Source organism: Candoia aspera, chromosome 9, assembly GCF_035149785.1.
Source record: "Candoia aspera isolate rCanAsp1 chromosome 9, rCanAsp1.hap2, whole genome shotgun sequence".
NCBI lineage: Eukaryota > Metazoa > Chordata > Lepidosauria > Squamata > Boidae > Candoia > Candoia aspera.
Genome location: NC_086161.1, coordinates 846,866 through 991,044, shown reverse-complemented (window position 1 = coordinate 991,044; position 144,179 = coordinate 846,866).

Sequence of the window (144,179 nt, the reverse complement as noted above, 5' to 3'; positions counted from 1 at the left end):
CTCCACAGTATGAGTTAACAATAGTCTAATGTAGCATGGATGGGAAGATGTCCAGCTGGAACCTGGGACTTCATAAACATCAGGACTGGGCATCTACTTAAAATCACAGCAACAAGGAGATGATTGAGGTACTTGACCAACTTGGTCCCTCAAGAATACTAGAACTTCTCAACACGTATCCACTGAGGTTGTGCTCCAACATACCTGGCAGGTGAGTTTCTTTTTTCAGCCCCCCTCCTCTGAGTTCTTCCCAACACTACTCCCCACCCCTCCTATTCTCAAGATTAACTTCAAAATACATAAAGGAGCTGGAAGTCCTTGTCTTGCCTTCCTGAAACTCTCTTTCCTTGTCCCAAATGAACTTCCAGGAATTACCTTCTCTTTACTCTTACGCAAACACTGAAATTTCATAGGGCTCCCCAGTGAGTGGACTTTGTAATGCATGCAAACAACTTTCATGTTGTTAAGTGTATTTAATGTACAGGAGCCTTTCCAGTTCAAGGACAGCATATTTTTCAAGTTGGTGGGGCAGACAGAGAAGAATTAGTTTGTGTGGGTGGGTGGGTGCATCTGAAATAAATTTTTGATCTCTAAAAGAAGCAGATTTGTAAGGCAACCTGATTGATAAAACATCACTCTTCTGCCAATTAAAGTGAGAGAGTCAGAAGAAAGAAGCCATTGATTTTGGTGTGGGGTTTCCATTACTTTGCTGAAATAAGGCTGTACTCTGGCTTTAAATATTTATGACTGCAAGGAAGGGGGGCAGAAACCAATGTGGGAAGCCAGATGAGTGGAAGCTGCAAGAAAGGGCACATGTGTGTTTCGCTCCAAGGATAACTGGGTTCTGATGAAAATCTGAAATTAGACTCTAAACCCCACAAACTAAGCTCGTTCCTCATCTTGTGAGCGTTCCTCCCCATCTTCCAAGCTAAACTAATGCCTTATCTTAACGTTAGCTGGGAACTAAGCTATAAAGCATATTCCAAAATGGCAGCGTAATATCTTTTTCTAAAATCATCCTCCTCCACTCCAAGGCCAAGATGAAAATAAGAGCATAATCGCCACAAAACATCAAAACAAGACAAACCCAAGCTCGTCATCAAAGCCTAACCCTAAAAGCTTCCAGAACTCTTCTTCCTTTCATCTGGGATCCTGCCATTTAGTTATTCTGGGATTACAGAGACCATCCCTGGGTGCTGTAAGGGAGGGGGAAAGATTCAATTAATGAGCGCATTGGTGGGTGTATTAGCATTTCTTCTGCTCCACCCTTCCTCTCTGCTATTTTTTCTCCTGAGTTAATCTGAAAGACAGAGTCCACAACACCAGCTGGTTGGCATGCTGGATCATCCGTTTCCCTTCCCAATTCCTTCTTCTTTCCCAAATGGTGCTGAGCTCCATTTGCACGGATACGTTGAGCAATTGTGCGGGATGCTCAAATGGGTCACAAAAGCACCTGACTAGGGGCAAATGCTCGTGAGGAAGCATGGGCTTGGCTTTAGGCCCTCCCTGCTACACAGAGGCAGCTTCACAATTATCCAGGAAGAACATTTAATTCCCTCGGCCCTCAATCAACCTGTGGATTATGCGCTGCGGACAACCGAACCGAAGTGGCAGGGAAGCCATGACATAAAGAGGCCCCTTGGACAGCATCGCACCTCACAGCCCAGGTAAAGAAACGCAGTCCTTGGAAAGGGCCAGTTGTCTCAGACAAGGCTAACAGGAAGTCCTTCTGTTCCTTAAAGGCTGACACATTTGTTATGGTGTTCAGCTCTCATGGGGAGAAATTCACTTTCTCATCTGGTCGGAATAAAGAAGACTCTCCAGGACAGGAGGCCCTTGCCGGAGGTCCCAGAAATGCATACATTTCTGTTCAACAACATATATACACACATGGGGGCGGGGGGAGAGCCACTATTGCACATGCAATTTCTCGCCTTTGCTTATCTGAACCTGGTTGTCTATTTCTGTTAGTGGAAGAGAGGAAACTGAGATTTTTTGTGCCCCCTCCCTTTACCCTCCACTCATGACTTTATAAGACAGTCCAGGGTTTTCTCAAGAACTGCACAGCTATTCGATTTAACTCAGTACTACTCCCTTGGGATGGGATAATTCAGAGTTTACCTGTTCAAGCTTTTTTTCCTCAAAAGGTAAGCCAACCTCTTCTGAGTGTTCCCACTGCTCTTTTTAAAGAAATTATCACATCCTGAAGCTTCCTTTTCCCTTCCCCTTTTACACAGAGGGGCAGTCAGGGCTGAGAACTTTGTCCGGAAAGTATGGGAGCAAAGAGAGAAGGCCACTGAGATCATGGAGTTTTCCAAGGCAAGGCGGTTTTCCCATCCTGACTGCCTAAAAAGACCCAGAGAGTCCAAATTGGAAGGCCACCCTCATGTTCATGTGAGTCCCAAGCCTGCTCATGCCTTGGTTTTCTCCTACCCTTGCTGGTGTCACCCTTTCCCAATCCCTAATTAAAGGTTCATCTGCTCAAACGAATGTTGAAGAATCATCCTATCAATTGTAGATAAGTATAGAAACAAGCAAGGCTAATGCAGTTTTGAAACAATGGGACAATTCCCAAGACCATTGGAAATGCACATAGATCCATCAGGAGCCAAGATGGACCACCTTAATTTATCCTCCACTTTCTCCATTGTTCAACACTTCAAACAGAGATCTATTTGCTGTTTGAACTGGTTGTTTACTGTATGCCACCCAGAGTCACATTTGTGAGATGGGCAGCTATATAAATCTGACCAACAAATAAAAATCTGTAACAACGGAATTGTAGATGGTTCTTTCGTACTAAGACAATTGTCATCCTGCCCAGCACAGAAAGCCAGATCAGTGTACAATTGTCAAACCCTCCAAAGGCTGGCCACAACAATGCAGTTTTTCCTCTGGTTTTGGCTCAGCATGCTATGTGAAACCAGTCATTATGGTTTACAAATAATAATGTGTTAATAATCATTATTAATGTGTTATCCTAAGTCTGATTCTGTAAACCTAGATTAAGCAAACTATGGTAAAGTGTGATGTGCATCTCCCATCAATGAGAGGGGCAAGGCTGGAGCAGTCAATCGGGCAGCCTCCTCCGTTGGCTGGGCCACCCGTTGCTCTTTCCCCTGTGCAACAGTGCAGGGTACGTGAGGCCCGCAATCTGCCCAGGCCACGGCGGAGTCCACCCTCCGTTCGGTAGCTTTCGCTTCACGTCGTCACCTTCGCCCCCTTCTGCACAGGCCTGCTGGCCCCTCCATGAGGGGGGAGCCGAAGCACCCAATCAATGAAGCTTCAGATGAAGAGGGAGCTGAGCCAAGCTGAGCTCCGCATGTGATTTATGATTTCACAGGCTGTCTGGAATGCTGTGATCGAGTTTCTTATTGTAATGGTCTCATGCTGAGCAGTATCCAATTAGATGACCCCAGGGGTCTTTCCTATTGATTTTATTTGGGGTGGGGAGATTTGGGCCATTGTTTTCTTGTTACTCTTTTGATGAGAGGGGGCAACCAGGCTGTCTCCCCTGGGATGAAAAATCCTGAAGGAAGCCGGTGACCCAAAGTGCTGGAGGGTGGGGTGACCTCAAAGAACGGAATGGAATGTCTAGCAGAAGTAGAGCAACCTGGGCATCTGAGTGGGCAAAGCCAAGCCTCCAATGCCATCTCCCTGAAGTTGTGAAGCAAGTGCTAGCCGATGAAGCGGGGGCGGGGGTAGAGAAAAACTGTCAGCTGAACACATTGAGAAGCATCCCACCTGAAGAGTCCTTTGGATTCCCAATGCCACTAGAGAAGATGCCAGTGGAATTAACTACAGAACTGTCCCTTGGCAGGGAGGTACTTCCTTGGTGGCAGCAGAAGGCCTAAAGGCCTGGAGGTCTCTGGGCATCTAATTTGCTCTCCTCAGTCAATCAGCACTCCAACAGCCAAAGAGGTCTTGCACTGTGCCCATTTCAGGCTAATCCTGCTCAAATAAGGGTTCCTCACCCCCCACCCCCCGACAAATACATTGCAGCTACCAAAGAGGGCGAATAGTTTGGGACCAAGAAAGAGAAAGGTACTCTCTGGGTTGGCTCGTTGCAGTAAGCTGGGGGTTTTATAGCTGCTTTGCTTTGCTTGCTCGCTGTCTTCAGTAAAACAGAACAGACTGGAGTCGTATTACAAGCTAAGCCAAAAGAACCACAAAGTTCATAAACCATCAGGGCCAGGCTCACACAATGCACGAAACAAGAGCCACACAAACCACAAGGTGGTTGAGTGTGGCATGTGGATCGACTCAATCAGCTGAAGGAAGAAGAGGGGAACCAGAAGCTGCTTCTCTTCCTTGGGGAGATGGTTGTGTTGGGGGGGGGCGAGAGAGCTTTCGCAGGAAACTAAGGTTCGGGCTAGGGTTCAAAGCCTTTGAGAGCCCCTGCCAGGGATGCACCAACCCAGCCACCAACTCCAGACGGTGGCAGCTGGGCCCTCTCTCTTCCCCCAAACATGGTTAACTGCCATCCTAACCCCTCTGCAGGGGGCAAGAGAGACCCTCCTCTTCTTCAGGAGCCCCGGTGTTGATTCTAGGCTATCCGGGCAAACTTTCCCAACATACGATGGGGGTGGTTGTGTCAGGGGGAGGAATATTAAGTCAGTCTTCTGAAGGCATCACAGGCTGATTAAATAACCATGAGTACCCACCGCTGTTCATTACAGAAGAAACCAAACGTAATAAAGCGGTGATTGCATTGCATTACAGGAAAGATTTCCTATCAGACTCATCTCTGAAAGACAGAAAATAAAAAGGTTTCCCAGGGAGGAGCTCAGAGGCAGTTCCCTTTCTCAAGAACAAGGGTCTCCAGCCAAGCTGGCACGGCCGCTTCTGTGTGGGAGAGGGGGTGAGGCAAGCGCCAGTCAAAGGCTGATCACTTCGTGGCCAATTTGGATCAAACCTGTCACTTTCCAGAAGTTTGCTGGGGTGAATTTCCCTCACCTGAAGGGCTAGGTTCTGAAATAAAGGGTGCTGGGAGGTGGTCCTGACAGGCTGCTGGCCTTGCATTGGCCAAATTGCGTCCTACTCTAAAGCAGGCACGGCCATCAGTCACAGTCTGCCCCACACAGAGGGGTGTGAAGTCCAGGCCCAAGCAGCGGCCTGGGGGCTCCCCCCAGTCACCAAGAATCAGGACCCAATTTGGCAGCAGGGTAAGGAAAGAGGGGAGGAGTTTGGGGCAGTGCTGCCAAAGCAGTTTGCCAAGCACTCCTTGTGACCCTTCACTTCCTCCCCTCTTCCAGCTGATACGCTCTGGAGTGTGCAACCTTTGGCTCTCCAGAGGCTGCTGTGAGGAGAGGGGATTTTCTGGGGGGCTTTCTGGGCCTCACTTTCCAAACAGTCCCAAAGAGGTGCTTCTTCCCCCTCCCTGCTTGGTCCTGGTGCAAAGGGGCCATTTGGAGACAGAATTCCAGCCAGCAAGAAGAGGCGGCCCCTGAATCCTGCCCTCCAGTGGTCACTCTCAGTAGCCTCCATCTTCTCAAAGATTTATTCTGTGCCTAATTACAGCCAATTAACACTTAACCCCAAATAAGCCTGCATCTATCCTTGTTGTTTAATAGATACACCACCACCAAGTTGTTCTAGCCGATGCTAATTGAAAATCATCAGAGCAAATGGCTCCTTCAGTCTCTCAGAAAAACTTGGAAAGAAACTCTTACTGGGTTCCTTGGGCAGGCAGAACAGGTGCCAGGGCTAGGAGAAGCTGCCAGCTGGCAAGGGAATGATAGGCACAAGCATCCTTGCACCCCCCCACCAGTCCTCCTCTTTTGATCCAAAATGTCCCTGAATGCTGCATCTCATGCCTCCCAGAGGGCAGGACTCCTCCAAGCAGACAAAAGTGGTCTGGGTCACTTGGGAGGAGAGCGGACTCCCTGGGCTGCAGCCTGGCCCTCCAATTCCTTTCAGAGCCCCTCAACCCTCACCATTGGCCACTGCCAACCTGTCAGAAATGGACAAGCAAGTATTCAGCCCTTCGAACTGACGGAGTTTTTAAAGGTTAATAAAAGAACTCCAAGCAGCAGACAGCAAGCTTGCAGAGTAGAAGCGTGAACCAAAAAAGGAATTTTCACATTAAGCTTAATTACGTTCAGAAATAAATTCACTCTTCACACTGTAGTTAGATGAAGAAAAATAGAGATAGCTTACTTTTATTCAGTAGATCTGGATACACGTAGATTCATAGTAGAAAGCACTTAATCATCACTGGTTCTTTGTAGACTCTTTCTAAAGGGCGAGAGCTCCTGCTTGCAGGTCTGCCAGAAGGGTAATAGAGATTGTTAATCCCCAAACCCAAGAAGAAGGAGGAAGGTGGCCCATGTGACATCCCACAAGCACAATAGAGATGCGTTTACTAGAGAGACCCCCTTATGCTTTTGAGACAATGCTGAGTTGACCCCTGATAATTCCAACACGAGCAACCCCGATTAAGTTGGCATTGTCTTCCCAAGAGCCCCTTTCAGATTATCACCCCTCCCACCTTGACTAGCCCTCTTTCCTTTGACTAATTCTCATGTGCTGCTGGGTCTCAAACAGCCTGCTGACTGCCAGCCCAAAATCCCCATCATCCCTGGGGGAACCTCAGCACATGTGTTATTATTTGCCATTTTCTTCCTTTTCACACCCAAAGACTGGATTCATACATCACACCAAGCCACAATTTTAGTGTGATGAGCCTAGCCATTGTGGCTTGTGGACGTGGCTTCCTGAGTGCAATACATGAACTCAGCCAGCTGGGGCATTTCCAACAAATGAGCTGAACACATCAGAGTTTCTGGCAGTTTGAGAACCCAGCAACTTCCTTTCTCTCTCTAACATCAGGGTCCAGGTGTGGGCCACTAAATGGGAAAAAGTGGAAACTTTCCAAGCAGGACCAGGTGGCCTCTGGCTGCTTCAGCCCTTCCAGGCACTTGCCTGTTTGCTTTTACTGCGCCTCTGAGCGAGTTAGACCAACAGGCCGCGTGAGCAATGTCTCCTGTTAAGCAGACTGAAGCAGCCAGTGAAGAACTTGGCAAGCCATCCTTGGCTTGAGAAAAGTAACCCTCAGGAAGCAAGGGAAGCAGACTATCCCTTGCATCTACCACTGGGTAATTTAAGCTTCCCACTTTCCCAGAAAGGCAGGGTAGCCAAGCATCTGTTGAGATGCTCTCCAGGCTGTTATTGCTCCTGCCCACCCAAGATTTGCACCTTACATCTTTTCTCAAGGAGAACAGTCGCCATTTGCAATGGGAGCTTCCAGAGGAATCCTCGTTCTACAGTCAAACTCAAGCCTTGAATGAAGAAGGTCTCCTCCTCCTCTCTCCAGTTTGGTGCCAGGGAGAAAAACTCATCTAAGCAAATGCCAACAGCTAGAAGGGCTCCAGCAGTTTGTTTGTTTGTTTGTTTGTTTGTTTGTTTGTTTGTTTTAAATGAGCAGGTTATGGTGAGCCATGGGTCTCTTGCTCCCAAGCAAGTCAAACGCAAGAGCTCTAAGGTTACATAAGTCTTATACGGAATATTGATCAAAGACACATCTACTAGCCAAGACCCCCAAATACAGAGAGGTTGCTTGAGAACTGATAAGGATGTGAGATAACAAGAAGGGAGACACAGGTATCATTCAAAGGGTGAATGAACTACAGACACATTCTCTGAAATGTAACGTATCGGCTTTGATATATGAGAGGTGCCAAGTCTCTAATTGTTATTCTAACAAGCTAACTCTGTATTTTACTGTGGAAGGAGGAAAGAGAGAAAGACCACATATCCATGAATCTGCTGCTTTGCTGAAGGCATAAATTCTACAAACATTTTAATCACTGACAGCACATTGGCACAACTAGTAAAGTTCTGCACTTAAATGAGCATCCACAGAAAAACATAACATGAATAAAAGTATATACAAAGGAAGTAAATCTTGCTGGATTCTTATTTCAGTTCTCCACAGGCCCTAAAGAGATACCCACTGTCCCACAAAACAACTCACCTGAGCTGGATAAGCTGACTCCCGTGGTTCTTCCATTGTGGTCCTCAGCACTCTTTCCTTGAAACGCATCAGACACAGAAGGATGTGCAAGAGAGACTTCATCCCAAACTTCCACTTTGTCAAACAGTGCCCCCATGCTGCCTTCCATTTATTCAAGGAACATCTGCCTTGCTGCTGATGTAGACACTAAGGTTTGTCCACAGCTGGTTCCCACAAACAGCTGGTTCATGCAACTCCTAGCCATCCGTCACACCCTCCATCCTAATTTGGGCCTCTCCTTCCTTAGAGAGGCTAGGGTTTCATGCCCCTAGGATCTGGTAAAAGCCACTTTGCAAGTGCAGGTCAGCAAATGAGAGATGCAGCCAGCGAGGAATGCCAGGGCCACACACAATTTCCTGATTAACTAACATGGGGATGGACTGGGGTGGAGGATCAATTTAAACAACTCCCAGTGTAAAGACATCCCCACTTTTTCTTCCTAGTTACTTCCTCCCCACACCCACTGCTTCTGAATAATTGCCACTGAGTAAAGATTGCCACAGGAAAATTAGTCACGGTCTTCTACATCAACCTTAGGGTGGAGAACACTTTGCTGAGACAAAACAAGGCACCGCTATCCGCCGGTGCCCTTTGGTCTCTGCTTCTTTCCAGTATGGGCCTCCATGCAGGTCCACAGGGTCCTTCCTCTGAACCAGCATAGCACAAGGTTTAATTCACATCCCCTCCAGTTTGGCCACTCTTTGGTTCTTTTGGAGTTCATTTTCTAAGGAAGCAGCCCCTGCACCTTCAGCAGAGAACAGGTTCTTCCTCTTTCGTTAGCAAGCAGAAGAGAAGAAGAAAAGCCAGCAGTGATATGCCATTACTCCCTAAATCCTGCACTTCCTTACTGTCCTTCACTGACTAACTGGCTGGTTGGTTTCCTCTCTGATGAGGGCAGAACATTAACTGCCCTCCCATGGAGGGGCTTGGCTAGGGTGGCAGAGAGCACATCAAAGGGCATGTGGGCAGAAGAGTCCGGGATCACACGGGCAACCCCAACATTTCCAACTGAACATTGGCTTTGGGGCCATTCCTCCCATGGTGTAGCTGAGCCAGAAGTAAATCTTTGGTGAGGAAGAAGGTCGCCCTGTGGCATCCAGTGCCCTGAGCTTTTCTGCCTCCTGGAAGGGATCCTTGAGGAAGCAAAGCTGGAAGCGGAATCTGTCAGGATCACCCCTTGGACTATTTTTTTAAAAAAGAAGTTATTCCTCAATACAATAGCAGTCCCCACCCACTTCTCCCTCCTGCTTTGATGTACAATAACTTAATTACTGTAATAGGTTAATCCCTTCTCTTTCTCCTGCTGGCAGTGAGACAAATCAGCTGGGCAGGGTTGGGAGGGAGGCTGAAAAGCAGACTGGTCTGATTTATTATTTATTTTTAACTGTCCTCAAGAATATTTTTTTCCGCAGCAAATCTTGATTACGTACATTCATGTGTGAGAGAGGGGGAAAGAAAGAGAAAGCAAGTGTGTGCGGACACACTGGCAGATTTATTCATTTTCTGCTCAGAAAATAGTATGCTGAATAAATACGGCAATGGCACAGTAAAAGGCAACTCCACAGAGACAGACGTGGCCCAGGGACATATTCCATGGTGACCACTGCTGCCGCTCTGCTACAGGGAGACAGAAAGTGTTGACCAGCAGCCTGTGCCTAGATGAACCCAGAGTGTCGTTTGTGAAGCATTCATGGAACGTGGTCAGAGAATGGAACTTCCCTAGCTGTAGGTCTTCTTTCCAAAGGCCAGCTCCAAAATTCACTGGCTGACCATTATCAGACGTAAGCCACCCAGAGCCAATTGAGTCAGGTGGCATCTAAGATGAATAAAATAAATAAATCTCTAAGGTGCCAAATTCATACTTGCATATCCTCTTTTCTGCATGTGATGTTAGTGAAGGTGAAGCTAGCCTAACATCAATGGCAGAAATATAGAGGGAGACATGTTGGTCAGGTGTTTGGCAGAAAAATCAATATCAAAACAAGGTTGAATTTGAACATCTGCAAGTCATGATCCTTATCCTGAGCCTGATGGGGAGGGGGATGACATTCTGGTCCTGCAGAAGAACCCACCCCCCTCTGAAAGGCAGGGGTGCTGCATTGTCTCCAGGAGCTGAAGTTTGTTGTGAAGAGGAGATGGCGCATCTCCTCAGGATCTTGGCTTGTTGAACTCCAAGCTGTTTTGCAGGGCTTTGTCAGAGGTTAGTGAGCTCATGACATCTTTGAGCATACTGATGAGAGTGACAGGAGCAAAGGGAATTGCAGGTGTTTCAGGAGGTGATATAGGCACTTCAGAAACCTCTTCCTGCTTTTCTCAGTTCAGAATATCCTGGCAGTTTCATCCCAACTGTCCAGGCTGAGGTCAGACCTCATCCTGTGTGTGGTACCACAGCAAGGGCTGCAGGGAAATGGCATCTGGCAAGAGGGTCCCCACCCCTGGATGGGAGCTAAATGAATGCAGAGAAAACACACAGAGGCAGAGCGAGCTGCATCCCAAGGAAACAGCACTGATACCCCAGGCCTGGGCTTCTGCAGAGCCTCCTACTTCCTTCCACAAGACGATCGCGGAGGCCTAATCTTGGGTTCCTGCACCCCCCAGCTTGGCAGCTTCCAGAAAATTTGGGATGGGAATTTAAAAGCTGCATCTCCAGGAAATCAGGTGGGGAAGGTCAGATCACAGCAGTCCTTTCCAGGTTTCCCTATTTCTATACTGAGGACTGCAACTCAGCAGTAGTCCAGGCTCACACATTCAGTTCCCTAGATAGTTACTTCTTATGGAAGAGCGACTGCTTCAGCATCAAGTCCTGACCACCCAATGATGGTAGGAAGCTGGGCAGGTTTTTCCCACTCGCCTCACCTCTGTCCAGGCACTTAAACCCCCCCTCCCCAAACACTGGCTTGCTAAATAAGAAGAAGGTTGAGAGGGGGGGGGGCTGTTCTTCAGGAAGACTTCCAAGGGCACATCCTTGGGTTCCTTTTCCTCTGAGGATGTTCTTACTTTGTTCCAGTGCTGGATTCAAGGCTGCCTTTGAACAAATGGCGGGGAGGAGGGAGTGCCTTTGTTGCTTTACGTGGCTCTTGCGTGGGAGGCTGCAAATGACTTTATCACTTGTGTTCCTCAGAACTGGATGCCTCCTTGGAACTCAGATAACATGGAATGAAGCCACCTGCAGGAGACTTCAGTCAAGTGGAATTTGCATGGAGAAGCCCTCTTTTGTTTCACTGCACTAACTCTTGCATAACCTGTGTGTGTGTTTGTGTGTGCGTGTGTTTGTGCGTCTTCGTGTATCTGTGTTTGTCTGTCTGTCCTGAGGTTCCATGCTCTTTCTTCCACGTTTTACCAGAACAACCACTAGCAGCAGCAAAGGCTTCATCACTCCTTCAGCTGAGCTACCCACGAAACCTGCAAGGGTGAGTGAATTCTGCATGCTTGGATTCAAGCAGAAGAGACTTGACAACCCGCTCTAAACAAGGAGATATGAAAGGGCAGCTGCAGAGTTGCCTTCTCTATGCATTTCCTCCTGAAGTGAGGAAATCTTATTACCAGCGAAGGATGAATATAATTTGATGTCATCTTTTGAGTCATCAAAGGCAGAGGAAGGGTCGCAAAGGGGCAAGGGAAAAGTAGGGATGGGGAAAGGGGAATGACCAAGAGAAGGCAAGAGAAAGGAGAGGCAGGGATGGTAAGGATATAGGGAACATGCTTTCCCTAAATTCCTGTTGCCCAACTCATCTCCTCCATCAATCAAAGGATTCTGTTGTGTACAGTAATAGGGATGCACTGATGATGTTACCTAATTTGGTAACAAGATGTCTGTAGGAAAACAAACTCAGAGAACACCAAGAGCCCAACTCTGTTGTACGTCCATGGTCACTGCACCGCAAAGAGGATAGTGTAAACTTCAAAACGCTGCAAAAGAGCCAACCAAAAATAATTCTGGAGCTAGAGCACTTCCCCAGCACTTCTTGGGGCCTTTCAATTTAGGGCACAGAGGAGGGGAGACATGGAGACATGGAAGAGCTATAAAAAAACCATCACAGTATGAAAAATGCAGGTGCATGCATTTTTTTCTCTCTCCCACAGCGCTAGAATTTGGAGCAATCCACTGAAATAAAATGTTCAGGAAAGAGAATATAGTTAAACTGCAGAATTTGCTGCCCTTGGAGATGGCAATGGATATCACTTTGCATGGTTTTAAATGTGGACTAGAGAAATTCTAGGGATGCGGTGGCGCTGCGGGTTAAACCACTGAGCTGTCGATCGGAAGGTCGGCGGTTCGAAACCGCGCGGCGGGGTGAGCTCCCGTTGCTAGTCCCAGCTCCTGCACACCAAGCAGTTCGAAAACATGCAAATGTGAGTAGATTAATTGGTACCGCTTCGGCGGGAAGGTAACAGCGTTCCGTGAGTCATGCTGGCCACATGACTCGGAAGTGTCCCTAGGGACAACGCTGGCTCTAAGGCTTAGAAACGGAGATGAGCACCGCCCCTAGAGTCAGACATGACTGGACTTTATGTCAAGGGAAACCTTTACCCCAGAGAAATTCTTGGAGGAGAAGGCTACCATTGCTTATCAGTAGACACTCCACACTCTGGAATACATTTGGCCTTTCCCTCTTGCAGCTGAACTGTTAAAGGGTGCCTTCAGCCAAAATTGAATGAGGACATTTTCTTAGGCATGTATTTATCATTAGCCTTGTTTTGATTACTCCCTTTTATTGTTGTTCGAATATTTTAAATCTCTGCTTTATTGTTCACTGCCCGGAATCAAAATACTGCATCCTCATCATCACTGGCTTCATGAGCCTTACAGGATTGAAATACCCTCTTTTGTTTGCCTTACTCTCTGACATCTTAGAGAGCTTCCCTATTGATTCCAATAGGAATCAGTCCTCTAGCGGTTTGGTCTTTCTCTGCCCCTTTTTCAGCTCTCAATAGCAACCTTCTACTGAGTCATCATATTGCCACTGAAATCCTCAATATTTTGTCCAAGCCCTTGTTTGTTTGTTTGTTTGTTTGTCTATCTATCAAATTTTGCCACCACCCACCTCCCCCCAAGGGGAATTCTTCACGTCCATATAAATGTGCCCCACCGCAAGGAATCCAAGATAACCAGTCATAAGGGCAGCTCCCTGGAAGGTTCAATAAGTCTGACATTGCTGCCATCCTGGAAAGTGAAACTCTGAGCAGGGAACAATGAGTTGTTAGGTTACAATTCATAGCTAACGTGCTGTGTGTGTTTTATTGGACTCCAGTTGTGCAGTCTGCCCTAAAATGCTATTTGTACTTTCATGTGCAATCAGTTCACACATGTTTTGTGAAATAAAAATTCAGAAAGCACCTCCTCTTTTGTAATAGCCAGTTGGCCTGAACTGCAGTGTGTAGCTTACTGGTGTCACATTGCTTTTATTTCCTTTTAGTGCAGTTTAAATTCATATAGAATTGTTCTCCTCCTCCATTCAGGACCAAGGAGAGCTCCTGGTAAATGAGAGGATCTCTTGGGGAGGGTTGGCAAGAGAGAAGAAGGCACTGAAGGTCGTCTTTAATCTACACAGGAAGTGTGGAGGCTAAGTCTGCCCTTCCCACTGCCACAAGGTCATCTGAATCCATCCTTCTTACTGCTGTCCACAGAACCGGGAGTCAATCCAAGCAGTTTCAACTCAGATCACTGATATTGTGCATAAAACTGGGCAGGGACTTTCAGGTTAAAAAAAAAATAATCAGGCCAGCCGTTGCACCTGGACGAAGCAGACCAGAAATGCTTTTCTCAATCAGTCCAGCCTTTCAGTTGTTGGATGCCATGTTTTTGGAAAACTGAACACAAACCGTGGCTGATGGGGGATAGCTGTGTTCCAAAGTGAGAGGGGAGCACAAAGCCACCCAGAGGGCCACTGTGAAGACGGGAAGAGGATGCGCCAGCTCAAAGGGATGCACCCATTTCTCCAGCACCAGTGGTTTTCAGGGCAAATGGCCTTGGCCAGGGACTCCTGAGCAACTGGCAGGGCTGAGTTGAGCTGACTTTCTCAAGCAGGGTGAGATGTTCTCTCCCAGGTCCTCTTGTCCTGGTGACTCCCAGTCCTAAGGCTGAATAGCCTGACAGATGCAACTAGGCCGCTGTTAAGTGGCAGCTTGGTTATGTTGCTGTATGTCATCATTTCATGATTTGTCTATTTTCATTCATGTCAACCACCTTGAGCGAAGGTTCCCGAGAACACCCATGTCCTGAGTAAATATGCCCTTCCCCTTGTTCACTGGGCCAGGGGGAATCCAAAGACACCGGCTCCACCTGAGGTTCAGAAAGAGCTGGGCTGGACAAACAGGGAAGCCACAGTCCCTGGTCTTCACCTGGAAGCCCTGATGAGCTGCGCAGGGGAGCAGTGTGCATCGTGAGGTAACCATTGTTCTCCCTGCCTTTCTCCACAGTCAGTGCGCTGATTTAAATTAGGCCTCGATTCTTGCTTAAATTATAGTTTACTGTTCTGCACCCCGCTCAGAAGCGAATTACCTTAAGCAGCAGTATTAATAACACGGTTATAATTAAGCTTCATTACTGTAGGCAGTTTGCTGAAACAAATTGCTTCTTCATTATTATTATGGCACCTTTGGTAAAAAGACGATTTCCCCAGAATGCGACCTGGATGCTGTATATAGTAAAGCCAGGCTCAGACAGAGGCACGTGGCTGCATTAGCATCCATTGCCTCCTACGTCAGGGCTCATTAAAAGGAAGGTGACTCAAGTCACAACCAGAAACCCCGGAAGAAATTCTCACCTGTGCGAAATGGATAATGAATAGGTTTGAACTTTCCCTGACATTTTTATGTTGTTTATTCGTGTAGTCACTTCTGACTCTTTGTGACTTCATGGACCAGCCCACGCCAGAGCCTCCTTTTAGTCGTCAACACCCCCAGCTCCCCCAGGGATGAGTCCGTCACCTCTAGAATATCATCCATCCACCTTGCCCTTGGTTGGCCCCTCTTCCTTTTGCCCTCCATTCTCCCTACCATCAGCATCTTCTCCAGAGTGTCCTGTCTTCTCATTATGTGACCAAAGTATTTCAGTTTTGCCTTTAATATCATTCCCTCAAGTGAGCAGTCTGGCTTTATTTCCTGGAGGATGGACTGGTTTGATCTTCTTGCAGTCCAAGGCACTCTCAGAATTGTCCTCCAACACCACAGTTCAAAAGCATCGATCTTCCTTCGCTCAGCCTTCCTTATGGTCCAGCTCTCGCAGCCATATGTCACTACGGGGAACACCATTGCTTTAACTAGGCGGACCTTTGTTGTCAGTGTGATGTCTCTGCTCTTGACTATTTTATCGAGATTTGTCATTGCTCTTCTCCCAAGGATTAAACATCTTCTGATTTCCTGACTGCAGTCAGCATCTGCAGTAATCTTCACACCTAGAAATACAAAGTCTTCCACTGCTTCTACATTTTCTCCCTCTATTTGCCAGTTATCAATCAAGCTGGTTGCCATAATCTTGGTTTTTTTGAGGTTTAGCTGCAAGCCAGCTTTTGCACTTTCTTCTTTCACCTTCATCATAAGGCTCCTCAGTTCCTCTTCACTTTCAGCCATCAAAGTGGTATCATCTGCATATCTGAGATTGTTAATGTTTCTTCCAGCGATTTTAACTCCAGCCTTGGATTCCTCAAGCCCAGCATGTCGCATGATGTGTTCTGCGTACAAGTTGAATAGGTAGGGTGAGAGTATACAGCCCTGCTGTACATCTTTCCCAATCTTAAACCAGTCCGTTGTTCCGTGGTCTGTTCTTACTGTTGCTACTTGGTCGTTATGCAGATCCCTCAGGAGGCAGACAAGATGACTTGGTATCCCCATACCACTAAGAACTTGCCACAATTTGTTATGGTCCACACAGTCAAAGGCTTTAGAATAGTCAAGAAAACAGAAATAGATGTTTTTCTGAAACTCCCTGGCTTTTTCCATTATCCAGCGGATATTGGCAATTTGGTCCCTAGTTCCTCTGCCTTTTCTAAACCCAGCTTGTACATCTGGCAATTCTCGCTCCATGAATTGCTGAAGTCTACCTTGCAGGATCTTGAGCATTACCTTACTGGCATGTGAAATGAGTGCCACTGTTCGATAGTTTGAACATTCTTTAGTGTTTCCCTTTTTTGGTATGGGGATATAAGTTGATTTTTTCCAGTCTGATGGCCATTCTTGTGTTTTCCAAATTTGCTGGCATACAGCATGCATTACCTTGACAGCATCATCTTGCAAGATTTTGAACAGTTCAGCTGGGATGCCGTCGTCTCCTGCTGCCTTGTTATTAGCAATGCTTCTTAAGGCCCACTCAACCTCACTCTTCAGGATGTCTGGCTCTAGCTCACCGACCACACCGTCAAAGCTATCCCCGATATTGTTATCCTTCCTATACAGGTCTTCCATATATTCTTGCCACCTTTTCTTGATCTCTTCTTCTTCTGTTAGGTCCTTGCCATCTTTGTTTTTGATCATACCCATTTTTGCCTGGAATTTACCTCCAATGTTTCTAATTTTCTGGAAGAGGTCTCTTGTCCTTCCTATTCTATTGTCTTCTTCCACTTCCATGCATTGCTTGTTTAAAAATAATTCCTTATCTCTTCTGGCTAACCTCTGGAATTTTGCATTTAATTGGGCATATCTCCCCCTATCACTGTTGCCTTTTGCTTTCCTTCTTTCTTGGGCTACTTCTAGTGTCTCAGCAGACAGCCATTTTGCCTTCTTGGTTTTCTCTTTCTTTGGGATGTATTTTGTTGCCACCTCCTGAACAATGTTGCGAACTTCTGTCCATAGTTCTTCCGGGACCCTATCTACTAAGTCCAGTCCCTTAAATCGATTCTTCACCTCCATTGCATATTCCTTAGGAATATTAGTGAGCTCATATCTAGCTGATCTGTGGGTCTTCCCTAATCTCTTTAGTCTGATCCTAAATTGTGCAAGAAGAAGTTCGTGATCTGAACTACAGTCAGCTCCAGGTCTTGTTTTTACTGACTGTATAGATGTCCACCACCTTTGGCTGCAAAGGATGTAGTCAATCTGATTTCGGTGTTGTCCATCTGGTGAAGTCCATGTATAAAGCCATCTCTTAGGTTGTTGGAAGAGAGTGTTCGTTATGCAGAGTGAGTTGTCTTGGCCAAATTCTATCAGCCTATGTCCTGCTTCGTTTTGTTCTCCCAGGCCATGCTTACCTGTGTCATCTGACTGCCCACCTTAGCATTCCAGTCTCCCGTGATAAAAAGAACATCTCTTTTAGGCGTGTTGTCCAGTAGGTGCTGCAGATCCTCATAGAACTGCTCTACTTCAGCTTCTTCAGCATCTGTGGTTGGGGTGTATATTTGGATCACTGTGATGTTAGATGGCTTGCCCTGAATTCGAATTGAGATCATTCTATCGTTTTTTGGATTGTATCCAAGCACTGCTTTAGCCACTTTACTATTAATCATGAAGGCTACTCCATTTCTTCTGTGGTCCTCTTGTCCACAGTAGTAGATCTGGTGGTCATTTGATGTGAAGTGGCCCATTCCAGTCCATTTCAGTTCACTGACGCCCAAAATGCCTATCTTTAATCTTGACATCTCACCAATAACCACATCCAATTTGCCCTGGCTCACAGATCTTACATTCCAGGTTCCAATGGTGTGTTGATCCTTAGAGCATCGGATTCGCCGTTCACCACCAGCACCGTCGGCCGCTGGCCGTCCTTTCAGCTTTCAGCTAGCTGCGTCATCACATCTGGGGCTAGTTGAACTCATCCTCTGTTCCTCCCCAGTAGCATTTTGACCATCTTCCGACCTGGGGGTCTCATCTTCCGATGGTATACCGACATATCTCTGGTTGTACTGATCCATTTAGTTTTCACAGCAAAAATACTGGGGTGGGTTGCCATTACCTTCCCCAGGGATCGCATTTAGTCTGACCTCTCTGTCATGACCTTCCCGTCTTGGGTGGCCCTTCACGGTTTAGCTCATGGCATCATTGAGGTGCTCAAGCTCCAGCACCATGGCAAGGTAACGATCCTTTGCTGAAGACATTTTTATACTGAGGCTTTATTTATATTATATGTACATTAAAAATATAAATATTTTTTCTTAAACAGCAAAAGTAGGGGAGGAGGGAGGAGGCCAGAGAGATATGTCTGGATCCGAATATGTGGTTTGTGTGTCTGTGTGTGTGTGTTTTAAAAAAATTAAGGCTGCAGTTCTAAGTTCACTTGTTTGGATGTAATTGATGCAATGCTATTTACTTCTGTTTGGATACACACAGAATTGTGCTTTAAAAGTTTGGTCGCACCGAAACAGCGGGCCTTGCCATTTCTGAATGAACTGAACATTCAGAGTCTGTGCTACAAAGTGATTTTCAATATACACCCCTTCTGTGTTCTGGCACGGACTTTCAGCTGGGGAGCAAGACTAACAGCCAAAGCCGGAAACTCACGGGAGATTCTCTCTGCCACCCCAGCGGCTTCACGCTTTCCCCTCGGCACATTCCTGTTTCTCTTCACCCTTGAGAAAAGCCTTCTTTGCCCCACACACAGGTCCGGTTGGTGCCCCAGGCGTGATCCCAGCCCCCACCACCAGATGTGCAGCTCTGAGCCCAGAGCCTGGGAGTCTCAGTTCTCCTTGGGCTCACTGTAAGGGCAGTGGCTGCTCTCCAGCCGTGCAAGCGCAGACATGTGCAAGGAACACAGAGCTCCGGCCAAGTGAGCCCCGAGGGAGGGCAGCCGTCATCGAGGCATTTTGATTTTAGCTGCGACCTGCCTCAAAGGATGCGGAAGTCATTTCAGGGACCAAAGACGGACTGCGCTCGACAAGGCCCCACAGAATTCGGCTAAAAAAAAGTCATTATTTTTCAATGAAAGCCACCCCACCCCCATACATTCTGCTTCTGTGCTCTGCCAAGAAGCTGGGCACCAGGCCTACAAGCGACATTTATTTATTTATTTATTTATTTATTTATTTATTTATTTATTTATTTATTATTTTATTTTTATCCCGCCTTTATTATTTTTATAAATAACTCAAGGTGGGGAACATACCTAATACTCTTTCCTCCTCCTATTTTCCCTACAACAGCAGGCCTGTGAGGTGGGCTGGGCTGAGAGAAGGGACTGGATTACACTTGCCACAATCACAGCCACAATCATACTGTAACACTTTGCCTGTCTGTGAAGAGCAGCCATAGAAATTGTCTTCAGGAAGTGTGTGCACTTGATGAAGGAGCTTCATTCAGTTAAGCAAAGGAGGAAGAGGAAGAGGGGAGGGGAGTGTCCTGAGTGCAGTAATTCCCCTTGCATTATTTATAGGGAATTGGCAATTACAGTGTGAAAAAACTGTTTGTCTGCCTAAAGCACACTTAATTACCCGACCGGCTGTTATAAATCCAGGCAAACCCAGTCAGGGGCTGTGCAAATAAATCAGCTCCGGGCTTCAGGAGCAGGGCCTGGGGATGAAGTGGGACAGCTAAACAGGAAGCCAAGGTGGTAAAGAGGGGGCCTCCTCTTCACCACCTCCTCTGCAGCCCTCAGGAGAAGGAGGGCTTGCTGAGGCATCCTGGGGGCTGACAAAATCACTGCCGCATGACAGGGGGCGGGGTCTGCTGAGAGCCGTTCCTTGCCTCCCCCAGCTCCCACCCCCACAGTCTGCCAAGGGGCCTTTTGCCAGCACCAGGCTCCAGGCTCCGGGAGAGCCGCCACCACCCAGCTGCGCAGAAGAAACTCACCGTGCTCTGCCTGTCCAACCGCTGCTCCTCCCCAGCCTCCTCCTGGCCGAAACCAGGCCGTGAGTGCTGACTCACCCACTCCGCTTGACCTCTGCCACGTAGGAATATTGGGCTGGGAAGCTGAGCAGTCGTGAGAAAATCCAGGGAGGAGAGAGTCAGGAAAGGAAAGGAAAGGAAAGGAAAGGAAAGGAAAGGAAAGGAAAGGAAAGGAAAGGAAAGGAAAGGAAAGGAAGACATACATTCTGTAGCAAAACTTATTCTGCAGGGGAAGCGCTCTCCCTTCCCAGGAGACTGTCCCACAAGGTGCCCACGGTCCGGTTCCTGCCCAGCCCCAAGGAGGCCCGGCTCTCCCGGGGGCAGCTCCAGGCAGGCATCCGAGGCTCCCACCCTCGCTGGTGCCAGGGGACATGGGGCTGAAGTTGTGCTCGCATGCGCCAGAGAAGGACGCAGCAGGCCAAGATGTGATTGGTCGACCTGCATGCTGGCGTTCTCCACGCCAGACCCCAATTGGATGGCTCCTGAATCTTTAATGGGAGAAAAATGAGCATGGCATTTTTCCTTTAAAGATTTACCATGTATAAATGTATGAGAATATTAAAGGCAACAATTAACTTTATTGGAAACCTTATATTCTCCAGCCTCATTAGAACTGTCAGCAAGATCTATTATTAGTATTACTATGCAGATAATGTAATAAAAAGGGTATTTAAAGTGGATGGTTTTTTGTAGAAATAAAATAAGTTCTTCCGTTCTTCCTTTTAAAGTTACAGGGCACAGGAGAGCCAGAATGAATCTATGAACTCTCTTGCGGCAAGGGAGGAAAGGATGTGCCAACAGCATCTGCCTCACTGTGGATTTGCCCGCTGAGCCTGAGGATTGCAAGCCACAGGCCCGGCAGTGGGAAGTCCCTGGGCTTCTCCAGCACCCGGGTGGTTCCCATAAAGTGCTTCGCGATGATTCGAAGTCAGGGGAGGGATGAGCTGTTGGCCCAGATGGCACTTTCCACAGGCATGTGGGGAGCCCAGAATCTGGCAGGACGTGCCCCAAAGGCAGGACTGGGGTTAATGGGCTGAAATTAGAATGGCACCAAAAGTCCATTTGGAGGGTTCAGCACTAGAGAGCAGCCCTGATCTGTAGAAAAGCAACAGGGGGCTTTTGGGGAACTGAGAGAAAGGGGAGGCTGGGAGGCCCCCTCCCCTCCCTCCCTCACACCCTGAAAAAAATGTCAGGCTGGATGAAACCAAATGCCCGGCCTCTTCTCTTTCTAAACACTCCCCTCCAGAAAGGGTCGGCCTTGTGGGGTTGAAGTCTTGCAGGGGATTTCAGGGGACATTAACATGGCCTGTCGCTGTCACAATACCCACCGGGGTTCCTGCCTGCTGTAAGTCACTGAAGACACCGGGTGAAATGGACCAGGGGTGGGTCTGACTCACCCAAAGCAGCAGTCCATGCTCCGCTGGCACTGGAGCAGCCCAGTGCCATGCCTCCCCAGTAGCGTTGATGATAGACTTACGAAAAGTGTACCTACTGTATTCTACTTTGTATAATGGCTGCCACAGCCCTTGATCACTTCACGAACGAATCAAGGCCTCCTTAAGAAGAAGGCCTCCTTTCTGTTCGACAGTATCTCCACAGGCCAAGGGAGCAAACTCCATGAAGGAGTCAGGCCATCAATATCCAGTGTGCCGCAAGGGGAGTGTGTGAGAGCCTCTTGGAAACAGCAGCAGGGAGTCTTCTCAGCTGCAGAGGACCCAAGTAAGTGGGCTGAGATAAATTACATTTTAAAGATGAAGACAAAACAAAGCACAGTTCCATGCATGGCTTATTAACAAGTGGGCTTCTGGATGCAGACAGTCAGTCGGTCAGTCTGTCTGTAGCCACTGTGGGCATCAAGTCCAACCCCTTGCTCAGTGCAGGAGTAGAGATTAAAATGTCCATGACTAACCAGCCTCTGCTTGAAGAATGACTATTTGGGGGTAGGTCTAATGCTGCCATTATCTCTGCAAAGCCGCCTGTAGAGCGTTTCAGAGCTCATTACCTGTGCCAATCATATCTGGCTGCCATGACTGGGCATTCAGGTCACCTTGTGCCTTCAAGGCTATGTGGGCTTGTATAGATGTGTGAGCATGTGCCTACATAGAGACACAGAAGCACCAGATACTATATTATCATCCCTAAGTGGGGAACCAATTTGCATAACTTAATTAAAATTTTACAGTAATCTTCAACTCGAGTCAAACAAACAAACAAAACACCCTCCTCTTCCTTAAACCTCAAGGTTAATTAGCTCCTCTTAGGCGCCTGGCACCTTGAGGGAAGCTGAATGCAGAAGAGAGCAGTCAAGTCATCTTGGACGATCTGTCTTGCCAGAAGGGTGGAGGTGGGGAGCTGTCAGGGGGTGGAAATCCTGGGTCTTGCCCGGTGCTCCTTCTCTCCCCCATGACCAGTGGAGCCTCTTCACCTCTCCTCGGAAAACACACACACACAAACACAATCAAAACCTTCCAATTAACTTCCAAAGTGAGTTTAAAAGATACTGTGCTTCTTCATGCAAATTGGTGCCATGTTCAATCATTCATGCTGAGTGCATTGGGATGGGTCTTCAGGGTCCCAGATCTGAGTTCCTGAATCCATAAAATAAATATCAGGTTATGGCAACAAAGACTGAGATATGAGAACCTGCAGCTCAATGCTGTTCCTCCCTGAGTAGCTGGTTATCCCTCCTCCCTTAGTCTTCAGCTAGGATGCAGCAACTTGAAAGCTGAGGGCTCCTTGGGAATGACTCAGCAGGCCCTCGTTCAGTCTTCCAAAGGGACTCGGAAAGGCCTCTCTTCCTGTAGAAGACTGAGCCACTGGTCACTGCCATCAACTTGATCTTTCCCTCCAGGGTGCCTCCTCCGCCACGGGCAGAGGCATCCGCAAGGTATGGTCAGAAAGTTGGGATGGTGGCTACAACCGTATGATCAAGGCTCTGCCTACTTTTTATTTCCATTACAAAATGGGTGGACTTTCAATCTCACTGCCATCACTGCCATCTTGATTTTTTTGACTGGCCATTGAAAGTAAAGAAAGTACAAATGAGTTTCCAACTGTTTCTGGAGCCGGTCTGAGCAGGCCTCTACTTCCGACGGTGCTACTGTGAGGAAAGCTCTGCTCAGCCACAGGCCCCTCCAGTGGACAGTCCTGTCCGGAAGATGTCCCAGCTACACCTGACCAATGGAGGAGAGCCAGCCTCGCTCCCTCTCCACAGGAGCAGGTGCTCTCACTCTCCCACCAGGACGCCGCTGCGTCCTTCCTGAGGAAGCCCACACAGCCCTGCCCAGCAAAAGGCTCAGCAACTCCAAAACTGGAGGCAGCGCATAGCCCTTGCAGTCATCGGGGGAAGGTGGACTCGGCTGACCATCTGTGAGTTCTGCACTAATTACAAATCTCAGCTGAGGCTGGCCTTTCTATAAATGCCTCAGGTAGAAACCTATGTATTAAAAAAGGTACATACTAATTCAATCCAATGTGGGTCACCTCTGATGCCATAATAGGGCACTTTCCTAATGCTACCCACTGAGCAGCTATGGCCCCCCACTTTTCCTAGACAGCATGAACCTCTGCGTGAAGTTCTGAAGCTGTCTTGGTAGGAGTTAATCATTCTGTTGGAAGGAGCCACGGGAGGACTGCTCCCCCCCTGCTGCTGTAAAGGCAGTTGGGCAGGACCATCCTGGAAGGGCAGAGAAAAGAGGAAGCACAGGGACCGCCCATGCCCACCCCACTTTGGCTGAAAGTCAGCCTTTTACTTGGGCACCACGCAGGTGCACCTTGCTGTCCTCGGGAGATCCTCTAGCCTCTCTTCAAGGATGTCTCTTGGACTCTCTAGCATCCTCTTCAAGAAGAGGGGGCACAAAAGAGATTTGAATGGGAGAAAACAAATTCTCCTGAAATGACCAGCCTCCAGCTCAGCTGAAATGATGCTCAAGCCACCTCAAACGAAAGCTGTTGTGCAACAATGCCTGGGGGACTGGCTCTCTCCACATGGCCATGGTTGTTCTTGGAGGTCTTCCTCAGAGGCTTTTTCAGATTTCTCTAATATTTGAGATGCAGAGGATGGTTACCTTTTTATTCCTTGTTTTGGACTATGTTGTCCAAAGAAGCTTGCCTTGTGTCAACTTCAGTGTCTTCCCAAGACCAGGAAAAGACCTCCTCCTTTTTCTAAATCTGCTTAGATTCCACTCAGAAGCTCCGCTTTTATTCTCCTGCACTGGCTGTGAAACAAGGCTTTCCACCTTGCACAGCAAGGCACCAGTATAATGCCTCTGAAGGGCACAGAAAGGCCCAGAATCCCCGCTGATTATGCCGATTACGTGGACACCACAAAGCTACATAAGAAATAATGAAGCACAAAGAAAGGAAGGGGTGTTGGGGGGGACAATCTCTTAGCATGAATGAAAAGATGACTCACCCCTCATTCTTTCCAGTATGCTATTAAGATGCAGATCCCTATTGTGGAATTCGGTATTGTTTGATATGGAATCTTAGAGGATCACTTAAGTACCCAATTAGCATGTAAGAGCCCCGTCTGGTGGAGGGTGTTTGCTTGTGTATGTTTCAAGTATCTAATGCCTTTTCTCGCTGTTCCTTTCCAATTAGTGTTTCATAAAAAATAAATAAGGAAAAGTGTCTTGTCTTTGGGCCGTCTGGATTTAAAGAGTAAAACGCATGTTTTCTGCCTGGAAGGGAGTGGATTCAATTTGTCTATACAGCAAGATGTGTACGTGCCCATACAGTATGCAGCACATGCAGTTGTGAGCTTGCGCGCGCGTGTGTGCATTGAGCTGGCAATGCATGAGCAGCTTTGGTTGCCTGTGGACTGATGAAGAAGGTGCTCTCCCCAGCGACCGGAGGGCGGCTCCTGAGCTAGACGGCTTTCTTCAGGCAGCACAGGATGCAGAGGCCTGTCTGCAGCACACCGTTACGGGCTGGCCTGTTTCAGCTGCCCTGGCTTAGAGGCTTCTACAAGTAGTGGGACTGAAGCCAAGACGCAGGGTGCCCCTCGCTTTCCTTCTCAGGCAAAGATTAGCTCTAATTCCATGTTTCTGCAGGAGGAGCCAAGTCTTTATCCATGGTCATCATCACCAGACACTCTATGCATATTTAAAAGATTGGAAAGACAATTCTGGACAATCCCAGCTTTCCTTAAAAAAATACACAACACTTAACAATGATTTGCACAAAGGTCACTGAGGACGCCTTCCAAGAAAGGGTTGAGTTTGAGACCACTCCATTTCAATCTCCCCAATTTTACATGGGGGTCCACTGGGGTCCAAAAAAAAAAAGCCTTGTGTGGCACAGAGGGGCAGGTAGCAGTACTGCAACCAAAACTCTCCCCGTGACCTGAGTTCGATCCCAGCTGAAGCTGGATTCTCGGGTAGCCGGCTCAGGTCAACTCCGCCTTCCATCCTTCCAAGGTTAGTAAAATTGGTTGGTAAAACCGCCCAGAGTCCCTCTTTTGGGGGAGATGGATGGTAACAAAATTTGAATAATAAATAATAAATAAAGTAAATAAAAATGAGTACCCAGCTTGCTGGGGAAGGTGACAACTGGAGAAGGCAATGGCAAACCACCCCGCTATAGTCTGCCAAGAAAACGTCGTGAAAGCGACATCCCCCAAAGGTCAGATGTGACTCGGTGCTGGCCCAGGGGACCTTCCACCATTCACCACTGGGGTCCATAGCAAGGGGATGGGGCAAGTGTCGAAAAGCGCATTGCCACAACACAAACTGATGTTTAAACTGGGTCAGCTCACATGTTTAACCACAGTTTGCTGAGGACACCTCAGCATAGGATCTGGTAGTCCATGCTCTTCCGCTGCCTCTTCCTGATGGCTAAGAGCCTGGATTTGAGAAGGACGGACAAGCAGCCCATCCTTGGCAGGGGCTCCAAGCACTCGGTGCCTGGCCTTTGGTTGTCACCAATGTGGCTTTGACAAGGGCAGGAATTGCACCTCAGCTCAGAACAACCGTTCCATTTGGGGTCATTTTAACTGCTTGCTTGCTTGCATACTAGGCCCATATGCTGCTCCAACTGTTGCCAGCTCAGAATGGCTTGCCTACCCTACCTTCATAAGTAAAATTAAAACAGTGTATAAGAAGATGAAACAAACCACAACAATCCATCAGTTAAGCTTACTAGCCAAGGAGCAGGAGACCTCTATTAACCACAAAAGCACCCCCACTGCAAGAGGCAACAAACTCATAGCATACTCCTCCCCCCCCCCCCCCCAAGATTTGTGGTCATGTGGATCTCTGGGAAAATGCTATTCTGGAGGAGAAGGGTAGCGATGTGGTAGCACCTCCTGCATTTGGTTTTGACATTTCATGGGAGGTATTGGGCAAAAGCTCTTAAATGAATCAGCCCTTAGCTTTAAATTATTAAATGCTTTTTACTTATCTAAGGATTGATCAGACTTTTTTCCAAACAATTAACAATGTGGTTGTCCCAAGCCCATGAATATGGATGGACCATAAAGGATGGATGTTTAGAAGAAGACGCAATAACCCCAATAATTTAGGAAAGCTGGCTGGCTCTGTTACACAAGATGGGCTTGTTTTTCATGGTCTAACCCAGGGTTTCTCAACCTTAGCAACTTTAAGATGTGTAGACTCCAACTCCCAGAATTCCCCAGCCAGTCATTCTGGCTGGGGAATTCTGGGAGTTGGAGTCCACATATCTTAAAGTTGCTAAGGTTGAGACACCCAGTCTAAACTAGAGTCCCCTTTCGAGGGAGATGGGTGGTGATGAAATTTGAAATATAAAATAAACTAAACAGTCCATAAAAACTGACGCCATCACAAATCTGTTAGTCTTTAAAATGACACTTCCCAAAGGAAGAGCAAAGCCCCGGCATAGCTGAGAGAAGAGGAAGAGGCCCGCTAGCCCTCCCTCCTCCCTGACTGGCAAGCCCAGGGCAGGTGGTGCCGGTGTCAGGTGCTCAAATAGGGAGCCGGTTCTACCTCTTCTGCCCCTGCAGTGTCCTTGGCCCTGCACACCAGCTGCAGAACTGAAGTCTCCTCTCTGCCCTCCCACCTTTGCTGGGCACCCCAGACCTGCACCTGCCCTCCCACCAGGGACCCCGGTGTATCCCCTGTGGGCCTTTCCAGATGACCAGCACTTTCTTCCTCCAGTCCTTCTGATTCCTAAGCCTGGAGTTGATCCCGGCGGTTACCGCCTCTCTCCTCTTCCTTCCCATCTTGCAGCATGTTCAGCAGCCCAGGTGAAGCAAGCAGGAGTGAAATTAATTAGTCTTCATTAGCAACGCATCCGAAGGCTCCTGGGGGTGGGGGCTTCTGAAACAGCCACTGCTTTGAAATGGAAGTTCTCTGTCCACAGACACAGGAGGGCTTTGTCAAGATTCGGTGCAACCCTGAGACTCTCATTGCCCGCCAGAGATCTCATCTTGCCCCCAAACTGGGGCCGCACCATTGACAAGTAACCCTCATAGCACTCCGGCCCAGTCGATCGCACAGGTCCTCCTGCAAGCATCTCTGGCTGCCTCTCCCTGGGCACCTGCACCACTGTGTCCCCCCCGTCTCTCCTTCCAGGACAGCCGAGGCTGAGACCACTGTCCTTTGGGGCAGGTGCTCTGCGTCCCTGTGTCTGAGGAGGCTTCGGAAGAGCTTTGAGCCACTCGGCTCCGCTGAGGACGTGTCCCTCAACCTTCCTGTTGGAGGCTGAACCACACCTGTTGAACCACAGCTGTTTCCCTGACCCAAGAAAAATGCCAGTCACCAGAGGAGGAGGGAGCGAGCCCCAAAGAAGACTGCCGGCCAAGCCCTTCCCTGGACCAATGCTAGTCTCAGCTCCTTCTCGGTGCAAACGGACACCTAGAAATGCAAGAATCGGGCAAGAGAGAAGCAGGGGTGGGGGGGTTAGGTCAGTAGCTGCTCAGCTGTAGGATCTCCTTTCCAAGAGCTGCTATCACAGAAACTACAAAATGGCAAAGTCCACAAGTCAGTGGAGCCTCCCGAGGTCCCACTGAATTCCAGAAGGAGGCCAGGAATGACTGCTGGTTAGAATGACCACCACCCCCCCCGCCCCTGCCTGAAGATTTGTCAGCAGCTAAGCAGTGGCAAGGTCTGCAGGGCAAAGGGACCGGCTGCCTTCTGCCAACCCTACCCAAGACCTCTTTTGCCACCTCCACTGGCCTGGAAAGGAAGGCAGTTCCCCACCCCACCAGCCAGGGCACTTAGCCCTCTTTTTAAACAGTGCTCTTCCAGCCTCTTAGCTGATGGTTTTCCCTGCTGTTATTTTAAAGGTTCTGGCTGCTGCTTTTCTGTTTTGCTGTTTTCAGATGCTGTTTTAATTACACTGCAGCACCAGCACCACCACCACAGCATCCTCCCTCCTGTGCCCGGCCAGCCTTCCCTGAGGGTCCTGCCTGCCAGACTGCCCTGCAAGCCACTGCCTGCCCCACTGAGCAGAGAGGGGGCGTGTCCAGCCCAAGAGAAGTGCCCCCCCCCCTCCAACTTCTGAGAAGATCCAGGAAGCCTCCCTTTCCAGGACTCCTCTGAGCCTGCCCCAGTGTGGAGTTGCATGTCTGAATACCAAGCATATTAATAGGTTAAAGTAAATCTAAAGTTACATTTGAAAGCCAAAAAGATGAAAGTAGATCACAGGCCAAAGATCAAACAATCTAGAACCACTTCTAAGCTTTTTACTGCTGGAGATTATTAGCATTTGAAAGTGAAGAGCATTAGATGGGGGTGTGAGGGAGAGAGAATGAAGTTGGAAGGAATTTCAGCCGTGGAGATAAAATGGAAATCACAGGAGCCCAAAAAAGGTTGATGGCAAAACGGATGGCAGCGACTCCAAAGGCGCCTCGCTTTCTTCTGTATGCATGCGTTGAGGGACGGGGCTTATTTTTAGAAATCAAAGAAATATTTCAGCTGATTGAATTGAAAAGAAAGTAAATGCAGCAAACTGTCAGGTATCGGCCCAGCTTTGTCCCCCTGCCCGGTTAAAAGGAGAGGCGCCTTCTGGGGTCCGGGGCTCGGGACCAGCCCCCGTGGGGATCCTCGTGGGGAGGTTCTGCCCCCCCCGCCCCCAAATAGGAAGGGCTGACCCGGGCGGGGGAGCACCCGGCAGAGGGCCCGGAAACTCTCGGGTGCGCGGCGGCCGGGGAGGGATCCGCCTGGCAGCCTCCGCGGGGGGCGAGGAGGGAGGCGGCGGGGTCGGCTGGAAGCCGGGCGGGACGGGCACCCGAGGGCCAAACCTCCCCGCAAGGGCCCGGGCGCTGCTGCCAGAACCAGCGGCCTCCCCGAGCCCGTCTGCCGGGGCGCCAGTCGGGGAGCGGCGCCAAAGCAGCCCCCAAGCCGAGGCCGACCTCGGAGCTCGCCAGAGGCGGGGAAGAGGCGCGAGCGGCCGGCCACAGCCGCCTCCCGCGCCGCCGCCGCCTCTGGGAGAGCCGCGACACTTCTCCGCCGCGGGCGGCCGGGGAGGGAGGCGGCCGGCAGCCCCGACGCGTCGCACCTTTCCGGCGCGCGCGGCTAGAGCTCCAGGTGGGCCCGGCGCGCTTCGGTGTCCTGCAGCCGCCGGGCCCGACCCGGGGAGGGAGAAGGGAGGTAGATTAAAATCCCCACCGCCGGCAAACCGGTTCCTCGTCGGGGGAAGGCAAAAGCGCCACCGGATCTTTAAAGGGGCGTTTGTTGCCCGCAACGGTTTCCACGACGGGAGGACGGATGGCCTGATTTTCAAAGAGGACCCGGCAGGATTTCCTGGTGGTCTCCCTCCAGACCCTAACCGGGCCCAACTGCGCTTGGCTTTTTCAAGGCACTGTCAACCAGCTGAGCCCCAAAACAGGAAATGCTCAATTATAAAAAAAATAAGTGGTACAGTATTGCCAGTTTGCTGTGGCAACTGTAGACGAAGTGCTTATAGTCCCTCAATGTTATTTTATTTATACTGTTTCCTTTCTCATGCCCACCTAGACATTTTTATCATGTTGGCTCTTCTGCATGTAATTATACCCCACGAGCTGTTACAGCATGGTGTTTTCGATCTTCCTCAATGCTATTCTATTATTTTCCTTCTAAAGAATGATGTGATACCGGGATAATTTGTTTGATGAGCATCTGATCAATGCTAATAATAAATAATCTGCTATTTTAATTTACTTCCATTCACATCTAGACCTCTTTCAGTCACTCAATGAATGGCTGAAAGGTATTGGTGTGTGCATGCGTGTGCCCACATAGTAAATCCACTCAAGGATGACAGTGATTCACAAAGGTGATTCATCCGTAATGAAATTTTTTAAAAACACCAATTGTTCAAGGCACTTGGGATTAATTTCCCGATACCCGCAAGCTCAATGAAAGGGACATGGAGGTTCCCGCTGGTTTTGAACAGGTTCGAATTTTCCATGTCCATCCACCAGACTGTAGGCAGCCAAGGTGGATTTACAGACACCTTACTCACAGGATTCACACGCTGTCCTTGGCCATGCTTTGCTTAGTGAATGCTGCTAACATACTAAACCGTTATGTGGTTGCCTTGGTTTGGTTTGGGTTAGTGTGCTGTGCTGTGCCATGCAACCTTGAGGGGCTGCATCATTTGTGCGGGTTGTTGTACTTGGGGCCCTGGCCTTTGGGTGGCTTGTGGAACTGACTGACACTTGGTTCACACAGTGAGCCTGGTTTTCTGGACCGGAGCAACCCACAGGGCCTGCACAACACCGGGGGCTCAAACGTGCCCAGCCCTTCGGGGCCAGAAGGGCCGAGGGCCCCCTACCACCCCTCCCTCGTCCTCCCGCCTTGCTTGGCCTGGCAAGGCCTGGCAAGGCTCCAGCGGTTCAGCCTCGACCAGAAAACCATGGGGTTCCTCTGCCTGGGCACTCCTGCCTGCCTTCCCTTCTTTGCCACAGTTCAACATTCCATGTGTTCCTCCAAAGAGGGGCTGCCTCTCCCCCACTCCAGGGCCAGCTGGCCCACTTTCCCCCAGAAATACCCAAGATTCCCCACGCAAGCCCCACATTGTGTCTGGTGCTCCCCGGGCAGGCACAGCAACCTTCCATAGCTGGCCCATCTTACTGCCTCTTGGGCATGGAGGGAGACCCTGGGTCGTTGTTCCCAAGGAAAAGAGCCCCGCAATGCACCCCCCCTCACACACACACACACACACGGAATGGCTTTCGGCACCTCAGCTTTCCACCAGGGTGGAGTTGACACATTGCATGCATGATCCAAAGCTGCAGGAGGAACTCTTAGGATGGGTAAGTGGCTCTCCTTGCCCAGCCCTGGCCCCAGCCCCAGCCTGCTACTTGCCCAGCCAACCACAGGCAATGGGTGCAGGGCCGCAACTAGGGTCTGCGTCACCCAGGGCAAGCATGGATTCCGCACCCATTTTGACACACACCCCCAGCACTCATTTTGGCACCCCCCCCACAGTGCTCATTTTGGCGCCCCACCAGCGTGGCGCCTGGGGCACATGCCCAGTTGCCCCCCTAGTTGCGGCCCTGAATGGATGCCCCAAGGCTGGATTTGCCCCAGAGAGGCACAGAACATAGCAACAGCCCTCTCCAACTTGCTCCTCTTGGTAGAAGACGCAGGAAGGGAGTGAAGGGACTGGGGAGCGCCGGTCAAGGGGGCTCATGGAAGCCTGATGTCATGATCACCGTTGCGAAGGTTTAGGCAGTTTTGAGCTGGGAACGCCCACGCACCAGGTGCCAGCTTCAAAGCTTCCTTGGGTTCGCGAACTTCTATAGGTCCTTCACGAGGGAGTTCGCGGAAATTGCCCTGCCCTTAACCGGTTTATTAAAGACCAAAGGCGTCGGGGAGACGCGCAAGGTCAAAAACCCAGGGGCCGTGCTTAATTGGACTCCCGACTGTCAAACCGCTTTTGACAGGCTAAAAGCGCTGTTCACAGCGGAGCCAATCCTGTCCCACCCGGACCCCGAACGGCCTTTTGTGGTGCAGGCGAATGCCTCTGACTTCTCAATTGGGGCCATCCTACTGCAAAAGGATTCCGCTGGAATCCTGAAGCCATGCGCCTATCTCTCTAGGAAATTTTCAGAGACAGAGAGGCGCTGGCACGTGTGGGAAAAGGAAGCCTTTGCAGTTAAAGCAGCACTGGAGGCTTGGCGTCACCTTTTGGAAGGGGCGACTTGCCTGTTTGAGGTCTGGACAGACCACCACAATCTCGAGGTGCTCCGTACACCCCGGCGCCTCAGTCCCAAACAGATACGCTGGGCTCAGTTCTTCAGCCGGTTCAAATTCCAGCTGAAGTTCATCCTGGGAAAAAAGAATTTCCTGGCAGACACACTCTCCCGGCTACCCCAGGATGTGGAGCCTATCTCCGACATCATCGGGACTGTGCTCTCTGACTCCCAGCTGGGTCTGGCAGTTGTCACCCGGGGACGTGCTCGGGGACAGCCTGCCCCCCCCCTTGCAAGTGACTCCAGCGCAACCCGCCCCAAGGCACAGGCAACCACAGATGCCAGGTGGGCTACGGGCAGATTTTATAGCAGCAATAAAATCTGACCCCTGGCTCCTCGCCAACCCTAACAAAGTAACTATGGAACAGGACCTCGCATGGGCGGAGGGAAGGTTATATGTCCCTGACTCACAAAGATAGACGATCCTTAGCAGATCGCATGACAGCAAACAGGCTGGTCACTTCGGGTTCCTGAAAACCCTACACCTAACTCGGCGACAGTTTTGGTGGCCCTCGATGAGGAAGGACATCAAAATGTATGTGGAGTCCTGCCCGGTGTGTGCGATGGCCAAGCGACCGGCGGGTAAACCCCAGGGGCTGCTGCAACTCGTGGCTGAACCCTCCCGCCCTTGGGATGAAATCTCAATGGATTTCATTGTGGACTTACTGCCTAGCCAAAAGAAAATGGTCATTTGGGTAGTCAAAGTCTACTTCTCAAAACAAGCCCATTTCATCCCCTGCGCCTCGATCCCGTCGGCACAACAGCTGGCAAAACTTTTCCTGGTACACGTGTACCGCCTCCATGGCTGCCCCTCCCGCTTGGTGACCAATAGGGGCACACAATTTACCTCGAGGTTTTGGCAGGCTTTTTTGAAACTGATAGGCACCCAGCAAGCCCTGTCAACCTCCTGGCATCCCCAGACAGACGGATCTACAGAGATCCTTAATGCCACACTGGAGCAATTCCTCCGCTCCTATATAAACTACCACCAGGACAACTGGGTGGACTTACTCCCGTTTGCAGAGGTTGCATACAACAACGCGATACATCAAAGCACGGGACAAACACCCTTTGGGGTGGTGTCGGGTCGGGAGTTCATCCCCATCCCTGAGCTACCCCAGCCCCCGTCCCCAGCAGTGGCTGCCTGTGATTGGGGTGTGAAACTCGCAGATTCCTGGCCGGTCATCAAGGACGCGCTTAAAGAGGCGCAAACCGCATACAAACTGCAAGCGGACAAACACCGGCACCAACAACCAACATTTCGGGTAGCGGACCTGGTCTACCTATCCACCAGATTCATCAAATCACCACAACCATCTAAGAAACTGGCCCCCAAATTTATTGGGCCATTCCAGGTGACACAAATCATGAACCCAGTCATGGTGCGCTTGGACCTGCCCCATAATTTAAAGCGGCTGCACCCGGTGTTCCACTGCAGCTTACTTAAGCCGGCAAGTGACCCCTCCCAGTGGCACCCGCGCGCGCCCCCCCCCCCACCAGTGATGATAGATGGACAGTAACACTTCGAGGTCAAGGAGATACTAGACTCCCGCAAGCTGCAGGGCTCCCTCCAGTACCTAGTCAAATGGAAACACTTCCCACACCCTGAGTGGGTCGCTGCCTGCGACATCCAGGCTCCCGACCTGATCCGCACCTTCCATACCGCCTATCCCTCCAAACCCTCGGCGATTTCCTAAAGGGGGGCAGTATGTCATGATCACCGTTGCGATGCTTGTGACATTGCAACGGCTCGCATGACAATACAGGGAAATGGGTCCCTGGCGGATTCAGGCAAAGGCAACTATGAAACACAAAGGAAAGCAACAGGTGCAGGAAACTAAGTAGCAACCGAGACCGGCGGCGCGGAAGACAGCGATACAAAGTTGCCAACAAGCAATTGACTAACAACAAGAGAGGCGCGCCTGAGCCGTCAAAGGATTAAGAGCCTGATCGCCCGGCAATGGATCATTACCGTTCAGGAGGGCGATCGAGGCGACGCCCGAGGCGCAGGGGGGCTGAACGACCTCTCACCTGACAGGGACGAAACCGGTGGGACTCGTGGGACGCACCTGGGATAAGGTGGGGTGGAGCGCTGACCGGCGCGGGCTATTTAAATCCCGTTCCGGCGCGCTCCCCTCACTCTCAGCTTTCTAAAGGCATGCACTCTGTTCCTCAGTAAAGCCAGAACCTAAGCCCACACTGGCGTCTGTGTCTTTACTGGATCGCAGGCAGAGCCTGACAGCTGAACTGTCTTGCTCTTGCTTGCTCCGCTGTGTGGAAGGCAGCTGGGGCTGTGGGGGGAAGCCCAGTGATGTTGCGTGGGGAGGGAGAGAGACACTGTGAAAGGTGCACAGGGAAGCCGCCCCCCACGTCTGCGACCTCCAGCTCAGAGAAGGTCTTCCATGCCCCATTTGAGCAGAATGTGGTTTCGGGAGGCAGGAAGCCAGAGCGTGTAAACAGCCCCCAGCGCCACATCTGGGCATCAGAGAGCGACTTGGCAGGCCTTCCACAATGGTGCTCGTCTTCCGAACGCACCCCAGCCTCAACCTTCCCCTTTGCACATGCGAAAGCAGGACTGGGAGCAAACGCATCACGGGGCACTCAGGACCCCAGAAGGCCAAGCAGCTGCTTTTGAACCAGGAGGCCTTCGAGGTACGTGAATGGGGGGCCGGCTACCAGCCTTGGGGGATGGGGGTGGGGGGCTCCTGAGAAATGGCTTTCAGCTCCAGGATAGCCCAGATCGCCAAGAGACAAAGCACCCCAAAGCCAGGAGCCCCCCCTCCCGGGCCCATCCAGAAGACGAGGGAAGACGTGGCACCTTTCTGCAGTTCCTGACCTCAAGTCCCGCAAAGGCAAAGGAGCTTGAGAGGGCTTGGAGAAGGCCACAAGCCCTGGCTGCTATGTACAGCCAAACACTGAAGTTGATGGTTCCCCAGGGGACTTGCTAACGTATTGATTTACTCCAGTGTAACCCCCACGGGCGCTGAGTGAGGCTCCCACTCAACTGCCTATAAAATCAATCGCAGCTTTTCAGCACTGTTGACAGGGCCTTCTAATATTAATCCTTTCACCTTGTCAGTCAACCCTGCCTACAAAGGATCTAATGATCTTTACACTGTATGAAGCCAGGGAGCACTCTGAGGTGGAGGAATATTTCTAATAATGTTTGCTGCATGGAAGAGAGGAAGGAAGGAAGGAAGGAAGGAAGGAAGGAAGGAAGGAAGGAAGGAAGGAAGGAAGGAAGGAAGGAAGGAATTCAGCTCTTATTCCAAAATCAGATTTGTTGAACTCGTCACTCTGTGACCACACGTGAAGGATCCAGGTTCGGTAGCACTGGAGCAGAATGGGGTATCTGAAATGAGATCATCAAGGGCACTCTGGGCTTGGAGCATCAACTTCCCCCTGTGCAGTTGAGTCATCCCACCAAAAGAGCAAGGCTATTCGCAGCACATAAAGGCCCTTGTTTGCCACTGGGCCAAGAGCCCACAAGCTCTGGGCCAAGATGCAGCAGATGCCAGCCAGCAGGGTTGCCACAAATCCTTGAGGCATGGCTGATGTCCAACAGTTGGGCAAAACGGCGTGAAGCGTCGCTATGAAGCCACTGCGGGTCCCTAGAGTTAGGCTAACGGGCAGTCGTGAACCATACAGCAGCTGATCAAAGACAGGATTTACAAAAAAGGCATACCAATGGGAATGAGCATTTCTGATCATTTTGGCTCTCACAGTGGTTTTATACAAACACACACATGCGCATTTTATTCCATGTAAAATACCTTCAGGGGCCTTGCTTTGCAACAGTGCCTGCAGGCTACTTGGGTAACACGTAAAGCAAAAAAAGACAATGGAATCAATACCTCCACATCTCTGATCAGGAGGAAGTCAAGGATGTGTTCGTTTTGCCTTGTGCCATGTAAGAAGCTTCCAAAATCCCATTTTCTTCAGAATCCTCAGTCTGGCTGAGGCAAGCAACCCTCCCTCCTCGACCACAGGGCTTGGTGGAGCAGCTGCCCTGCTGTGCTCATGCAACTGCTCCACACCGCTACGGAGACGATTTGCAATAAGAAATCATTTTAGTCCTGTAAATCAAATCTGAGAGAAAGGGCTCCTCTGCCCTTGCATGTCAGCTGTGCATTGTGCCAGACCACCAAACTCCCTTTCTGAAGGAAGGCTGACTTCCCCAGAATCGTGGGAGACCCTTCGGCTTACGCCGTTGATGAGGATCCCTGGCTGCTGCAGGCAGCCACCGAGATTTGCTGCACTGTTCATAGATAGTCCTGCAACGCTTGTCTTTGGGGTGACCTGCGATTGTTTAAATGCTCCAACTCCATGCCTGATGTTTGCTCAGCTCAGCTGAGCGTATTTGTCCAAAAGAGACAAACTGAGCAAACAGCACACATGGAGCAGTGCTGGGAAGGCCACTGAGAGGCCGCCAAGCCTCGGGCTGAACAGATGGGCTCGGGGGTGGGTTTCGCCGAGGTTAGCGGGGCTCCCAGGAAATGGCAGGCCTGCAACCTGAGCGAAGCCCTCGGCCATGTCAGCCACGTCTACGTTTGTTTAGCAAAGTATGAAATAATGTTTCTTGTTACAATCCACAAATTCTTGTCGTAAGAATCCTTGTCACAAATTCCTGTCCTGTCATTCTTGTCATAATCCACCAGTAATTGTTCCCATGTTTAGTAAAGTATGGAATAATAACCTAGAGCTGTTCAGAAATGGCCCAAAAAACACCACGAGGGCAGGAGAAAAGGCAAAAGAGCACAACTGGAGCACAACTCTAGCAATTGCACAGACACCTCCACGGTGCCTTCTCGGCACACAATGGAATGGGTTTCTCACTGCCTTCGCCTTCTCCGAGATCTTTTTTGACTTCTCAGTCTAGCCCAGTGTTTCTCAACCTTGACAACTTGAAGAGGTGTGGACTTCAACTCCCAGAATTCCCCAGCTGGCTAGGGAATTCTGGGAGTTGAAGTCCACACCTCTTCAAGTTGTCAAGGTTGAGAAACATTGGCTAGCCTGCCACCCTGGGATTCCTTAGTGGTCCCCTATCCACGTGTGCAGGAAGTCCAGTTCCACCGAGCTTATCAAATATCACCCCCCACCCCACTCCACCCCTGTGGTTAAGAGCAAGCATCCTAGATCCCTCCTGAAGCCAAGCTGGGCTGTACCTGGGATCACTCCTCAGGCAGGGCAGGAGCACCCAAGGGGGCAAGGGCAGGCGGAAAATGCTCTCCTTCGTTTATCTCATTGACATCTCCAAATGGGTCCTAACCGCCAAGGAAGGGAGCTTCCCACCAGGTCCTGCTTCCAGGAATCAACAGATCAGGGGGACGGGAGGTTCCAGGAGCCAACTGGCAAGGAACACAGCCAAAGGGCGGTTGCCCACCAGCTTTGCCGGTGCTCACTTGTCCAGGCAACCAGGAGTCAGGACTAACTCGAAGGGATCCCCCAAAAAGGAGTTAATTGGTATGTAAAACACGTCCCGCTTCTCAGTTCCCGCTGCTGCTGCTGCTGCTGCTGCTGCAACTGAAAGGCATTCCCCCACCCCCATAGACACACACATACACAATTCCATTTCCCTTTTTTAACCTCCTGTTGCTAATAGAGATCTTGCTGCAGGGGTACCTCCTGCCCTGTTGACTCAGCAGCTGCTTTTGCTTGACCCGCTCAAGGCCAAGGGAACGAGTGGGAAATCGGGGTGCCACAGCCCTTTCATTCATCCTGGGGGAATAGAGAGTTTATAAAATGCAGAGCAGCACCACAATAATGCCGGTCCAAACAAGCCCGGGCATGTGGGGAGTATGCAGGGGGCGGGGCTTGACTGGGCACGGTCCTCCAAATTCTGAGCTGGCCACAGCCCTGGGAACTCCTGGCTACCACATCTGGACCCCCTTAGTCTCCTCCGCCCACCAGGAAGGAGACAGCTGGGCGGGTGGCACCACCGTTTCTCCCCCTCCCTCTCCTCAGATCTCATCCTTAAGCATTCTGCTCCTGGGGTCAAGCAAGGGTTAAATGCAACAGCGGGACGGTCCCCGCTTTGGTGACCCAGTCAGGAATGGCCGCACTGCTCTGCTCCACCTGGGCTTTATTTATGGGCTCCCTAGCCCCAGGATAAGCAATTTAGGCTCACCCACTAGGACAGAGGCCTTGCCTCCCATTTGCTGGGGGTGGGGGGCAGATCTGACTTTTTCTAAGAAATGGAGAGCTGTGCAGCATTCCAAGAACATAGCGAGGGACTGGATAGAAGAGTTGCCATCTGGGGCATCTGATCAGTGAAGACGCAGACAGTGTTGAAGAAAGAGGGTACCACGAGAATGTCCCCAGGCCTTGTTCACGGGGGACAGGGCTCAAGCCTCCCACCCCTGGCCCCTTCTGCGGCAGACCGGGTGCCCACCTGGCCAAAGAATTTGGCTAGATATCCCTTTGGAATCCAGGGCCACTGAGGCAGGGCAGGGGAGAAACGGGGAGAAGAGATCCCCCGGTCAGGGTTCCGAGAATCCTCCCTACCTTCTTGTGGGTTTTTCCTCCCCGAATAATGTTTCTGTGCTGGGAAGATCCCTGGCGTGGTCCCTCTCCACATTTTCTATTCAATCAGCCGCTTTTCTACGCCACAACTTTTTTCCAAAGTTTTTCCACTTACAGTCGCATTATGGGGCATTATCTTGATTTATTCTACAGTATATTTTACTTATTTATGCTATTTACCTACCGCCTCAGTCCCAATGGACTCTGGAAAATACCTATTGAAGGAAGTTATATTAATCCATCATATATACAAATAACATTTGAAAAGCCAGTCTCAGCTCAGTTGTATCACTGGGACTTAACGCTAAGCAATTTGCATTCCAGCAGGTCCAGAGATAGATTGTCCCAGGGTAATGGGGCCCCTGAACTGTGCTTGTATGAATAAGCCCAAAGGGAACGCAGCCCTGATGAAGATTAGTGTTGTCAGAGTGCGGGAAAAGACCCAACAAAATACACTCACCCGGTTCGTTGGCTCGAAGGAAGGAAGTTTATTTTCAACTTTGCAAAGCTGGGCCCCCAGGTTTGGATCTACTCGCAGGTAGACCAAAGTCCAGAGAGCCCCGATCAAAGCAGCTTCAGCATTTTTATTCCCTAGCTGCCGCCCCTCCCTCAGGAGGCTTGGCTTACAATCTAAACTAAACTATTTGCAAACGAGCTCTTCTGCTCCCCCCACTTGTTGGGTGAGCGGCCTGTCCTTGTTTCTAACCACATCCTTCAAGAGGCATCCACCCCAGTTGCAAAGCTTCCCCAGCTGCAAATCCATTTGTCAGAGCATATGCGGTTTCTTGTGAGCAAGCATAACAGGGCACCAAAAGGACAGTTACCCACATCCGTGTCTTCATGAATTTGAGACACGCTTTCTGCTTTTCACACCTGCCTGCGGTCAGCTGGTGATTTTCCACCACCTCTCACAGTGTGAAGGATATACACACACACACACACACACCAGCAGATGAGCATCTTTCCTTCGGCAGCACAGCTGGAAAGCTAGGGGCAAAGGTGATCCCTTCCTGGTCTGCTTCCATCCTGGCTGGCCAGGAGCAGATTCGGCTAACATCAGGCATGGAGGCCTGATTGCTTCTTCCTTTGACTTTGGAGTTGTGTCTCATGCAGAGACCATGTTGTATTCTTTCTTTATTTTTTTAAAAAAGCCATTCTGGGAGCCTTTTCAATTGAAGAATTAGGTCCAAACGTTTAACATAAAACAAAATAAATAAATCCCACCCAATGGGATTCCAGTCCAAAACAAAACTGATCACCCAGCTCATAACTGTCATCTTGAGAAGTATCTCAATGGCTTAATCGCTCATCAATCTCTATCTCAAAGGAATTAAATAATTCAGGGATTGTGTGTGTGGGGGGGTTATATTCAAATGTATGTGGACACAGAACCCCTGGTTAGGCAGCCTGGGGCTTTGGATCTTCTCCAAATGGTTTTGGTGTGCTCTACAAAGGACTTGCACTGTTGGGGATGGTTCCTGACTCTGCTGTCCATACCCAGCCAGATCTTCCTCTTGGTGAGCAGAGGTCACCAGAAGGTTAAGCTCAACACCAATGCGCAGCTTTGGAGAAAGTTGCCTGGAAGAGTTGATCCCCACATGCTCCGTGGGCCACAACAAGCTTCCTCCTGCCTCTTGTCCTATAATCTACTCCAGGCCAGGCCAGACCCTCCCCTTGAAAGATGCTCCTGGAGACACCTTTTCATGCAGTCTCTCTTAGCTCTCAGAAGCCAGGTGGGTGGTGCTGCAGAATGGAACTTTGGGCTAAAAAGGCAACAACCTGGACCATGCAAAATGAAGCCTTCTTCTGGCCAAATGAACTAGGGACCGCCTTGCCTTAGTGTAAAATCCACCCTCAAGCTCATTAAAAATGTCCAAGGCTCAACATTAGGAGAATGCAAGGAGGGGAGGGGGGGGAATGCACGTGGGGAGGAAGGCCAGTTCAGAATTATAGGCTCACTTTTGCCACTTTGCACCCCGCGTAGCTTCTTTGTGTCTGGCCAGAGGGCTGCACTTCCCAGCCGCCACAAGGACTAACAGCCTCCTTCTCTTGCTCATTTGCAAGGACTGATCTTCAGCAAAAGATCACAGAAAGGAGAGGTCTTGCTTAAATGCAGATGTCCATCAGGTTTTCAAAAATGCAGATTCAGTAGCTCCTCAGGAACTCACCCATGTCACTACCACTAGATTCCTTCAGATGCCTGCCTGCCGAGGGAAAGCTTCCCTCCCTTCCTCCCATTCCCCATTCAAAAGTCTTGTCTTCCTCCCTGGAGATGCAGAACCAGGATCTCCAGTTAGCAGGGAATGCACTGACTGTGCCCTGAGACTCTGACACCTTTCACTGTCCCTTTCCTAAGGGGGAGTGCTGGCAATGCAGACAGACCCTCCCGGAAATTGTCACAAGTCCAAATTAAACCCGCTGAGGAAGCTTCTGGAGAAGGCACCTGGTGACTGATTTTCAGCTCTGGGGCTGCAAACAAGGACCTCCTCGGAGCTGGAGCCAGGCAGGTGGTCAACCCCCTCTTGCAGAGTCCTGAGGCTGGACTTGTGGCAGCAGGCCTACCCTGCCAGGATAATCCAACTGGAGCCATCCCACGAGATCAGCAGCGGGAAACCTTTCTTCAGCTGTGAATTCTTTATTATCAGGGATGCAGGTGGGTGGGTGGGAGAACAAGAAGGCTGCCAGCAAGTCAGCCACATCCACAAACATTTATCTAATGCTCTCGATGCTTCTGGAACCCACCGAGTCTCCATCCAACAGGTTTCACGCAGAGCGAATGGTCAGCCAAACACAAAGCTGGTCTTTCCACTTTGCAGCTGTGGCAGGAGAGCAGGCTGGGCTGGTGGGGAGTGTGCCAGCCAAGGCAGCCACTCTCCACTTTCCAAAGAGCCCCCTCCCCATTCCTCAGGCACCGTGGCCTGCTGGTGGTGCTGAGAATTCAGCCCCACTTGCAAATTAGCTCCTTGTAAGAGACGGAGGTCCCACCCCTTCTGCAACAGGCTCCTTCCGGCCCTTCAAACACTTTGGAGCAGAGTCAGCCCCCCAACATCTCCCAGGCCCACCCACTGCTGCTTCTCCCCGCCTGTTTTCCCCATTAGGATCTGCGGGGGGCGGGGGGAGAGAAACTAAGCCGGAAATGCTGTCCTAGTTGCAATGCCATCTGCCCAATCCTGCCCCATCCTAGGTTCCCTTTTTCCTACTCTTGATATAGAAAGACTGCAATCTGGGGTGGGGGACCTGCCTATAAATGGGTGTTGCCGTGCATTTTAAGTAACTGTTAAGTTGCAGAATCCCTCCCAAGGATGCTGAAATCAAGCCAGGCCTTAATTAGAAGACCAGTGCTCTCCCGATTAATATACTGCACCTGTCCATGTGAGAAAGGGGGGACAGGGGACCAGAGGGGCGCACTTGTTTTGCCATAACAGCGAAATGTCTAAAATGATCTTTGGTCTAATAAGCCCTCTTTTGGGAGGAAACCCACGCAAAATTAGTGCTGATTCATTCCTGGCTTAAATGTGTCCCCTCCACCCGGGGAGTCCAAAAGTGAAAATGCACCAAAGGTCAATCTGCTGTCGGTATTTCTGCAAATCTGGCCAAAGTCAAATGACAAACTTCATTGGCAAGCAAATGGGCCTAATTGATAACAACTCCCTCTCTGGGTGAGTCGCCAAGGGAAAAGGAGGATGCACAAAATGTTTCTGATTGTGACAATTCTCCAAAGGCATTTCCTCTTTGCTCAGCAAAGAAAGGCTATCTCAACCAATTAAAAAGAGTGGAGCAAAATCAGATTAATTAATGCCAAAACCAATTTGTGTATGCAAAGAAAATGACAGAGGAAAGCGAGATGGACGAAGAAGCAAGTTCATTGTCCTGGATGTCTCTATCACTCCAGCTGCACAGACCCAAAGGATGTTGCTTCTTCCTTCTTCCCCCCAAGCCAGTGGAGGAGCATCGCCCCCCCCCCGGGGGAGCAACGGACGAAGTTGCACCACGCAAGGCCTCGCCGCTTCTCAGGCAAGCAGGGGTCTGTCCCCTCCCAACCAGCCGGTGCCACCCGCCACCCGCTCCTCCACTGGAGTGGAGAGAAGGACTGCCTCCCACCTCTGGGTCAGACCCAGTGCGCACCTCAGCCAGCACCTTTGCTTCCCACCAGCGGCCTGCCAGGTGCCTGTAAGAGGTGTGCCCAGCCGCCAGACCCAGGGGTAGCCTGGCCCTGGAGAACAGAAGGGAAGGAGGCCTCAGACACTTAGCAAAGACAGCTCGTGGCCCAAAGAATGGCTTGTTAAAATCCCTCCCCTCTAAAAATAGGGTGTATTCTAACCTAAAAGCAAATGTGGAAATTAGATGCAATCTAAAAGAGCCTGTGTAGACCAGTCAACTTAGAAATGACAGGAGGATGCCATGAAAATGCACGTCTCCTGAGGTCTGCAGGGGTGGCCAGCCTGGTTTCACCCCAGCTGCCCAGAGCAGGGCAAGGACTCTCAAGTCAACTAAATTGCCTCTCTGTCCTCCCCTCCTTCAAAGGAAGAGCCACCAAAGAGCTGGTGCTGGGCACCTGCCCTGCCCACCCAGCAGCTTGAGCTTCGCCCAGAGGACTCAGGTGAATTGGGGGCTTTCCCACACTGTGGAGTCCTGCTTGGGGAGCCCCCTCCCAGTTTAACTTTTTATCAGGAGGAAGGAGAAGAAAAGGAAGAGTCTCTGGAGAGCAGGCCAGACGAAGGCATCTGAGAGGGAGGGGGTCAGATGGAGGGACCCTCCCCAACCAGTCTCCCATCCAGGGGCCATACCCCTGGCTCAGCCCCACCCCCATCTGGCAAGGTGGGTTGCACTCTAGCAACGGTTGCCTGCAAGGGAGCAAAGGTCCCAAAGGAGGTCCCTGTCTGCCCAGCCAGCCTGCTCCTCGGGGTCCCGTTCTGAGGCCCGAGCAGGCCTCCCCTCTGGGGGGGGCCCTTTGGGATGAATGCCTTAGTGAAGCCACAGGGCCCGAGACCCCCGAGGCTTCACTCAGGCCTGGGAACTGCTGCAAAGTCCACTTGTTGGAATAATTGTGTCTCTTTAGAGAGCTGGCAAGTAGGTCAGCCTGGCGTGATGAAGTGCACTTAAGAGACAGGAATTTTTCTGATGGCATTATCTGAGCTGTTAAGATATTTGAACGATTGAATAACCGTTATTCTCAGGATTATGCTGCCATTCTGCTAAAGTTCACATCTCTGATGCATTACCTCACCCTCCCCCATTCACCAGGGGAGGGGATGAAGGACATTTCAAAAGGCAGAGAGAGCATAATGCACAGAGGCTGGCATGACAAAAGGTGACCGGGTTGCCCGCTGCTAAGCTGCAAAAAAGGGAAAAGGTTATTTCTGTGGAGTGGTGATGAGTGACCTTCAATCAGTGGGCAAAGCAGGTCGGCCGGCGTCTTCCAGCAACTATCCAGAATGGCCCCAAGCGTGGCTCCTGGGAGTAGCTAGGTCTGGGGAGGGGGCACGGCAGGGAGTTAGAGAGCCACCATGCCTGAGCAGGGACGGCTGGCAGGGGCCAGCTTGTACCCATAAGCCAGACCCACAGCAGCAGCACCAAGGGAGCATCCGGACGCTGTAAGAAAGAGAATGAAGCATTCTTCATTCTCAGCATTTGAATGACTGAACACATTAAACAAAAATGCAATGCTTAAGGAAAGCATATGCACAGAAGGTGGCGGGGGGGGGGGATAAACAAAAGTACGTTAGAAGGGGAAATGTTTGCAAAACCTGTCCCATTACATAAAAGATGCATTCAAAACCCCACATTTGGAGAAATGCACCAGAAAATAGATGCAATTTTTGTGCAAAATTTTGTGCAAAATAAAATTTTTGTGCAAAATAAAGATGTGAAGTGACAGAGAAGTGGGCAGGGCTCACACACACACAAGAAATAATACTGGGGGGGAAATTAAAATTCAACAAGAATTGAGAATTTGGTCCAAACTGGATTTTTGGCAATATGTAGTTCTAACGATTGCCAACATTTCTTGGAAATGCTTTCAAAAGAATCAAAACATTCCCTAAAATCTCCTTCCAGTTGCTCCATGTTTTGGCCTGGGGGCAGTGTTTCAATGGGTTTGCTGCTTTAGCATCAGTTTCTTTCTCCTTCCTTAACATTTGAACCAGCCAATTATGGGTATGGCACAGCCTAAGGATAATAATATTAGTATGAATATTAATAACCTGAACTTTTGTGGGGGGTTGGTTGGTTGTTGGTTGGGTTTTTTATTTTGGTTTTGGTTTTTGGTTTTTTTGCTACAAATGGCACAAAGCCAATTGGGAGTGAGGGCAGTATTTTCTGATCTCCTTCTGAATGAGGGAATATCGGTATCCAGGTTTGCAATGCAATTTACCTGTGCAATGGAGACCCCAGAGAGAGGAGGGCCAGGGGGAAAGGAAGGGACTTTGAAGTGCCAGGAGCGAACAAATGCCAAGAGACAGGGACAATCCTGGAGAAGGAAATCTCAGCCCTGGAAAGGCCCTTCTGCACGTGCTCTGCCTCCATCGGCCATAAACCCCTTTGTCTTCTTCTTCTTCTTCTTCTTCTTCTTCTTCTTCTTCTTCTTCTTCTTCAGCAGCAGCAGCAGCAGCAGCAGCAGCAGCTTCCCTTTTTCTCTCTACTTGATGACACTCTTTGTGAGACATAGAAGAACCAAAAAGGATCTTCTCCCCTCACCCCAGCTTTGCCTTTCTGATGCCTTCCCTAATTGAACTCATCAGCTAAAATTATTGGGGGAGGGGGAAAGAAGGAGATGAGAAAAGGAGCAGGAAGCATCATCTGCAGAGAAAACTGAGATATGAAAATACTCCACTCTCTGAAATTGCCATATTTATTCACACAAGTGTCCTGCTGTGCTTCAGAAACCCAGTTGATTTTAATGAGCTGCTGCAAAGGTGTTTGTTATGATGGAATGGAAATTCTCTTTTGCTCTCCTCCTCCCCCACCCCTGCTCCCCACCCTCCCGTGCTGTCTTGGACTTGCAAGGGTCCAAGCCTGGAGAACTCTGGACATGGAGAGCTAGGACAGACATACAGCCCTGGTCCCTGCCATCACTCCCGGCTCCCCTCCCTGAACCTCCCTTGGAAACGCTCCAGACGGAAACCCTGCGGAAGCCTGAGGGCGACCTTGTTTAGCCCAGATGCTGAAGGGGAAGGTGCACCAACGTCCTTCCTCCTCTCTGCCCTGGAACAGCAAACTTGGGCTGAGCTGTTTGCAGTCTGACGGAGCTCGTGGTGATGAAAAAGTGCAGAAAGAGACCAGGGAGGGTCTCCCTGCTGGCCCCCACTGGAGCTGAGACCGGGAACACAGGAAGGCCGGTTGCTCTGCTAGCTCCAGTAAGACCATCTGGAAGCTGCAGCTGGTACGGAATGCAGAGGTGCAGCAGTTATGGCTGCCTCTCCTTTGGCGCATGAGACACCTCTGCCCCGTGAGCTGCACTGGTTGCTGGTATGCTTCCGGGCTCAACCAAGGTGCCCTGTAATGCCCTTCATGGTGGGGGGCCGGGTTACTTGAGGGCCCACCTCTCCCCGATTGAGTCTCCCCACCCCAGCAGGCCCAGGAGGAGAGGCACGCTCCCCGCCCCATCTCTTAGGGATCGCCATCTGTCCGGACTCAGGAAGAGAAAGAGAGCCTTTTCATCCCCCCACCCCCGCAAGATTAGAATGGCCCCCTCCAGGCTGGCCTTCAAGACACAGTCGCATCTCCCAGCTGGGGGATCCGGGTGTGTAGCAGAGCCCATGCGTTGGTTGTGTTGATTTGTTGCTGATTGTTTTAGTTTCTTACCTTGACTGTGTAGGTGCCGTTTCTGTTGTGTTGTTTCATGGTGTTTTTAACTGCTGTTAGTCACCCAGAGTCACATATATTGAAATAATAAACATGTAAAAAATAAATAAGAGCTGGCAGGACACACAGGTGGGGGTGGGATGGGGATTTCAACCCCACATCCCTGATGTGCCCTTCCGGCTCCTGCTGCAGCGTGGCTGCAGGCCTTCTGCTGGGGTGCAGTGGAGGCCCCTCAAGGACATCAGGCTACCTCCTTGCATCCCGGGAGCCCAGCCTCCTCCCTGCCCCCACCCTGAGGAGATGTTTGGCTTCTCCTGCTTCCACACACCTGCCCCCACCCAGCCACCCAGCCACACACACACACACACATACCTGGCTCCATTCCTAGATTCTTCATCCCGGCAGTTGCGCAGATTGTTCCAGATGTTCAGGAGGTTTGTAGGAATACAGAAACCCATTTCAGGAAGCTCATGGGGCTTCCTGAAGCTCAAGCTCCCCCCAACCAGCAAACCCCAAAGCCGGCGTGTCGGCCACTGGAAAGGAAACGCACCCATCGCTTTGCAGGCAGAGCAAAGGCAGGACTGGGAAACCAGCTGGTTCCCCCCACCTACCCACTCCCCACAATGGCCCTTGGAACTGGGAGCTGATTGGCAGGGGTGGCTTGGCACGGGAAGCCACAGCTTCCACCTGAGCACCCTCCTGGCTGCCAGCTGGCCAGGGCCTCCCCTCCAGGCTTTGTCTTTGCAGATGGAGAATGCCCCCCACCACCAGTGTTCCTGTCCAGCTCATGTTGGGGCGCTGCTCCAGCCTCGGAGGGCTTCTCCATTCAGGGGCTGCTACTTCAGTGGAGGCTAAGGACCGCCAAGAGGGCAAAGCGTTCCAAGCCTCACTTCTTCTGCAATGGAAAATAAAAAGCCAGTCTGGTCTAGTGGTGAAGGCAACAGGCTAGAAACCAGGAAACCAAGAGTTCTACTCCCAGCGTAGGCAGGAAAGCCGGCTGGGTGACCTTGGGCCAGTCCCTCTCTCAGCCCAACCCACCTCACAGGGTGGTTGTTGTGGGGAAAAGAGGAGGAGGAAGGAGTATTGGATATGTTCACCACCTTATTTATAAAAAATAATTAAGGTGGGATGGATAAATAAATAAATAAATAGATTTCAGGCAGTGAATACCAGAAAGAAGAAAGAAAGAAAGAAAGAAAGAAAGGAAGGAAGGAAGGAAGGAAGGAAGGAAGAAAGAAAGAAAGAAAGAAAGAAAGAAAGAAAGAAAGAAAGAAAGAAAGAAAGAAAAGAAAGGCAAAAAACCAATAATATATTTATTGGTGCTGGACAGGCTGTCAATCAGGCTGGGAAATTGCCAGTTTCTCTCCCCCCTGCCCCAGGAATGCCTCTGCATACCAAACAACTAAAAATCCTTTTTGGCTGGCTCGATAGGAAGGGCTGGAGTGGGGGGATTTGCAATGCATTGCTTCCCAGTAATTGCCCCCCTCTGTGGCTCACCAAGGACGTCCCTTCGCTATCAGAGGGTTTATTAAGCCTTCTGTCCAGCAACTGGAATTCATAATGCATCTTCCAACCTCCCTCCCAAGCCGTCCAGCCAAGCGCCAGGCTGTGACTCTGCCTGAGACCTGCCTGTTAGTGTGGGCAAGACGGGAGAGGAAGACGGGCTTTCAGAAGGTGCCCCCACCAGCAAGAAAGGGGGCTCTGCCTTCGTTAATGAAAGAAGCAGGGCGTTTTTCTCTCTGCTCTCAGCCATCTCTCCACTTGAACTCATCCAGCAATAACATAGGCTGGCAAGATTCCCAAATACTTCTCAAAGACCCCTTCGGTGGAAGAGCCCAGTCTGCGCCAGTCTAGCATCTTCTGCACCCAGGAAGGAGCACCTGTCAGTCCCTGGAGCCCCCACACGAGAGTGCCTCCCTGAGCAATCGAGCAATCGGGGCAATGACGAGAAGAGCCAGGGTTAGAGAGCTCCCCTGGGGTGTGTCATCCCTGCCCCTGAGCCTCTCAGTTTCGCCCTCTGGGGTGCACAGACCAGGTCCCCATGAAGATACCCACCGGTGGGCCATCATGCAAACTTCTGGATCCAGCATGGCTCCCCCAAACCATGCTGGACTCCGTCCCATCGAGGAGATATCCCACTGAGCCCCTCCTGAGCAGCAGCATTATGTCGCCGAAGAACCACTGAACCTCAGAATGAAAATACCTGCATTTTCTTATGGTCCAATTATCTGACATGAATTCTATTTCAGTTGGAGATGGAAGCAGCAGCAGCCCCTGGAGGGATAAGCAGGCCTTTGGGCAGAACCCTACAGGTCCCCTTGGAGTTGCTGGCCCTCCAGCCACGGCTTCCTTTTCGAGTTGAGACTCAGCTTTGGAGATCCAGTTCAGGTGTTCCAAGTTGGGCATTTTAGCAACCACACGGATAAACAGTGCCCTTGCGAAGGGCGCTGTTTTTCTCTAAGACCGCAGAACAATATCCTAACTGGGAAAGATGCTTTCACAATTTCTTTAGGTGCCTGGAATAAAACTGACCAGGCGAGCTGCAGTCTATCGGGTGGTGAAACCATCCATTAAGGGAGGCATGGAGAACTGGCAGCTTTTTGGCCAACCAGAGGGAACAGAGCCAGTTTTCTACCTATGCTTTTTTGCTGAAGCAAAGATGTTGCACAGATCGGAGTTTCTGCCACACATTTAATATGTGAATCTAAAATCTCAAAGAACAGCAGTTGCCATTTTGGTTTCATTTATCCTTTCATCAAATAAAGTGATCGTGAGAAACACTTAAAAAGAGAATATCTAGGTTTTGTTGCCTTAAAAACTATTGTTAAGGAGTCAGATTTAAGAGCCTGCTAAGTCTCTGATGCTGAAGACTCATGTCAACGGAACCACTTTAGAAGCATCCAATTAGAAGGACACAGACCAGAATATTTGCAAACAAAATCAAGGGGGTGTGAGAGAATGCTTCCTAGTATGCATTTCAGCTCTCTTGCTTTCCATGATTTCTGGAACCCGTCCTTGTACTGAAGAGAGAAGGTATTGCAGGCTCTGTTCGATGCTCTGTTCAAGCCTTGCTTTGGGCCCCACAGCCATTAAACATCCATTCAGACAAGGCAAAGCAAAGCAAGACCTCATTAGGATCAGATATCAGAAAGGTCTGTAACTGGGAGCCTCCTTTTTGCTGGAGACCAGGGCCCACCCATCTTTTCTACCCACTCACTCCCAACTGAAGCCAGCCAGACGTTAAAGAGAAACACAGTCCTCTTGCACCTTGAGGTGGGGGACATTTGAGCAGGGGGAGGGGGAATACTGGAAGCTGTGCCCAACACCTGCTGCTTGGAGAGAGGAGGTGTGCTGGGGGAGCCCACCTCCAGAGAGGGGCCTCTGAGCTTTCTAAGGGCTCCTAAAGCTCCCTTCCTTTGAACATCTCCCCCCTCCGTGCACCAGCCTTGCAGCCAGGTAGGAGGGGTGACAGACTCCAAAAGGTGAGAAGGAGCAGAGCAAGCCACAATTGTGCGAGCCACAACATGCTCACACAGCATGTTGAGATCTAAACAGACCACATTAGGACTTGGCATGTTGTATTAGCCCATGCTGAAAAAGGGTTCAGAGTAAGTGACACCACAGGGCCCGTTGAGCTGGGCCCTGGCCTGGGCACAAGTGGATTGCTGAGGTTGCAACCCAGACGTGACTCTGGGATGACCCTGGTAGGGCAGGCAGGCAGGCGCTTCGCCACAGAAGCCCACAGAGCTGGAAGAGGCTCCTGGGGCTGTGAAATTCAGCCGGTTGATCAGTGCAAGGGTCCAAGTGAAAGCACTCTGCTTCAGAACCGCTGTCACTCTGGGCAACCTCTGGACTGTCCAAGAGCATCCAAACCAGATTCGATGCTTGGTACATACCCTGACTGGAAAACCAAACCTCTTTCCCTGATGGAACAGCTCTCCATTGAAAGGACTCATGGGCCATTTTTTGACCTGATCCACCATTTATCTCTCCCGGGTTTTAGTAAGATTCCTGGGGGAAAAAGACATATTTTTAAAAAAGCTAAATGAAAAAGATAGCCAAAGTTTTTGAGAGTGAAAGAAAAGATTTTTGCTGTTCCTATCATTTGAACACCTGTTGAGTTCTTCTTCTTCTCAGAAATAAATGTGCAGTCATACAAAAATGAAAATAATGTAGCTTATCCATCAGAGGCGAACTCTTGGACAAAAGCTCTCCTGCAAGAAAGCTTTGTTCTGGGGCTGATGTGTAGAAATCTCTCCTGGTGTCCAATCCCAACATGAAACATTTTCTCTCTTCAGTCAGTTAGAGAGAAACCTGTTTTCATAACTGCTGGAGAGATTAATGGGTTGCTTTCTTAAGCTCCATTTCTGCTGGGGTAGAAAATTTTGCTTCCACCTTGATGAGCTTCCAAAAACTTCTGGAAGGCCATCTTCTAATGTGAGGGAAATAAATCCATTGAAAGACAGGGATTTTACATAAAATGTACCAGATATAAGAAAAATCAGCAAGTATAATTTGCTGGCCATGGAGACAATTACAGTTCTGTTTCATGTTTTGTCTGCATTCCTATTCTTTGTCCAAGTCTTCCCGCCTCCCCCTCATTCCACCAACCCCTCCCATGCTTCGTTTGCCTCATTTACTGTTGGGAACGAATGCTTCCACTGAAGTTTTGCCCTGTTATTGGGGTCACAGATGCTTGACAGAACCTGACCTTTTGGTTGCGAGAATATCAGAAGAACCCTGAAGCTGGTTCAGTCCAAGACCCAGCTAGTCTAGCATCCAGTGGCCCACAGTGCCGACTGGCTGCCCACAGGAGGTCCACAAGTAAGGGACGAAGGCAAGAATCCCCACGTTCTCTGTTGAATAAAGTGACTGCTGAGGCTGCCTTGGAGCTGGGAAGCAACATCTGAGAACCAGGAGGCAGGATTCTCCTCCAGGTGCCAACATTTTTGGACAACAACAATGCAGGAGGTCTGAGTGTGCAAATGTTGCACTGCCACACAGGGATGACTCCTTGCTTAGACAAATGCATTTGGGCATTTATGGGGTACGATGGCCAGGGTACTCTAGTGTCTGCTTTGGTCTTCTGATGAGCGACTTGTAATGTATTTGCCTTCCTCCCTCTTCCCTCTCTCTTTCTTAATCGCACCCCAATCTTGATCAATTCTGCAGTCACCCAACTTTCAAGGAAGCTGAGGCACTTCCTGTCCTGGATTTGAAAACCTGGAGGGCAGGAGTGTGTCCTTGTCGGTCTAGATGTCCCTGGCTGGGCAGCAGTGTGACATTTCCAGGAAGGCGGGGCGGGCATGTCTGTTCTTTCCTTCCGTTTTTCATGCAAATGTATTTATTTTTTATTTATCACATTTATAGACTGCTGCCATCTGAAAGGACTCTCAGCGGTTCCCAAAGATAAAATACAATACAGTGCACACTAAAAACACACAATCAAAGCATCCTATCAATTAAATAACATAAAATAGGTATTTGTAAACCCAGCCAAGAATATCATGGCCCGAACACCCTCTAGAAGAGCTCCATTGTTCCCAGTGGACATCAGGAAGGTCAGCCTGATGTCCACTGGGAGGCTGTTCCAAAGGACCACCGTTGCCACCAAAAGCAGTGCCTCTGTGCCTCAGGCCCCCTCACCTCCCTGGGGTGGGGAACCCAGGTATGATATTCCCCTCCTTCCCTGGCTTAAACAAGGGTGGGAGAAAGTGGCTCTTCTGACTAACCAAGCAATCTCTTTCCCCCCCCAGCTCCACTCTGCAGAGTAATTAGAGCATACCAGACCGGACTCCTGAGACAACATTCCTGGGATTTATTGTCCTCATGACCCACAGATTTGCTGGTACAGAGAGAGGGGGAGAAAATATCCTGTGAATTGATCCCCTCTGATCATGTCCTGTAAGGCATCCAACAATAATGCCCATGCTGAAAAAGGGCTCAGAGTAAGTGACACCACAGGGCCCGTTGAGCTGAAGTCCCCAGGGCACTTGGGGACCAGGACTCATAAGAAGGGTATGGAAAGCATTGCATCTGTACAAACAGCTGTTGCCAAACCACGGGGCAATAAGCAGTCTTCTGAAAGCTTGAGGAGGAGAGTTGGGTTAACCACCAGGCCAGTTTTGTATCTTTTGAACCAGTTTAACAATGGACCAAACACTTAGCTGTTTGGAGGCAGAGGGTCTATGTCAGCATTGAGGGATCTTTCTTCTCCTTCCTTCCTCCCTCCCTCCCTCCCTCCCTCCCTCCCTCCCTTCCTCTCATTCTCTCTCTCTCTCTCTCTCTCTCTCTCTGTGTATCCTTGAAAATATTCTAGGTCGCAACAGCAGTATGATAGCATGCTTTAAACAAAACTTAAGAAAGAGAATTCTGTACAAGCTCCTAGAAATATAATGCCAATATTCCTTACGTTGGAGGAACAATGGTTTCAAGAAGAAGCTGGAAAGTGTTTCATGCCTTGGGTGCCACAGCCCAACAGCCCTGCAGGGAGTGAGCAGCCTCTGTATTTCTCATGATGCCAGTTGGACTGAAGGGACAACCAGGAGAAGGCAGGGCAGGCTCAGAGGAACCGAAGGGGACTTTGCCCTATTTGGGAGGTTTAGAATGTTAAAGGCCAAACCCAACAGAGAATTGAGCCTGGAAACTGGCTGGCCTTCCCGAGAGTGATGACTTTTGACAGACCCGCTCCCCCTAACTAAGAGTCCGGCAGCATCCTTCCGAACGGGCTGCCTGGTGCATCTCCAACGGCGGTTTCAGGCAGAACGTATTGCGCTGCCTTATCTGGACATGAAAAGAGTCCTTCGATGCATACATTAGACCTGCCCCTGAAGCTAAGGACTTGAATCAGCACCCTTTTCCCATCAATGGAGAATCAGCAAAGCACAGAGGTGAATGAAGGGTGTTTCTGTACCTTCTTATAACTGACAGTGGACTCCCCAGCTGATGCACGCACTTTGGCTCAGGAATTTGGGGCAACCAGAAGCAAAATCAAATCTATGTAGCACATCTGAAAGACCAAGCGCACTTTGCTACAGCCAACCTTGCTTCTGTTGGTGCCAGAGGAAGACATTAGATGGGTGTCTTTCCTTCTGTTGGCTCAGCCTGTTTTCTTGTTGTGTAGAATTTGTGTCTGGGGGATTCCTGCAGGGCCTTACCTTGCCTTGGTAGCTTTTTCTAACTGTCTGTCCAGACAATTCCTTTTCGCTCCTGCCATCTCGCGCAACCTCCGAGGTGAGCGAAGAGACTGAGAGCGAGAGCGAGAACGAGGGTCCTGGAACATTCACCTTGCTCCGGCGTGGAAAGCAGAAGGCAAATCTACCATGATGAAGCAATGACTGACGCAGGGGGGTCAATTTAGGCACAGACCCGATTTCTTACCAGATTAAGATAAATGGAAGAAAGCTACATTTAAATCAAATTAAGGAAGGGTCTAGTCTAGGGCAAAAAGGAGAGTGGTAGACAAATAGCGCCTTTAAGCAGGGAGAGGACAAGGTTTAAGCCTCCCACACACAACCCCTGCTGGCTAACACTTATCTAGTGCCTCCAGGTTGCTAATTATGGCCACTGCATCCCAGCAAAGCTGCCAGAAGGACTTGCTGCTGTCTCCTCAGGACTAAAAGAGAAGCTGCGCTGGAACCGCCCTTTCAACCCAGAACGGGGCTTTAAAACGGGCCTGGCCAGAAGCCCTCGAGAAGCACCTGGGCGGGCGAGAGGCAGCAGCTCCAAGACAGAGACAGTTTCGCTTTTCCCCACCACGTATTTTAAAAAAACAAAAGCATCTCAGCAGCTCTTTCTCTGCTTGTGGGAATTCGGGGTCTTTGGCTATCTTGTCTCCAAACAAAGGAACACAACGAACAGTCGCCCTTCTGCACTGGCCAAATTCAGCCAGCACGGCTGTAGTCAGCATGGAGACGGGCGCGATGTGATGTGATCTGCTGGCTCTGCAGTCAGTACAGATCCAGGAGGACCCATTTAGGAGTCTGGTAGCACCTTTTCAGCATGCACTTTTCAATGCAATCCGTTGCTCTGAAACGGCGCTAGCAGACTCCTCCTGGCTTTTGACTATGACAGCCCAACACGGCCCTCATCCTACAAAGTCCACGGAAGGGGGAAAATGGAGGTGGCCCCCCACATCAGAATCGGAATGAAGGTTTAATTCCCAGGGATTCAACCAAGGTAAGGCATCAAAGTCAGCTACATCTTCTTCCAGATTTGTCAGAAATGGGTTCTCAGCAGAATTGTTAGCAGAGGTGAAGTTCAGACTGTTTCCCATCAACATTGCAAAGCAATATTTAAGGCCAAAAGGGGAGCCCCTGCACTTGCATGCAGATATTCCCGTATGCCAAGCCTCACCAGTGACTCTGAGAACTCCAACCAAAAGCTTTCTTGAGGGTAGAAACCTCACTTGGTCCTCTGGGGCACCTTCACAAGAGCCTCTCGTTCCCTTTCTTCTTTCCTGGCTTAATTTTGCAACATAGTCCGAGAGAGATGTGAAAATTAGATCTAATAATGAATGATTACAACTTTCAAGTAAAGTCTAGTTGGTTGACTAATCAATTTGGTTAAGTGAAAATCCATAGCAAATGAGTCAGCCGTATTACAACATTTCTCCATCCAATTTAAATTAAAATCACCAACCATAATAATTTCACAATTACTCTCCAAGCAGGCACTGGGGACTTGACCCTGGAGAAGAGAAATTTCAAGGACTGTAGAAGAGGGCAGAGAGCATCAGAAATCTCACGGAAGTTGGGCTGGGGCTTGGAAGGCCATGTGATAGGCAGGAAATGAAGGAGAGGTTTGGAGGAATGCAAAATGGCTGAAAAGGGGGCCAGTTTGCTGGCTGGAGTTGTGTCTGCATGGACAGCATCTGCCGCATCCAGTTTCTGCCGAGAAGACTAGCCCCGAGGTCTTCTGGCGTAAACTGCATCTCACACCCACAGAGGCTCACATCAGCATTGCCACTGTAGCCCCATCCTTTGGCCTCCAAAGAGCCACGTGGCTCCGAGTCATTATAGCTGCAACACGCTAGCACAGCTGCTGCTGCTGCTTCTCCTGCTGATTTCAGATTTTTATCCACTTCTTAGCATAGGGTTTATTTATTTATTGCATTTCTTCATTTTCCCAGGATTGGTTGCTGCTCCAGTCGTGACTGACAGAGTGGTTCCAAGAAGTCAGGTGTGTTTGGGGAATCTGTGGCCTCCACGTTACTCACCAAGGTCTTGTGAGAAATAGGACGCCAGCTTGGGGAGCGGCCAGAACGTGTGATCTCCAAGCTCAGGGAACGGTCCTCAAGGCAGCTTACTTTCCTCAGCAATAATGAGAGAGAGAGAGGTGTTGTGTGAAGCCTAAAGGACACGAGATCGTTAATGAAACCCCGTGTCTCATTTAACCTCTAGAATGCCTAGAACTGCCTGGAGGGAATTCACCTGCACTCTGTAGCTTAAGAATGTACAATAAGAAGATCTGGTTTGCTGGATCAGCCAAGGGGCACCTGGGCCAGCTTTCTGGGTCGCTGAGTGGCAGCCCTGTGCATCTGGGGAGCTCATGTGCCTGGCCTGGCCGGCGGTGATGGCCTGTCCCTCTGTTGCTCTCCACATCTAGTATTTCCGGTCTGCTGCCTGTGATCCAGGAGGTGGGATGTGGCCCCCAAGACCAGCCACCCCTGATAGCTTGAGCCTCCATGAATTTGCTTAGACTGTGCAGACCCAACTAAGGGGTGGTGGGCAATACATCTGCTAGCAGCAGATTCCACCATTTAATTATGTGTGGTTGAGGAAGTCCCTCTTTTTCTCATTCCTGAATCTCCCTGCACTTAGTTCTAACATTGTGAAAGTAGGAGGCTTTCTTGTTTACCTTTTCCACACCTGCGCCTGACTGTCTAAATCCCCAGGGATGATTGCCACGCGCCCCCCTCCCTGCCTTCATCTGTTTGTGGATAGGTGACTGCTCCTGGCAGAAGATGGACAGGTGTGTAGCTCTGAGAAAGATCTGGTGCCTGTCTGCTACTGGCACCATCTGCAAAACATGCATAAAGGTGTACACTCAGACATGCTTCTACATCACATCATGCAACAAAATGTGCTGGACTAGGGTGAAGGCTTTGTTTCATGGACCCAAGAGAGCACCAGCCCAGCCAGCCACATCAGGAACACTGTTTAGAAAAGGGCAGCCTCCACCTTCAACTTTTCCCCCACCATGATGTTATCATAAAGCTACACCTGATTAGCTGTACCACACAGTGACTTCGATGTGTCCGCTCTGTGATCCCCAGCTGGCTGGGATGATACAGTCCAGAAGTCTTCAACACAGTTCTGAAGCAGTTCCTGTTGCTGCCACGTGGTGAACTAGAGGGAGCCCCGAAGCTCACCCCATTGCACACCGGCAATGAGTGACTCCAGAAGTCACATGGGGCACTGCCCAGAGAGAGGTGGCCAGTCCCAGCAGGAATCAACTCCTCTCCAAACACATCCAGACCAGAACCTTCAGCATCCATCATTCTAGCTATCCAAGCAAGACTTTTCTGAGTCAGGCTGGACCACGTGGACACCTCTGTATTATTTCCTTGGCAACAGAAAGAAAGAGATTAGCCACTTCCTTATTCTGGGATTTTTTTTCTAGTCTAGTCTACTTTCTGAGGATTTCCTGGTGGACTCCTATTCAAATACTAACCACACCCAGTCCTGCTTACCTTCTCAAGATCGGTCTTGGTTGACAAGGTGTCCTATGATAACAATTAGTCCCATAGCTCCCTCTGTCTTTAGTTAAATCTTCTTGAACTTAGAACTGCAAGCTGTTTTGGACCCATAACTAACCACAGCCATAAAATCCAAGCACCCAATTTGAGTATTTGCAGCAGTGGGGGAAGATCGCACAGCCCCCTAGAAACAAATAGCGCCCATGAACAGAGCCAGAAGCTTTTAGCAGAAGATATCATCCCTCCCAAAATCAATGCATTTTCACTCGCACTGAGCTGTTCTGCTTGGATTTACTTTTATATTTCAAACACACAAGACACATTTAACAAAGCAGGAGCAGGCAACACACTGCACACTGCTCCCTGCCCCCTTTGAAATTACTGGAAGTTGATTTCCAAAGCAGGGCACTTGTCTTGGAATCAATGCATATCAACTCAGACAAATAACTGCTCCGCAGATGGGCGAAGACACCTTAGCAGTAGCTCTCACTCAATTATATATGAACTCAAATCTTGACAGTTCCCAACAAGTCAAGGCACTTAAGCAGCTGCCATGGCTTTTTTTCATTTAAAAATAATATGTTTTCAACATATTACGTTTTGCAGGGAAGGGGTGTGCCCTTCTGCAGAGCCCACTCTATTCCCTGATGCTCTTATGCAGCAGATGGTACGTCCACACACGCTTAGGCTTTTGAAATACTTCCACTGCAGTGCTTGGGAAACATACACACCTTCTGCCCCCCTTAAGGGGTTCCCTCCCTTCATAAAAAGAAAGGAATGTGGAGGTAAAGATACTTCAGAGGTCTGAGCAGGACATCTAATGCAGTGTTTGTCAACCCTGGCAAGTTTAAGATGGGTGGACTTCAACTCCCAGAATTCCCTGGCTGGGGAATTCTGGGAGTTGAAGTCCACCCATCTTAAACTGGCCAAGGTTGACAAACGCTGATCTATTGGGGTGGCCTGGCAGCCAGCCTGCAAGCAACGTCCTACCACATGGGCACCCTCAGGGTTGGACAGGCAGAGAGACCCAGCAGCTCCTAGCAAGGGGCTTCCAGGGGAGGAAGCAGACGCGTGCTTGGAAAGATCCCTCCTGGAGGACTCTGCATCAGGCCTTGCAGCCTGGGGGAAAATAGCCCCTGGACCTGGCCCACCACAACTTGGGCTCTGTGCATGCTAAAATTATTGCCCCACTCCCAGCATTCTAGGAAGAAAGCTTCTTACAGGTTATTAAACCAGTGGATGTCTGCATCTGAATGTTATGTTGATTTATTAATTCTGAGCACAGCCACCTGGGAACTGTTGCTTTCTGTTTTAGGATCATCCCCTCAGAGGCAAAAACACTGCTCATTCCTGCTCAGAAGTGATGCAAATGAACCTGTGCCGCTGCTTCCTAGGACCATCAGTAATTGTACTTTTCCTAAGGCTCCGAGACAAGCAAATCTCCACAGAGAAAACAGCCCTTTGTTATCCAATAAGTTGCAGAGAACCGGAATTTGCATAGAGACCAAGGAACAGAGAGGATCTGCAGAAAGGCTGCCCTGTGAACATCAGAGAGGCGTTTGATGGAGAAGTCAGATGCGGTCTTCCCTTGTACCTGGGTTGGTTTAACCGCAGCAGAGATGAGGATCTGCTCTTTCTACATCTGCCCTGGAAAAGCAGCTTTAAATCACATTTTTCCACTTTGCCCAGAAGGGCCAAGAGGCCATTGCAGACTCTGTGTCATGTGGGGAGAGAGATGGGGGGGCAGCAAATGCTCAGCCTCCTCCATGCACGTTCCTGGTTTAGAACCTTGCCGAGCGGCCCCTGGTCCAAAAGGGGAACGGCGAGGCTTGGCCGTCCATGGCTGAGGCCCCCAGTGGCAATCATACCGAGCATCTGCTACGGCTCCCGGTGAGCTTGGTTCACGGATTCAAGGACGCCACACGGGGTTGTACTAGGCTTTGCACGTGGTGCAAAGTCCATCGCATGTCCTCAGGGTAGGGCTCACGAGGAGCCACGATGGCGTCTTTTTTGCCCAGGCTTTTGAGCTGTAGCCTTGCTGGATCCCTCACCCTCCTGCAGGACCCTGGGGCTCTAGTTCTGGAAGCACCCCACGTCGTCTTGGGAAAAGCAAGGATGCCACTAGCAGAAAAGCAAATGAAAAGGCCTGCATGGGGGGGGAGGGGAGGGGAGCCTTCACATCCCAGTGAAAGAGGCCCACTACTCCCTTTTTGGAAACCAGGCTAAACGGATGAGTTTTGACACAGCCCAAATTATTGCTAAGAGCTCTTTGTCCTCAGAACAGATTTATCTGACTGGCCTTTCATTCTTTTGTAGTCTTCTGCCAATGATTTTGGACTGTGTCAGTTTTATCCATTTCTGAATCACAGTAACAAACTTTCAAGCCATCCACTGCTGGTGCTCCTGAATGTGGCAATGAAGAGGAGCAGATCGGTCTGCCTTCTTCATGGATGCCTTTTGCCCTTACTTTGGCCAGTCCAGCTCCATAAATTCCCATTTATGCTCCAAAGTTTGATTAAAAAAAAAAAAAAAGCTGTTCTGGACAGTTCCTTACTTCGTCAGAATTGATGGATCATGTGTGTGATGTGTAAATTACATTAAGGAAGGTCTTAGCACTCTGGAGACCAAGGAGGAACTGTACGTGGTTAAAAACGGCTGGACTTCCCTAGGGCTTCTTGGCTTCCTGACTGAACAATGGCTAGCGGGAGATTCTTCTCAGGGCGTTCCAACTGAGCACCTACTTTTCAACACTTTCCACCCATCGATGGCCACTGATGACCAGCATACAGCTTGATGTCATCCATGTAGAGGAGGCGGCTGGTGGTAGTTCCACTCTCAAACTTGTATCCATATCTGGTCCTTATGATTATCTGGCTGAGGGGGTTCAAGCCTATGCAGAGCAGCAGGGACAGTGTGTCTCCTTGGTATATGCCACACTTGGTGGCCACTTGTGCGAGCCATTGTATTTATATAATAAAATGCACCCAGCAGGTTCTGAGAGCAGAGATGGAGTCTCCAGCGAAGCAATCAGATGCAGTTTGGGAAGATGGGACGCCAAGATGAATGGGCAGAGAGGAGAAGGGGGGGAATGCACAGAGGAAAGGCAGATCCATGCTGAGCAACCTGAAGGAGGTCAGTCAGGATCCAGGAAATATGGAATCCGAGCAGGTGGTATCACTGCCAGAAGAAGCAGAGGTAAACATTGTCTTGTGAAGGAGCTTCTGGGTGAAATGCGGTCAAGATGGGGAGTGGAGAAACGGCAAAAACGATGAGGACTCAGACCGAGGAAACCATGTTCCTGAAACAAATGCAAGCGTTCCTCATTTGAAATGAAATGCTCTTTTCCTGTCGTAATTGTTGGCAAAAGAAGTCTATTGCTTGGAAGCCACCCTGAGTTTGGTGACTGAACATGAACCCTGGAAAATTGCTTTGTGCCTGGCTTCCCTCAGTGGGCTCCTGAGCACAAACACACCTGCATGGACGCCTCTCTGTTCAAGTACAGCAATGCCAAGAGGTGCATTTTCCTTTCTAGCATTGGCTGAGATTTGCACAGGCCTGAGGAGATCAGCTATGAGAGCAATTACTGTCAAGTGTGAACTTGCTTGAAACATTGGACGGATAGCAAGCTAACCGACAAGCTGAAAAGTGAAAAGGGGATGTACAGAAAATGGAAGCAAGATCTGATAACTCACAAGGAGGAGCACAGAATGTTAGCTTGAATCTATAGGGAGGGCAACATGGAAAGGTTCGAGCTCAGAAGGAGGTGAGGTTGGAATGAGGAATGCAAAATATACTAAGAAGTTGGAGGACTTGGGGGAGGGGGCTATGTCCAATAACAGAACAGTTAGTCTGCTAGGTGGGAAAGTGAGGAAGTGAAAATGGGGAACAAGAGAAGATAAAAGTGCATAACACCTTATGTGTGTCTTCTCCCAGAAGAGCCCTTCCGATCATGAGTGAGAAAACAGAAGGAAGGGAACTTGGGAATGGCACAGCGAGACCGACCTTCCTTGCTATTTCAGATGAATTCAAGCCGCAGGGCCAGACAGATTGCACTAGAGGCTGTTGAAGAAGCCAGTAGAAGTGGTTTCAGAACTGTTCACTGTAACCTCTGAAAACTCCTGGAGAACTGGCAAGCTACTGGAAAATAGGAGAAGTGCAAATGTAGCCTCAATATTCAAAAACAGCAAGAAGGAGGGACAGGGAAACTGCAGACCAGTTAGCTTAATATGTATGCTAGTCAAGGTACTAGCACAAGAATGTTAAGCATCATGTCTGCAAGGAACTTAAAAATGTATAGATTACCAGGAGGCAGCATGGGTTTATCAGAAGCAAGTCATCTCAAACTAATCTTTTTTAAAATGACAGAATAACTAGTTTAGTAGTTATTCTAAACTAGTTTAGCTTCCGGGTCTAATTCAAGGTGTTGGTTATGACCTTTAAAGTCCTACATGGCATGGGACCAGGCTACCTGAGGGACTGTCTCGTCCCGATCACATTGACCCATCTCACCTGGGCATGCAGAGAGGACACACTACAGATCCCATCTGTTAAAGAGTTCCATCTGCTGGGGTCGTGGAAGCGTGCCTTCTCTGCAGTAGCGGCTGCCCTCTGGAACATTCTCCGCCCGGAGTTGAGGCAGGTCCCCTCGCTCCTGGACTTCTGCAAAAAATTAAAAACCTGGCTTTGCCATCAAGCCTGGGGCAGGAAAGAGAATAGTTCCTCTTTGGGATGGCTAGCTCCTTAGAATTGCCCTGTTTTGCTCATGGACAGAGAGAATTTTAGCCATCTGGACTCTATTCCATTTTAATATATTTATTAAATATTTATATATTTATAAATCAACTTATATCCCCATACCAAAAAAGGGAAACACTAAAGAATGTTCAAACTATCGAACAGTGGCACTCATTTCACATGCCAGTAAGGTAATGCTCAAGATCCCGCAAGGTAGACTTCAGCAATTCATGGAGCGAGAATTGCCAGATGTACAAGCTGGGTTTAGAAAAGGCAGAGGAACTAGGGACCAAATTGCCAATATCCGCTGGATAATGGAAAAAGCCAGGGAGTTTCAGAAAAACATCTATTTCTGTTTTCTTGACTATTCTAAAGCCTTTGACTGTGTGGACCATAACAAATTGTGGCAAGTTCTTAGTGGTATGGGGATACCAAGTCATCTTGTCTGCCTCCTGAAGAATCTGTATAATGACCAAGTAGCAACAGTAAGAACAGACCACGGAACAACGGACTGGTTTAAGATTGGGAAAGGAGTATGGCAGGGCTGTATACTCTCACCCCATCTATTCAACTTGTACACAGAACACATCATGCGACATGCTGGGCTTGAGGAATCCAAGGCTGGAGTTAAAATCTCTGGAAGAAACATTAACAATCTCAGATATGCAGATGATACCACTTTGATGGCTGAAAGTGAAGAGGAACTGAGGAGCCTTATGATGAAGGTGAAAGAAGAAAGTGCAAAAGCTGGCTTGCAGCTAAACCTCAAAAAAACCAAGATTATGGCAACCAGCTTGATTGATAACTGGCAAATAGAGGGAGAAAATGTAGAAGCAGTGAAAGACTTCGTATTTCTAGGTGCGAAGATTACTGCAGATGCTGACTGCAGTCAGGAAATCAGAAGACGCTTAATCCTTGGGAAAAGAGCAATGACAAATCTCGATGAAATAGGTAAGAGCAGAGACATCACACTGACAACAAAGGCCCGCATAGTTAAAGCAATGGTGTTCCCCGTAGTAACATATGGCTGCGAGAGCTGGACCATAAGGAAGGCTGAGCGAAGGAAGATCGATGCTTTTGAACTGTGGTGTTGGAGGAAAATTCTGAGAGTGCCTTGGACTGCAAGAAGATCAAACCAGTCCATCCTCCAGGAAATAAAGCCAGACTGCTCACTTGAGGGAATGATATTAAAGGCGAAACTGAAATACTTTGGCCACATAATGAGAAGACAGGACACCCTGGAGAAGATGCTGATGCTGGGGAGAGTGGAGGGCAAAAGGAAGAGGGGCCGACCAAGGGCAAGGTGGATGGATGATATTCTAGAGGTGACGGACTCATCCCGGGGGGAGCTGGGGGTGTTGACGACCAACAGGAAGCTCTGGTGTGGGCTGGTCCATGAAATCACAAAGAGTCGGAAGTGACTAAACAAATAAACAACAAATATATTTATATTTTGTTGCTTATTGATATTATTGTATAGTATTTATATTATATTGTGGTTGAATGTTTTTATTGTGAACCACCCAGAGTCCCTCCTTGTGGGATAAATCTGATAAATGAATGAATAAATAAATAAATAAATAAAATAGTAGATGGACGCAATGAGGTGTATGCAGTGTGCCTTAATTTCAATGCTCAGTGAGAATTTTTAGGCTTTTCTTAACTACAAGACAAAGGTAGACAAAACAGGCTAGATGATACTGAGGTCCTGTGGTTTTGCAACTGGCTGGACTACCACACACAAAGCAAGCTCAGAAAGGGTTACACATCACCTTGGAGGGAACAGTGTGTGGGATCTGAGGGCCAGGTGCAAACCTGCCATCAGTGCTCCCCTTTCAGCAAGGGTTTGTGCTGGACAGCTCCACCTGGCCTTGGGATGCCCTCAGAGAGCCCTGTCAAAAGAGGCAGCCACCCTCGCAACCCCCTTGCCGGAGGGTCAGCAGGTGCATGCAAGGCCTTGAGTCAGCAGCTTCCCAACATTTGCACATCTTTTCTTCAGCTGGTAGACTTGGGTTTATTTCCCAATATGGCGGTACCTGAGGAAATGCAACTATGAACGAGAAGCTCAAAGGCCACGTTTACCCCATTACTTTTCACGGCCTCCTCGAGCAGTGCTTGGTGGGAAGGCTGGATTCTGCCTTCCAGTGAAGGTCAATGAAGATTCCAGTGAAGGGTTTTGTTGTTGTTGTTTTACTCCTGGCAACTGCCTGGACTGGTCCCTGCAGTTTTCTTGGCAAGATTTTTCAGAAGTGGCTTGCCATTGCCTCCTTCCCGGAGCTGAGAGTGAGGGGCTGGCCCAAGGTCACCCAGCTGGCTTCATGTCAAAGGTGGGACTAGAACTCATAGCCTCCCAGTTTCCAGCCAGGTGCCTTCACCACGACACCACCCTGTCTCTCAGCCTGGTCACAGGAACTGAAATTTCAGCTCAAGAACTCTGAAGCCCTCAGTCTGAATTTTTCTCTGAACCAGACAATGCAAAGAAAGGTCTGTGCTGTCTGTCTCCACTTCATCTCTCTCTCTCTCACACACACACACACACACACCTTTTACCAGTTCCAGGATCTCATTATAAAATTAGCTGCTGAGCTTTGAGCTGAAAGTGTTCCCTGCAACCATTCTTTAGCTGTCAAATCAAACAGGGGGATTATTTTTATAATTAATTTAATTATTATGGCACCACCACTGTTTTGTGCTGCTTAAATGAATGTCTTGCCCCACTGCTCCTCTCCACCCTCCTCACCCATCTTCCCCAAAATGCCTCCTAAATTTATTTCCAGTTGGGTGCAAAACAAAACAGCAAGGAAATAATATCGGTGCTGACTAATTAAAATTTCAATTGTAGATGGTACATATTTTAATTATTCTGTGAGTCTGTGTCTTCTTCATGCTACCAGCCTCATCCCCCTCTCTCAAAACAGAAGGCGCTGGATGACAGTAGCCCCCTCCCAAGTAAGTATTTTAGAGTTACCATGGGAACAGTAAGAGGTGCCCTGGTTCAAGGGTTTGCTGCCGTCACCTCGTGCCTGGTGAAGTTTGCAAGGCTCTGGACCCCGCAGAAACATCCTCGGAGGGAGCCCTAAGTCACAGCCCCAGAGCCCATCTCTCTGGCCAACATTCTCAACATGCATACCCTGAAGCTGTGCCTTGTCATTGTTGAAGGGGGCTGAACAGAAGTGCTAATATGCTTAAAGACCAGCATTTCCTTGGTGCATGGAGGGCTTTGCCACCTGTAGGAAATTCCCTTCCTCAGCAAACCTGTTGCTGCATCTTTCTGCAGCAGCATCTCCCAGGATCCAATTCCTGCGTTTCCAGTGATACAGTCATAAAAGGGGGGAAAGGCCCTGAGAACATGCGGCCTGTGAGACAAAAGGCAGAGATGTTTAAAATGTTTATGTTCACAGAAGGGGGAGGGGGAAGGCCCTTCCCAAAGCTCAGCAGCCAAGAGGATCTTCCTTCCTCCGTGCTTTGCCCCCACCCCAGTCTTCACTAAGTGTCGGTTCGGTTGGCTAAAAGAATGCCAAAGAGAGGTAGGTGTGAGTGTTTAAGGCAGTTTCAAGGCACAGCTAAAAAGAACATCATCATCACCATTCAGCATCATCAGGATTGTTTTTGGCCCCCTGGGGATGCTCTTTGGAACATGGGTTGGTCACTCTGTATCATTAACCATCCACTGTTTTTTCTTGGGGGTGGCTTTATGGAGGTCACCTTTGCGCACTGATGGAATGAAGGCAGGGAGGAAAGAAGCTGGAAGGATGACAGGCAAATCAGAGAAAAGGCAGGCCAGGTTTCCTGCCCAAATAGGGGACTCTGCTCCTCCAGCCATCCTCCTGGCTCTCTCATTGCCTCCCTTGAAGGACATGTCCATCAGCTCCGGCCAGAGGGAGGCAGAGCAAAACCAGGATGAGAGGAACAAGCTGCAGAACCAAAAGGAAAACCTGCAAAGGATTGTTCTGCTCCTATGCCTGGCCCTGAGTGGGGAAGGCAGGCCCTTTGCCCTCCCCCACCCTCCCACTTGGTGCCTCACCTCTCTGGGCTCTCCCCACCACCACCGCGGTTGGTTGGCTGCCCTCTGGGGGCAGAAACAGGAGAAGTCCCGTCAAGGTCCCAGTCCAGGAAGGCCCCAGACCAGGCGTGGGTGGAGGAGGGCAGGAGGCCAGGGGGTCCATCTGCAGGGGCCCCCTGTGAGCTGCAGCCTCTGTGTGTGCATTTCCTGAGCTCTGCTTTCCTTTGCAGCACAGGTTTGACTCCCAGACTGGAACCTTGGATAGCTCCATGCTGAAGAGAAAGGAAGAGCTCAGGTTTAGGGCTCACTTGCTGAACGGCTTTGAAGATGACTGAAATATCTCCAAGTGCACGCTGGGCCTGGAGGGCACAGGGGAGGAAGGGGGGCAGCCCACACCAGCCCCAGAGGGTGCAAAGCATTCGGTGGGACCTCTTGGCCGCTGGCCTTTGCGGTCACGGTCTGGCCTGTCTCCTGTGAGCCAGCTGCAATGGAGTACCTTCCCTGAGGCTTGCCAAGGCTGGCCCAGTGCCAGGCAGCAGCAAGGGGGCAGCTGCTTCTGTGAACCAGTCGCAAAGAACTGACCAAGGGAGGAGGGAGGCCAGGACTCACCAGCGCGAGCATACGAATAAGAAGAAGCTGGCCCAGAGTTTTCTTCAAATGGGGTTGTGCCATCTTGGCCATTGTCTGCTCCATCCTCATGTAGAGTTTCTGGGCATGAAGCTGACTCTCAGTGCCTGAGTTGCAAGTCAGGTGGCATACAAGTTTGATGAATCATCATCATCATCATCATCATCTTATTTCAACTCCAGCTCAGCAACAAAGATGTTCCAGGGCACTGGGGGAGCGGGGCTCGATAAGGAGGCCTTTCCCAGTTTTACATTTCTGGACCTTGTCTGTAATGGGAGGGAGGGGAGACGGAGAGACTTTGGGCCTCTGGCCATGGCAGTACCTCGATGCTCTGTTAACTAATGCGGGCCACCCAAGTAATTTGTTACGTTTAAACTGGTGCCATCAAATCTCTCAGGAACATCAGGAAACAAACTGAAGAGTGGCCAGAGATACTCTGATCTCCTGTGATTGCTGCCTTGCTGTGAGAAAGGACAGAGTGTTGTACCTTATGCAAACGGGAAATTGGGAACTAAGAAGGGGAAGACCTACACTGTCCCCCCTTCTGGGAGGATCTGGAGAGCTGTGGAGGAGAGGGGGAAGGGAGGGAAGGTGAGGGGGATGATGCAGGGGGCTTTATATGCATCCACAGAATAAGATCCTGCTGCCTTAGGCTTGATTTTGCAAGAGGCCCCTATTTAAATCCCTATTTAAATCAGTTCTTGGTGGGGAAAAGCTGTGGCTAACTGACAGCTGGATCCCCAATCCCCAGCATGCTGCCGCCAGTCAGCATTGACCATCCTGAATGCAGTGGGCTGTTGCTGACTCTCTGGAGAGTTTACACATATGCTAATCCCAAGCCAAGCGTATTATGGGAATAACAGCAAGAAGCAAGTCAGTAGCAACCACAGTGAGGAAATGGGTAGACAAGGGAGAATGCTCTTAATCCATCTCATCTCTGTAAACTTGGCAGGGGCCTGGTGTTCTCTGGAGCAGCAAGTGACTGAACTGAGTGGACCTTGGTGGGTCAGATCTAGTCATTGGAAAGGAGACCACTGGGAAGTCTCAGGCTATAGACTAGTAGAAAAACAATCTTTGAAAGAGGCAAAGGCAAATCATTCCATGTTGTTCCCAAGAAAAGCACATAGATGAGTCCATGAAGGGCACAAAGGGCTGAGCTCAAGTCGAGGGAGTCTTTCCTTTCCAACATAGATGACTGAAACTCCACACACCGTCTTCATCACCGGATTTGCTCTTGTGCCCCATGATGCCACAGGAGGCCCATTAAGACCCTTTCCAACTACAAGCAGAAAGCACTGGGCACCCCCGCTGTTGAAGAGCAGTCGCCCATCACACAGCCTGGCTAAATGGGATCCTGCCTCCAGCTCAGTGCTGATGTGCTGATGCCCGGGCCCAGTGCCGCCCCAGGCGAAGCTGCACTTGCCTCGAGAGCGTGAGGACAGAAGACGTGCTGGATCAGACCCCTGCCTCCTCTAGTGCAGCAGCAGTTCTTCCAGGGGCCAACCGACCACACCAGGAAGCCCACTAGTTTCTCGGCATGTGGCCTTCAAAGGCAGTCCCACTGCCACCGAGGCTAAGAGTTCCGGACCACCCGGGGCTTCCATGAATTGGCCCAACCCTTTTTTGAAGCCGACCAAGCTGGTAGGCAGCACCACACCTCGTGGTAGCGAATTCCAAAGTTTAAAGTTTCTGAGCGCCGAGTGGCCCCTTTGTGTGGAAGAGTATTTGCAAGGGAAGTTCTATTTGTTTCCCTCGGCTGGAGCACAGTCCAGCAGGAATTGTCCACACAAACAGATGAGAAATAACTTGGCGGCATGACTTGCCTCCAAGCTTGCAGGAATATGAAGTACAGCTGGATTTAAAGGGGCAGGGTGGTTTGCCCTCCATAATAGCCCTGCTGACTCAGAGGCCAAGGCAAGGGGGAAACACCAGACACAAGATAGCCTTCGGCTTCCAAAGGGTGTCCTCTCTGCATTCTCCGGGGCCTTTATATGGCAGGAGACTCCTATTAACTCTGCTGACGCTGATCAGCCTGGGAAAAATACGCGCCTACCACCGTCAGAGCACCAAGACTCGGCGCTGCCTCTTCCCTTCCGAGAATAACTTTGTGAGACTTACCAGCCATTGACCAGACGGGTTGGGCGGAGGGTGGGGACAAGGCAGCAATCTTTCCCACACAGCAGAAAATGCCCAGCCGCCCCTCTTCCCATCTCAGACCTCACACAACGGCTGTGTCACATGCAGGGGACCAGGGTCCCACTGACTTTGAGGCTGCTTGTGCCTTCGTGGTGGCGACAGCTGTTAACCATGCAATGTGAGAGGGTCTTGGGGCGAATAACTCTGCTTATCTGACGATGCTGGAGAGCAACAGCCAAGGTTAGGCAGGCCTGTCCCGCCTTTCGGATGGGCTTCCCAACCACACCTGTCTGGCACCTGTCACAGGAACAAGCACCCCTATTTGGCCCACTGGATGGACCTGGCCCTGAGTTCTGGCCTAGGCATCCTCTGTGGGAGACGGTCCCCTAATCCATCAGGAAGCAACGTAGGTGACTTCTGAGGTTCTCTGAGAACCTCAGAAGTCCCTTTAGAGAAGCATGAAAGTATCCAAGCATCTTTCCAAACCCTTTGCCAAGATGAAATCTGCAATTGCCATTGATTGGCAATTAAGCTGATGGGAAAACTGTAGGTTGTGTTTTATCTTGTGTATGCGTGTTTTAAAGGATTTTTACATAGATGCTTTTCAGGGTTTAGCTGCCTGGTTGGTCAGCATCTTTTTTGCTTGAAATGACCAAAACACCAGACATGTTTGCTAGGATTAATCCTGAATGCCTGGCTCCTTGCCAGCCTATAGCAGGAATAGGGAGAGCCTTGCTTGGTAGGGACTGGCAGCTGCTCCATCGTCCCCATCCTGCCATATCACTGGTAGCTCTATCTCTTCAGCAGCCACACCCCCCCCCCCCGCCCCGGACATCACAGATCCTTCTGCACCATAAGAAGCCACTGGATCTGTTCAGAAGCAACATTTGGGATCTACATCTCAGGATCCAAAGGGGTGTTGACATCTCTGCTTTCAATAGGTAAAGAAGACACACAGGAGCTGCACAAAGAATCAAGATGACAACAAAAGTTTGGAGGTGAAATTTCCTCTAAGCAAGGTTTAGAAGTGCATGAAAGGTTCAGCTCTGCAGCTTCAAATGAGATTATTTTGCAAAGTCCCAGTACAGTGGAGGGAGATTTGTGGTTTGTCATCAAAACTCTGAAAGAAGTATTTAGCACATCTTCAGGCATTTAAACTCTGAATCCATACAATTTCCTTTGATTTCAGTGACAGCTTGGCAGAACGGCCTGTGTGTGGAACCGCAATTCCTAAACGGTGCATATTTCAGGGCATTTATTGTGTTCCGCCAGTTAATGGCGATGCTGCAGAATCCTTGGGCCCTCCCATTTGATCTCTTAGTTCCAGATTAACAAAACCTATCATACAAAGGCAAACATTTGGCAACTGTTGTCGGTCTGCACACTTTCATGGGGTCCCCGTTTGGGAGAACCAATCAAGGCCGGACTGTTTGTCTTGCAGCTCCACACCAGGAGAAGTGTTTTGGTCAACCGTTTTCACAGCTTTCTCCATTCCAGCAACTGAATTTATAGCATCCTCCATCTTGTCCTTTGTGGATTCCTGAAAGCACTTTTGCAACACACCATCCCACAGACCAATATAAAAACCACAGAATTTCAATCAAATCTCTGAAAAAGCAGCAAACAGTTGTCCAAGCAGCTGTTACTCCCTCGTGTTCTTCTTTGCCGGCCTCAGTACAGAGTTTGTGGAGTTTATTTACCACATCTAAGACTGATTTCCTTCCTTTCAGCTGCTTTGAAGATAATTGAAGGTACCTGCATTGTCTGCCTGCGCATGTTGCCGTAAAAAAAAAGGAACGCTGGAATCGATCTCTCTCCGTTAATGCTGTTCCTCTGTCGGTGTTGAATGCCACATAACAAAGGGCTGGAATGACTGGATCAGCAAATTGTCACACACTGACTGTTTTGTTAATCATGAACCCCATCCCTTTGATAATGCAAGTCATATGGAATGGTTAAGGCCAAATTAAATATTTAATAGGAAATTTTGCAAAACTGGCATTTTCCCCCTCCTCCTTCCAATTAAATAAGTAAGGCGAGAGAAGGAGAAGCAGAATTGCCTCTCCCCAGCAGACCAGCTTCTCCGCTGCAAAAAGGCCCAGCTGCTGACCGAGGGGGAAGCAGCTCCTAATGTGCACCCACCCTCCCACTCTCAGAAATAGTGGGGGGTGGGGGGGAGCCAAGACGGCTCATGGCCACTTGTCCTCAGGCCAGCTTTGCACCCAGGAACAGAGGGCCTAAGCCCTGCCCATGTCTTCCCTGGGCCAGCATCACCATCTCCCAGCCTTGGGACACAGGAGAGTTGCTGACACCCTCCTTTTTTCAAAGCCCCTCAGATGGGCCACTTGGACAATCCAGGAGGGTGGGGGGCAGCTCCTTGTCCCCATTTGGCCCTGCTGGAACTGGAAGGGGGAGGGGGGATGGCACCCAGAGCCCAGGGCCTCTTGCCCAGTGGTAGCCAAGAGATTTAGGGCTGTGGGGGCTGGCTGGGCAAAAGAGGGGGGCTGAACTCCAGAGGGAGCCTCCACACACACACTCCCAAGGCCTCAGGCAGGCACACAGAAACCTTCCAGAATGCAGCTGCCAGGGAGGGGTAGAATGCCCGCCTGGAAGTGAGTGGGAGGGTTGTTGGCAGAATGCTGGGAAAGCCTTTAGCCCAGGAGAGATCAGAAAAGTCACACACCAGGCATTTCTATAAAAATAATTTATTTACAAAAAGCAAAACAAAAGCAAAACATATTTAAAGGACTTAGCTCTCATTGAGAGCAAGCCTGGCTTGCTACATATCGGCAGAGAGAAAAAAGAGAAGGAAGTAAGAAACAAGTCTGGGCAGGATCCTCCCCCCAGGCGATTTGCATGAAGCACGTGAAAGGAGACAATCAAATACAACCTCTTCACCCGGCCAAAATGATTAGGTACAATAGCAGTCTTAATCGTTAGTAGGAAAACCTCAACAAGGGTGACCCGGTGAATCCAGTAAGGACTCTGCTGGGGTGCCACGGTGGGACTGCGGGGTTTGGTACTAATTGCAGAGGCGGTCTGCCTTCCTGGCTAGGCTGGGCTGGCTTTTCTGCCTTCCTCTGCCTGCAGCCGCCCTTCCTTCAAAGAGCGGCAGTGTGGCAGTGCCAGCAGGCCAGGGCGTCTCCCACAGCCTCAAGCAGGAGGCCAGCCCTGGGTTGGCAGCCAGGCAGAGGGCAAGAGAGGCTGCAGTGGGAGGCGTAGCTGGGCTCCAACCCTTGGCAAGAAAACACAGGCATATTCATTGCTTCTGCCCAGGGAAGGCCACTTATTCACCTGCCTCCCTGGCCCCAGCAGCTAGCCCTGCAGCCCTTCTCTTTCCAATGATTGAGCACTGCCCCGTGCAACTTCATCTTTTCATCACTTCCATAAATGTTCCTGGAAAAGCACCTGAACCTTGTTATTTCACCCAAGCAGGGCTGGGATTTAATGGCTGACCCTGGCCCTCTTACAAGCAAGCACCCTGTTTAAGGAAGCTGCCAGTTGGCTGTGGGGAACAGTGGTCCTCAGGCCCCCATCCCGTCTTTCCTTAATACTGCACTGGAAGTTCTTGTAACTTTAGATTGCAAATAAATATAGTACTGAATAAAGTACTGCAGAAAAATAAAATACTGAAGTTCTTTACTAGCCCGTGCCAAATACCACCTCCGTAGAACCAAAAATCACTGTGGACAACACCCAGCTGACACACGTAAACTGCTTCAAATGCTTGGGAAGCCTCACCTCAAGCGATGGGTCTTTGGACAAAGAAACTGACTCCTGGATCAGCACGGCCAGCCAGGCTCTGGGGCGGCTGTGTACCAGAGTGCTCAGTCAGCACAGCGTCCACATCTCCACAAAGCTGGAAGTCTGCAGGGCTGTGGTTACCCCTTCTCTCCTATAGGGATGTGAGTCCTGGACTCTGTACTGAAGGGACATCAAACAGCTGGAGACGTTTCACATGGGCACCCTCCGCTCCATCCTCGGCATTCGTTGGCAAGACCGTGTCTCCAACCTGGAGACCTTGGATCACATGGGGTCCACCAGAGGACTACCTTTGGTCCTCAGGCCTCCATCCCGTCTTTCCTTAATACTGCACTGGAAGTTCTTGTAACTTTAGATTGCAAATCCATGACAAGTGAGACTGATTCTCTCAGTTTGCCAAACCCCATGTCCTTAGAATAAAAAATATAGACAAATTTTGAAGCGTTTTGTGAGTGTTAATAAAGTAGAATAACACAAGTTAAAATTCAGTGTGTAACCCTTGATGTTGCAAACCAACATTTGAGCATGTGCAGATTGCCTGGAGGTCTGGAGAACATGCAACTGAGTGCCAGGGACGAAGAGAGAAACCTATCCCAGGTTTTTGCTGGTTGTCTTCTTGCTGTTCTCCAAGGCTGCCTCTCGCTCACTCACTTCAGCTTGACTGCTTTCATTCTCTGACCCACATGTCCACCACGAAAACATTAATTGCTCTTCTGAGTTTCTTTGGCACCAGTGGGTTTCACTGCATAATTGTTAAAAAGTATTGAATTTCTCTCTGATTCTTGGGGCTTTTAGGAATATAATTAGCCTCCATACCATTTTTGTGTTTGCTGAATCTTTTAATCAAGCAAAACAAGGACAACTGTGTACCTGTCAGGACTGGCTACGTACCTATTTGGAAGAAGTTAGGTCAGGAATTAAACTTCCATACATCCAGGCACAAAGGACCTCCCATGCATAACAAGTCCAGAAGAACCCTCCCCACTTTCCTCCACATCACATTCCTTCCTGCAGGCCCTGATTCCAGTCCTCTGCACCTTTGCAGGATCTTCTCCCCAAGAGAACCAGCTAAGCCTGTCAGTACAAAATGCCATAGAAATGTGATAAATTACCAGACGACCCGGTCCACTCCTCTCACAGCCAAAGCTTTCCAGGAGAATTTTAATCTTGTTAAAATTTTGCGTGTCACCCTAAAGACTATCCAGTTTATTGCCCTGTAAGCTTTGGCAAAGCAGAACTTATTTCATCAAAAGAATCTCTGGGGGAAAGTCCCATCAAAGGATTTGCTTGGTTAGTAAAGATGCCACAGGATTCTTTGTTGTTTTAAATAAAACTTCAGCTATATCACAGCTGGAGAATCATGAAGGAAGCCTTAGAACCAGTCCTAAGAGTTTCCACACCCATATCTGCTGGATCCCAGTGGGAGGTTGACTGAATTTGAGCCAAGGGTTGAAACTGAGTGGACTGAGAAGGAGCCGTTGGCTGTACAGCATAGGAACCTTATCAGAAGGCAATGTTTCAGGAGTCCCTCATTCCTCTGGCTGCCCTAGAGTAGCGGAGTCTTTCCTGAGTATCAGAACCTTGCACCAGAATCTATTTTCTGCTGCTGCTTCCTGTACAAAAAAGGCAAGGTTTAGCCACACTGATAGTCTTCAAAGCCCACCTCACACTTCAGATGTTGGTCCTTGCCTTGGCTCTGAAGGGGGACATCTTGAATTTGCTTGCAGTATTTAAAAAGGCTGTTTCTGTTGGGACCTCCTTTGGACTCTGCTGTCCTTTCTACCAGCAGTGAATAAACATTTCCGACAAGGTTGGGCAACAGTTTCTCCAAAGATCTAGATTCAAGCCTCACCTTTTCCACAGTGCCTGTTAGCTCCTGCATCCGAGTGCCTGGACTTTGCCTTGTACAGCCGAGAAAACTCCATCCATTCCAGTTGACTTTAGTCAAACATTATGGATTGGAATTTATCTGCAGAGATGACTCCTGGGGAAGAACACTCATTTCTGCTATTTATAAACCAAAGACAGGGTATGTAAATACTTTCCCATTCAATATTTATGAAGCACTAGCTGAGGCCTGTTGTAAAATGTGACGGGATGTGCTGGAAGATCAATGGAGCTCCAGTGCAGAATACAGAGGCTGTCTCATGTTTGCCAGATTTCTGAAGAATTCTGGACAGACCTGAGACTCCTCTTGCCAGCAGTTCTGCTTTTATGACAGCACCCCTTGGGTTTTGGATTCAGAGTTTTACCAACAGAGGGGAGATACTTCCATTGCTTCTAGTCCTGGATGGCCTCATCTCTCAGATTAGGGTGGTTTGGGAAACAAACAAACATACATCTACCTGTCCCATTGGGCTGATTTCCATCCTTTCCTGGAGCAAGGTGAAAATAAAGCACACATTACCCAAGCCTTGTAAGAGAAGAACAAGGATTACAAGGATCCCCTTTTGCGGCTGAGCGCTTGCCTCACGTCTGGAATGTCTCCCCAATTCCTGGTGTCTCCAGTTAAAAAGTCCGAATAGCAGGTGATGGGAAAGCCCTTGGAGAATCATTGCTGCCAGTCAGAGCAGACAAAATAAGGCTACCTGAGCAAATAAGCTCTCTTGGCATAAGTCCATGCACTGTGGGGATGTTTTTATACTTGGATGGATCATGTATGCTCAGTGCATGGGAAGCAAGGGTGGTTCCCACCCATTCGCCACTATCCCACCCTCCCAAAATCCATGCATTTATTTAAAGTCTAGCTGAGATCTTCCTAAAGCTCTGGCAGAACAGCAAGTGTAGCCAAAGTGGTGACTTCTCAGATTGGATCATTGCTCTGATTCTGTAGAATCAAGATGGGGGCTCTTGGTTCAGATGGCCTGGCTCACTGCAGGTCTCAAAGAAATGGCCAGCGGCAAAAGCTGTGGCGTTGCCATTTCCCCCTCATGCACTTAGGCCAGAAACCCTTGATTATATCTCTCCAGAATCTTCTTCACCCCTGAAATTGCTGCAGAAGAGAAAACAATAGCAACTTGGAAGGAATTACTTGCTGGGGGGGGGCGGTTGCCAGGTACCACATGACATGGGGGAAAGCCCACATTTCTGTAAAGCCCATTCGTTTTAACATTTCCAGAAATAACACCCCAATTTCAGGCCATCTCAATCAAGACTATCAATGGTGCTTTTCCCGCCCACTGTTCTGCTGTGCTAAAAAACAAGATTGATTGTAAGATTATGTTGCAAATGTACATCATTATTTCAGCACATTAATGCAGTGCCTTTTGGTACAAATTGATGTTGCTTTTATGATGTTGTTTTGGGGCCTGAATAATTAAATTGATTCTTAATTTCAAAGACCATGTAGGAAACAGGAGAGGAGTTGGTGCAGAAATTGTGTCCTGCAGTTTTCTGTGGATTTGCAAACATTTCTGCAGATGCACCCTTGCACAAAGCCATAGGCCCACCCGACTTCCAGAGAGCAATGGAATCTGAAGAGGAAGGATATTCCCTGCCCTGTAACACAGGTGTGGGTTGACCCAGAAGTGCCCTAGCTGCCCACAAAAGTGAGCCTTAGTTCAAAGGTCCAGCTAAGCCACAAGGCCCTGAGAAGCCAACCGGTGGAGGTCTCTCCTGCTGCTACTCACCAGCAGTCAGTGTTCAGCAGCCTCCTCCCATGGACCCAGAGCCTTCTTAGGGTCAGTGTAACTCCTGGTTTTTCTCCCATCTCCACCTCCATGAATCTGACTTCTTAGGTGGCCCTGCTAAGCCTTCTAAGCCAATAGCCATCGTTACAAAGGCAGCTTATTTGCTCAAGGCAACCTGTGGGCACAAAATTATCAGAAAGGTGGGTGATCCTATCTTGGGTGGAGCAGATGGAATGAGGTGCTTTTATTTTATCAGATTTAGCAGAAGGCAAAGCCAGCAGAAGGCTGAGAAGATCATGTGTTCTCTTCTTGTGTCAAGAGCAAGAGCCCAGGTTCAGATGAGACCATCTTCTCAGGTGCAACAATGGGAATTTCAGTGGAATAGCATTAAATTTATTTCAAATATTAGAGAAAATTGGTACAAGATATTTTATCCTTGGACTATTACTTCAGTTTTTATTGCTAAAATGGACAATTCCTCTAAAAATTACTGGAAATGTAATAAGCAGGTTGGAAGTTTTTTCATATTTGGTGGCAATATTGTAAAGCTCAACAGTTTTGGAAAATGATTTGTATTAGAATGAAATAAATTTTAAAAGTTGAATTCCCAATTCAACCTGCAGTATTTTTATTACATTTTACTAAACCATATATTCCAGAGAATGCTAAATTAGTTTTGTATATCCTAACTGCCACAAGGATATTGCAAGCTTCTTACTGGGAAATGCTGTTTATTCCTCCTTGGAATGGTTACCAAAGTTGTGGAAGGATGCTTCAATGTCTAGAATAACTTCCTATCTTAAAAGTAAGTTTGAAGTAGAGTTCCTCTCTATTTGGAAATCATCCTTGAACTATAATTTAATACATGGATTTGTGCCTCTTCCAAAATTTGGGTGTTTCTATATATAGAGTCTATACAGTATTTTAACTTCATGGGATATTCCAAGTTGAACAGATTCTTAGTATTGATTTAATTTATTATAGCGTATAATTCAGTCAGTGATTTACACTGTGTTGACCGTGATTCCTAATGTGTACACTTAAAGCTTAATAGTGATTCCTAGCTTTTTAAAGTGATATAACTTCTTTTATAATGCATAGGTAATTAATGATACATTGGAAAACTGTAGATTTAGAAAACTCTTGTTTACTTATTTGTATTTTGTTATTTGTTTCTTTTTTATTGTGTTTAAAAATGTCTTTTATCTGTCTTTGTTTTACTCCTCTATTAAAATGTAGAAAAGGGAGGGGGAGGGAGGGAGGGAGGGAAGAGAAAGAAAATCTCTGGAGCACCTCTTTCCCAGCCTCATGTACCCTCAGGTGGCAGAGGGAGGCCCATGGTCCTGAATTAGCTCATTCATAGTAAAGTGGTAAACATATTTCCAAATTCTCAGGCAAGAATTAAGCAATCTTGATTTAGATATCCCCCTCGGATATCGTATGGTAGTGAACGAGGCAATTCTTGGGTCCCTGGGGAGAATCCTAAACAAGACAAAACGGTGCTCTCTTCCCTGTTGATTTTCAGGGCAAACAATTCTCTGAAATGTTTGCAGGGGGCACAGACAATAAACACCCACAGTAGCAGAATGTGCAAAAGCGGTCTGTGCTCCTGAGATGCAGCCCTATTGCAGGGCCCACATGACACTGGAGGATTCTCCCAGTGCTCCTGGCTAAAGACGGAAGGGCCACGAGAATGGAATGTTTGTCACCATTGTTTGCAGAGAGAGGCACGGTGGGGTGGTCTCCTTTGTCCCTGCAGTAGGATGCTATTATCCAAGAGCCGGCATAAGCATTGGCGCTGCCTGTCACAACACTGTGCAGACCTCAGGCAGCTGTTAGGACAGCAGATGCAGTTGCCAGAGCAAGCTTGTTGCCCAAGGCCAAAACACAGACAGATGTTCTGGTGTTGCAGCAGTGGCAGTGGGCAGAAGTTACTAGAGTAGGCAAGCATGGTACTGGACCACAATCACCACCCCTCGGTCCATGGGCACAGGGAGGGCACAGCCTCAGGAAGCAGGCTGTAATCATTCAGCAATCCATTTTGCCACATAACATTTGGCAAATTGGCTTGCAGATGAAACCCCAAAGCGGGGTGCTGTTAATTCAGCTCTCCACCCCACCAGGAATGGCTGGATTGGTTGTGCTGCTGGGGGATGCCCTAGTAAGCCCTTTGCCCCAATGTCCCTGCCTCGCCCTGCCCCCAGTGAAGGGAGTTCAGGAGTGGCACCCAGTTCAAGAATGTTCATCCACAGCTGGAATAAATATTCGCAAATGTAATGAATCCTGATTTTCAGATTTGGAATGTGAATTAAACCTTAACTCCTATTTGAACTTGCAAGCATCTTTTGATAATTTGGGGGAGGCATTAAATATGAAACCTCACAGAGTCTTCTTTTTTAATTGGTCTAAGCCCCCTTGGTTTTGTATGGACATAAAAGTGTCTTTTTTTTTAATCCATCCAATTGTGTCCGATTCCCAGAGACTGCCTGGACACGTCCCTGCAGTTTTCTTGGCAAGGATTTTCAGAAGCGGTTTGCCATTGCTTCCTTCCTAGGGCTGAGAAAGAGCAACTGGCCCAAGGTCACCCAGCTGGCTTTGTGCCTCAGGCAGGACTAGAACTCATGGTCTCCTGGTTTCTAGCCTGTTGCCTTCACCACTGCACCAAACTGGCTCTCAAAAGTGTAATATAAAGTCGATAAATACATACATATCCTGGACAAATTTGTCCTCCATTTATGCAACATGTTTGTAGCTGTGAGTCCTGCTGGATTCTTCACTGAGATGCTGAAGTTGCATCCATGTCTAAAATCCATTCCCCAGCTTAGGATGATCCTGGATAGTAGCCCCTTCTGGACCAAGGCTGCTTTGCTACAATGTTTTCATAATGTCCAATGTAGACAGCTCCAATGGGTTACAGGTGGGGCAGCCCTTCAAGATCCAGACTCTCAGCTGGATTCTTCTGTTATGAACAAAACCAAGTTCTTTGTCTCTCTAGCCCAATATTTTTTGCCAGTGGCTCTCCTGGGCTTCAGGCAGTCTTAGCTGGGACTCAACTTGGCTCTTCTGCAGGCAGAGGGTTGCTGCCACAACTGAGCTATACCTCTTCTCCTGAAAAGGCCTGTGATGGCACTCCCAAGATCAGCCCAAGGACTGCCTTTAGCCTTTCAAGTCCTAAACCAGTGTTCCTCAACCTCAGCAAGTTTAAGATGTGTGGACTTCGATTCCCAGAATTCCCCAGCCAGCCATGCTGGCTGGGGAATTCTGGGAGCTGAAATCCACACATCTTAAAGTTGCCATGGTTGAGGAACACTGTCCTAAACAGTCAAGTCCTCCTTTCCCACTATGGTTCCTGTCATCTGTTTCAGGGGGCTTCTCCTCACACACACACACACACACACACACCAATATGGCAACCATCCATCCAGTGGTAGCCTCCTGTTTGTACACAGTGAGTTGCAAAGGCCAAAGGAATCACCAACATTTTCAGCACTCCAAGAATAGGTTAATAAGATCTGGTTTCCTTTTTCAGCAGTTTTTAATCCTTTTAAAGTTTTTAGTGATTTTTTTTCTACGCATATTTATTATATACAACTTCATTGATTTCAGAAGCTTTCTGAAGTTATGATCGTACCTATTTTGTATTTGCCTGCTACTTTGTTATATATTGTGATCTAGTGGCCATCTTTTAGTTGTTCTTTCTCAGCCCTACTGCAACTTGTTTTAAAAAAGATAATACTGTAGCAAACAGCACTGATGTCATCTATCAAATATTGTCAGATACTAACTGCTGTTTCTTGTTCAGAGTCCCATGTCACAAGATACTAAATGCTATTGCATGCAACGCAGCAGGGCGCAGCCATGCATGTCAGCTTTTCTCTCGCATTTTTCATTTCTATTGGAAACTGAATGGGGCAAAGGATGCCAACGTTTGTTACAGTATGCGTGTATTTCAAGGCCATCTGGAGAATTTTTATCACGACAATTTGTAGAGGAGAATTGGAAGATGCTGATTTATATCCGTTTCCTCTGATCCTCTTCCAGAAACAGTCCAAGCTGGAGGATGCTGATTGCAGCAAACGGTGGTGTTTGAGATCCTTTGCTCCACAAACCACGCTGCTCTTTCCTTTCTTCCTGCAGCCTCCCAGTTATACAGCCAAGCAATCTTGCAAATACACTGGATATGAAAAATTAATTCCCACTCGGTCTTACTGCAGATTTTCTCCCTGGGGGCGGGTTCCCCATCATTACTTCCTCTGCCTCTGCTCCTCCAAAAGATGAGAGACAATGAGCAAAGGACTCCAGCCCCCTTATCTGAATAACTTTGTTAGCCAGCCACTTAAATCATTCTAATTATTCCAGAAACACCCCATTAACTTTTCCAATGAAATCTGCCATTGGGGAAGATTCCTTGCTCTCTGGCACCTCCTGCGCCTGGCACAACTCAAGGGAACCACACGCAGGGCTGGTGCAGCACGGATGGAAAAGGTGGGGAGCCAGGTGGAGCAGTGGGCCGATATTAGGAATTCAAATTTCATTACAAAGGCATTGATTGCTCTGGACTGATTTAGTAAAGGTCTGATTGTCAGATGGAGAGCCGAGGCAGGGAAAGACACCAAGAATCAAAATTATGGAGAAAATAATGAGAAATGGAAATGCCGCGAGGATGGATTGTAAGCACTTTTCATCATCAAGGTAGTTGTGAAGATTACCTTCCCATCTGGTGGAGTGGAGTGTCATAAGTTTGTGCCCCCAGGCCAAACAGAGCTCTGCCAAAAATGTAAAATTATGATTATGATTATTAACAAAATGCCTATCATCATGATCGGTGGGCTGTGTTTGGATTGAGGACTCATAAATTGCAGGCACCCCCATGAGTCTTGTGCAGCTTGCGCACTTTGAGAAGAGAGACGCAGCCATGCTGTTTGTCCGAGAGAACACGGAAGGAGGAAGGAGGGTGGGGCAGGAAGGTATTATCTCACCCCGCAACAGGGCCTCCCTTTCCCTCTTCATAGGACTGCTTGACAGCTACTTTCTCCTTGGTAGAGTTTAAAACTGAGGACCCCCTCGAGATCCCGGGCCATTCATTCTCCCATTGGCAAATGCTTTGCCCCTCGCAAGTGCTGGGTTGGCTCTCCAGCCTGCCAGAAGTTGTGTTCTGGGTTTAACAGAAAATATTGTTGTTTCTTCCTCTGCATCCTCTGGGTAACAGCTTAACTATATTTATCAGTACTTTAGGACTGCCTGGCCAGTGTTTCTCAACCTTGGCAGCTTGAAGAGGCGTAGACTTCAACTCCCAGAATTCCCCAGCCAGCTATGCTGGCTGGGGAATTCTGGGAGTTGAAGTCCACGCCTCTTCAAGTTGCCAAGGCTGAGAAACACTGGCTTAGGCAGAAATAACAACATCCTGGAAAGACATCACAACCCATGGAGGTGGTCCGTGACTGCTCTACTGGTCAACCTTTAGCTAAGAAAAACAAGCATCCCGTTCTTCGAGCAGGCTGTGCATTCCTTATGTATCAAGGCCTGCTTTTTCTAAGGGGCGGGGGATCATCACATCTGAAATTAGGCACAGCTTGCCAGAGTCACAAAGTGCTATTTTTCGGCACAGAGTTGTACATGACACCCCCCCACCCCGCCCCATCTTTCATTGCAGAAATCCATCACCTATGCGGTGGTCCCTTTTAAAAGAAGCCAAGGGCATCTTTCAAGCAAACCGGCAGCCGAATCTATGCCGGGGCTCGGCTAAAACCCAGGAATCTCTGGAGATGTTTTCTGCTGGATCCAAGGCTCTCTCTCCCGCCTCGAGTAGCTCTCCACAGTCTCAGATGCCACACACACACACACACGTGTTCTGATGCTGCTCTTTAAGGCTGAATGTCGTCATTTCTTCTGAAACAGACACTGCAAATGAAAGCTGTTTTGCACCACAGTATGTCCTATCAAAACCGATCATTTCTAATTAAACTATATAGTTATTAAGAAAATGAGTTCAGCTATTAGCTGATTTTCTGATTTTCTTGCATCAGAAAGTAGAGGAAATTGAACTTCTAGACAAATCCACAGTGAGTTTTACTATTTGAGAGTCACCCCCAAATGTTAGATTTTGCCTCCCTTCCAGGGCAAAAAAGCTTCCCATCAAAGCATCCTTCTTCTCGGAAGCAAACATTGCATTGCTTGCAAATAACTTATGGTTGATTTCCTTTCTCCTCTCGCTCTGCTATTTTCCAAACAAATACATTTTATCTGATCATCTCACTTATGATTTCAGACAGTCCTGTACAGTTGCTGAAATACAGTTTGCATTCTTAGGATTTTCCCTAGGTTTTCTATGTGTCTGGGGGTTTAGGCAGGGAAGGTGGACAAGAAAATCCTTAGCCCCTTTTTACTTTTTCCTTTAAAAGAGCTGAAGTGCTCAGAACACTACAGGGACCTTAAGTTACCAATGGTTTGCCCAACTCAATTTTCACTACTACACCAACCCTTCAAGGTTCATACAAGGTTCATACAACCTTCTAGGTTAACGTGGCTGTGTGGATTTGCCAGATTTGCCCTGGTGAGTGTCTTGGGGGCTTGGAGAAAAGAGACCCAATTGCAGGGAAAGTCACCCTTCACCCAATTGTCATTCAGAGGCTAAAGGCTGAGGCAAGACCCAGAAGATCCCTGTAGGCCAGGCCAGCCACGAAGGCCAAAGCAACAAACCTCCCAGAAAGACCATGTAGTCCAGTTCTGCTGGACTGGGAAGTCTTTGTCCTCCTTCTGGCCCAGGCGATTCCCAGGAGCTGGGCTGAGGGAAGGAACAAGGCCAGGCTCTGCAGTACGCATCCTGGACAGCTCAGCTCTGGAGAGGCCAACGATGGCTGGACCGTGCAACCACCGCCCCCCTTGCCACTGTCCCTGCTGTTGGGGCTGCTGGGACTGGGGGTCCCACAGAACTTCTGGAGCACCACAGCCAGATGAAATTGGCCAAAAGGGCGGGTGAAGATCAAGGGGACTTGGGACAGCTCCCGCTTCTTTTTCAGCCTGCTTTCTCTTTCTCATCAAACCTTCTGCAAAGTCATAGTTTCTCAGGGTTGCATCCCCACTGGAGAAACACAGCAGGAGAGCAATTATATATCATTAGTAATAAATGTGTCACTCCTCCAATTAATTAGTTCCCTTTAATCATGTCTTTGTCTAAAAAAAGTGAGTAGATTTTCCAGAATGATGCAAAATGGAATAAAAATAACCTACATTTGAGAAGAGGTTGAACTCTGTGGCATTTAAATGCTGAAAGTGGCCTCCAGATTTCACCCAAGTGTGAATGTAATCTTTTTCCTTATCAAGTGTGAGCACCACCTAATGATGTCTGAGCACACTTTGAAACCCTGGCGGCCTGCCCTGCTCCACTCACTGCCACTAAGTAGCTGCTACTAGTGGTAGATCGCACAGATTTAGGACAGGAATTAGTCTCTTTGTGCCACCCAGCCCTAGGAGAGGCAACCACAGTGATGCACAAGGGTGTAAGGTGTGGGTCTCTCTAGTTGAAGATGCGGCAGTCCATGCCCTGCTGCTGGCTTACCCTCTGTTTTAGCTTTGAACTCATGACAAGAAAGAGTCACCATGATACTGACTTTGCCATTGGATATATATATAAGGCTACCATAAATCATTTATTTCATTTTCTTGCCAAGGTCTTCATTTGTTGTGATTTAAAAGAAGAGAAGGTGATTGCCATCTGTAAGCAACAGTGATTGCAGAGAGCAAATATTTGCAGAGCTGAAATAGCATCTGTGGCACACATACCTTGTATATCTACCATGCTGTGGCCTCATTGGAAATTACCTTTGCATTAAAAGTCATGGATTCCCGTAACTCCCACCTCTTTCCAGAATAAGCTGCTGCATTTCTAGAAACCTCCCAGTCAACTTGAGCGGTGAAATATGTTGGTAAAACTAGGCCCGTACAGAATAGTAAGGAAACTGTTGTTGCTAAAATTCTCACCCGAACCTGGAGAAAATGCTGATTCCCCAGATTAAATGTTCCTGCAAAAGGTTTTTCACCTGAACATTCCTTGCACATCAGGGAAAGAGAAGCCCCTGAATCAACGACAATAATAAAGGGTGTCTTCAGAGACTGCAGTAGGACTAAATCCTCAGAAAGCAATTGGCCCCTTCCATGGCTGTGCAAATCTTTCTGCAGCACCCTGAATGAAGATTGCTTGGCACACTCTTCTGCCCATCAGAAGGCTTCCCTCTCCATGTGCTAGACACCAGAGCCTTGTTTAGGACTGCATTTGGTAAGATCCCAAGACAGGAGGCCCAGCATTGTGTTCTGCTCCAAGGGGTCCACAGGAGGAGGGAGAGGATTAAAAAAGTCAAGTTGGTGGTCATGACCACTTGATGGAAACCCTGCCCTTTTTTGTGCACATTAAAAAGGGTTGGACTTCAGTTGTGTTGTTGCAGGTGCCATCTTCACTTTTTTACAACACCACCACCCACAGATGCCCCTGCTGTACCTAGACATTGGCTCCTGAGTTTGGATGCGCATCTGAAGGGGCCAGCAGAGAGAGTGAAGGACTTCTAGCCAGATATAATGAGTACTAAGCTGATGAACCACTCTTATTTACATTCTTAATCATCTTGTCATCACTGCAATACACCCATAAAGGGAAAGAACAATATCATTCAACTGAAACACTTTAAAATAAACCTGCCCTCTTTTCTCTTGCCTGGCTCATTGTACAAGGGTGATTTAGTATCTGTCACCCAGTCGCCACATCTCAAGTTTGGCTTCCAGAGATTAAAAGGCTCCAAATATAATTGGGTGAGGAAGCATCAGGAAACAGCAAAGCCAGAAGAGATGGGGCTGAGACACCTGCCATGCTCTGAACAGCAAGTTCTTCCAGGAAGAGGTCTCATTCCCCTTGCTCTGTGAAGGCAGCTTGTGTTACAACACTTGGACAATTGTCATCTGGTAACCTTTGGAGTGCTTGCTTGATACCAATGATGCATCCACAGAGTAGCAAGGACATAAAAACTGGGACTGGTGTGCACTAAAGTTGCTCACCACAAGGCAAATCACCAGGCCAATATTCTGGCCCAGGTGTAGCATCCAAGGAGAAGGGGCACCCGAAGTCCCATGCCTCCAGAAGAGATTGCTCCCTCTAACCACCAACTTGATCCATATAAGCCATTTTTAAGCAGAAAACATGTTATCATCTCTGTGTCTCTAATGGTTCCTCATCGGCTCTGAGCCTCCAGAATGTTCTTCATTTGCTCATCCTCACCAAAGCTCCAGGCCTTGGCTTCTCAACACCTCCATTCCGGTACTTTCGTGTGATTTAGCACCTGCTCTTCACCCCTTTCCCTTATTACAGAATTTTTACATTTACCATCATAAATCCAGCTCACCATGACAGTCCTGATCTTAGGGGTCTCCTTTAATTTGCACAAAGTGGGTGACCCATACTCTGGTGAGAACCATTGTGCAATGTTGGAGCTGTTCCTTGTTCCCTTTGGCACTGTAAATCCAGCCTCCCTGCCTGACAAGGTCACAGCCTTGATGCTCTAATTGCACATTATACTCTGTGAAAATTGACAATCCTGTCCTGCTGCTCATTCATGAGACTATCACTGTCCCTGTCCCTGAGCCAAAAGGCAGGTCAGGGAAGGAAGGAAGGAAGGAAGGAAGGAAGGAAGGAAGGAAGGAAGGAAGGAAGGAAGGAAGGAAGGAAGGAAGGAAGGAAGGAAGGAAGGAAGGAGAGGGGCAACTGGGTTGGGAAACAGAGATGCATTTCTCAAATTCACCTTTGTTTATTTATCTATCTGGTGAGATTCAAGTGCTGAACAGAAGCATAATGCATGCTCACTCATAAGTAAGGCCCACTTATTTGCCAGGTAATCATGCACAGAACTAAAGTCTCAGAGGTCTGCACAGGCTTTAAAAGTTATTCAGAAGTTCTTCTGACTTCACATGAGCACAGCACTCCTCTGTTATTCACTGAAGCCACCATGTCTTCCCACCCCCAGCTTCCACATGAGCCTGAAAAAAGTGAGTTGCATTAATGAATCTGGAGAGTTTCTTTTTGGGAGTGCTTGAAGTCTGTGCATCGGTGCAGTGGCTTCTCTTGGGCTGCCTACTGGCTTGGAAGCTCATTCAGACAGACCTGGTCCAGCTCAGCGCCAACTTCCACTTCATGGATTGATCAGGTGAGGTGGCTCCACTAAGGTGTCTCTGAAATATATATATTTTCCTAAAGCTACTTCAAAGAGGGAGGGACAGGCAGCCTACACATGTGGGTGGGTAAATAAAGGATAGGATAGGATAGGATAGGATTGGATCCAGTGGCTGTGTTTTGTTTTAATCATTCTGAAGCAGCTTTCTATCTATGTCACATTCTTTTAATGCTGTACAAGCTTTTACTTTCAGAATGGAAAATTACAGAATATTACAAAATTCGTTGTGTGCTACCAATTCCAAGATCATATCTCCATAGGAAGAGGAGGTATTTTGTCAGCCCTATTGGTTAAGATGAGTTCCTGAATCAGGTATGTATTTATTTATTGTTCGATTTATATTTCGCCTTTCTTCCAAGAGTTCAAGGTGGTACCCATGGGGCACTCATGGGCTCATTGGTTGGGCTGAAAAGAGAAGGACCAGCCCAAGTCCACTTGGTCAGTTTCTTGGTAGAGGATGCGCTTGACCCCGAGTTGATCCGAGTCCAACCTGTTCATCACCACCACACACTGGAGTATCACACATCAGCAGGTGGAACCCGTAGTCAGCGTCCTTCTGCAGCTGGTCCCCCGTTTTTCCATGCTAATGATTTGAAAGAGGGTAAGCCAGAAACAGGAAGAATTCATGAAATACCCTATTCTGGGAGTAAAAATCCAAATGCGCTTGCCACACAGGATGACCTCAGACAGAGGCAAAAAATTCCTTTGGATTTGCTCCAGAAAGACTGCAGAGTCTACGTCTAGCATCACCAAAGATCACCCAGGTGGCTATTCCTCCCTCTGAATGGGGCCCCAGCAGGCCAGCATCTACCCATGCAGCACCATCTGCCACATCACAAATCAGGGCCTGCTCCCTTGGGTGGCAAAGGGGCTCTTGATGTGGCTGGATGATATTTCAGAATCACAACCCCTGCAGCCCTCCCACAGATTTTACTCACCCCCAACTGCCTGATGCCAATCTGTACTGATGTGTGGGGTGCCCTATTTTTAATTGTCCTCAACAAGCCCTTTGACCCTCATGGACAAGGCCACCTTGAGGGTCACAAGACCCCATCCCTGCCCTGTGCTCTGCTCTGCTCTTTGCCAAAAGTCTCCCCCTTGTTTTCTTCTCTCTGCCCCCACCCCCCGTGAGTCTTGCTTACCTGTCTGCATTACAGGATCTGATTAGCTCCTTGCCCTCCAGAGAAATAAACAGCAGTCTTTGGCTAAATGAAGAACGGAAGATCTCAGATGGAAAGAGACACTTATTTATCCTTTTCTTAGATGCCTAATGAATAATTTCATGTTTGCAGGAGCTCATTTTTGAAAGGCAAGGACAAGAGATGCTTTGCCAAGAAGCCCAGAGGAGGCTCCAACATTAATTTTGCCCTCAAAAGATTTACTTTAAAATATAGATGTTACCATGTTAATACCTCCCTTCTTTTCTTGACATGACCTGTGAAAAGCATTTCATGTGACTTTGCACCCAAAGGGGCCAACTCTGTGCAGATCTGTTAGCTGAGGGATCCTGTTTTAAAGAGCACTCATCTCCAGCCTCTCAGCCCTGCCCTCACCCCTGCCCAGGTGAGTTCTCCAGCATCCTCAGCCCAAAGTAAAATTGAGTGCCAGAGTGCACGGATGCACCGTCCCCTCCCTGCCCAGGGGGCGCTTCCAAAGGGTGACCCTGGACACTCTGAGGGAATCAAGGCTCCTCCTGCGTTAACCCACTTATCAGGGCCACTGCAGCTTGTGGGCCTTGGGCAACAGGACCTGGCTGACGGGATGTGGCCATGATTGCAAGCAAATCAAGACACACAGCAAATAAACCTCAAAGGCAAGACAACCAGGAAAGTTAGCTGGAATCCGAATCACATTGATAAGCACACAAAGAAACCCCCTCTGCAGAAAGAAAGGGGTAAGGCCACTGGATGAGAGGCAAAGCAGAATTTCCAATCCAAGAGCGGAGCCCCAGAAAGGGATCTTCACTAAACTTCCACAACTTCCAGAGACTTGAATGCATCGGCATCTACGAATTTGTCAGAAGGAGCTCCTTCCTTTCAGTGTCCCAGTCTGGGGCTCATGACAGGACTTTGGAAATCCCCCTCTCACTCAACTCTTTGCCCTCATTGCACTGGGAGGGGGAGCAGATCCCTCCCTCTCTGAAAGCCCACAGGAGAAGTAGTTGTGGGCTACCCAGGCGCTATTCCAGAAGGAAAGGCCTTCTCTGACCTTGGGCTCTTCTATAGTCCCACCAGAAACCAGCTCCCATCCAGAAATGAGTTTTTGGCCATTTCTATTTCATTCATTTAAAGTTAGGCTCAAATTCTGCCATCAAGTGGGATGGAGCCTTTCTCTAGAATATCTGGGGGAGGGGGTCCCCTTAATTTGGGATTTTGGAATAATAGTAAAGTCTCCGTTCCTTGCAGGGAGATGAGGATGTCATACATGTTAATGTTTGAATTTTGATTGTTGAACATGGCATATCAAAATATGCCTTCAGCCTTTGATCTCAAGAACGTTCCTAAGCACACCCATTACGGGTGAATAAATGGATTGAAAACTTCTCCTGCAAGCTAGGTGGCACACACCATTTAATAAGTTGTGAGGTAAAATTAATCAAAGGCAATTGCTCTTTCATGCTTGCTCAGAGGTCACTTAATAAATTCCACACTGACTTCTGGGGTGGCCTAATTTGCTTGACCCTAATTAAATGGAAAGTCCCACCCATGTTGTGGAAATCTCTTTCCCAGCAGCCTATTAGTCCACAGAAGGAGCCAGGATCGATCCCAGCTGTTCAGCTGGATTCCTACGTCACTGGTCATCAGCCATCACCGATGCAGCAGCACCTTCCATGCAGTTCTACAGCTCCCAGCATTCCCAGAACTCTTCTCAAGTTGTGGTGGGGGGAGCCTAAACTATGCCACCAGACAGTAACACTTTGGGATGAACCAAACTGGATGGTCTTCTTCAGGAATGGTCCATCCTTTTCATGCATAGGATGATCTTGAAAACTGAATGCTTGCCAGACATTACTTTGATGCCCAAGGACGTGTGTATGTCAGGGCTGAGAACTCACTATCTCACACTGGTTCCTGGTGAGTTACTGAGACTTGGATTCCTAGTGCCCTTGAGTCTGGAGCTGCAAGCTGAGGGCAGCTGCCCACCACAGCTTGACAGTGTAACAGCCTGCAGGGCTGGGCCTTTGGTGGAAGGACAGAGCCATCAAACCCCACTCGGTGGAGCAGCCTGGGTCTGGTATGGAGAATCAGTAACCATGTTAGAGAACTTCCTACTCATCTGTCCATACCCTCAGCAAGGTGCCTTCTGGCCACCCACATCTCCAGCGACTCAGCCTATTGAAGTAGCTTCTTTTCTTCCGCAGAATGGGGCACCAACCACCAACTTTCCTTTGCAAAAAAGAGCGTGTGTGATCTTCAGGACTCCCAACCCCCAGCAGTTTCCCTCAGATGAAAGAGCAGAGAAAAGCATGTGGCATTTATTCATTTTCTTTCTTTTTTCCCTTTGGTCCCTTAAAAAAAAGGATTACCTAGAAATATACTGGAAGGATAAACCGTGGGTATTTAGGTTTGCAAAAGATCTGGGGTGGAGGCAGGCAGGGGAGAGAAGAGAGAAGTTAAATCCCTTTGATGTAACTTTGAATCAGTTATTTCAGAATTATATCTAAGGGACATAGAAAGACTGAATCATCTTAAGTAACAGAGAAAGAGGACACATCAGAGAATTCTTTTTTAAAAATACCCACCCACTGCTAGGCACAAGTGCGCTCCCGCCATCCCCCGAAGTCTTATGGATAAATTATTTCAGGTTCCAGTTCTTCTTGTAGCAAATTTGCAAGAGACGCTATCACAGAGAGAGGCAACTTCGCCCGGAAATGAGGTGCGCAGAGCTCTGTTGTGGAACATGGAATCAATCAACCGATCCATCGGTCAATTTTATTTATGGCCAAAAGACCAAAAAAGGAATGTGGAATCACTTGGTCCTTTGCAAAGTAATAGGCAGCCTTGCCTTTCCTTTCCTTTCCTTTCCTTTCCTTTCCTTTCCTTTCCTTTCCCCTACCCTACCCTACCCTACCGTCTCAGATGCTCATCAATCTTATGTGGACCTTCCTGCCTCCAGCACAGGCTATCAAATCCAGCATCCAAGCCTGCCAGCTTCCAAACCACGTTTGGGGGTGGGGGTGGGGGTGGGGGTGGGGGTGATAACCTTTGCCTCCCACCATTTCTGGTCTGGTTGCATAACTGAAGCCTTCTCCAGGCAGAATCCAGCCGGCGAGAGGCCACAGGTCGAAGCATCTAACCAACCAGGCATTTTGGTGCTGCTTTGGCAAATGGTTATTTCTTCAGGGAAAATTCTCTGATTTTGCATTTTGAACCAAACTACAGTACACAAAGTTTATATTCCTCTGATTCAGTAATGCCACTTACTGATAAAAAATGTAATATTGATTAGAGAAAGGCTTTAACAAGCACGTATGCTGCAATGAAACTTACAGAAATCAAGGCATTATAGCTGCTTACATCAGGCAAAAGAGCAAAGAAAATTATGTATATTTGAAGAAATAGTCTCAAAAAAGCATGCAGATTTCGTTCAATGGAAAAATTAGAAACAGAGAAGCTGGAACTGACAGATTTGCTCCTCCTTGGTCTTCTGAGTCCAATAGACCAACATCATAAAAGGGGTGGAGGACAGAATGGCTTGAAAGAGCAGCTGGCTTGTCTGGATTCCCATCTCTTGCCTTTTACAGGTGGGGTGGAAGAGTGTGAATAGCCTTGAAGAAAATATGCAGCAACTGCTACAAAAACATCAGCTTAGCCAGGAAAAGAAGGAAGCACCAAGACTGCCTTGACTCTCTTGGGCATAAGAGGGAGGGAGAGAGAAACTCTTTCAAGGTTCTGCTATTGGGGCCTATAGCAATAAAGTAGAGTTCCAGTATTTCTTGTGGCTTCTGTTTCCTGGCCTGGCCTACCCTGCAGGGCTGACAGTGGACTCTGAAAGAGGGCTGCCAGCCCTCCGTACTTGTGCCACACCCTTTCTGCTCCTAATACCCTCTGACGGGGCCAGCCATCCTTTTATGCCACATAATCAAGTGCAAGGGGTCTCTTTATTTGAGCCCTGGTCAGGGATGGCTTGGGAGGTCTTGCTGGCCCCCCACTTTTTTCCCAAATGTCCATAATAATTTCCCACAGATCTTCCCAAGCCTTTACCGAAGACAACAAAAGATGTGCTTTAATAAGCAAGATGCTCCATGCCTGAGCGGCGTGTCAGCCTCCATTTGTAATGTTGGTGACAGACAGATCTCTGGATAATAGCAGCCTCTTCGTACTCAATGGAGTCGGATTGGAGCAATTGAACGTCTGAGGAAGATTACAGGCAGTTATGCGCATCGCCTGTCATGTTAGCTGTGGCAGGCGCCTTTTTCAATTGACCACTCAGGCGCCGAAGTTTCCGGAATAGACACCGGGCATTGGGGCATCCAAATGAGGCTTTGGGACGACCCCCCCCAAAAGGTCCGCCAGCATCCTCTATTAACACAACTTCTCTTGTTCCCTGCATTGGGGGTAAAACATGCACATCAACCCTAAATGGCTTCCCAGAGATGCAGAGGTGAAAATGGGCCTGCGGGTTGGGGAAAACACACGAGTTGTGCATGAGGCAGCTGCCCCTCCACGTGCACCTGCACGCATCTACCCTGGGGCCACTGAGGGCAGGCCAGTCCTCAGCCCCCCCTTGGAATCCAGACTGCCCCCCCAATTCCAAGGCCAGGGCTCTGTGCCGAAGATCTCTTGGGCTGGGGCTTGGTGGAGCTGCGAAGACCCCCACCGCCTTCTCCCTTGGTGTGGAGTGGCTCTTCCTCGTTCCTTGCCCATCTCCAAGGCTCACTGTGTCTTCCTTCCTTCCCCAGCTGCAACTCTCCTTCAAGGCCCAGGCATGTGAACACAATGACCAAAATGTGGGTTTTTTGCTCATGATGGAAATGGCAGCTTGAGGTGTTTTAGAATCTCCTCTCCAGATGGAACTCAAGGCCGGCCATGGTGGGCAGGGTGGGGGAGTGATTCTTCTGGAAGGATCTCCTCCTCCCTAAAATAGGCCAGCTTGTTCTCCAGTGACACCTATGCGCCTTTCTAAACTGTACCACGGAAACACTAAATTATGGAGCAGCAGGGCTGGGAGGGTGGCATGGAAGGATGCCCTTCCCCTCCCTGGGCTGACTGCTGAAGTAAAACCCCAGGAGTTGCCACGTCAGCTCTGGGTGCAGGATCTATCCCTCCACCCGATGCTGGTTTAAGTTGCTAAATACTCCGTGCCACTAAGAAGTGGAGGAGAAGATGGACAAGAAGGATGACATGGAAGCCAAGCGGTATAGAGAAGGGGAGCAGATGCAGATGGACCTTTGGGGAGCAGGTCTAAAGCATCATCATTGGCTGACCTGTTAAAACTGTGGCGGAGCCCAGATTCAACAGCTCCTGGTCTGAGCCCATTGTGGAAGAAGCAACTGCTGTTTGCTGCCAGAGGAGGTCAGCCTACCAACCAGGGTAGTTTTCGTTGAACAGCAAGGAAAGAGAAAGAGTCAAGCTGATTGCAAGCCATCTGATGAGGAGGTCTGGAGCAGAATTTGCTGACGAGCACAGGAACTCACTCAGCCGAAAGGGGACTCTATGCAAGGCTCCTAGATGGTTCCCTTGCATCAGAAAGACAGGCCTGCTGCCCTACCAGAAGCTCCTATTAGATCTACAACATCCCTGTTTTCAGTTGGAACTGGATAGATGCTAAGCTGAAACAAAACATGGAAACTTTTGAGAATTGTGGCACTCAAGCTGCACCACTCTACGACCTCAACGTGTGAAAAACCTGCCTTGGTTGCTGGCTCTAGATCTGCTTGAATAGACCCTCCTCTGAATTCCCAGCATGGCAAGGCCGGAAGGCTGCAGAAGCTGATTGTCTGGGCTGCTCCTGCCTTCTAGAGCTCGCTGCCCAGAGCACAGGATGCCTCCCTTGTCTGCTCTTTGATCCCTGGTAGATAAATCCCAGGGGGTGAACTTGTTGGATGAACCATTGCCAGAAAAAGAGAACTCCCCGTTGGAACCCCACCAAGCCCCCAGCCACAGGGCCTTGCTAAAGGAGAACTGCCCCTGCTGTCCTTGCTACTTTTTTGCAGTATTTCTGGTGTCCCCCACCCCCTTCCGGCTGTCTTCTTCTTTTCCCTTAGTATGCATGTCACTGGGAGTATATCTATTTATCCCACTAAATGTGCAATTGCCAGAGGGGGCCACAGCCAATAACTGCAGCATGCTTAAGCATGATCGATGAGAGCTCTGTGGTAACGTGGCCAGGCTGTGAATCTGGAGTGCCCCCAGGAACCAGAGAGATGCAATCAGGCCTGACTCTATCAGGATTCCCATTTGTCATCGGCAAACAAGGCAAGGGGAGGGCAACTCTCGCCCCCCCCCCAGGGAGTCCATCAGCAGGTGCCCTCCTGGGACTGTTGGGGGGAGCGGGTTCTGCTCCTGACCTCCTCGTCTGGTGGCTTGCAACCAAACCAAGGCCCCACCATCTTCCTGGGCCATCGATTGCTGAGAACTGCTGGGGCGAAGAACCTCGGCCTGGGCAGGAGACCCTCCCTCAGCTGCTCCTCTCCTCCTGGTGCTGCAACAAGTCCATCCTTGGCAAGCACTCACAGCCATTTCCTCATTCTGGCCAAAGAGGAGGCTCTGTTGGGCCGATTGGACCGGGAACCAGGGCCAACCTTCTCCGAGGCTGCCAAACCCTTTTTCAATGCCCAACTTCAGGCAGAGACAGAGAGTCTCTCTCTCGCTAAAGCCAAACTGTAGCTTTCACTCACAGAGGTGTGACTGGGACCAGCCCTCCCAGGAGAAGGACCCAAAGGCCTGCAGAAAGCACAACATTGTGAAATGCCCCCATCCTTGCCCTCCACCCTGGCACCTATCCTGCAACTGACAGGCTTCCATGTCTTCCTTGTCCCTTCCCCATTGTGACAAGTTTTAGAACACACCGATTTCTCTCCCCGCCATTTTACTAGTGTGGGTTGAGGAAACTGCAAACACACCTGCCCGTATGGCCCTGCTCTTCAGCCTGGACGGTGGGGCCTCTGACAGCAGCACTCTGAAGACTCCTGCAGTGACTGGCAAAGGTTGGGCCCTTCCACCACTCCCCACCCAGCAGTCCGCCTGGTTGCAACACGAGTCCTGTGGGTTTGGGTAGTGACCAAAGATTCTGACGGGACGGAGGTGGGCAGCCTGTGCCCAGGGAAGAAAGGAGGCAGCTTCCCAAAGCAGGAGGCCCTGGATGGCAGGAAGCCACCCTGGGCAACGTGACCACAATTACTTAGGGGGAAGGACCACACCTTGCAACAATCCACAGACATTTCCAATCATCCCCCCACCCCTGGAAAAAACTGGGAGGTGCCCGAAGCCCCGTGTTCTCTTGTGGGCAGAAGCAAGCAGGGAGAGGGGAGTTTAAAAACTGAGAGCCAGCAAGCACCATCCCTTGGCTGCATTTCAGGGTAAACTGCAAAACTAAAACAAACACCTCGTGTATTTGAAGAATGTTTGTTGTGCTTTCTGTCAGTTTTGTTGTGTTCTACAATAATAGCAGCTGTGTTATCAACGTGGAACAGTTCCTGTCCTTTCCAAGTGAACAGGATTGATGCCTCCGGTGTGGCTGCTAAACACACAGCACAATCAGGGCTCATGACAATTGTCCCTCTGCATTTAGAAGCAGACAGGCCCCATGGTGCCCATCGCCACCCTTCTGGCACTCCCTCAGATCTGATCCTGCCTTCCCTTCCCTGGCCATGCTGGGGGGGCGAGCATCCTGGGCAGCAGGGGTCTCATCTTTCATTTCAGGAAGCAAAATGGGCCTCCTATGGATGTGGGCTCCAAAGGTAAGAAGGCAAGTATCCATCTCAAAACTTTTTTGCAGACATTAGAATACTATCCTTTGTGCCCAGTAAACCATGCAAAAATGGAGTGGGCAACCCCATCCTTTTAAATGTTTGGGGCTTGAACTTCCAGCAGCCTCACCAGTGACCAGTGGCCAGTGGCCAGGAACTGTGATTGTTGCCATCTAAGACATTGGGAGGATCTCTGTTGGTGACCTTCTTCTGGGGCTTCCATTTGGATATGGCTCAGGGAAAGCTGGAGATCTGCTGCCAGCCAGAACAGGCAATATTGGGATGAGGACAATCACTCTGTTCTGTTTGGCTGATTGTAACAGTCACAGACCAGTCAATGACCTGGCCTTATCTATGGGATCATTCTGGGTCCAGAATAGCAAGCCTCCACTCCCTGCACTCCTGGGGTTAAGGGAGTCTTTCTCTCCTCCCCCTTCCTCTTGAAAACCACTTCAACAAAGCCCCATCACTTCTCCTCCATGCTCCTCTAGGAGAAAAATCAAGCTAAAAGGCCCACACCAGCACTTTCTGTAATGCGGAGGAAACGATTCACTCCTTAAGTGTTTAGGGACCTGCAGGATTGTACCATGTTTCTCTTTAATGAGCCTTTGGATCAACCTCATCTTGTGGTCCTGGGACCCAAAATAAAAGGAATGTTCGGTGGTCAGTGTTTTAATGAAAGTTGGGCCTCTGGAGGGAGGCCAAGCACACAGGAAGCCTCTCCTGCAAATCTTCCTGACAGCTTTGGAAAGAGGAACTGGTGGCATCATTTCAGCATCAATGACTTTGCAGATTTCTCAAAATATATACAGCCTCAGTAGGTGTCTGGAGCAGTGATTACCTTCCATTATGTCAGTAGATATATTGTTCTCTGTGGGTCTTTTAGATCGGCTCTAAGGACAGCAAAATGAGCCATCCAAGGTCTGCTCTTGCGTAAGCAGGAACAGGTTGCAGAACTGGGATGTGCAACTTGAGACTGTCCAGGAAACTGGCCCGCAGCTGGGCCCACTGGGGCACACATCTGAACTTGCCCCTCCTCGTTGCCCCCAGAGCCTCATTCTGCCAACCTGGCTTGGTGAAAGAACTTCCCTCCCCTGCCCCCATTCTTTTAATGGCAGGGAAAATGAAATGTATTGCTTAGCACAAGGCTAAAAGAGATCTATGGCTTTTCATTTCAGTATTTAATTGAAGAAATTGCTGCTTCTCCATCAATTCTGAGTGAAGGAAGAAAGGACATTCCACGTTTACCCATAAAAATGTACCATACACTATTAAAATAGCTGGAACAAACGGGGATTTAAGAGAAAAAAGAGAAAGCCATTCAAGTCTAAAATTTGACCAAGGGAGAATGAGAAGAAATGATTGACGTTCATCAATTCTTGCTGGGTTTCTGTTTTAATTTAACTCTACCTTCTCCAGCTAAAGTTGAGAGACCCCACACTGGACCTGAGATTAAAAGAGTGCTTTTCAAAAAGTTGTTTAGCAATACTAAAAAGATCCTTCTGGGAGAGGCTGCTCCAAAAAGCTGTGATACCGAGGACGGTTCATAGTTTCATGGGCTGTGACTAGTTCCGGAAACACCACCCACTGTTATCTTTTGTTTTGTTTTGACTTTATGTGACTGGATCATGAGCGCACAAAAAAGAGTTCAATCGCGTCGTTGTGGCCACCATCCTGGTTTTTCAACCCGCTCCCTGCAGATACCCCTGGCACTAATCAGCCTTGATCCAATTTCAGTTCAACATTTGAAGGCAAAATGCTTGTAAAACACTTTTTATGTTTTTTCCCCTTTCTGTGACAATGTATGTATCTCCATCAGTATTATCACTGTGTTTTTCTTTTTTTCTTTTTCTTGTTATTAATTAAAAAGCAATGATAAATAAATAAATAAACAAACAAACAAATATTTGAAAGTGACAAGATTCTATTCAAACTTGAGCTCTGATTTTTTTTTTACCCATTCAAAATGTGATTCAATTAAAAAATTAATCATAACTATAAAGGGAAAGCAGCAAAATTCCCACATCTTATTTATTTCTTGCCAGAATTTGATGAAAATATGCAAGACATGAACTGTGCAGAGCTTTGGTGAGTTTGCTGGATTAGTGCCCTGAAATGTCTGTCTGTGTATGTGTGTGTGTGCATTTCCTCTATAAAATGCACTATGATATAAATAATAAATATTCTGTACTATCAGGACAGTCTCCCAGGTCCAGTTTTACAATGAGGAATTCACTCGCTCGGCAAAAGTCAAGACACAGACAAGAAGGAAAACATACAGGGAGAAGTGGGGGAAACTAAAGCAGAAAAGAAGGGGGAAATTAATGGACTGAAGAAATGTGGACAGAGTAGATACTGGGACAGGCAGAAACCGTACCTCAGATCAAAAGAAAAATGGCAAGTTAAGTGAGGATGCGCATAAACTGCACGGATTTGAGAAAAGGTAAAGGATCATATCCCACCTTTCCACTCTGACATGACACTGAAGGCAATATGTACCTTAAAATAAATATATGCAGAAAAATAGAAATGTTAAATACAAATAAACGTACAGAATGAAATCACTGACATGCCGAGCCCTGGCTAAAAGGGTGTGTCTTTTCTGGTCTTCCAAGAGCCAAGAGAGGCTACAATGTCCTCCCGGGCTGACTGCGACCACTAGAGAAAATGCACCAAAGCAGCACCAGGAATGAGCCATAGGAGTCCGGCTCCTTCTGGGAATGTTCCAGGCCCTTGAAAACACTCCTTCTGCCCAGCAGTAAAATTCCAGCTTAGGCTTAGTTACCTAAGCCCGTCCAAACATCCTGGTCTTGCCTTTCTCTGCACAGAAGGTAGAGGAAGCCCCCCACATCACAGAGCCACCCCCAACACACGACTGCTGGCCCTTTTACAGCCACCATTTAATGAGATGGAAGACAAACTGTCCCATCCGCACCACCTGTCCTAATCTAATGAGCAGAGCGCTGCTTTTCAGCTGGTGTTTGACCTCCCCCAGGTCTAAGCAAGCCCTGAAGTTCTTGTCAGAATGGGGATGAGGCATTTAGTAGGAGCTGCCTCAGAGCCTGCAGCCACCAAGAACTGCTGGAGTTCTTTCCTCTAAGCAATGTATAAAAAGAAGAAGAGGAAGAAGAAGAAGAAAAGGTTACTCTGAGGGATAAAGCTTTCTCCCCAACCTGAAGAGAGTCCAAATCTAAAGCTTGCCAAGCAAAGGTTGGCAGGTCCATCGTTCACTCCATCCCTATAATGGATCGAAGAGGCTTTGTTCAGGCGCTCACTTGTTCAAAACGGAGACCCATGTGTCAAACTCAGGTACAGATGAGGCTCTGGGCCTTCTCCCTTGCTCAGACCCTCTGGCCACAGTTTAACTCCCTCCTGGCTCCATATTTATCATCATTAGGCCCCTTTCCAGCCAAAGGTGAGCGTGAACTCGTTGCTGCATCTGACAGTCCTGTTCCAATTACAAGAAGCTGGTTTATGACTGACACCCTTCGCTGGATCTTGACAGATATCCCTCAGGCGGGGATGGTAATATATAAACAGCTTTGCTGTAGACCTTTACCTGCACCGTGGGTCAAGTGGCTCTTCATGAGGAAGCACAAACAGCATCAGTCTCTCTCCCTCTTTTTCTTGGGGGTGCCCAGTGCTCACCCCAACCTTTTTTTAAAAAGGTCAAATCACTGAATACAATTTTGTCATGACTCTGGACTAGAAATGGAATGAGTATCTATAAATATTTGAAATTCCCCAAAACCTCCAATATCAACAATTAGTCTTCGAAAATACCTTTTTTTCCTCTGCTTTTCAGCACTTTTAGCAGATTCTTTGAACATCAGCTCCTCAGTCCTCATCTATGTGCCTTTCTCACAAAATATTGAATGGCCATCAGAAATTCAGAAGTCAAAGAAAAATGCCTGGCACTAACATCCCCAGGCATTGACCCATGGGCACGTAGAGATAGCCAGGCATTCTGGAGAAACACCTTTGATTCAGAGGCAATTCAATGAATATTCATCCTCAGCTTTTAGAGGAGAATGGTGAATGTCAACTGGTGAACCAACCCCCTGAACTCTCTTCTGGCCTGGCTCATGCTTGCACCTCACCAGATTCACCCCAGTCAGCTTCACACGTCCAAGTTTTATCACCTGCATTGGCTTCCAGGGCATTTTCAGGTTAACATTAAAGCCATAAACCACTTGGGACAATCCTATTGAAATGGTCACCTCCTCACCCATGTACTTATTGCTTTGCTGATCTCTTTTGGAGGCTCTTGGCCACAAAAGAAGCTGCTGTTGAAAGCTGGTAGTCCCAGAGTTAAGGAATACCTGTCCACAAGGCTTGGCTGGCAGCTGGCAACTGGTACCTTTCTGGCACAGGGCAAAGCATGGCATTTCCCCCCTTTTCATCTTCAAAGCCACTTGAGATGTTCAGATTTTAGATCTGAAAGTGTGAACATCATTAGGAAGTTTATTATCTGTTTAGGTTCTGCTACTGACTTTATTCAATATTTTTAGATATTTTGGCTTAAATTTTGTTTTTATGTTACTGTAAGCTCCTAAGACAACTTTTGCTATTGGGCTGCCTATAAATATCAGAAAGAAACCAACAGATCAGTGGAAAATGATTTGGCTGAAGACAATGGAAAGAAAACGGTTTCAAGCTTTAAGGATGGTCAGGGCATCTCCTAATGTCTGCTGTCCAGGAGATGAAGCCGCCCTACCCTGGATCAGCCACTGGCCAGCTACACCCTGATCATTGTCTACTCTGGCGGGCAGCACAAAGGGTCTTTGCACTGGTCCTGCCAGCCCAGGCACTTGAACCACAAGACCCCGGTCTTGCAGAGTGCTGGAAAGCATTTGGCCCAGAGATCAGAAAAATCACACACCAGGCATTTCTATAAAAATAAATTTATTTACAGAAAGCACAAAAACATATTTACAGGCTTGTGCATGCACACACGCTCTCAGAGAAGAGAGAGCTCTCTCAGAGAGCTGCTTACTCAGCTGCAAGGCCAAAAAAACTAAACAAAAGTCCTGCAAGCTGCCTTCCCCTCAGGCAGTGCAACTATTAACACCTAAACTGAGGACAATTAAATTCAACCTCTTCACCCGGCCGATGCTTAAGGAAATACTTAATTACCATGGTAGCCAAGAGCAGAAAAAAATTGCCAACACCCGGAAGGCTGACCTGAGTGTGGTTTCTGTCTGCCCAGCACCCAGCCAGCCAGGACTGAGCAGTGGGGCAGATGTTGAACAAGGAGATGCAGGATCCCTTCAGAAAACGGCAGGGAGTTGAGAAGCAAAAAGTAGAGCTGGGATTAATGTCTGTGACGTGGGGGTGTCCATCAGACCACCTCTTCTCACCAGCACGTTCCTTGCTTCTTCTTTTTTTGGGCAGTTTTACAGATGGGGGCAGCTGGCTGGGGATGTTCAGTTAGAGGTGCACACTTCATTATTCCAAGTGCTCTGAAACAAAATGGGAGAACATTCTCTGATAGTGTAGCTCGCAGGACAGCACACGCATCCTATTCTGGGGAAAGCTGTTTAACTTGCATGGTAAGCATTAACCAATTAATGATTTTGTTTACATGCGAGACAATGAGGGCTTCGTTAGAGTGATTTAATTCTCTTTAAAAAATACAAGGGGGAAAACAAGGTTTTTGCCTTCCATATTATAAACTCAAAGAGTTAATTGGGAAGTATTCATTTTGTTGCTATGAAACATAATCACCCTCTAATTAGTGAGAGCCAGTTATTCTGATATAATTACAGGATATTATATAAATAAGCCCAGGGAGGGAAGAGGAGCCATGGCAGAGGAGCAGGAGGAAGAGGATCTCGAACCGGGACTGCTGGGGCTACAGAAGGCGGCACCAGCGTGAGTTCATGGACGTGCACTCCACTGGCTGCCCAGCCTCGGGTTCAAAACCTCCAGCCTTGTGGGGGTGACATGGACGACTCAGGATTAGACCTCCCACTGCCGCTTACTTTTCTAGAAGTAAAGTTTGTTTTCCCGCTCTGTGGTTCCCAGCACTTTATGCAGGGAAGGAAAAGCAACATTGAGAAAATGGTTTAGAAGGAGACGATTGAATCTGCTTCTGCCTCTCTGAAAACGAAACCAATCCAAAGGGTGCCCATCAACAGAGGCTTTTAGCAGGGGGGAAAAGGAGTTCCACACAGGTGATAACGACAGGGAAGCGGGATGTGGGCTGGCGGGTCCTGCGCCCCACCCTCCCACTAGAATGCAGCCATTCCTACACTGCCCGGGACAGCGCGCTTGGCATGCAGAAGGGTCTGGCATCCCCCCCGTTTCCTAAGCCCTGCTGGACTTCTGGCTGTTGGGAGCCCAGTGCAGGCAGGGAGCTTGAACCCCTGGCCATTAGGGTGGACTCTGGAGAAGCAGGGAGGGGACTGGTTCCTACAGAGAGGGAGAGAGAAACCACGACTGAGTCCACTGTCAGTGAGTCAGATCCTCCACACTTCCAGAAAGGAGCAGAGAGATCCAGTCTCCTGGATCTGCCTGCTTTGCTGGGCTCAAGACTCTATGGAATAGGACTTCTATCTATTCCTCATCCTCAACGCTCCATGTATCTTTACTGGGAGGCTGGGCAAAGAAAGGGGAGGCCTGATTCGAGAGGGGCTGGGAAGGGTGCCAGAGTTGCTGGGGGCAGAGCGAGAAGACCCTCGGGCTCCAGCATCTGCCTGAAGAAACTGCTTTGCGAGCCATCTTAATTTGCACGGGGGAGAATCAGACTGTACCATCCAGGAACCATCATCCATCCAGAGATATCGCAAAGGAACAGGTTTGGACAGGAGCAGGGAAGGGCCATGTAGGATGTTCCATCTGCCCCCTTGTTTGCCCAGAGGGGAGAGCTGGAGAAGGCAGACGCTGCCCCACATTGGCAGAGATGGGGCCAAGATGCTGTGTGACTTGCTGAGCCACATGACAGAGGCAAGCAAGTGAGATGCCCTCAGGCTTAGACCACGGACCACCAGAACCACCAATTCCTCCCCGTTGTCCCAGCCACTCCCTCCCCCATCCCTGGTGGGAAGACAGGACTTTTGCTGACTCTCCTGCGAGCCAAGCCAGGTTTTTTCAGTAGCAGAGAGAGGAAGGATCAGCCCCCCTCCCTCCCCTGCCTCCCCTTTGCCTCCCTCATTCATCACTGTCACATCTGGAGAGGTTTTTTATTTAACAACCAATTTATTTCCAATTTAACTAATCTCAGGCTGCAGCATCTCACACAAACACACCGAAGGCATCGTCTGCTGTAAATAGACTTACCGGCCACACCAGTTAATGTAAACTCCCATCAAAGTACATCAGGCAGGAGAGAAACACCAAGAGGAGATTGCAAGGCCTCTCCAATATGGGTGGGGGCCCAGAGACCCTCCCTCCCACTGCACCCTGCTGTTTCTCTGGACTCCAAGAGCTGCTTAGATTTATATATTTGCCTTCCGGATCGCCCCATCTCACCTTGAGAAGGCAACGCTGGCTTTCATAAACAATTTATGGGGAGATAATGCAGAGAGACTTGGAGGGAGGCTGAGGTGGGAAGCCAGGAGGGCAATCAGAGAAGGACGCTCTCCATTTCCCCCAACTTGCAGCCACCGCTGCTCACTCACATTATAACTCCCAATTCTGCATTAATGTCCCTCTGCCTGTAAGGTCATCTTGCAACTGTAAGACATACTTTGGAACAATTGCATTTGATAAGGGAAAATCTACCCGGATGAAAGGGGTAGCTAATCACATGGCAACAAGACTCCTGAACAGCTCCAGGAGTCCAGAGGGATCCAGGCATGACATCAAAGGCCCCAGAAGGACCGTGGCTGGTGGTGCGGCTGTTCCCCTTCGCCATGTCCACGGGCCAGCCTGGCATCCTTCAGCTGGAGAAGGTGTGCCCAGTCCTCCCCTTCACACACCATCTTTCAGTCGCATCCCCTGGAAAGATAAACCCTCAGCTGCCCCTTCAAAGGCAGAGGAAGCTTTTAAAGCACCACCTTATTAAAAGCCCCCCTCCTGATCATGATCTTTCCATAAACCCCTGAATGGAGCAAGAAAAACAAGTCCTTGAAAAGGCACTTTCCCAGCCGGGGCTCTCACAGACCCAGCCTCTGGCTGGCTTGGATTGCCACTGAAACAGACAAGAGGGGCTCCAATCCATCAGCCAAAGAAGAGGCGCATGCCAGGGCGACAGGAGGGGCTTTGCAACCACCTGCTGCTCACAACCACCCAGACTGCTGTGGCCAAGTGCCCCTGATCTCAAGGGACAGCAACAGCCTCACAGAGAGGCAGCCAGGACAGACAGCCTGGCTGGCCCCAGACTGGTCTAGGAGATCTTCAAGTACACCAATGGTCAAAGACTAATTGCTCCTCCCCCCCTTGGCATTAACGATTAACTCTATAAACCAGCTAGCAGGAACACTTGACCCAGGGAGACCTCAGCTCATAAACCCCTAAGAACAAGATCTAATTGCCAGTCCTCTTCCCACATACAGGACACAGCCAAGCAATTGCCAGATGAACCACCAAGTCCATTGTTCCCCTTTCACAACTGTTTAACTGTTGGAGACTCCATTGGATGTGCCAAAAGGATATTGGAAATGTTGCTTCACAGATTGGGAGGGAAACAAATGAAACATGAGTTTTTTCCTCCAGTTTCCAACCAAGCCCATGTGGGAAGCTTAACCTTTCAGCTGCCAGTTTGTAAACAGCAGCAATGTGGAAGTTTGTAGTCAAGGAGAATGTCATCAGCACAACTGCATCAAGCAGAAAGATTCTTTCTCCACAGCCTGGTGGCAGAATGAGGCCCACGTCACCAAAGAACTGAGTTTCCTCTTGTAAAATAGAACCCTTCTGGATTCTGGGCCTCTTTCCAAGCCCCTGGCACAAGAGGAACAGGCTTCTCTTTGTCACCGCCAGCCCTAAATCCATTGTCTTCTACACCACGACATAACAGATGCTGGTGAATCTGTGGAAGCAGTAATCAAATTTCACGCTTTGGAGCAGAACTACCAGGACAGCAACAGGGGGACAGCACAGACGCAAGTGCCTTGAACCCACTCATCATGGCATGACATGGCAGCCTTTGCAGAAGGACAAAGGTTGAGCTCCACAGAAGGGCCAGCCAATGCCATCCTCAGAGATGCCAGGCTGAGGCAGCCAGTGAAGCAAATGGCTCAAGGAGCTTCTGCTAATTAGAAAGCAACAGATGGAAGGATGGCAGCATGAGCCCCCCACCCTGACCCCCACCCCGGCTTTGGCTCCAGGTCTCTGTGCTGCCCCCCCAACAGGGTAAGTCTAGTGTCTGAACTGGCCAATTTGGGACCACTCAATCTCTTGCCCAGCTCATTTCCCAGACAGAACATGCCCTGCACCCAAACATGCCCATGAAGGACGCTGCTTTGAGTCTTGTGTTCCTCAGTCTGGAGGGCCAGGATCACCAAGTCCATATGAAGAACATACAAAGAAGACAAGATGAAGATCCGATGAAATCAGATGCTTTGAAAAACCCACCCCAGGAAGCGAGTGCGCAGTAGCAACCAGCACACATGCACACACACACACACATGCACACAGACTTCCCATCAGTTTGCTCTGAGAGGTCTATTGACTCTATTACTGGAAGATAAAATACAACCACTGTGACTACTGATTATTGATAGCCTTATTCTCCATCTCTTTTCATCATTATCACTGGAGCTGAATTATCTGTTCTTCCCAGGGCTTTTGCTAAGATAAAGGAACAAGAACTTCAAAAGAAGGACAGGTACAATATTCCACCCCAGACACGCAGAAGCATCATGTTTGGCAGCTGGCCTTATGCAAGATGTTCTGCAGGTTCATAGGCATTTTCTCTGCTGTTCAAAACATCCCTCCTTGCACTCGCCATTGCAAATAGCATGAATCATGAGTTCTTCTTCCTCTTCTTCTTCCTCTTCCTCTTCCTCCTCTTCCTCTTCCTCTTCTTCCCCTTCTCCTTCTCCTTCTTTTGTAACACCTTTTTAAAAGATAGTATGTAGAGAAACCTGCCAGCATACCTCCTAAAGGCTGAAATCCTAAGTCTGCTCTCTTGGAAAGAGGCCCAGTTTGAAATGACGGACTTCTGAGCCAAGGTGGTTTGGTGGTTCCTTGTCTTCTGGCCTCCAGGCTGAGCATACCTACCCACTCACTAAGCTCTCCTCAGAAGCATTTCCCATTCATCAGCTGCCCTCTTGAACTGGTTAAAACACAAAGCGGAACGAACACAGGAGGACTTCTGATGAGGCCTTCAAAAGAATGCTGCAAACCACAGAAGTGGAGCTTTTCTAGTCACTGCCCTCAACGTTACTGCAGTGGGTTGTAGGTGGCATGGGGCTTCACTAGGCAAACTCCAGTGCAGAATCTTACAGGGCTGCTTTGTTGCTGTTTGCTGTGGATCACACAGGCCAGATAAGACCCAATCAGCTCAGGAACCACTGGAGCAACAGAGAAATGAGTGGTGGTCAAGGAAACTGAGATCGCCTGGCCTTCCCATTCATTGGCAGCACAACGAACACTTTATCTTTTGCTTTTGTTCTTTTTTTATCCCCATTCTTGGAAACAAAGTGGCGTTTCTATGGTGATTACCAAGTCACAATTCTGGTTGAGTGTCGCCTTGAGCATCAGGCAGAGATTGAAGACGGCTTGGTCAGAACTGCTCTGCCACTGATTTTACAGGCTTCATTTCTGTTCTAGGGTCCCCTGTGTCATCTTTGATTTGGACCTTTCAGTTTAGGAAGGGGCATAATTCATGCATCGCTATGAGTTCAATGAGTTGATAAATCCCAACCACCAAATTCCAGAAATTTGAAGGCTTCTGCACAAAGTCTGTCATGAAAACACAGACTTTTCTGGCCACCAATCTCTAGTCATAGAGGGTAGAAGGCCTATGTTATCCCAACACTCTCCAGGCCTAAACTCATCCTTCTGAAGAAGGGGCCACACAGGAGAGATGAAGGCGTTCAGATGTCCTTGGAGGCGTTCATTGCTTCAGGCGTAAGAATCAATAGCTGAGGGTTGGTTAGGCTTTTCCAAAGGAGGGGTCAGGGAAACACCTCAATATGAAATTCAGAAGATAATCACTGGAGGGGTAGAAAATCTTTTAGTTGATCCCCCCCACCCCCACTTCCATCTTGAAATGGTCTCCCAACTCTTTTCTGTTCTTCCAGACATTTTAAGTTCTTTTAAAATGCCGATACTTTAGTTCTTATAATATTGATGGTGAAGCTTAGTTCCTACAGGTTTCTGGTCTTCTTTTAGCTTTGGAGTTACTAACATTTTATTGGGTCAGTCTTGTACATTCAGGCGGTTTTGCTGATTGGAATTTTCCTAAGATCTATTGTTGGATATTTTAATCAGCTGCTGCAGATGCCATAAAAACAGTCAAAGGTTAGCAAAGATGTGCATTTTCTGCACTTCCAGGCAAACTTGGGCAGGGGAAGACAAAGAGAAAGTAGTTCTAGTCATTCCTGCTGGATTAAATGTCTGAATGCCTTTGGTTTAGAAGTGCAGGAAGAACATACAGTCCAGCCTTGCACTTTGAAGTGCAGGCATTTGTCTGACCCTAAGAAGGACAATTCTGAATGAACAATCCTTCTTCCCCATCCCAGAGGAATGGTGGACATCAGAAACTTGCCTGCTTCATTGCTATACCCTCTAACCCTAAGGCAGGTCTTCCGTATTTCAGTTAAACTATTGCTCTTCCTTTCAGGTAAACATACAGTAGTAGAAACTCACTAGTCTCAGCTACCCTCAGACATGTGTGTGTAAGAGTGGGGGGGGGGAGGAGAAAGAGGGAGAGAGCAGAAGGGCTCCTGTCTCTCCAGCCTCAGATGTGGAGCACAGCAGCTCCCCATGGGGTGGAGAGAGCTGGGGGACGTCTGATTTCTCTGCCTTCAGGGGCTCTCAGTCTCTTTCAACCACCACAACAGACACTGCTCTGAGGAAGAGATCAAGCTGATCGTGAAAGCCTGCCTGAATGCCAACATCAAAGGGGATCATCAGAACTCTGTCAGGAAGCACCCTGAAATCCAGCTGCTAAGCTGATTTCTCTGTACCTCTCTCCTGCCCCCATCCCTCATCAGCTGCACAATCCTTGATGGGCTAAGCTCCCAATCCTGGGTAGAAATAGCTTTGTTGCAGCAGGACAAGAAGGCTTGGGCCAGGGAAGGTTCTTCAGGGGGAAAAAAAGAAGAGAAATGCTTCCTTGTTAGCTGCCAGGTGTCTGGAGACCACTGGTCCCAAGAGGAGAGAGGACACTGGAGAAGCTTGAATAGGTTTCTGAGCAGTTTCACATTTTGAAGAAATGCTATCTACATGGGACAATCTAAGCCAAAGGACTTCTTTCCAAGGCCATTTCACCAGCAGATACATGGTCTCAGTATACAAGCTGAGATCCACGCTAAACGGAATGACCTTATCTCCTAAGATGAAACTATTCCCAATCCAGCCTTGACTGCTGGCTTGGCTGCCTCACCCTTCCTAAAGACTTATGGTCAAGTTGCCCTTGCCACGGGGTTCAGGGATGTCCTTAAGGTATCAAGAGTGTACCCTGCCTTGGTCAACTCCTAGCTGCTCTCCAGGTCCCCCAGAGCTCATTCAGTACTATCAAAGCCCACCTCCCCAACTGAAATAGCCCAGTTGCCACTTCCCACAGTCCTTCTGTGCTGACCTTTGGCCCACATTTTTAAGTCATACTTCTGGTTTATTATGCATATTTCTAGCATCAACAGGAGATTCCACGGATGCACCTTCTGGGTTTGTTTTTTTTAAGTCATTAAGAACATCATCTACTGGGTAGCTCAGGAAGGAATTTGCAACTTGGCAAGCTTCTTCCCTCCTCCTTTTTTGGGGGTTCCTCCTCTCATGGCCTAAATCTCTGCTGCAGCCTAGCTTCCAGCACTTATGGATCTCTTTTCATCGACTATCCGTGCTCCGGTGTCCTCCCAGCCGACACCCCTGGATCTCCGTGAGCGAGTGAGTGAGAAATGCAGCACAGCCAGCAAGCCTGTAATTATTTTTCTCCCTCTCTGGGGCAGAAGATGCCAGACATGTCATCCAATTGCTGCAGCTCTCCTTCCTTCTGCTCTGCAGGCAAGAGGAATCCTCTCCTAAGGAGCTGGGAGGTGCCACAGCTGACGAATATCCAGCAGCCCCCAACCAAGCGATGGGGGGGAAGAGCTGGGGGTGGGCAGAGAGATTCCATTGCTTTTTCCTTTCTCCTTTCATTTATGCTTTTGTTTATAACTACGTACCAGCATGTTGCCTTCTCAGAATGTCATCTCACCCACTTGCTATTTCAGAGAGAGGCCTTGTGCCGTTTCTTGCCATCCTCACTGGCTCACATTGCCTCCTTTCTTCGACATAGACGCCATGTCTGCTTCCATTTGAACCTGCAGCTATTTCTGTCTGGCTCTCATCATTCCACCCTGGCCAGTGATTGCAGGATCCTTGGGCAGGAAGGACCTGGTTTCTTTCTTTCTTTCTTTCTTTCTTTCTTTCTTTCTTTCTTTCTTTCTTTCTTTCTGGCCAGCTAACATAATAAAAATAGGAACACAGCTAGGATTCTTTTTTCATTTATCACGTTTGCACACCTATGTAAGCAAGCATGAGGCCTCATTCATTCCCATCCTCACCCCTTTTCTATTTACGGCAGCCTGTGATATGTGCAATGGCTGAGAAACTGCAACTCACTCGAGGCTACGTGGGGACTTGGAACCCACACCCGCCCTACCCCAGCCGACGGACCTTCAGGTGACCACAAAGGTCAGAAGCTGCTGCCAGAGATGTGTCCACCCCAGCCACAATGGTGGGCCTCTTGGCCCTTCCTCTTACCCCAGAACAGACCAGAGCAGGAGCCCCACAAAGTGCCGGTCTGGAGGGCACCAGCCTGCCCCCTGGCTCAACTCTTGCTGGGGCGAGAGGATGGATTCTGCACAGCTGGAGGGGGAATCACCCTTCATTGTTGACTCCCTTGCCCAGGGCGCCGCGGCACTCCTTGAGCCCACTGAGGCAGCCTGCGTTGCAGTATTTACAGAAATTTCATCAACCCCGTATTTTGCAGGAACATTTTGTTTTCTGTTTTTCCCCAAGGTGGAATGATCCCTTCCTTTCTTCCTTTTGTTAGACAGTACCACTATAATTAAAGTTTCATACAACCTTCAAAAGGGGAGGATGGTGGCGGAGGGAGGCTCTCCTCTTTGAAAACTGACTTACAAAGAGATGTCACCAGAGGAGAATGGGAAGTGCAGACATGTGCAGCGTAGCAATCACGGAGCAACAGACAAGTGGGAAAGAAATGTTTTCTTAAAAGCTTCCAATTCGAGCAGAAAAGAGACTGAAAAAATACATATAATTTTTTAAGCAACACCTACAGGGAGAAACTTGATAAAATCAGTGGATTAAAGTTACCCTGCCTAGAGAATGCAAGACTCTGATGAGTGATGATCCAACAACATTAATGCCAGTTTTGCACTACCTTTTTCATGTAAAACTGAGATAAAGCACAAGAAAGAAGAAATGATTCTGACGTCTGCCTCAGTTCTCTCTCTCTCTCACACACACACACACAGAGTGTGTATACCTGTGTGTGTGTGTGTGTGTGTGTGTATACAGAGAGAGAGAGAGATGAGATGAGATGAGATGATGAGATGAGATGAGATGAGATGAGATAGAGATAGGGATAGAGATGGAGATGGAGATGGAGATGATAGAGATAAAGAGAGAGGGAGGAAGATAAGGTAGAGGTCCGCCAAACTTCCCAGGTATTGTCAAAGGTGGCCATAGGGTACTGGAGGATGGGGTAGCACCCAATACCAGAGCTTCTTCCCACCCCCACCCCAAACCGACAAATACAACTTCCCGCTTTCCTTGTGCCAGATGAACCTCTTTTTCAACATTCGTTCAGTCTTCATTTTCTCCTTGGAGAGGTTGACATTCTGTGACATCACCGATCTCGGACAGCTGGTTTTAGCCCCTCCTGTGTGATGCACTCATTGCCCCACCCTGTCTGGACACGGGGGAGCCTGTGCCGCGCCCCTCCCCGGTGGCCTGCCTGGACCCCAGGAGAAAAAGCTCCCAAAGGAGGTTCTCTCCGAACAGGCAGTGGCCACCACGATGTTTGCTCCAAAGGAGCCTTGTGAAAGAGGGGATGAGCTCTTGGAAATGGCCTTGTGCCTTTCACCCAAAGCTTCGCTAACTGAAGAGAAGCCAGGAAATCTCAGCGTTGTGTGAAGAGATGCGGCTTCCTGCGTCGGATGGCGTTTACAGATGCGCGATACGACGACTTCCTGGCTCATTTTGTCTTTTAAGGAATAAAAGGAGCAATATTAATGGTTTGGCTCCCTCTGTAGTCAGATGGAAGATCCAAGAAAGAGTTGGAGCAGCAGACACAGCACCCTCACCCTGACTAGGATCAAACCCGCTCCAAGGACTAGTCCCTCAGAAGACGTACTCAGCCACTGATTGCTCTTTGGCTGCCAATGACTCACAGGTGAGCAGCCCAGGAGACCCCACCGGTTCAGGGCAATGGCTGCATTTTTTTCTTTTTCCTCCCTTTTCGATGGCTACCAAGACCATATTTCCATAACCCTAATATTTATTCAGGGCCAAGCTCAGTCCTGAAATATCACCCCTTTATACACTGCAGTAATCATATACAACATGGCCTCGTGTGGTGCAGAGTGGCGGGCGACAGCATTGCAACCGAAACTCTCCCCACGGCCCGGGTTCGATCCCAGCAGAAGCTGGATTCTCTCTCGGGTAGCCGGCTCAGGTCGACTCAGCCTCCCATCCTTCCGAGGTTGGTAAAATGAGCACCCGGCTTGCTGGGGGAGATGACGACTGGGGAAGGCAGTGGCAAACCACCCTGCTATAGTCTGCCAAGAAAACATCGCAAAAGCAGCATCCCCCCAAAGGGTCAGACATGACTTGGTGCTGGCACAGGGGACCTTTCATACAATCATATACAATGGCATTACATAACATTACCTTTTAAGTGGCCCTCAGGGTCACCCGTGTTGTGTGAACACAGCCTAACAGAGGAATCTTAAAATCTGGGGGTGGGGGTGGGGTGAGGTATCCTTGCAGCCCTGGGAATTTCAGGGAATTAGTGGGAATTCCAGTCATTTCCTGAAGTTCACCTCTCTTCTGCAGAGTGTTCCGTGGGAAGAAGGTGATTCCACCACGAATTTAGAAAATGTGGTGCCATGTTGAAGTCAGACCATTCTTGGGGGTGCTGCCAGCTTCTTCCCTGGAGCCACCATTTATGACTGGCAGATGGACAGCGACATCCTGCTTGTGTGTGCAAAGCTCAAGCAGAAGCCAAAATCACAGGCTTTGAGGGCGAGGGGCTGGGGAGGAAATGTAGAGCTCTACATGCCTAAGCGTTTCATACCCTGCCACACAGGCAGCTACGGCATGAGCAAGAGATTTAAGGGAGCTGGCAAAAGACAAGAAGGCATTTGATGCCACTTTTAATGGCCTTGCCCAAACTTTGTCCAGTTGCGCAGAACGACATCTTCCAGGATAAGCAAATAACCTGGACCCCCCTGGCACAGGATGCCTGACCCCATGCTTGTGGCAGCCACAGATCAAGACTGGGGTAGTCGTTAAAAAGCAGGTGGAGATTCCGCTGATGCCTGGACAATGCAGATTTCTCCACGCCATTCCCAGCTTGGAGGCTCTCCACGTGAGTCAGGCTGGACACCTTTGCTGCTAAGTGACACCCAGTCCTGAAACAGGCACGGGGAGAGCCCTGCCAGCAGCAGCAGGACACGCCCCATCCATGGGAAACCCATGGCCGAAGAATCGAAATCGGCGAATGGTTCCTGCTGCTTAACGCTCGAGGCACCTTCTCTCATTGGACTTTTTGTTTCTGATCCTGATTCAGAGGTCAGTAGATCTCCTCCTGAAGGTCAGTCTGCAGATGCTCAAAGACCACCCCTTCTGTGCAGCAACATGGGCAGAGCCCAGACTGGTCACTTGGAAGGCTGAAGCATTAATGAGGAGAACAGGTTCCTTTAATGAGCAAATCCTGCTAAATTGCTGTGGTTGTTTATGAAACAGGTCTTGTGTTCCTTCATGGAAATTTCATTAGGGGCGTTAAGTATAGATAGTCACTGGACCAAAGCCTACGAGTAATTATGGGTAATTACTGTGCCTCGGTGTTTGGAATAACAATGGCAAGCAAGCACCTGCCGGGGAGGCTGAGAAGTTTGTGCCATCCTGAGGTGAACGCTACACATTGGAATCGTTGCAAAGTTTTCTCTCCTGTCCTCCCGAGTTTCTCAAGATGGCATCCCATAAGCTCTGCTCTTGTAAGAAGACTGCATGTGGACACTTGATTTACCAAAGAACAGCATGATGCTGGGGCAAGGCCGCCCACAGCCCTCCTCCACAGCCATTCTTCCCCGTAGCCCCACAACCAAAAGGCTGATGGTGGCCTTGATCCCATTGCGTGAAAGCCTGCTTCTGTATGGGGTGCTGAACCAAGATTTATTTTATTTTATTTATTTTCTATCCCACCTTAATTATTTTTATAAACAACTCAAGGCGGCGAACATCCCCACTACTCCTTCCTCCTCCTCTTTTCGCACAACAGCAACCCTGTGAGGTGAGCTGGGCTGAGAGAGGGACTGACTCAAGGTCACCCAGCCGGCTTTCCTGCCTAAAGCAAGACTAGAACTCACAGACTCCTGGTTTCTAGCCCGTCGCCTTCACCACTGGACCGGACTGGCTCTACGGAGCAATCAGGGCCTTCAAACCATTGTTCATGGCAGGGAAGATGTGGCATGTACACTGGCAAAACTTAGGTGTGAGACAGAAGCCATGATTTCTTGTGGAGAGCCTAAGGAACACCTCAAGCACAGGGCCAGCACACCCTTTGCCCACCGGCAGCAGAGTGGACAAAACCAAGGGGAACTCTGCTGGCAAAGAGGCCCTGCCAAAGGGCTGTCTGGCAAGGGCCAAAGAGGAGCTCTGAGCAAGCAGGAGGCAGAGGGAGACCCCAATCCAGAGGACACTCCGGTGCTACTTGCAGAAGGAATGGAGGGTGCCTTGACTGCCCATCTTGGCTGTTTTCCAGGCTCCTTCCAGTCTTTGACTGTGAATTTGCAGTGGAATCTTCACTGTCTGAAAAACCCCAACACACAGCAGCCTTCGTTCCCATCCTTGGCAGGGCATCGGGGTTGTTAGGAAGCAGCGCAGAATGTGGTGACAAACCCAGAGCTTGGAGAGGGAGGGGCAACACCTCACCTAAGATGCCACCCCAAAGAACATTCCAGAGGAGAAGCCAGGGGTCTGGGAAGTGCTGGCTCAAGAGTCAACGCATAGCCACCAAGCTTCCCTGAGCTGGGCCATCAGAAGCGAAGCCACCAAGCTGAAAGCCACCAGCTCTAAATAGTGAAGAAGCCACCTGCTCGTGGACCTGCCTGGAGGCCCAAGGTGGCAGTTGGCACAAAGCACAAGACCCTTTCTGTCTTCCTGGAGAGGGATGAACCCCAGTGCAGTTGCCCTTCCAAACATGGGGCATCACAACACAGTGGCCTCTCTTTTGAAGCCACTCACCGTCAGTGACTTTCCAGGAGTAACATGACTGCAGTCCTGCTCTGGGATGACCCTGGGTTCATCATACCTGGCTTTTCTGAATCCTGACCTGGGCATGCCATGCCCTGCTCTGCTTTCTGGAACGTCATTCCAGACAGGCAAAGAGGCCAGTAGAAGAGGCCCAGGACCAGGTCCTCCGTGGTTTACCACAAACGGGTCAGTGCTGGACACAGGAAAAGAAAGGAGCCCTGTTTCCCAACAGGTTTGGGGGGGGGAAGAGGCACCTCTCTGAGACGAGGGGGGCCCACGTGGCACAGCACGACAGGGGCTCGAAACGGCCTCGAAGATGGCGGTGGCAGAGTGCCAAGGATGTCCGGCTTCCCCTCTGCTGTTTTCTCCAGCTTGTTTCCAAGTCACACCAGCCAGATGCCTGGAGGAATTACAGTGTTTGGGAAAGAAAACAGAGCCGCACAGAGACATTGTTGAATGTAAATAGCAGTTAAATATGCGCTGCCGTCTGCCATCATTTCAGCAGCTTGCAAAGAGGCAGGAAGAGCTGGAGGGGAGATGTTGAAGGAAAGGGCTGGAGGGACCAAAGCGTGTGAAAACCGACCTGTGCTTGTGTGGCCTTCCATGACCCTCACCCAGGGAATCGCTTGGCTCTAAGAAAGTGCACCATCAGGGTCTCTTGGACCCCACCTCCAAGGTGGCACCGTGTTAAGAGACTTTCAGTGCCCACCAAGAAAGGCAGAGACGGGGCCTGGAAGCTCCTGGAATCCCAAGTGGGCAGGGTGCCATCTCCTGGGTGGCTCACCCCAGGAGATGGCGTCCTGCCCCTCCACAAAATCCCTGGGGTTGCTGGAGCAGTTGGAAGTCATAGCAGCATTTTTACTGAGCACCTACAGTGCAAGCAAACAACAATAAAATTATAGCGCAGTATCAATTTACCAAATGTTATCTAACCTAACAGCACCATATGGTAACCTATGTGCACCCTCTTCCCTTAGACAGTAGTTTATCGCAGGAATTGCTACTGCTGTGTTCCTGCAGGCTGCCAGAGATGCCCATGCCAGCCCTGAAGAGCAATTCCATCCTGCCCCAAGGCCCTCTTGAGCAGGTTGTTCCTGGGCATCCTCCGGTGAAAGAGATTGGGGGGGCAGGGGAGTGTGGATCAGGCAACCTGGCTGATCATTTAAAGCAGAACATAGTGCCACTTTTTACCAGCAATTCTCGGTGTATTCTCTTCCAATGAAAGATTTGTGGGCCCTTCTGAAGAAGGGTGTGGCTCCTCCTCTGGCATAGGTGTGCTTGTCCCTCCCAGGGCTGGGGCAGAGAGGGGCAAAGGGGCTCTTGCTGTTCTTTCCTCCCTCTCTGGTTCTCCCCATCCTGCCATCCACACTCCTGGCCTTCTGCTAGGGTGGGACCTCATTTGTCCGACCCTCTGCATCCACCTGGTAGGTCTCCTTAGTGAAGCCCAAACAGGCTGGGTCTACACTGCTTTACGGAGGAAGAAAGGTAGAGGAGGAGGGGGAGGGGGACAAAGCCAGCCATGTTGCCTACACCATTACAGGAGTCAGCGGTGATTAGGAGCCCAAGCAGAACAGGAAAGGAGACAGCCGAAAACCAGCAGTGTACACGGAAAGTACTTCCCTTCCCAACCCCAGCAGGCAATTTGTCCACCAATCCATTTTTTAATAATAATTTTATTAAAGATTAATAGTAAAATAGTAAAAACTAATGCATACTAAAAGAAAGATAGAAGAAGAAGAAGAAATGGAAGGTGAAGGAAAGAAAAAGAAATAGAAAAGGAAAAGGAAAAGGAAGAAAAATAAGCATATGGTAAAGAAAAAGAAAAGAAATAACATATCTCTTCCTCCTAAAATACCACAAATGATCTCTGCTTCCCATATCCCACTTCTTATCTATAAACAGATCCATAAAACCTCATCATTTCAGTCCTGATGTCAGCAAATGTCCACCAGAGATAACAACATATCTATTTTAACCTTGATCAAATAATCCAACTTTATATTCTTTCCTTAATCTTAATTAACCTTAATCTTTAGTCCATTCAAATAATGTCGTAGAACTTGATTTCTTTTCATTTTTTTTGTCCCTTCTCATGAGATTCTTTCAAACTTTAACAAGCCTCTTTTGTAAATCCAATATAGGAAAATGATCTAGGCCACTCTCTTGGTTTATTGTTTGTATATCCCTTTTAATTATTGAAACATCAGCCGATTTCATGTTAAAATATTTTGCTCCATTTTGTAATTGTAAGTCAAGTTTATGTGTTCTTCTCCTTGAATTGTAATCTTTAGTTCCCTCTAGTTTCCAATTTTTAAAATCTTATTTTAAAAACAAATCAAAACAAAAGCATTTTCCCACTGGAAGGATTCTTTATAATTAATTCCAAAATCTTATTTCAAATTTATCTGGACCATTGGTCTGTTTGTAACTTTCTAAAATCAAAGATTTAGTCACCCTTTTGCTGTTTATTCAAAATATTTTTTTAAGTTCTTAACTTGTAGTTAAAACTTTACTTCACTAAGGATTGAAGAGAAACTCACCCAGTGCTGTAAAACTTGTCAATTCAAAGGTTCCTAATAGCTGAACAACAGTTAATAAGCAATTTCCCAAAGTGATTAGAAAAGGAAGTGTGTGAACCCAGTGTGCTTCTGAAGGTGCCGACCTCAGGTTGAGCAAAAGGATGGTTATTCCCTCGTCTCCCAGAGTTTTAAACCTGCCGGAGATGGCTGTCTTGTTGTCTCCTCACAAGGAGCAACTGTATGTAGCACTTGTGGACAATCTCAAGTCCTCTCCTTGTCTGGAGAGGTTCGAAGAACCAGTCTACTCACCAGTTCTTCATTCTTCTCCATGGTCATCAGCTCCATACAGTCCACCATTTCTTCCTCCGGAAGTCCCACCAATCCTGACTAATGGTTCTTGCTTAGCATCCTGCATCTGGCAAAGGTGCTGTTCCATGTGCAGGGGAACTCTAATCCCTAACCCTTGCTGGTTTAATGCCCCCCTCCCCATCAGTGTGACCATCTGAGCACAAGAATAATTATCGTCATTTGACTTTATTTTGCCATCATCATCCTTAATGGAGGCTTAACAGGTGCCACTGCCTGAGCTGTGCTGGAACAGCCTCCGAATGGAGGGCCCTCCTACCACCATCTCTCATGCTGGCCACAATTGCAAGAGAAAGGCTCTTTAACATCAAGTGCATTGGCAAGATCTTCAGATGGTTGTCCTTTCTGCCGCAAATGCAAGACACAAATGCAGCAAATATGTCACCATTATTTCACATATGCTATCACCAAGCTCACCATATGGTGATGGCATATTTTGATTTGAGCAGTACACTTGTTTAGTAGGTCAGGTGGAATTTTTACTCCTACTGTCATTGACTTGCTAAATGTATTGCCCACTTTTCCACAATTATTCACCAAGTAAGTTACAATTAAGACAAAAGTCAACTCCTAATGAGGAATTGTCTATAGGATTTGATAACAAGGGTAGATTAGAAATGGAAAGCGTGAAACATCTTTGTTGCTTCAACAGAGCAACCTCCACAGAACTCAGAGGCTGCTTCCAGAGCTCAGAGCCCACCATGAAAACAAGCCATTTGGAGATGAGACTTCCAAGAAAGCTTGTCATCCTCAAATCTAAAAGGCAGGAAGAAATGAAGGAAGGAAGTTCTCCTTGGAGGCTTAGCAGCAGCAACCCCTTAACATTAGCACCACCACAGTGGTGTGCTCAGAACTTGGAAATATAGAAGCAGCAAAATCCCTCTGAATACTAAAAAGGTCCTGGGAGGAACCAGCCCTAAGCAAGAGCTGCTGTCTTTACTCCCTGCATGCGGTCCTCCCGACAGTCTCTGGCTGATCATTTTGAGATGAGATGGAATCGTGCAGGAAGACAGCCCTGGGGATCCTGGAGCTATTCACCACCTGTTGGTGAATAACTGGGAGGCAAGATATTGGGTAAATACTGTTTCTCACTTGGGCATATCCCATAATTGGATGAAGAAATGTCTTCACATTAAGGGTGAAGAGCCTTTTTCAGCCTATCTTCGTACCGTCTTCCAGGAATGCTGTAACACTGATGAGGCAAGTTGAAAGGCAAAAGGCTCTGTTGGTCTCTCCTCTCTCTCTTCTGTTTCTCTTTCCGTTCACGTGGTCTATTCCTTTAGGGTCCCTTCCCCACCTCTCTCTCTGTCCTGCACCTCCAGGGAAAGTTGATGATGCAGGTAACTCTGTTCCTGCCCTGGCAGCCCATTCATTCTCATGCTGTGCACTGAGGAACAGGCTTTCTGCTCTTACGGCATCGAGAGGAATACAAATAAGCTGTTAAGGATAGCAGTTTACTCCCACATTGTGGATCCAGTGGGAAGCTGTGATGGAGGAGAAGGATCGTGGCCTTTTCCTCAGAGTTCCCCTTCTGTGCGGGGAAAGAAGGAAGAAATATTAATTGTGTGACGCTGATGAGAGTTGAGCTCAGTGGGAATCTTCTGCAGCCAACTGCTGTTGAAGGGCTGAGTCCCATGGGCTAATGACACTAAAACACAGAGATCTCCATGTGGGTCCAGCCTCCATGGAAATCATCCTTATCCTTCTTCCCGCAGTTCAGAATTCTGAACAGTAGTTTCCATATCGATCCCAACTGGTTACTGCATCTTTCCTCATTCAAGAGAAGAGAAATTGGATCTTCTCTCACTGCCGGGAGGGATATTGGTTAAGATGGGCAGCCATATAAATATGTTTAAGAAATATAAATAAATAAATAAATAAATAAATAAATAAATAAATAAATAAATAAATAAATAAATAAATAAGGTTGTCTGGGTGTGAATCAGTTATTTATGGGTAATCAAGAGGTACCATATTAGGAGAGATGTGGTACAAGATGTGGCTTGTACGGTGGCACTTCTTTGCACGTGATGCCCCAGGCACAAAGAAATGCCCGTAGATGGGAGGTTCTGAGATGTGCTTGGCTCTCCCAGCCCAAGAATGTTCCTTCTGTGCCATCCCCCTAACCCCTAACCCTCATTTAGCACAAAATCTGCAGACAGCTTTATTGGTTGTGCCTAATTTGGATACAGGCAACCCCAGAGATAAAGCTCAGCTGGCAAATCTGCTCACATCACAGTTAATGGCGTTATCTACTTTTGTGCAACTAGGTAACAAAGGGTGACAGAGAGAGTGCCATATAATATTGTAAGCCTTGATTGAGCCCAAGGAGAAGATACCATTGACTCCCTGGAAAAAGAACAAGAGAGAACTTTATAACCTTCACCTTTGTCCTCCCCCTCCAAACAGCTCTCTCTCCGCCTTGGAACTGACACCCAGCAAGCATTGTGCAGGACAGCGGGGCACACCACCCTTTAGCTGCAGCATGTAGAGTATCTGAGAGCAGCAAACGAGCACACCATTAATCCATCCAAATGCAATCTGATCACTGGCTTGGAGCAAGGGCTGCCCTTCCTCTGTGGAAGGCCCCAACACAGGGAGGGGGAAAGCACCCCAGTAGGCTCTGCAGGGCTCCTTGGCTGCCCACTGTGTTCACAAAGCCACAGGAGCTGACACTGCAGCTTCTTGAAGACCCAGTTTCATCTTTGCAAGAATCAGCCCTTTTCCAGGAAACAGCTGTGCAGGCCCAAAAGCAAAGGCGCACCAAGTGCACCAGAGGTTTCAAGAGTGAAGTAGGCAGTCTTTTCATGCGTACTTTGCTATTGGGCTAAGTTACGCTGGTCAAGGGAAGCCAGTACGCCGTGACAAAGAGGTTTTGGGGTTTGGACTGAGGGAAGCCAGTGATCAAATTCCTGGGTGGCTAAAGCACTCCTTTTTATTCTCAGATAAGTTGCCCAGTTCCTGCCTGACTCACTTCAAAGGATTGTTGGAAGACTAAAAAGGGATCAGCACTCGCTTGTCCTTGGAAGAGCTCAACAACATTCATAGGCCTCAAACCATGACACAGGATTGGGGTAGGTTGCCTGTATCTTCCCCTCCCACTTGTCCAAGCTGAAGCCACTCATCGGAGGACCACACACACACACACACACACACCCATGTGACTCTGGGGAAGGGGAGGCAGCCACTCTCTGGCCGCTGCGGAGGCAGGCTGGGCTGGAGAGCATTTCATCGTTTGTCTGCCTCAGTCTGGAAGGTGCAATGAGCTCTTTGCTCCCTGCTACATCAATATCAGCCTCCAGAGAGCTTCAGGGCAGAGGCCAAACTTACATTAGCCCTGCAGAAGACATAAAGAGATGCTGTCAACATTTGAATGACTGGAATTTTTTTCACACCATCATTTGGGAAGTTTTTTTGAGTTTGGCTCTCGTTAACAGTAGGATGACCAAATTTAGGCCATACTCTGACCAAATTAGAAACAGAGCTGGATATATGTGCTTATCTCAACTGTGATACGTTGTAATGCCCAAAAGTTAAGAATATAACCTAAGAACATAAGCTGTACCCTGCTGGATCAGAGCCCTGGCCCATCTCGTCCAGGAACCTGTTCTCACCATGGCCAACAAACTGCCCAAGGAAGCCCACTGGTCTCCCAGCAGATGGCCCTCCAAGGCAATCCCACTGTCATCAAGGCTAAGACCCCTTGATCCCCAGGACCCTCGTGAGTCGGCCCAACCCTTTTTTGAAGTATGGACGGCTCCATTTTGGCTTTAATACCTGGCTGGTGACAACCTACTGGTTGTGCCAGGCAAATACATTTAAAACTCCTCGCCTCTCTTCTTTCCTTCCAACACCAAAACACAGCTCAGAGGTTGAATCTGTTGACCTTTGTTCCAACTGCCACTGCAAACTTAAGCTGTTCAGGAGTTCCATGCTTTCCCTAATGACTGGGGGAGTCCACTACAATCTCACAGAATCACAGAATCACAGAATCGTAGGGCTGGAAGGGACCTTGGAGGTCTTCTGATCCAACCCCCTGTCCAAGGCAGGAGTCCTCATGCCATCTTGGACAAGTGGTTGTCCAATCTTTTCTTGAAAACCTCTAGTGATGGAGCACCCACAACTCCAGGAGGCCAGCTGTTCCACTGCTTAATGTTCCAATGCTTAATTTCTCACCAGGAAAGAATCAGCTCTCTGCAACCTGCCTCTCCCCAAGACAGTTTGGCACCATTTCCTTCCAGCAGATTTGCTTTCTGAAAGGAAGTCTTTCGTTCCAAGGGCTCCTCAGGCTTCTAAGAAGCCATGCTCCCCACCTGCTGGAAGGCCAGCCCAACAGTCCCAGTAGGTGGGGGAACAGTGCCAAACTGGCTGTACTGGGAAGTCAAGCAAAGCAAAGCATGTGCAGGGCAGTTGTTGGGGGAAAGCCCTTCTCAAATTTGGCACCAAGCAGGGGGATGCATAATAGATTAGGAGCATATTTATCACCTGATTCTGCATGAGAAGTGCTGTTCAACAAGCAGGGTGGCCTTGAACCACATGCGAAAGATGCCTTATTTACACTCTTTGCCAAGACCAGAATGGCTGAAAGGGTGAGTACTGCAGAAGCCTTGCCCCCTCCCTCCCTCCCTCCCTCCCTCCCTCGACACCAATCTTGCCTTTGGCTCTATGGGGGGCGGGGGCTGCAGAGGGCTGGCTTCCTTGTGCCTTGGTCACCCAGGGTCCCCCCACAGTCTCAGCAGCTCTTCTGCAAGCAACACTGAGGCCATGGATGTGGCTCACACTCTGCACCAAGTTACAGTTCTGACTTGTATGAGCACCATAAAGCAGAGAGGAAAGTTGCTTTCACCAGGGACAAATAAAGCCGTTCTTTTTATTAAGGGAGAAAGAGGGAGGGGGAGTATTTTTTCCCCATGATTTAATTGTTTTCAGAAAGTGCCAAATGGGGACCAGTTCAAACAAGAGTGCTCACCCAGGGATAACAGCCATGTGATTGGATTGGGCAGCATTCCTCTGCCAAAAAACACAATGGCTCAGTTGCAGCAATGGGGGGGGGGGGACATCTGCTCCAGCGAAGTGGGGGGAGTGGGCAGAAGCTGCAGCCGCTACAGGTGATAGCCAAGAGGACTAAGATAGGCACCAACGGCTACTACTTAAGAAGCCCCATAGATTTGGGGGCTTTGCATGTTAAACCACAGCAGCAAGGAAAGAAGACCCCCCTCCTTGTAAAACTCCTGCAGGGTTGTCCAGAAGGTTAAGGAGTTCCAGATGTGTAGGAGTGTTCCACTGCCCCTCGTCCCAGCACATCCTTTGAAGTGGAAGCATTTAAACGAGTGCCCAAAGTGAAACCTTCCTCTCCATGGCAGAGCCCCGGCCTGTCGTCAGGCCCATCAGCAAGAAGAGGACGAACCACCATGGCCTCCACAGGCAGCCAGGAAAGCTGGTTCTGAGCGCTTCCTCTGGACCAGGCCCACCACTGGCTTCTGCAAAGTAGCCATCCCTCAAGCTGGAGCTTGGCATTGACTCTGATCCCCACCAGCAGGCTCGGTGCCCTGATGAGCCCAACCCATCCCTTTCCCAGATCCTGCAGCACATCCTCAAGAGGGGAGGGGACCAGCGGTTGGAGGCCTTCTGAGCTGGCTGCCCCCAAGCCCTTGGAGAAGCCACATCTCACAACCACGACAGCCTCGGCCTGCTTCCCAGCAACAGAGGGCGGGCACCAGGTGGTCAGATTCAACAGAAAAGAGCCAAGGTGCCAGACTCCCACCTTGGCACCTTCTCTCTGATGAGGAGGCAGTGTAGGCAGAGGGAGTCTGAGATGGACACAGCCCTTCCCCCTCCCTGTACAGGGCCTGGATGGCATTTTGCCATGACAAGAAACAGGCTTCACCATCGTCTCTCCTCTGGGCCTGAGAAAATCCCGTCCCCTGATGCAAACTGCCCCTCCTGACCCATCAAAGACTCCTTTGCTCCTCCCAGCTCAGCTGATCTGCAAGGCTGAAAACAAGTAAACCTCCGGAAGTTAAGCTGGTACTTGCAGACTAGCTGGACAGTAGCAGGAGAACGAAGTACAGACTTACGGATGGCATCTCGGGTAATTGGAATAATTGGCTATGCAGTCAGAGTGTGTGTCATCCAATTAAGAAATTGTGAATCGTATTAGTTGATGGATTATTCTTTGACATCTGCACAAATATGTATGTAAAGAGAGGGAAACCCAAACTTTGTTTCCAAAAGGTGAATGCCTGTGTTGTGCCGGGCACCACCATAAACAGGCTCTTTTATATGTGAGCGCATCAGGGAATAGCTCACCTAACATGGCACTTGCTGTATTTCAACATGTTGCTCTTCATGACTTCTCAAATGTCAACGTATTTTATACATGCACCACTTCTGCAAACACTGTGTGCTTATGCATCGTTATGCAGCTTATTTGTTGCTGTAATGGCACTTCCCCAACTTAGTTTTGCCTTGTATCTGCAAGGTCCTACTCAACCAGAGATCAAACAGTAAATGTCACAACCTCACAGCATCAGGTAGCAAACGGACTGCGGGTGTGGCACAGGCACTGAGACCAAACCTAAGGCAAAGGCAGTATTTCCTGGGCTGGTCGCGTAAGTAATCCCAGTCAGATCACCCATTGTCTCTGTTCTAAAGCAGCAGTACAGGGAGACAGTTTTGACCTTCCCTGAAAAGCTGGCATTAAGGGAGGAAGCATTCACACTACTGGATGCATTTCAAAATACTTAATCCAAATAACCAACACACCCAGCATTTGTTAGCATTTGCATGAAAGGAACACAAATGGGGGAGAACAATCTAACTATTAAAAATAATTTATTTGATTCATCGACTAAACATTGTGACTGCATCCCACAGTAAGAATTTGAAAGACACTGCAAGCCTTGGAGTCTAATCCCTGCTCAGATCTGAAGAAGTTAAATCCCCGGGCTTAGTGGGAGTGAAAGGCCTGGAACGGACTTTTGGTCTGGACATCTATGGCAGCTACCTGGGATAACCTGGCAATCCTTGTTCTTTTGCCAAAGTCAGCTTCTGGGGATGGGGGGAGAGGTCAAAACCCACACAGAGATGGAGCTGGGTTCCAAGCTGCAAAGAGGAAACACCTCTTTTCCCCACAGGTGATTAGCCTCCTTTCTGGTAATCATGCTGTTGACTTTTGCTTCCAGATTGCCTTTCCCATTTCAAACACGGCAAGATCCAGCAAGCATCTGGAGAGTTTTGGAAATGGTCTCTTCCTCAAGCAGCTGCTGTAGGCACTCCCACTACGGTTTCATTCAAATGCAAGCCAGACAGTGTAACCTTGTTTGCTTGGAGATTGCATAATGTGGAGATTATGCTTTAATGAACAGCTGATGTATGTTTCAATATACAGAACAGGAAAAGTAATGGAAATTTCAGACAGGTAAATAGAAAGCATAATTCTTGACTGATGTTAACTAATCCCCAGCATAACACGGGGCCGGCCGCAAGGTCCCCAAGCAGTTGGATTCATCAGCTACAAAAAGAAAACAGCTTGGAAGTCCTGCTTGCCAGACCATCCCTGGTGGGGAGAAATCCATGTTTGGCCTCCTTTACCTGGTTCCTTCCTCCCGGGAACACAAGCATGTTGGTAGACAAATGGACGGATGGCCGAGGAGCAGGAGGTGTGTGACAGTGGAATAGACTTTGCTTTGCATGCAAAAGAATCTCACAAGCACAGCCACACATTCACAGAAGGGCTGGGTCCTACCTTGTGTCGCTTTTTGTGAGATGGGCAGCTATACAAATGCGATAAATGAATGAATGAATGAATGAATGAATGAATGAATGAATGAATGAATGAATGAATGAAATAAGAAGGGTTTGTGAACCGTGGCTTGCCAACTAAGCCCCCATCATCTGGTTCCTGCATCACCACAGGCTATTTTTTATTCATTCATTTATTTATCTGATTTGTATAGCTGCCCATCTCACAGAAAAGCTCTGGATTGGCAGCTGTCTGGATTGTTTTAAAAACCTGCCTGCTGACTGGCCAAGCTAGCAGGGGGACAAAACAAAGGAGTATTTGCACCCTGGAAGCGGGCTCTCTCGTGTCCTCATCGAGCTTTGGAAATGGCTGCAAATCATGCAGTCGAAGCCCTGCCTCTTTTTTTAGGTACATCACAGCCTCCATCTTGACTTTTTTTTACCCTGGATACACAAACTCTGAAGGGTAAAACCAGAGATGACAAAAAGGCAGGGAGGACAGAGGACAGTTGGAGAAGGGCTTGTCAACGGCCTAGATTAGTGTTTCTCAACCTTGGCAACTTTAAGATGTATGGACTTCAACTCCCAGAATTCCCCAGCCAGCCATGCTGGCTGGGGAATTGTGGGAGTTGAAGTCCACACATCTTTAGAGTTACCAACGTTGAGAAACACTGGCCTGGATGGAAGCCCATTTTGCACCACAGACAGCTGGCTTCCATCAGTGCCTGGAGCATCTGCAGAGAAAATGGAAGATCTTTATCGGGCTCTGGTGTCTGTCTTGTGCTACTGGTGGCAAAAGGTTTTACTCCATCAGTAAAGGGTTTCTGGAGAAGCTCCCAGCTCCCACCCAGAACTGGGACTGCCAGCTGCCAGCAGCAGCTTTCCCAGACAGCAAGCAGGGAGTTTTTCAACCTCTGCAGAAGGAAGCAGGCAGGCTCCTCGGCTTGGAAGGGAGGCGCACCAGCTGCAAAGGCAGCCTTGCCTCTCAAAAGCAGGGGGCGATTAATTCCACCCACCTGCCCAGCCACTCCGTTTTCAGCATCCATTGCACGAAAAGGTGCCCCAGGAAACGGTTGTGCATAAATCTGATCTGATCACCCTTCACGGGAAAAAGACAGGGACAGGATGGATGCTGGCCAGTGCAGGGAGAGGATATTCAAAATGAAGGAATAATTCACTTATGACAAGCTGCAAAGGAAGAACCAGTCAACCACTCAGTGCAAATGGGATGGGCATGAATGAGAAAGCAAAAGGGACAGAGGAAAGGTTGCAACTACTGGGAGAGAAGCCAGTCCAAAGCTGCTTAACCCTTGTGCAGTGGCATCGCCATATTTTCAGGATTTGACCTCCACAGGCCTGTAACTTTTTTTTTTTTAATCGTATGGCATAGCAGTTCGGTGTTCATGCTGCTTTTTCTTGCTGGAAAATCCTTGTGAGGTCCAGCAGCCAGATGTGCAGACTATTCAGCCGTGGCAAGTCACGTTGCCCGGGGTGCACCACGAGGAGGCTAGTCTACATTGCACCAACTTGGGCTGAGAGAGCGGGACTGGCCCAGGGTCACCCAGCCGGCCTTCGTGCCTAAGGCGGGACTAGAACTCTACGTCTCCTGGTTTCTAGCCCAGCACCTTAACCACTAGAACAAACTGGCTCTCTAGGCCTGTAACTGCCTCAGATGCTCACCCACCAGCTGCTGCTGTGGCTTTTCACCGAGAGATGAGACAAATTCCTGCAGAAGTTCCTGAGAGTGTTGCCTTTTGCCTCTTCCAGAGAAAAGAAAGCCACTTGGTAGAATGTTCTCCAAATATTTTGTCTTCCCTGTGGCAGCTGCCACTTTCCTTCTGCATGGCCCAGAACAAGGAGCATTGTGGCCGGTGCCAAAGAAACCTCTGCAGTGAGCTGAGAAAACTCTGAGAGGGCAAAGAGATGTGATGCTGTGCCCCTTCCCCAGAGGTGTGCCCCTGTTTGACAGGGACTTTTTAATGTAGGACCTGAGGGCATCCACTCCTGTCTTGGGCATCCCCAATTCCAGTCAAGCATCAAGGACCTTCTCTTTCCTCTGGAGCATCTTCAGGAAAATGGTACCCACAGTTTCACACCTGCAGAGAAGATGGAGAATTTGTGCTCAGTTCTTGTTGGGGAAGGACCTGAAGTTGAATGGATGGCCAGAGACTCTTTTGCCCTCTCCAAAGGCAACTCGCCCCCAGGGTGGAAAGCCCTTTTCCCCTCTTGTCCAGGGTCTTTGGATTTGGATCCGCAGCTGGATCATCTTGGCCCATGCTTGGGCACCACAGATTGCTGGTCCAATCTCAAGCAGCAACCAAAATGTGCAAGCCCCATTCAAGCCACAGCCAGGAGGATGCATGCAAGTTGAGAGGACATGGCCCACCTCTCTTCCAATCAGGCTGCTCGGTTCTTGGCTGTTTTTCCTCCTCCTTTTCCTCTTTGCCCCTCCACCTTCCTCCACCCCAGACAGGAGCCGACTTTCAACAGACCCATTCCTAGTGAATAGGATATGGCCTCCTCCTTCTATAGGGCCTCCGGGCAGGGAACGAGGCTGCACCAGCAGAGATGTCATGCTGCAAGCAAGACACCCACTGTTTCTTTTATTACAGAAACCAAGCTGGCATCTCATATGCAAAAATGGGCATTCTTCAGCAAAAAGTGCTCAGTTGCCAGCCCACCCCCCGACCCCGACTCTGTGAGAAAACATGAGGAGGAAAACAGATGGTTAGAAAGGGTGGGGGTCTCATCCTGTGCTCCCTGGCAGAGGCTTTGGAGCAATGCATCTTCTGGCATTCCCCACCCTTACTGCCACGCTGATCAGTGGTCTTATAAAACAATTAGACCAGTTCATGGAGGTTAGGTTAGTCACTGCCATTATTTATGAATGATAAATGGGATGGAGCTGCAGCTCTACTCTTGATTTGCTCCAAGTAGGAACTGCTTGGGGCCCAAGTGCAGCCAGTGTTGGTGTCTATTTTCTTATGGACGACCACACTTGTTCTCCTGGTCCTATCTTGTCCCTCAGGGCAGAAGTCTTGAGGTATGCCCTGCAAGTGCCCCACTCCAAAGTTCAGTGCTGAAATTCCAGGAGAAGTGGAAGGAGTTGCAATCTGACCTGTGCCCCCCCCCCCCCACACACACACAAACACACAGACGTGAACACGCAACGCCTTCGAGAGTCAGGGGATGGCTCTCCTATTTGTCTCCTAGGTGATGCAGGGCAGCAAAGTAGGGGAGACATGAAAGCTACAGGGCCTTTGATTCTTTTTTAAGGTAAGCAGCTGCATGCTTTCACAGCACGGCAGGCCACTGAGCTGTAAAATAAAACCCTGCCCCCAAAGGATAAACATTTACTAATAGCCTCCCAAAGCCCACAATGTGGGCGACACACAGAAGCTACTACCTTTAAAAAGGGGAAAGGATGGTCCTTAAAGGTTTAGACTGTTGAAATTGAATAAAGTTCTTAATAATTTTTTTTAAAGTGGGGGGGAGAAGAAAAGAACTAAGCCACCTCTGTTTCCTGTGTGATGCAACAGGCAATTAAACTGGGAGCTGGAAAGAAGCAGACGAGCGTAGTTAACAGCCAGACAAGCAGCCTGTTGCGACTGCCATATCTCCCGTGGTTTGCACAGGCTTCTCGCTTGGGCCTCCAAAGGCCCTGTAGCCCTGGCCCCCCAAGTCCTTTGCCTCTGGACGACTCTGGCTGCAGAAGGACCAGGCAGGGCAGGAAAGAGGAGTCTGCTCCTCCTCCTCCTCCTCCTGCTCTTCCAGTGTTGAGCAGCCCTGCCTCCTTCCCGCTTTTCTTTTTCGGAGCATTGCGAGGAATGGTTTCCTTCTCTGCTCCAAATTTTGTTCTCTTTCTTGAATTCATTTGCTCCCCACCTTTCATTTTCTTGAGCATTCCCCTAAAAAGCTGCAGGCTTCCAATGTCCTGAAGCTATGTGTTCATTCTGAGAGCCACCCCCTTGGACTTTCCCTTCTTTCCTGGCAAGTCCGGACTGGGGGCTCCACGTTCTGCCTTCCTGGCCTCCTGGTCTGGATTTAAGGGCAAAGGGAAGCTGCCTCCTTCATTAGCTAAATGTTTCCGTGAGGAACAGGCACATCACAGCACCTCTGCTGCCCTCAGTGCTTCCTTCCGTTGCTCCCAGAGGAACATGAACTATTCCCGTCCTTCACCTGAGAATGGACCGTGCCTTTGCCAGCCTCTTTCCACATCCCCTGTGGAACTTCTGTCCCTCTGCCCAGCAGCAGTCCAGTGTTGCTGGAGGCCAGGCTTCTCTGGCAAAATCAATCAGAAAGGAGGGACTTTTGGGACCCTCCTTCTGGGAATCATCATCCCAAAATGACCATTTTCAGGAGGGGTTGGACTCAGCATCCTTCCTTAGACAGGAAGAAAAATAACTGATTAAACTAAGAAATTGGTTAAAACTTACAAGACCAACACTAGTATCACAAAGTACAACTATCTTCCTCACCATGGAGGATCCCCCCAAATCTGCATGGAGACCCATATTTCTTCTCTCTTCTCTTCTCTTCTCTTCTCTTCTCTTTCTTTCAACTTTTTCTAGTTAGAATTAGAGCAATGATTTAGCCAAGTTTGGTGACATTAGCTAACTATCTAGGGTGCTTAAAGTAAAAACAAATGGCAAGAAGCTTTGTCCAAAAGAAACTTTTACTTCAGAACAATATTCAAACCAATCGCTCCTTCTTTCCTCCCCATGTGAGCTGATCAGCCTGTCAATCATCCCTCTGCATAAACCCAGTCATCGCATCACACATGTGTCTTCGTTAATTAACTAATAAATCAAGCCTGTCTTGCTAATTAGGAAAATGCACTGAGTGTTACATTCATTCCAAGGTGTGCTTGTCTTCTACTCCACCCAACCCACCTTCTGCTGCTCTGGGCAAAGTCTGCCACTCAGGCAGCTGTTTCTTCTGCCCCTCTACGCACACACACCGCAGGCCTGGGCAATTCCTTCCCAGAGGGGGCACACACCTGCCAGGGCAGAAGGAGAGGAGGCAGGGCCTCCTGGTCTTTGTCTGCAAGAGGTAGGCCAAGCCTCTTGCCCTCGCTCACTGCCTATGCAACGGGGGGGGCGGGGTGAGGTGACTCGCAACCATGCAGCTTCCTTGCAAGGAGCATCTTCCGTGCAGGGCCTTTCCTCTGGTCTTCAGCTTCTTTGCATTTGGATCTCATTTCACAACTTCAGTGTCTTCCTTGCATGCACAAGGGACCTCTCACCTGGAGACATGGCCACAGCCTATTTCCACAGTTCTCACGTGCACATGCCATTTGCTGAATGGCTCCTTTATTTCCCCACAATTCTTTTCAAAGGAGCACTAATGCCAGGCTGGCCATGCAGGTCCCTGCTGAGGTGCCAGGAGAGGAACTGCTGGCCGGAGGGAGGCTGAGCCGCTTACCTGCAATCTGTGCTGCAGACATGGTGACGTGGAGCCTGGCGCTCCCATCCCTCCCCTTGACTGGCCCCCGACTGCGGTGCTGAACTGCCGGCTTTCTGCCCCTTTTCCTCCTTGCACAGCCCCTTCAGGGAGAGCCCTCAGGAAAGTGGGGGGTTCCCTTCCTCTTGCTCTCCCTTGCACCTTAAACAGGTGCGTGGATTGCCCCATTCCAGGACGGGAAAGAGTTTTGCACCTGGCAGCCCTCCCTCGCCAGACGGAAGAGAGGCATCTGGAGCACGTGGGCTGTGCTGCGCCTCCACCCAGAAGGCAGGAGAGAGGTCCCAGGAGCCGACAAGACCAAGAACCAAGGCTGGTGGGGCCTCCTTGGGGTGCGGTCGGAAGGGCAAGGGGGCAGCCGTGATCGTGCCGACGAAGCTCTGCCTGTGTGTATGCAACATGTCTATGCTGTGGCTTGGATTACACCATCACTGTGGCCACCAGGACTTTTTTCGCCACGCCCTGCGAACACCCTGAGTGGTCATCCAGAGTCCAGTCAGGGGTAGATTCCAGCTTTGGGTGGACAAGCAGGGAGCCATGCGATTACCTGCCCAGCTGCACCTCCATTCTGAGTTGTTGGTTTATTAAGATGTATTTCCCCTCTTCAGTTAATTTATCTGGACAGCTTACATCAGACCGGGCTTTGAAGTGGAGTCAGCTAATTAATACATTGTAGTTTTTATTTTAAAATTCTCAAATAATCTACCACCTTCTCTTAAAAGGGATACCAGGGTAGGTTGCCTGGGTTAAACAAACAAGAAAGCCAACAGAAAACAAGCATATTAAGAAAACTGTAAGAATGAGGAAATCAATAACACAACTGAGAGATGTAACTACCCTGCAGATAATACAGTTCATTTAAATTGCCTGGGCAAATGCAAGAGTCTCACTGTGGTGTCAAAGAGAACGCAGAGCCATAATTTAATTCTAAATGCATTGCTCTTGCACTGGAAAGGCTGGGGGGGAGTGTTTTTGTTTCAGGCACATGGAAGAAGAGTATCGGAGAGATGTTCCATCAGCTTGGCTGGAACAGTGTTTGATTTATTGAGTGTCCTGCCATTCCCTGCGAGATTAATTCTGCCATTTGCCGTAACTAAGAATCGGTGCTGGAGGTACAGTCCTCTATGCTGACTGACCGCTGGCTGTGAGCTGCAGAGCTTTGGGGAAAGGTGGTGGCTCTTCTGTGATCTGGCTTTCGCTGGGCATTACCCTCCTCTTCTGTCAATGTGCATTACCTTGAAATAAAATAAAAATCAGGAGGAAAGGTGGAATGATTCAGGCAAAATCCCTGCTGCAAAGGCCTTCTGGGTACTGCCATGGCTAACTTTTCAAGCCCTCCAACCTTAGGCCCAACCAGTGGAGCCCCCTCCTCCCTGCCGGGACCTGCCTGTTGCTGAGAACAGCGGAAGAGGCCACAGGAGATGCCACCCCACGGCCAGAGGCGGACCATCTCCTGCCTGGCTCCTGGCTCCCAGCTTGGGAACGTGCTCCCAAGGGGTGTGTTTGGCCCCCACTCTCCCAGCATGGAGAAGATGGCAAAAATGCCTCTCTTTCACCAAATTTGTAATGGTTAATTATTTTTAAAACTCATGTCAACTTTGCTTTTGATGTCATCACACACTAATTTTGGGTTATGTTTGATACTCTGCGCTTTTTATTGCCAGAATCCACTTAAGCGCTGGAACAAAGAGAAAGGCCCTCCCTCACACACACACACACACACACACCAAATTCTGCCCACATCCCTCTTTCTCCAAGATGCCACCCTCTCCTCTCCTTCCATAAAAGAGAACAGGAGGGATATCGCAGAGTCTTGCTCCTGGAAACCGAGAGCGTTTCCCAGATCCACTGGCATCCTCCATTCTGCCTGCGGCCTTTGCAGGTCTCCATGCAGAACCAGGGGGTGATGAGGGCCATCCCTCCACCCCTTCCCGCCAGCAGGCGCCCCATCGCCTGCACTGGAACCAGAAGCCGGGCCCATTTCCACCGGGCACGAGGAGCTCTTTGGAAAGGTCAAGCAATTATGAAGCATCATTGTCATTCCCGTAACATGGTGGCCATTAGAACGCTGTCATACCCTTTGCAAGAGGCTGTAATGAGAAAGAGGAAGGGAGGCACGTGGGGGAGGCGAGGCAGGCAGGAGGGAGACGTAACATGGCATTAAATTAATTCTGATGACAAAGATAATAAGAAGTTCAGGAAGCAGTTGCCAAATGAATCCATTATCATTACTGTGTCAGGGCACACGGTCTCAGGCCTCCTCCTCAGGGGGCTTTTATAGAGAAGCAGAGGAAGGCTCCAGACCAGGAGGAGCAGCTGGCAGGCAGGAAATGCGCTGGCTGCAAACCTGCGTCTGCTGAGATGAGCCCCAGGGCTGAGATGGGGGGGGGGCTCCTTTGATTAAGGCAGCCCAATGGGCAGGGACTTCAGCAGGGGGGTTCTTAACCTGGGGTCCATGGATGCCTTGGGCCCCCCGGGTAGATTTCAGGGGGTCTGTGACCTTGGATGGCAGCCACCTTTACAACTTAGTGGTCCCAAACTCCAACTGAAACTTAGCTTTTCATTCAATAATGTAGGTAGGCAACCAAGTAATTTATGACCAATAGACTCCAAAACTGTTGATTAACTTCAGTAAATCTCACTGTCTAAAATGATTGTACCCTAAAAAAGGGTATTGTCTTGTTATTGATTTAATGGATTAATAAAGAAGCACATATATTACTGCATTACATATGTGCTATTTTGAATATTTTGGTAACTGTATTTGAACATGATCGGTTTCCTTTGTAATACAATCTATATCTACGAATTTCATTTTGCACAGTTAAATATATATATTTCTGAGGAGGGGCTTCCCCAGACTCCCAAAGGGGTCCATGGCACAGAAGGGGGACCCTGCCGCTCAGCAGAAGGCCTCCCAGGGACGGGGGGCTTCGTGCGTTTTGCTCGAGCTCTTCTAGCAAAGCCACAGGAGCTGCTGGGTCCCTCCTGTGGCCCGAGTCCCACTGGCCATTCATCCTGTCCGTTCTACTAACCAGGAAGAAGTGTCAAAATTACAGGGCAGAGGTTGGACTTCTGAGAACATTTGTTCTTTCCTGCAGAGGTGTGAGATACTAAGGAGAGACCCAGAAAGGTATAAGACCATACATGGTGTGGAAAACATGGACAGGCAGAAGTTTTTCTCACTCCCCACACGATGCTAGGACTCAGGGTCATCACTGAAATTAATGAGCAAAGATTCAGGGCATTTGCAGAGTCACGCTCTGGCCTTCAGTGCCATTGGGTCTACTGGAGACAACCAACAGTTCAGGTGGTTCTAAAAGGGGACTAAACCACCCTAAGCCACCAGTGACGACTAGTCTGAGATCTGTACATGTCTCTCACTCCTGGTTACCATATTTCAAGACCAGTTGCAGGGGGCTGCAATGGTGGAGGGCTGTCCCCTTCCTGTCCACCACACCTGGGAACTGAAGGTGTTATGGAATGCAGAAAGCATGATTACAGGAGCCCTGGTCTGATCCTGCCCTGCGATTCTTCCCATGTCCTTACTGTGGTTGAAGAACATAAGAAAACCACAGATTGTACTGTACATTGTCTTCCCTGTGGCCAACTCAAGACCTCCAGGAAGCCTACACATGGGGCAGGCATGACTGCTTCTGGCCATGGAAGTTGCATATGGTCATTGCCACTCTTGACAGATATTGAGGCATAACTGCACCCCGTTAAGCTTCCTAGGTGTAGGGCTGGGGCCTCAAATTCTGTGACTGAAGCTACAGCATTGCTTGCTTCCTGGATGTCTTCTCCGATTTCCCGTCTCTGATGCCACACAAAAGGGAGCAGGCAGAGGTCTCTCCATGTCCATCTCCTCTTGCCACTCTGGCACTTGTCCTATTAGACAAGGACTCAAAGACCATCCAAGGCAGGGGAGGATGAATTATGTTTCATTTATATCAAAGAAGCAATCTCAGAGCCCATTTGTGATCAAATTTGCTGTCAGAGAAACTTTGCTTTATCTCATTACATCTTATATCTGCTGGCTTCTTGTCCTTGAGACTATTAAAGTTTAATGTCAAGTTGGGGATGAAATGGAATCCTTGCAGCATTGACTCATCAGGACCCCCTGCCACTGACACTAATTTTGACAACTAATTACAGCTCGAGTGGGGCAGGATGGAGGGGGAGGAGGAGAGAAAATCTCCATTTGCCCATGCCTGGTAAACGTAGTCACAGGGCCAGGCTTCAAATGAAAATTAGCATCACTCTCTGGACAATGGAGCCATCAAGCACAATCCTCTGGGCTCGGCAAAGTGGAGGTCATCTGAAAACATGGCCCCTGCACAAACTGTTGGAGCAAAACACAACCTCTGCAAGAGTTTAGTGACTCAGAAACACTGGGATGGTGGTCTTTGCTGCTATGATGAAACATGGCATGGTTAATCACATTTGGGAGCTTTGCAGAATCCTACCTCAGGACAATGTTTCCAAATCATAAATTTGGTTCATCTAGCCTCCCAACACGCTTAGCTGGGCCACTGAAAGACCCAGCCGCTCCATTCATGGTTTGCTAAGCTTGGTTAGAGTTAACCTCAACTATGCTTCCTTGAGATTTAGTTTGCTGCGCAAATCCAGCCCAGCCCCACTTGGTTAGCTCACGACCCAGTATATTTTAAGAACCCTGAAAATGAGTTAATCCAGGAGCCGGGGGGGCGGGCAAATGTTGTGTGAATACTGTTGAGCCAGGGCTCTGGCAGGTTCTCAGGAAGGAATTTCTCTAACTCTTCTTGGAAGTTCTAGGGGTGGCAGCAGCTGGGACCCTTCAGCCTGCCCGCCAGAAGCACTGCCCTTTCATCATCAACTAGGCCCCTCTGTTACCAGAACCCCAAGGAGACTTCTGGGGCTGCCCCTTCCCTCACATTTTCAAAAATTCCTCCTTGTCAGCTAGTTGACCTGGAAGCTTTCTACCCCGGCACCCAGGCATTTCCCTTAACTTGTCAGCTGGAGTTGGAAGGGGGAAGCCAAATTCTGGGGCAGAAGCACTGGAGCGAGCTGCTTCCGTGTGCAAATGCCAAGCCCCTTCCCACTAGTGGCAAGAAGCAATATCTCAGGCCACATCTGCACCTCTGGCACCAACTGCTAAACACATTATCACCCACACAGAGAACATAAACTGAGCTGTGCACTGGGGCTCTTGGGAAGGGATCTCTCTCTTTTTTTAATAGGTTAGTTATGGCACTTTAAAACGAATGAACTGGAAGCCAAGCCTCATCTGTTTCCCAACCCCCCCTTCAATTGGCTGTTATTGCTGGCAGTTTATCAACATTAACTGATTAGGCTCAGGATGACGGATCTGCCCTGCCTCAGCCTCACACTAAACGAACAAGGGGAAAAGATCCTTGTTTTCAGATGTCCTCGGCACCCATTCATAATTGCGCTCCCTGGTTCCAGCCTCCTCTTGCCTCTTTCCAGCTGCATCAGATGAAAAGGGGTGCTCCCTTCCTGGACCAAAGAATAAAGTCAGTAAAACTCTTTTTTACCTTACTTTGACCTACTCTGTCTAAGCATGTAATTCTTTATGCTTGGGAGGGCTGAGTGTGTAAGATCAATAACCTGTGTTTCCCTGACATGCTCACTGAAGCTATTTAAGATAATATTCTTTTTCTGTGTGCAGCTTCTCAGCTGTGTTAAGCTCTGCTCCATTTTAGTGGTTCTAGCAGGCCACTAATGGTTTCACCAATGACCTCTCACTCTCAGCCAGCCCATCCAAGAAGCAGCTGGCTGGTGGGGATGGGCCTCATAATCCAACACATCTAGTGCCTGCCTGCTGAAGCCAGCAACTTGAAGCTGTTATTAAGTTTTTCAGCAGAAACACCAAACAAAAACTAACCGCAAAGCTGGAAGGGGCACCTGCATCCCTAGAACTGGAGAAGCCAATCCAAACCCCAAGGGTGAAAAACTGCTAGCAATTTCCGGCCATTGTTGTGAGGGGTGAGATCTCTAAAACCTGCCAAAAAGTCATTGGGTAGCCCAAAATGGTTGCACTCTCCCTCTGGTGCTCCCCAGACATGTCAGGCACCATGGGGGGCCACGTGGCAGTGCAATCTGCCCCAGCTGGGGAATCCACCCCAAGCCTCTTTCCCTTCCTTCCTGTCGCAATGACTTTCTGAGGGCTGAGCAGGGAGAAGGCTCCGAATTGAGACTTCTTCTTTTCATTTTGCAAAATGTCATTCAGTAGAAAAGGAAGAATTATAATAGCTAGCAAAGCCATGCATTTAAAAAAAAAAAGGACAAATTTTCACGGCCTTACAAAGACAGCTAGGTACAGCTTATCAACCAGGATTTCACCAGATAGATATTTCAAAACACAGACGCGGCTCTTTTTACCCTGAATGAAAGCTGTAAGACCCAGACTTCCTTTTAAGGTGGGGCAGGTGGAAAAAGCACCCCCCTCCAGAAAGGCCATGTGAGGGCCTTGCAGACAGCTATTGCACACCCCCACCCCAGCTCAGAAAGTGGTGGGTGGGAGGGACATCAGTCGTTGTTCTGGAAAAACCCTGCACTGGAGCTGCAGCTGACCTGAGGCTCAGGATTCCGCAAGAGCAAATACTTTGTATACGGTGTAAATAAAGAAGCCTCAGTTGTCACAAAGGGCCCATAGCTCTGAACTCAGAGTTAAATTAAGGCCTGGCTTGGAAGTGCACCCCTTACGCTGACGTCCTCCAAACAAATAGGTGCCTTCACGGTAACCCTAGCCATAGTTCCTTATAATAAATAGCTCCCCATCTCAGATTGGAAAAGGACCAGCCCCCTGCTCAGCCTGACTCCCGTGGATGCGCTGCCCCCTCCGTCCCTTTGGGCAAGACTAATCACATCTCCGCCTGAAAGATTGCCAGTGAAAAGGAACAGGCCGGCACCTCTGCACCTCCTTGATAAACATCCCTGGATCGCCTTCTTCCTAAAGAGGTGTCTATTTAACACAATTTCCATCTCAAACACCTGCTTTGCATTTCCTTTTGGCTTTATTAAAACTGATTTTCTCTTTGCACTCTCCAAACTGATCTGATTACATTTCCATTTCTCCCTGAAGAAGGGAGGGAGGGGGAAAGAAAAACAGCCCAGCTCTTCTTTGTGCAGTGAAGATGGATTTCTGGAGGTGGGCTTGTCTATTTCTTTATTTTATTTTTGTCCATTTTAATAGTGCTTCGGTGATGGCCCCAGGGAGCCAGCCGCCCATCCATTTCCATGGAAACAAAGAGGGGGAAGTTGGAAGCCCCCAAATCTCTTTCATGGACATCCCGCAAGGCTGGCATAGTTTTCCTTGGCTAGAAATGTTTGGAAAAGGCCAAGCTGCTTTGGGGCACTGTAGGGGCAGGTGTGCATAGGGGTGTGTCGGTGCATATACATACTTCCTGAAGCACATGGATCACCCTGCTGCTCCACTTTCTGGCACTGGGTGTTCCATCCTTTTCGTTTCTCCTGAGCTTTGAAAGAGCAACATTCTTCCAGCTGCAGCTCCACAGCTCCTGCCACTTCTAGGGTGGGGCCGTGGACAGCCCCCTTTGGGCACTGGGCCCCCACCCAGAGTCAGTGCCAAGGCATCACCCCACCTTCCCAGGCTGGGATCTCTGCATTGCATAGCTGACCTTTGGGAGAAACAGCTGCCAAGGAACAGCTCTGGAATATCAGAGTTATTAAGATTGATTTGGCTTGCATGTCATTCTGACAGGTCCAGAGCAAACACTTAGGGCAGGGGGGGGCGAGATTTGGTCATAATTACCATCTCTAATTACTGCTAAAACATCAATTGCTTGTGTTCAATTAGCAGCACAGATCCAGGCATGGCAAATTTCTGCAGCACAAAATCAGCTGAAAATTGATTTCAGAACCCTTAATGCAGATCTGAAATTGCTGATCCAATAGGAAGGGACCGTGTGAAGAACCAGCCCATTGCCTCAGTGGAAGACTAATAACCTGTGTACTACACTTATACCTTATGCATCATGCGGAAGCCACTCATTAGGCACGAGGACAAAGAACGGGAGAGGACATGTTAGCAAGGATGCTGGCAATTAAAACGTAACTTAAGAAGCTACATTCTGATGGTTTCTGAGCTGCAGCATTGCAGCAGAGTCACTACGTGAGACGGGCAGCTGTATAAATGGGATAAACAAACAAACTTGGAGGGGCTGCACCTGAAAGCAACTCCTCAGTTCTGTTGTGGGGGATTTCTGGCCTCTTTTCACACAAGAACCCTAAAAAGTCCCAGGAACTAACTGGGTCACTCCCCACTCAGATCGCTGCAATCTGAGGATATAGCTTTTAAGTGGGGACCAAAACTCCAGGTAACATCTGGATTGCACTTTTAGGCATGGGGTGCGCGAACCAGAGCGCAACTTAGGAAAAAAGCAAGCATGCATTAAACCACACCCAACGCCAGCAGAGATGGCCTCACTTTTTACACAAGTAGCTTTCTTTTACTCTCTCTCTTTTTTTTTTTGGGTCACTTGGGCTGGAAGGGGAAATTGGCTGAACCCTGGTCAATGGCACCTGGCTGAAAAAATAAAAAATTCGCCATTTATCCCGCATTTTCACCTGTCCTCCGTGACCAGCTAGCGTGTGCCCCAATTGTTGATACACCAGTTGTCTAAACCAACAAGATCCAGTGAACGGGGGCTCAGAGCACCGCTGATGGCAGGCGTAGAAGGTGCCCTGAGACCTACCTCAGCCTGGTCCCCTTCCCCAAATTAACTCGGGGGCAGTGACCAGTGATCAAAGGGGAGGACCGTGTGGGCACCTCCCTACAGAACCACTCAGAACCACTCAGCTGGCCCAAGTTGGAAAAGCCCATCTTTGAAGCAGAGCAGGACAACACGGCTGCCGGTTGCCTCCGTGCCAGGGTGGGGGAAAGCCAAGGGTCACCTCCTCCAGTCCAACCCAGTCAGTGAGGTTGCCAAAGCAGAGCATGGCCCACCTGGTTACACAGAGGAGCCCTTAGTCTCTAACTTGCGAAGCCCACCCCTCTAATCTAGTGGCCACCAGTGCTTCTTGTGGCGGTGTCTCTCTCGGGGGGGGGGGGGGCTCTGAGGCGCAACGGCTGCCACCTGAAAGCAGAGCCACGGAGGAGCCACGGAGGAGCCAAGCCAGTGTCCCAGGCTGCACCAGCCAAGGGGGTTCAAAGTCTCCAGCGTCCTCCTGGCCTGTCCTTGCTCCTCTCAGCTCACCTTCCTTGTCATCCAAGACAGGCCAGGAAATGAGGGAGGGCATGTTATTTTTAATTCATCTGAGGATTTTAAGAAAAGCAGAGACTGGGGAAAGGGGGGGAAATCTCCCAGCAACACCGCACAGCTGTCTGGCCAAAACAAGAAGCAAAATCAAGCCCCTTTTACAGACAAGGACTAATTTGGGTACCACTGGCCAGCTGCATTTGCATAATGAAACGCCAAAAGGATGTTTTGCTCATGTATTTTTTAAAGATTTGACTTTAATTTTATTTAGCTTAAGAAGGGCACGTCACTCACTTTCCAGTGGTCATTTAGAAAGTTATTTCAATTGTGTTTCCACAAAGCTGTTTTTAGGCCTTAAGTGTCTCTTGCAATGGTCCAGAATACTAATGGGAGTCCTCTTGACATTCAGGCACGGGGGCCTGCTCCCAAAACGGCCCCCACTGATAGATACCTCCATGGCTTTTTTTCTTTTCAGGCCAGGGTTTCTGCTAGAGAAAATCTCAGCCTTTTTGCAATGCAGGTAATGATTTTTTTTCTAGGTATTTCTTTTAAGCATGGCATCAAAACATTATTCCAGTGGCATCTGCCTCAAACAGAGGGATTTTTATTGCAGATCCTTTCCTCTGTTTTTCCTTCTTTGCAAGTTGTTTCAGGTGTGAATTGCGACTTTCTTATCCCCACCCAGGGGAGCATTTCCATCAAGCTCTCTTTTTCCTGGTCCCCTGGGGCCATCAGGGGACCCATGTACAGACCAGAAGAATGCATCTGGCTTGCCCCAGGCCGGAGGAAGGCAGCCGGCTGCCTCCCCTCGGAAGCCCCAAGCAGTGGCTGCAGGGGCCCCAGAGCACCTGGCTGGCCAGCTCTCAGCTTGGCACTCCCCTCCTCCCCCCTCCCTCCTTTCCTCATCAGCCGCAGACCCAACAGCACGGCTCCCCCACTTTGACAATCCCAAAGCTCCCTTCTAGACCAGCCCCCCACGGCTGTCTCTTCTCTGGACACTGTGAGGTCAGCAGGGCAGAAGATGAGGGCTGAAGCACCTTTCCTGCCTGACCTCAGCCACCAGCTGCTTGCTGGACAGCCAGGGGCAGGTTGCATGGCAGGGCAGTCCAGACCAAAACCCGAGAATGCCCCTTCCCGCCCCCTTCAGCAGGGTAGGCCTTGCCTGGCTGGGCCCAACCCGGCACAGCTGACCAGTGCGCCCAACCCCTGCTCCACTTGCCACATTGCAGTTCTCCGGTCCCAGTGGACTGTGCCTCCTTTCAGAGGCCGGGTGGGGGGCACTTCTTTCATGGGCAGCCTTTGTCCAGCATCTGCTCAGTTGTGCATCCAGCAACTCCGGGGCCCCTCGCTCCTTCGCACAGCAAATGCTGCAGCATCCGAGCCAGGGGGACTGAGGCCCCTCACTCGCTGGCTAGCCCTGACTTCAAAACTGGCTCATTAGGAACAGAGCACAGACCTCATCTACCGAGAGACAGAGAGAGCTGCAGAAGCTGGGGAGGAAAGTGGGGAGGGCCTGGGGCTAATTAGCCCATGCACAGCTGCTCGTTAGAACTGTAACAGTTGCAGTATTAATTTCCCTGACTCTCATCTGCAATGCAGGTTTTTGGTTCCTTCCTATCAGCCTCCTTTTATATCCAGGGATGGGCCATAAAGGCAGACCTGGATCAAGGGCTTCTCTGTCCTCATTCCTGTTGAGCGGTTTCCTCAAACTCCAGATGGCCGCTCTGGTTTGGGAGGAACCTTCCCTCTGGCCCAAAAGCAGCATCTCTTTTCAAGAACAATCCCACGGACAGGATGGGATGCTGTGATGGCATGATGGAGCATGGCAAGAGTGCGGGGGGCGTAGACATTAGAGCTTGGCAACCAGAGCTTCAGGGGCAGTGGAAAAAATTACATTTCGGTTCCACTTTGGGAGAGGGTGGAAACCCAGGAGCCAAAGTGCAATAAAGTCAGAAATGGATTTCCAGTATTTTTCTACTTATTAATTGCATAAGTTTATATACCTCCCAGCTCCCCAGCCTGTTTATTCTTAATATTGTCCCTTGACTTAATGGATGCCCCTTATTTATTCCTCACAGAATGCAACCAATATTTCTCAAGGTATCATTAGACTTGGACAGGTCGAACACTTGGGTCTGTTCATGCTACCATCACTGTGATTTATCTACATATGCATTTTTTCAAAACATGATCGTGTCTCACGTCACAGGGCCAGGCAGAACTACTGATGAAACTTTCGGGGAAAGTGCTGAGAGCACAGGCCCTGACGCAGTCCCTGCTAAAGTGGTTTGGAACCTGCTACTTCTAAGTTAGTGAGCTCAACTGAGGAATTAATTAATAAAGAGAATTTCCCTGCCCCTGTTACAGAGATAAGAAGGTGGTGCTGCAAATGCTAGTTTGGCTTCTGCAAAATGAAGGCACTGACTGTAAATGAAAAAACGGATTTTCAGACTCTTAGCAATTAGCGGATTGGAAGCCTTTTCAAGCAAAACAGTAACAGGCCTATTTGGGTGGCTGGACGCAGACATACACACACACACACACCCCAGCTCAGGCTGCGGAGCGGATCCTTTGCCTGCAAAATCTTTGTTTGGGGTGAGCGGCTGATAAACTTAAGTTTTCCTTTTCTTTTGCTCTAAATGAGCATTCATCTCACATTTGGTAAATGAGTCCTGCTGACACCAGTCGGCTCTCATTTATCTAATAATCCCATGCAAATATTTTGTTATATTTCAATGAAACATGTCAGAATCTATTACCCCTCAGCGGAGCATCCTCAGCAAAGGGGAGAGAGGCCGTGGGGCAGGAATGGGGGAGGTGGAATCAGTAGCTCCTCATCTTTGACCAGGGTCCTGGGAAGCAGGGCTGACGCATCTCCCTCCTCCTGGCCAGGGGGACTGACCACTTCAGGACAGAGCAGTACCTCGATGTCTCGTCCTTCTCTATGGTGGGGGCGGGGGCAGAACGGTCTTCTCCCACCCATCCCAGGCCCCTCCCTCTCTAGCCAGCAGCAGCTCCAGCAGAAGACCCAAGGGAGTCTCCACCAGGAGGACCTCTTGGGCTGCTGCAGCTCTTGGAAGGCTTGGGGCAAATCGCTCCCCACACAGAGGGCTGGCCTTCTAGCCGCCCAGGCCCAGCTCTTCAAGGAGCGAATCGGACCCCCAGGCCCAAGGCTTCTGCTGCCCAGCAGGAATCTGCCCAGAGCCCCCCTGGAGACCAAGAGCCACCGGGAGGCTGGGACGCCACTGAACACACAGGCCTGGCATGGTTGCCATGGTGTTAAAATAGCCCTTCTTTCGTTGTCGATAATTCCAGCAGTGCTGCCTGACTGATTTTTTTTTTTCTTCCTTTCTGTCAACTCAGGCTGGTTGCAGGGCCTGAATGGTGGTGCTTTTCAAACTGCAGCAGAGGCTTGCCTGGGTGGGAGAAGCAGATCTTTGCCTCCCACATCACCACTTCCCTTTGCAGAACAAGGCAGCAGGTCTCTGGCCGGAGGAACATCCGATGCCCACAGCATCCTTGGAACCCTTCCGCTGATAATGCAGCACCTTTTCCCAAAAAGGGTGTCATGAAAATTCCCTGGCAATGCTAGTCTCAGCAGTTTCAGGCCCTGCATCAAAAGTCATGGTTTCTCCATGCGTCTTTCCAGCCACAGATAAACCCCAGCCGTTCCTGAGCCACCCCCATTGGGCGACTATTCTAAAGCAATCTCTTGGGCTGATTAAAACAGTGCCAGGCCCCCCTCCCCGTAATGTGGTGCCCTCCTGAAATGGCAGAGGGGCAGCAGCTTCCATCTTAGAAGAAGGGCCTCCTCCCCACTTGCCCAGCTGATGCAAAACAGGCATCATTTTCCATCTTTGAAGTACGTTTGGCTGACCTCTCCTCTGGATTACTTTATTCCTCTGCAAAAGTAACCTGTTAAAAATACTAACAGGCACCTAAAATCAGGCCTTGGGAAGTGGCTAGGAAGTGAGATATCACAGTGGGATAAGAATGTGGGTCGCATCAGGGAAGGATGCTGGTGGCACCAGATTTTTCTGTTTTTAGATTTTATCACTGTTGGATTTATATTGTTTTATTGGTTGTAAACCACCCAGAGTTATTTTAAGATGGGTGGCTTTACAAATGCTTTAAATAAATAAATAAATAAATAAATGTCCATTGTGGTGCTCTACAAAAAAGCTGTGAATTGCATTACATTGCCCACCCCCTTTCCCCTTGAGTGATGCCCCACCACTCAATGGATCCACAGCCCTGTCAAAAACTTAGGCAGCATCTCTCTTGGGTTCAGGACAAATGAGGGAAACTCACCAATGATTTCAAGGGTATCACCTCCTGCAAGAGCTTCCTGCCCTGCCCGCCTTTTCCACTTCCATAAGAGAGAAGGAACCTATATCTCATCTTGGTCAAACTTTACTACTGTGATGGAACGCGAGGGTGACCTTGGAAGACAGGTGGGTGGGTGGGAGAGATGCCGCCTGGGGAACGATCAGATAAAAGAGAAATGAGCCCGCAGCAGAGTAAGGGCCAGAGAAAGAAACTTAGGAAGGACCCGCCCTGACTGATCAGGCGGTAACTGGGGAGGGCGGGAGATTGGCGCTTTCAGACTTGCAACAGTCTGTTAAATCATTACAATAAAGTAGAATTAGCTCATCTAGTCGTGTTTTCCTGGGAGGGCTAACAGCTACAGAGTTGGGCCCAGAAAGGTGATAGAAACATCCATCCTAAATCAGAGCTGATGCAACCAGGTGGAGACGCGCCTGCCAACTCAGCGGCAGGACAGCACCCAAGGCTGTGGCCAGGCTTTCCTAGAAAGGTGTTGAAATGGCACCTGGCTGGTTGCTTCGAAGGCAGTGCAGAGGACAGGAGTGTCTAGAAGCCTAATTTGTCCTTCAGGAAATGAAGCAGGTCCAGCTGTGGTTTGTCCCATCTCTCCATCGTGTCCCAGAGGGGCTGTCTCCCCATCTGCCCACTTTGGCTGTGGCCTCATGAGAGCAGGGCTTACTGGAGCTTTCTTCAAACAGCAAACCCCACCCTCCTCTCCAGACTGCCAAACTCTGCCCTCTCAGTGGGGCTCTTTGGGAAGAAGAAGGCCCAGCCCTATCCCAGAGCCCCTCTGCTGCCTGGCCCCCAGTCCCCTCGCACACCGGGCAGAATGGGTCCATTCCCTGCTTCCGCCATTCTCTGCAGCCATATCTGCTTCAGATCTCATCACCAAGGATTTCTGCTATTACTGTATCTTCTCTCACACAGGAGCACAGAACAGTATTTGTGAAAAACAGCAATGAGAAAAAAAGTAATCCTGCCA